At 39.2% G+C, this 121,475-nt stretch overlaps 7 protein-coding genes, 1 long non-coding RNA gene and 5 pseudogenes across 13 annotated transcripts; 5 read left to right on the top strand and 8 right to left on the bottom strand.

Annotated features, from left to right (window-relative positions):
- Positions 1-19,705: 19,705 nt before the first annotated feature.
- LOC139820859 (uncharacterized) lies at positions 19,706-21,702 on the bottom strand. The gene is made up of 4 exons (XM_071791446.1): positions 21,167-21,702; positions 20,805-21,118; positions 20,400-20,606; positions 19,706-20,304 (listed from the first exon to the last, which is right to left on the bottom strand). Exons 1-4 carry the CDS (start codon positions 21,700-21,702, stop codon positions 19,706-19,708), a joined length of 1,656 nt encoding a protein of 551 aa, XP_071647547.1.
- A 333-nt stretch (positions 21,703-22,035) lies between these two features.
- LOC139820858 (uncharacterized) lies at positions 22,036-25,575 on the bottom strand. Its single transcript, XM_071791445.1, has 3 exons — positions 25,108-25,575; positions 23,861-24,506; positions 22,036-23,471 (listed from the first exon to the last, which is right to left on the bottom strand). Exons 1-3 carry the CDS (start codon positions 25,573-25,575, stop codon positions 22,036-22,038), a joined length of 2,550 nt encoding a protein of 849 aa, XP_071647546.1.
- A 4,648-nt stretch (positions 25,576-30,223) lies between these two features.
- Positions 30,224-34,256, bottom strand: LOC139820573 (uncharacterized; annotated as a pseudogene).
- Positions 34,257-40,722: 6,466 nt separating this feature from the next.
- LOC139820397 (uncharacterized) lies at positions 40,723-46,955 on the top strand. 3 transcript variants are annotated; one of them, XM_071790617.1, is made up of 13 exons: positions 40,857-41,280; positions 42,061-42,082; positions 42,162-42,356; positions 42,740-42,998; positions 43,194-43,256; positions 43,322-43,525; positions 43,618-43,933; positions 44,910-45,054; positions 45,147-45,226; positions 45,298-45,636; positions 45,701-45,900; positions 45,981-46,050; positions 46,152-46,955. In XM_071790617.1, the coding sequence occupies exons 3-12, from the start codon at positions 42,292-42,294 to the stop codon at positions 46,032-46,034; spliced, it is 1,725 nt and encodes a 574-aa protein (XP_071646718.1). In that variant the 5' UTR covers positions 40,857-41,280; positions 42,061-42,082; positions 42,162-42,291; the 3' UTR covers positions 46,035-46,050; positions 46,152-46,955. The 3 variants fall into 3 exon arrangements, with proteins under 3 accessions (XP_071646719.1, XP_071646718.1, XP_071646717.1); XM_071790618.1 differs by lacking the exons at positions 42,061-42,082; positions 42,162-42,356 and adding an exon at positions 40,723-40,824 and having other exon boundaries at positions 41,197-41,280; XM_071790616.1 differs by having other exon boundaries at positions 42,061-42,356.
- A 4,298-nt stretch (positions 46,956-51,253) lies between these two features.
- LOC139820411 (uncharacterized) lies at positions 51,254-52,528 on the bottom strand. The gene is made up of 4 exons (XM_071790644.1): positions 52,367-52,528; positions 51,940-52,200; positions 51,330-51,879; positions 51,254-51,258 (listed from the first exon to the last, which is right to left on the bottom strand). The coding sequence occupies exons 1-4, from the start codon at positions 52,526-52,528 to the stop codon at positions 51,254-51,256; spliced, it is 978 nt and encodes a 325-aa protein (XP_071646745.1).
- A 35-nt stretch (positions 52,529-52,563) lies between these two features.
- Positions 52,564-53,765, bottom strand: LOC139820410 (uncharacterized; annotated as a pseudogene).
- Positions 53,766-72,000: 18,235 nt separating this feature from the next.
- LOC139820407 (uncharacterized) lies at positions 72,001-76,529 on the top strand. The gene is made up of 2 exons (XM_071790642.1): positions 72,001-73,663; positions 73,744-76,529. Exons 1-2 carry the CDS (start codon positions 72,001-72,003, stop codon positions 76,527-76,529), a joined length of 4,449 nt encoding a protein of 1,482 aa, XP_071646743.1.
- A 1,557-nt stretch (positions 76,530-78,086) lies between these two features.
- On the top strand, positions 78,087-83,552 carry LOC139820406 (uncharacterized). The gene is made up of 3 exons (XM_071790641.1): positions 78,087-78,942; positions 79,123-79,209; positions 83,493-83,552. The coding sequence occupies exons 1-3, from the start codon at positions 78,295-78,297 to the stop codon at positions 83,550-83,552; spliced, it is 795 nt and encodes a 264-aa protein (XP_071646742.1). The 5' UTR covers positions 78,087-78,294.
- A 1,520-nt stretch (positions 83,553-85,072) lies between these two features.
- Positions 85,073-87,109, top strand: LOC139820405 (uncharacterized; annotated as a pseudogene).
- LOC139821098 (uncharacterized) lies at positions 85,575-85,983 on the bottom strand. The gene is made up of 3 exons (XR_011734183.1): positions 85,908-85,983; positions 85,757-85,838; positions 85,575-85,669 (listed from the first exon to the last, which is right to left on the bottom strand). It is a non-coding gene; the product is annotated as an uncharacterized lncRNA (long non-coding RNA).
- Positions 87,110-89,164: 2,055 nt separating the features above from the next.
- On the bottom strand, positions 89,165-90,961 carry LOC139821199 (uncharacterized; annotated as a pseudogene).
- A 16,683-nt stretch (positions 90,962-107,644) lies between these two features.
- LOC139820329 (uncharacterized) lies at positions 107,645-115,051 on the bottom strand. Of its 4 annotated transcripts, none has more exons than XM_071790496.1 (12): positions 114,759-115,051; positions 112,049-112,243; positions 111,407-111,665; positions 111,148-111,210; positions 110,877-111,080; positions 110,469-110,784; positions 109,346-109,490; positions 109,174-109,253; positions 108,764-109,102; positions 108,500-108,699; positions 108,352-108,421; positions 107,645-108,250 (listed from the first exon to the last, which is right to left on the bottom strand). In XM_071790496.1, the coding sequence occupies exons 2-11, from the start codon at positions 112,111-112,113 to the stop codon at positions 108,368-108,370; spliced, it is 1,725 nt and encodes a 574-aa protein (XP_071646597.1). In that variant the 5' UTR covers positions 112,114-112,243; positions 114,759-115,051; the 3' UTR covers positions 107,645-108,250; positions 108,352-108,367. The 4 variants fall into 4 exon arrangements, with proteins under 4 accessions (XP_071646597.1, XP_071646598.1, XP_071646599.1 ...); XM_071790497.1 differs by having other exon boundaries at positions 108,500-108,669; XM_071790498.1 differs by having other exon boundaries at positions 108,500-108,666.
- Positions 115,052-118,904: 3,853 nt separating this feature from the next.
- The window catches only part of LOC139820404 (uncharacterized), a 3,452-nt pseudogene continuing 881 nt past the window's right edge, over positions 118,905-121,475 (top strand).

Raw genomic sequence — 121,475 nt, 5'->3', positions numbered from 1 at the left:
ACATTACTTGTGACGGGATGTTTAGATTGGTTAACGACAGACGACGCGACGCGTAACGCTCTCAGTGGAAACTCAGCCTTAGGCTGCGTTCCCACTATACGCGTCGCGCGTCGCGTCGTTTGTCGTTAACCAATCTAAACATCCCGTCACAAGTAATGTAATAAAATAGGATGTTTTGATTGGTTAACGACAGACGACGCGACGCCGCGTCATAAGTTAGTCAATTAAAACGTTTCATTTTATGACGTCATTTCCGACGCAAAATCTTGTTGGAAATGACGTCATAAAATAAAACGTTTTGATTGGATAACTCATGACGCGGCGTCGTGACCCGACGCGCAACGCGTATAGTGGAAACATAGCATTAGGGCTTTGACACAATGACAAAAATAAAGAATAAGATAAAGAAATAAGGAATAAAGCCCCTTGCACAATGTCAAGCAACAGGCAATGGGAACAGGGAATAGAAATAAAAAATCATGTATAAATGCAGAATAAACAGTGACACAGGCAATAGATACAGGAGTTTCCGTCACGTTGGAAATTCTGTGCATATTGCCTGTTGCTAACCAATCATAGCATTCGAATTTTTTAGGTTGTAATTAACGATTTTTTGGTTATTTCCTGTTCCTATTGCCTGTTGCCTGGTTTTATGCAAGGGGCTTCAGGGAATGTCGCATCTCACTTTAGTACTACATTAAAGTGAGATGCAACATGCCTTATTCCTTATTCCTTTATCTTATTCCTTATTTTTCTCATTGTGTCTGAGCCCTTAAGCTATAAGCGGAGAGCACACACTTCTGCACAACGCATAATGCTTAAGCATAAGAAAATTGATTGGTTTATTTCCTTATGCACATGTGTATGGACCAATCAATTTTCTTATGCTTACGCATTATGCGTTGTGCAGAAGTGTGTGCTCCCCGCTATATCCACACAAACTTGCATAGGTGCATAACCATATGCATAAAGAAACGGATTGGTCTATTTTCTTATGCACATGCATATGGACCAATCAATTCTCTTATGCTTATGTTTATGCGTTATGCAAGTTCGTCTGGATTGACTTAAAGCGGGGAGCACACACTTCTGCATAACGCATAATACGTAAGCATAAGAAAACTGATTGGTCTATTTCCTTATGCACATGTGCATGGACCAATCAATTTTCTTATGCTTACGCATTATGCGTTATACAGAAGTGTGTGCTCCCTGCTTTACGTTGACAAATTACTCAACCGTTGTGCAACTGTTGTGTTCTCTGAACACACTCGTAGTAAAAGAAATGTTTTGCTGAACGCGAGCGCAGTCACTCGTGGCTCTAGTAAACGGCTATTTCAAATACGTGAAAAAACGGGTAAAAGGTCATTAGAACACATCGGTCACAAGAAAGAGAACGTGCCATATAAATAAGAGATAATATTAAGAGTACTTTTCCAATATGTACGCGGCAAATGTTTTAGCAAGAAATGGTAAGCAGCAAACTTTTTCATATTTGACGTAAACCTAATTGCACCAACTTCACTAATATTTAACCTTAGCTTAACTCGCTATTCGTCTCTTTCTAAAAGGTTAGTTAGAAGGAGAAACACACACACACACAAAGTAATTAAGTTACGATTAAATATTATGTGACTTAGGTGCAATCGGGCCTCATATTATTGCAATAAGTTAAACGCATAAATATACATGTGAGAATAAAAAAGTGAAAAAGTAGAAGATTGAGAGTCTTAATTAACCGTTATTAATAGCTGTATTAATTATAAAGTATTATAGTTAACTGTAAATTATTAATTAAAATTATATAAAAATCTTGATGTAAAGGAATTAAAACTATACAGTTGAATTGTGCAATATGTACGATATTCGTCTATTATAATAGTGTCTAGTCTTACGATTAGTTTATACATTGTTATCAATATATATGTTACACTTATATCAATATCATAGTAGATGTTATTAAATAATTAATTTTACAAGATGTAAGAAGAAAATTAATTAAATGAAAAAATCAGCAACATAAAAGTTAATACATATGTTGAAAATAATGACGGTCAAGTACTTGCAGGTAAATTTCCTTCATATTGATAAATTTCATGCTGCTATTTTATCATATTTTGTTATTTAAATTATTCAATAAATAAAGAAAATGTTAATTAAATAAATGTCGGCATTTTTAACATAAACACATTTTTACTATTTTCCTTATAATTCTACTAGTTTTTAATAAAATGAAAAGTGGAATTATATTTTATTTTTGTATTTTAATATTTTTTATTCATGTCTATTTTTAAGATTCATCATTTATCAATTTCAATATGTATGCACTATTTTAATAATATAATGTTTCTTCTCTTCTAGCACCTCCTTATGGCAAGAGGCAGCGCTGGACAGACGAAGAAACAGAAACAGTTCTGCGAGTATTTGCCATACATATGGAGAACTTAACGCTACCAACTTTTCGAGAAATTCAAGAAGTCATACAGAACTATAGTTGTTTGTCTCACCGGACGTCGCCACAAATAAAAGCATGGGATACATAATAAACAAAAACCCCTAAAAGCTGTACGGCCAACATGTGAGTAATACCATTTTGATAACTAATTAGCAAGTATTTTTAATTGTTAATTTTTTACCTTGTGTTTGTTAATTGAAAATTTACTTGTTTTTAATTGTGACAAATTATTTCAGATATATCTTCATGTAACACCTCTAATAATGATATAATATATAAAATAGAAGAAAATAATAAACGTGTAAAAGTTCCAGTAAATATTTTTAATAAAATACAGAATTATTTTAATTTTTTTTTTTTAAATGTCTTTTATTTTGTTCGTATTTATTTTTAATGCCGATAAAATATTGGTTTTAGGAAAATGTTTAAGATATGACACGTCCAACGATGACATACATGACATGAATACGATACAAAAAATATTAAACAGAAAAAATCTAGTATTTTGCATAGTTTTTATTACAATAAAATTCATATTTTTGTTATGTAAGTTATTGAATAAGTAAAGAAAATGTTAATTAAATAAATGTCGGCATTTTTAACATAAACACATTTTCATTATTTCCCTTATAATTTTACTAGTTTTTAATAAAATGAAAAGTAGCATTATATTTTAATTTTATATTTTAGTATTTTTTTATTTGTTATTTTTAAAATTCATTATTTATCAATTTCAATATGTATGCACTATTTTAATAATATAATGCTTTTTCTCTTCTAGCATCTCCTTGTGGCAAATCCAAGAGGCAGCGCTGGACAGAAAAAGAAACAGAAACAGCTCTACGAGTATTTGCCATACATATGGAGAACTTAACGCTACCAACTTTTCGAGAAATTCAAGAAGTTAGACAGAACTATAGTTGTTTGTCTCACCGGACGTCGCCACAAATAAAAGCATGGATACATAATAAGCAAAAAGCCCTAAAAGCTGTACAGCTAAAATGTGAGTAATACCATTTTGGTAACTAATTAGCAAGTATTTTTAATTGTTATTTACTACTTGGCATTAATATTCATGATAAATATATAATAAATATAATATTCATAAAAATTGTTTAAAGTCTTATCGCGCTGTTAGATCCATAATGATTTTAAATTGATTACTTTTATTTATTTTTGTAGAAAGTTGGCCATGATGAAACTTTTCTATGATATGTTCCAGTAAATGTATCATCTTCAGATATATATTAAAATAGATATTAAGATAAATATTAAGGTAGATATATATTCAGATAGATATTAAGATAGACATTAGGATGGGCATTGAGATAAATATGAAGCTAGATATTAATATACACATTTTTTAAGATAGATATTACAATAGACATTAATGGACAATAACAATAATATAGTGCAAATCTCGATTTTGTGTAATTATAAAGAATACAAAATAAGCCAAATGTTAAAGTCTAACAATAAAAAGTTCTAAATGTCGTGTTGTATCTTAAATCTTGTCTTTGAGCAGGAAAGTTCCGAAATGGTTTATTTCTTGAAATAAGAAAATGACATGTACGCTTTACGCTTTGATTGTATTATCTCAGGTAGTTACAATATGCATTAGGAGATTTGTTTTCTTAAGTAGAATTACACTATAAGACTGAGATTTACTATATATTTATGATTATCGAATATGTGTTATTAAGATGGACATTAAAATAGGCATTAGAATAAACATTAAGACAAATATTAAGAGAGATTACAAATTTCGAGTTGGTTTAATAAAAAAAAATACAAAATAAGTTGAATGTTGCAGTCTAAGAGAAAGTTTTTATTGTCATGGTCTATGTTAAATTTATTTCTAAACGGAAAAGTTCTAAAATATTTTATTTTTTGAAAACAAAAAGGATGTATACTTTATGCTTTACGGTTTAATGGTATTATTTTAGCTGCTTTACATTGTGTATTATAAATAATGTATGAGTTTTTTGTTAAGTAAAATTACACAATACGGCTTGAATTTATGACATATTTATGATTATCGAATGCATATTACAGATTTAAATATATATTAAGCTAAACATTACAATAGACTTAAGATAGATATTAGTTAGAAGTTTTAATAAACATTAAAATGTTAAAATAAACATTAAGCTAGATATTACAATAGATATTAAGATGGGCAATAACAACATAGTGCAAATTTTAATTTTATGCAATAATTAAAAGTACAAAATAAGCCAAATGTTAAAATCTAAGGGAAAGTATACTGTCCACAATATTGATTGTATTATCTTATATATGATTGTGTTATAATATGTATTATGTTACAATATGTATTATGATAATATGTGTCTTGCTAAGTAAAGTTACACAATACAACTTGGATTTATGATTTATTTATTACTATGAAATATGCATTACAGATTTACGTAGATACTAAGAGAGTAATATAAATATAGAAATATAGATATTGATATAAATGCTAAGATAGACATCACGATACATATTAAGATGTATAGTGAGAACAAATTATAAATCACGATTTTGTACATTTAAGAAGAGCACAAATCTCAACGTACACAATTTTAATTGTATTATTATAGGTGATTGCATTATAATATGCATTATGATGATGTTTGTCTTGCTAAGTAAAATACAATACAATTCGGATTTATTATTTATTCATTATTATAAAATATGCATTGCAGATTTACATAGATATAATAATAGAAATAAAAAATAGAAGATAAGTAATAAAAATATAAAGATAGATATTAATAAGATATATATTAAGACAAGAAGTAACAATAAACTATAAATTTCGACTTTGTGCAACTAGAAAGAGTACAAAATAAGAAATAGTTTAAGTTTAAGAAAAAGATCACAATTTCATTTCGTGTTCTATTATAGTATCTGTGTTTTTTAGCAAAAAGTAAAATGTTTTATTTCATGAAAAAATATACCTACGCCTGACATTTTGATTGTCTTGTCTCAGGTAGTTGCGTTACAATTTATGTTGTAATAATATATATAAATAAACTATTTAAATAAAATTACACTACAGGATTTAGATTTATGATTTGTTTATGATTATCGAACTTGATAGAGATTTACTTAGACAAATAATATAAACATTGAGAAATAGGTTAAGACATTATGAAATTAAGGTTAAGATATTAAAATAACAGCACGTAGTCTGATTTACTTAAGGCTCCTGGTCCCTAAGCCGAGAACTCCGCGTTGACGGTGGCGATGTACTGTCGTGGTAGAAATAAGAACTCTCTCCAATGGAGAATAAGCGAGAAATGTTGAGAATTGACACGTTGAGAATTTTTGTGTAGTATTTCCAAATAAAAAGATATTTGCTTAAAATAACACTACAGATCACTTCAGCACACTTCAAAAATACGCCGAATTGAGGTTAAGTCTACCCCTTTCCGTTGACAGTTAATAAACAGCCGTAAAATGAATGTAATACGATGCAGGCTTGTGCGCAGGCACATGACTAGATTTCGTATTACATTCATTTTACGGATGTTTATTAACTGTCAAGGGAAAGGGGTAGACTTAACCTCAACTCGGCGTATTTTTGAAGTGTGCTGAAGTGATCTGTAGTGTTATATTTTAAGCAAATATCTTTTTATTTGGATATACTACGCAAGAATTTTTAACGTTTCTCGGTTCTTTTTCACATTCCAACATCGCCGCGACGAGTACACAGGAGCCTTAATATACTGTATTTTCACGCATTTACATACATATTAAGATAGAAACGTAAAGATATTGAAATGAATATTAGGATAGTCCACAACTTTGATTGTATTATTTCAGATGATTGCGTTATAATCCCTGATAGCACAGTCGCGTCAAATGCCGTCATAATGCCGACAAAATGACGTTTTTTTGACGCGACTGTGCTATCTGGAATATTATGATAATGTATATGTCTTGCTAAATAAAGTTACACAATACAATTCGGATTTGATTTATTTATTATTATAAAATATAAGGATTCACATGTAGATAAAGTCATGTTAAAATTAACTTGAATGATATTTTGTTCCTAACCTATTTTTTCCTCATAATTTTGTCAATGTTAATTTTACTCTTTATCGATTATTTAAGTTAAAGAAAGATATTCGACAAATTTACAATTGTGCTGAATTAATCGCAAATGTTATATTGCATAAAACAATCTTATGTTAAATTCAATCTTGTGTTAAATTTATTTATGTCGCCAAAATGATCATTATATCACTTAATGTCGTCAAACTATACAGTGTCGTAAAAATATCCTTTGTATCATTACGGTGTACTTTGACGACATTCGTCAGTCTACAAACTGTTGCGAAAATATGCCATCTACCATTAAGGTTAATTTGACGACAGTCGTCAAAGTATACAATTGTACGGTTAAAATTTTGACGACGGTCGTCAAAACAGCCAGAAGTCGTCGAAGTAGCCAATGCTTGCGAAAAATCGTCGCCAGAGTATACGAACGACATATATATATATATATATATATATATATATATATATATACTTACTAAAATTAATATAAATATCAAGCGTCAAGCGCCGAAGCGTGACTCACGAACCTGAGAAAGATAGAATTGTATTATCCACCGCGTAGAAACGCGAATCCGAGCGAGATGCGAGGATTGTACAATCTGAAGAAGAGAAAGTGAGAGTCTGATATACCATAGTAACTGTTAGACAAAGAGAGCAGTATCTTTCATTCTTTAGACATGCTAATAACGACTTTAATTGTATTATTGAATTATTTTACCAATGTAAAGTATGTCTGAAGGAACTTAAATAATATTCAACATATATTTGCACATTTTAAAATTAAAATATTAAAGATTTCTTATATCCCTTTATGATAAAAGTCATATTAAGATTTTATAATAAAAGAAGGTATCGCTCTTATTACAAATCGCTATTAGAATAGAGAATAGAAATAGAATTCAGATGAGTCACCTGTATGACTCATTCGAGTGAATCTAGTCCTCGCACAGACCATATATGGACATGTCGAAACAGAGCGCAACGCATGACCATATAAGGTAATGAATTTCAAGACACCACCCTATGACTCATTGCTGACAAGCGAGCCACACCACTAGAAGTAGACTCATATCTGCTAGACAACGCCCTATGACTCATTGTAACGACGTGCGGTCACCTCCCATTACCGTTTCCAAAATTGTATAAAAGCGGAATCTTTCACCCTCTCGATGGAGAGTGTGAAACGAGCCAGGAAAAATCACATATCTTATACTTGTTCCATCCTCCCATATAAGCCACTTGTATCGTAAAAGTTCTACAATAAATATTATACTCTTTTATATCAAAAGAAAGATAAAGATTATTGAATACCTACCTTCGACGAATCTGAGGAGCCATAATCCACATCGTCGACCAACAGCTAATTATCCTGGGGTTTTACCTCCTTAACTGCAAGAAGAAGAACCCATCAACGGAGACGTTCTGCCGGATCAACCCACCTTGCATCACCCAGGACGTCACAACATCAAGTCTACACCCTCGGGAAAATACGAACATCAATACTAATGCGCAAGGAAATAATACGGCACACAATGTACGTAGTGCGAGACGATTTTCTGGTGGACTACGAAGGCATTCTGAGAATCGATTTCCTGAAAAAACATCAAGCCGTGCCCAATCACGCCGAAAATCGATTAAAAATCGGTACCGCGACATTTAAATTACAGCCGTATCGAAAGTTTACCTTACCACCGCGTAGCGAGACAATAATATCCGCGATAACCAACACGAATAAAGTAGATATCGTAAGTGGTGAAGAGGTAATGCCGGGAGTATTTATCGGCAGCTATATGGTAAAACCGATAGATTTTCTCTGTCCAATAAGCATAGTAAACGTTACTGAAAAGCCCGTCGAAATTATCACACCGCATGTAACTCTAGAAGAAGTACCGGTGACTGACACGGCCGACATACTCACGATACAGCCGACAGAAGAGCGCGAATCAATCACCGAACGACGCAAAAAATTGCGCCGTAAATTAAGAATAAGTCATTTAAATAATGAAGAAAGAAAAACGTTAGAACAAATATGCGATGATTATTGCGATGTATTCCATTTGGAAGACGCCAAGCTAACGTGTACCCCGGCGATGAAACAAGATCCCGATGCGAGCAAATAGCGCGCTGGTGAACGTCCGACCTTATCGCCTGCCAGAAAAGCATAAGGAAAAAATAAATCGACAAATTAACAAGATGCTACAGGATGGAATTATCCGCCCTAGTACGAGCCCGTGGAATTTGCCAATATTAGTAGTACCTAAAAAACCTGACGCCTTAGGAAAAATAAAATTTTGAATAGTAATAGATTTCCGCAAGCTTAATTTTCTTACAATTGGAGACTCATTCCCATTGCCGAGTATTGCAGAAATACATGATAAATTAGGAAAGGCAAAATATTTTACAACCTTATACCTCGCATCCGGTTACCATCAGATACCGATCCATGAGAAATATAAAAAGAAAACAGCATTTTTCACACCCAATGGACACTACGAATTTAATCAAATGCCTTTCGGACTAAAGAACGCGCCAAGGACCTTTCAGCGAGCAATAATAGCAGTATTAATGGGTCTAGAAAAATCAAATGTCTCGTTTATCTCGACGATGTCGTAATATACGGAGCAACTTTAGCTGAACATAACAGGCGTCTAATCAAAGTACTACAGCGATTACGAAAATACCGTTTCAAGCTTAAACCAGATAAGTGCGAATTCTTGCGTAAAAAAGTATTATATAATATTAGGTTGGCAACTAAGTTCCCGCCGTTTTTTTAAATTTTAACATTTTGCATGTCATTAAATGTTTTTGGCATAATGTTTTAAATCATTCGAGGTTCAGAAATGTGGAGCATGGGTTCCGCATGCTTTAAGTGACAACAACAAAAATCAACGAGCCGCTGGTTTGCTTGCTCGTCACCGCTCAACTCATGGACACAAGCAACGATTTCTTTACCGAATCGTTACTGGCGACGAAAAATGGTGCCTGTACATTAATATGAAGCAGCGCAAGCAATGGCTTAGCCCCGGTAAATAAGCGACACCGCGCGTGAAACAAGATCTTCATCCGCGTAAAACGATGTTGTGCGTATGGTGGGACTGGGAAGGGATTATCCATTACGAATTGCTTGAACGGAACCAAACGGTCAACGCGGAACTCTATGTTCAACAAATGGAACGACTCAACACGGCTATTCAAGAGAAAAGATCTAATCGGCAGCATGGAGTTCTTCAGCCATGCGTTTGAATGGCTTTCTTGGTCATATTGGCGATATGAGGGCGGGCGTTGTCGTGCAGCAAAAATAAGCAGAGAACATACTAAGCAAGAAAAAATTAAGGCAAAGCGACAGTATAATAAAAAAGCGAAAATAGAAACATTTAAAGCAGGAGACCAAGTATTGTTATATGACGAAACGGTTTGGTCAGGAAGATCAAAGAAGCTAGAATCGCAGTGGATAGGACCGTACCCAGCGTTGGAAAAAATTAACGACGTAAATTACATAATTAAAAAAGGACGAAAAACGTTAAGCGTACACGCGAACAGACTAAAGTAAGTATACCTAAAAATACCCACCGAAAGCAAGCAATAGCATTAGCAAAATAATACCCAAAATCTCAGGTAATACTTACCAAAAAATCATAATCGCCGAATTACGATAACCTCCCTCCAACCGGTGGTGGTGGACACTGTCACACGCAGCGGGAAAACAGGCTCCCACGGGTAAGGGCGGCCTACCTTCTCATAAGGGGGTGGGGGCGAAATAGGCCCCTTAGTCGAACGCACTACATTAGGCGAAACCCGAATAGTAATAACGGTAAATGTTTACAATTAGGGCCCCACCTCCGATGACCTTGACCTTGACATATGTTGTCAAGGTCACCCTCCTGAGTGACCTTCAGAAGGTTTTGTCGGAGGTCGCTTCTTATTAAAAAATTATAAACAAAAAAAGTTTCGAAAATATAGCCGTTATTTTAAGTACTGAGAGGCATAAACGACTAATATTACGTTTTTCTTTAAAGCAGAGAATACTTTATTTCGCGAGAAAGTCGTTGCTTTACCAAAACACAACATTTAAAGTAGTAAATTGTTGATAAATTGAAGTCTTTTTGTTAAAGCAGAGAATACTTACATGGGTTAGATGACGCGCTTTAAACAGTTGAATACTTTTAAAGCGCGTCATCTAACCCATGTGGCATCTCGCATATTAACTTTCCACGCATGAAAAGTTCACGCATACACTTTCCACGCAAACCGAGGTTTACCCACACCCCCCCCCTGCTTTCGGGGGAAGTGCAGTAGCCCCGAAAGCAGGAGGGGGTGTGTGCGTGAACCTCGGTTCGCGTGAAAAGTGTATGCGTGAACTATTTCGGGGCTACCGCACCTCCCCCGAAACCAGGGGGGTGTGCGTGAACCTCGGTTCGCGTGAAAAGTGTATGCGTGAACTATTTCGGGACTACCGCACCTCCCCCGAAAGCAGGGGGGGGTGTGCGTGAACCTCGGTTCGCGTGAAAAGTGTATGCGTGAAATATTTTGGGACTACCGCACCTCCCCCGAAAGCAGGGGGAGGTGTGCGTAAACCTCGGTTCGCGTGAAAAGTGTATGCGTGAACTATTTCGACATATATATTAGTCATTTATGCCTTCCAATACTCAAAATAGCTGCTATATTTTCCAAATTTCTTTGTTTATAACTTTTTAATAAGAAGCGACCCCCGACTAAAACCTTCTGAAGGTCACTCAGGAGGGTGACCTTGACAACATATGTCAAGGTCAAGGTCATCGGAGGTGGGGCCCTAATTGTAAACATTTACCGTAATAGCGCCCGCACGCGCTGCCTCCAACCAGTAACTCCGCCAACAAGCGTCACAAGTTAACGGCGCGAAAAATCTATTACAGCGTAAACAACGCATCACGGAAATAAAAAGTCAAAATAAAACCGTGATGGAGAAACACAGAAACTCTGCGCCACGACCAGGAGCAGACTAAATAAAACTCGCAAGAGAAATTATAAGAGAACGAGCACTGACAGCTATGTCAGCAAAAGTAAAGATAAGTATCAAGAGACACGGTAGTGTCTTGTGCCAAGTATACGCGGAGCGAGACCGACCGTGACTTTTTTACGCGACGCGACGGGTTGCGAGTACACGAGATGTTGAGATCTCGATAGCGAGTGAACGGATCAAGTACTAAGTAGGCTTGATCGATAGCTTAGGGTCAAATTAGGGGGGGAGGTTTCTCTTATAATATTCCGCTACGTGCTTTACGAGCGGAGATATTGCGACGCAAAATCCAAATGTGAAAATTTTTCCTATTACAGGATAACGATGCTCATCCTCTACCAGCACCTCGCAACAGTAGCACCACCCATACCACCGTACGAAGTAACGCAATTTATCAACGAGCCAGGTATCTATTTCGAGAGAATCGGACACCTACAGCAAACGAAAGCAACGTGGAAATTAGCGATAATGGACGTAACCGCATTAAAAATCAGACATCATCAACTTCAAAGATACCTAGGGAATACCGAAGAACTTTGCAGTAATGCCACTGGAGACGTCAAAAATACATGTCAGATTACTCTCCGAACCACTAAGAGAGAAAACGATAGAACAACACGCGCCCTAGAACATCTACAAACCATTTACAAATCACCTGTAATTAAGCGAGGTTTAATCAATGCCATCGGAGAGAGAGATAAAACTTTATTTGGTATTGTTACGCCCGTGCTGGACACTGAGTAGAGAAGTCGCGGAAAGCTGTGAAGCGCGCTCCTTGACAACGGGAGTTTGTTGATGGATTTATTGATTTTCTGTCTGGCGGATTTTTGGAATCCGCACGCGTTCTGTTTTACGAGCTTGGACTAAACGTATTTCTTAAGTTCTTTTGAGTTCTCTTTCATTTCGCGAGTTCTGCGAAATACGTGCGCGAGTGTGGAGTGCGCGATAGTGTTACGGCGGCGAGCTTACTCGACGAGCGTAACATTTTGGGGGCTCGTCCGGGATACGAGGCGACGAACGCAGTATCCCGAACAGGATGACGACCACGCACACCCCGCCGAGGACCCGTTCGCAGGCCGCGGCGTCGGCAACAACGGAGGCGGGCGCGACCCATCCGCAGGATGCGGGGGCGACGGAGGCAGAGGCGGGCGCTTTCGAAGCTGTCTACTTGGAGCTTCAAAAGCTGCGCCAGGAGCGGCGGCTGGAGCAGCAGGAGCAACAGCTTTTCCGCAGCGAGTTGGAGGCTCGCCTGAAGGAACGCGACGCTGCGGTGGCACGTCTTCAGGAGCAACTTGCCGTACATCAGCTAAGTCCCTCCAATAATGTTTCTCGCGGCGAAATTCCGAATGAAGAGACGCGTGAGATAGGTGCGGGTGAGGGCGCGTGTGCGGGGCGCACCGCGTGCGGAAATTCGGTCGAGCCGCTGCGTGTGATGGGCACGGGCGAGGACTCGTGTGCGGGGCGCACCGCGTGTGGAGGTTCGAGTGAGACGTCGCTCGGTTATAAATTAAAGCCCGACACGTTCGACGGGAGTGTTCCTCTGCGCGAATATTTAGCACAGTTCAATTTAATTGCGCAAGCGAATGGCTGGAAGGAATCTTCGAGAACCGTGGCTTTAGCCTCGAGCTTAAGAGGGAAAGCGCGTGCCGTATTGGATGGGGTAACCAAATTCGGGAGCCTTCGCTATTCTGAAGTAGAGGCTAGGTTAGAGTTGCGTTTTGGCGAAGCGCATATGTCTCAAACGTTTTACATCCAGTTCACTAATCGGAGACAAAAACCCGGAGAAGATCTGCCCGTTTTGGGAGCGGATTTAGAACGTTTAGCGCGTTTGGCCTATTCGGAATGCTCGGCCGAGGTGCGGGATAAGATTGCGTGCGCCCAGTTCGTTGCGGCGCTTTCTGACGGTTTCGTAAAACGAACTCTTCAGTTAGAGGGATTAACTTCCTTGAGAGCCGCCACAGAGAGGGCCATGGCAATAAAAGTCATCCAAGCGAATAGTTTTTCGCGGAAATTTGAAAGTAGAGATCTCGGAAAAGGCAGAGCTGGGAACGAAATTAAATCGGCGGGGAATGAGAAAGATGAAAAGAGTTCTGTAAATTTTAAGAAGAATTCGGACGAGATTCGGGCGTGAGGAAAAGGAGTGCTGGCAGTGCGGTGCCAAAGGGCACTTTCGGTCGGAGTGCCCTTCTCTAACTACGGAAGAGAAGGGAAACTCGGAATAGCCGAGCTCAGCGGGGCATGTTCGGCTCAGGGGTGCAAAGGCCCTGCGAAATTAAGTAGGATAAGTAGCGGGTTAAGTGATTTTTGTTTTCGCGGCCGAGTTAATGGCCGGACTTGCGTCTTTAGAATAGATACGGGCTCCGATGTGTCGGTACTTAGGGAAGATTTGTTAGGTTCTTTGAAATCACCCACTCCTGTAGAGAGATATTTCTTGACCTATCCAACGGGAGAAACGGTTCCTGTAAAACATAGAATGGTGGTTGGAATCGAAATAGGGAAATTTTCTTTGGATTTTCCGGTAATCATAGCAGCCATAAAAGACGAGTGTATTCTAGGAGCGGACTTTCTTTCAAAAATAGGGGTAGGAAGCGTTTTCTCTTCGGTTTTTGAGGAAACGGTGTCAGAGAGTCAAGAAAACTTTTTCTGTTCCCGAATTTGTAGTTTTGATAGGGGGATTCCTTTTTTTCTTAAAGAATTCTTTGAGAAAAATTTCGAAACTCTCAACGCTTCTCAAAAGGAGCAGTTTGCTGAATTGGTGATCGAGTTTTAAGATGTCTTTTCGGAAGATGTGGTTGCAGGAAATTGCTCCGTCGTTGAGCATGCTATTAGGGTGAAAAATTCTTCTCCGATTAAACAGGCTCCTAGGCGAATTCCACTGCATATGCGAGAAGAGGTGGAAAAGATTTTAAACGAAATGAAACAACGTGGTGTCATCGAAGAATCTCATAGCGCCTGGGTTTCTCCAGCTGTTTTAGTTAAAAAGAAAGATGGAACGATTAGATTCTGTATCGATTTCAGGAAGCTCAATGCCATTACAGAAAAAGATTCTTATCCTATTCCCAGGATAGATGATCTTTTTGATCGTTTATCCGGAAATTCCTGGTTCACCACCTTAGATTTAAAAAGCGGCTATTGGCAGGTGAAGCTTCGTCCTCAGGATAGGGAGAAAACGACCTTCTCTATAGGAAATGGCTTATGGCAGTTTACTGTAATGCCATTTGGATTATGTAATGCTCCTGCTACTTTTGAGCGATTGATGGAGCAGGTTCTTCGTGAGATATTGAATAAGATCTGTATGGTTTATTTGGATGATGTCATCATCTATAGTAAAACTTTCGAGGGAATGCTGGCAAATTTAAGGGAAGTATTTCTTCGTTTACGGGGTGCAAATTTAAAACTCAATCCAAAAAAATGTACTTTCTTCGGGAGAGAAATGAAATACTTAGGCCATGTCGTTTTAGAAAGAGGAATCTCCACTGATTCGGAGAAAATTAAGACCGTTCAAGAGTGGCCTATTCCTCAAAATAAGAAGCAAGTGCGAAGCTTCTTGGAACTTTGCTCTTATTATAGAAAATTTGTGAAGGGATTTTCTCTTATTGCTAAGCCATTATTTTCTTTAACTGAAAATCTTAGAAAATTTGTGTGGGATGGGCGTTGTCAGGAAGCTTTTGAGAAGCTTAAACAAAACTTAATTTCTCCTCCTATTTTAGCTTTCCCAATAGAAAAAGGGGAATTTATTCTTGATACTGACGCTTCAAATCACGGCTTGGGCGCGGTACTTTCTCAGATTCAGGATGGTAGGGAGAGGGTCTTAGCTTATTATAGTCGGGTTTTGAGCAAGTCTGAAAGGAACTATTGCGTAACTCGTCGGGAGCTGTTAGCTTTGGTGGAGGCTTTGAAGACCTTCCATCACTATTTATATGGACGTGAATTCTCGGTAAGAACGGATCATATTTCGTTACGCTGGTTGATGTCTTTTAAGAATCTAGAAGGGCAGTTAGCACGTTGGATGGAACGCCTACAACAATTTAATTTCGTAGTCAAGCACCGAGCAGGAAAGGTGCACGCAAACGCTGACGCGTTGTCTAGGCGTCCGTGTGCGGAAGGAAACTGCAGATATTGTGATAAAGTGGAGATGGGGGAAGAAAGTATTGTAAGGGGAGATGTTAGAAGAATAATCTTCAAAGAAATTGAATCTGCGGACTGGAAAAGAATGCAATTGGAGGACCCTTCAATTGTAAAAATTTATCGTGGAAAAGAGGAGAATAGGCGACCTTTTCGTCAAGAAATAGCTCAGAGAGATTCGACTGCTAAGGACTATTGGCTCCAATGGGATTCCCTGGTGATTAAAGACGGGATTTTGTGTAGGAAATGGGAGTCTCCAAATTTATGTTCCGTTGTTTTTTAAACTATAGTTCCTCGAGGAATGATTTCGCGAATTTTAGAAGAAGCTCATGATTCTTCCACAGGTGGCCATTTTGGTGTCAATAAGACCTTAGAGAAGATCCGGAAACATTTTTATTGGGTTTTCTGTAAGCAGGATGTCGAACATTGGTGTAGGACTTGTAAAGTTTGCGTTTCAAAGAGAGGGCCATCTGATAAAAGAAAGTCTTCTTTGCAAATTTACAATGTCAGTGCGCCTTTCGAAAGAATTCAAATGGATGTTCTTGGTCCCCTTCCAACTTCTTCTTCGGGAAATAAATATCTGTTGGTGGTTACGGACTGTTTCACGAAATGGGTGGAAGCTTTTCCGCTTGAAAATATTAGGGCTAAAACGATTGCGGAAGTTTTCTTGAGTCAAGTGGTTTCTAGATACGGCATTCCTTCGGAATTACATACTGACCAAGGAAGAAATTTTGAATCTCGATTATTCTTGGAACTAACTCAGTTATTGGGAATTAAAAAAAACAAGAACTACTCCATTTCACCCTCAATCCAATGGTCAGGTGGAACGTCAACATCAGACGTTGTTAAATTATCTGACAAAGTTTGTTGCTGAAAATCAACGAGATTGGGATCGTTGGATTCCATTAGGATTGTTGGCGTATAGGTCTTCTAAACATGAAACTACTGGTTTCACTCCTTCTGAATTGCATTTAGGTCGGGAGTTAAGATTACCCTTGGATCTACTTCGCGGACATCCTCCTGGTTCTGAGACTATTCCTTCGGAAAGAGAATATTTCCGTCACTTGAAAGGAAAAATGGATCTCATTCATAACATTGTATGTCAACGTATGGAAATTAAATCTCAAAAAGCCAAGGCGCTTTATGATCGGAAGGATAGACAATTATGCTATGAGCCTGGGCAAAAAGTCTGGTTATTTAATCCTCGAAGAAAAATAGGAATAACTCCTAAGTTACAAAGTAATTGGGAAGGTCCTTTTGAAGTCGTTAAAAGAATAAATGATGTAGTTTATTGCATTCGTAGGTCTAAACGGCATAAGAACAAAGTCGTTCATTTAGATAGATTAGCTACTTTTTATGAGAGGTAATTCCTTTCGAATCAATTTTCGTCCGGAACGCGGAGCCCGAAAAATTTCAATTCATTTAATTAGTTTTTAGGTTTTTTAAGAAAAAGATATTTTTCTTTTGTTGTTACTTTCAGCTACTTCTCCGGGAAGATGGTGCCGAACAACATCAGGCGAAGATATTAGCTGAAAGAAGACCGCCTTGCCCATGGTTTTGATCGTGGTTTTTCCGTGGCACTTAGGGCAAATGCCAAGGCGGGGACTGGGGAGTCTTGCGAGACGCAGGGTCCACGAAAGCTTCCCCCTCCAGTCCGAAGACTCTCAAGAGGACAGCGCTGGTAGCAGAAGAAAAACCGACGTTGAAAAAGTTCACACGTGGAAAAAAGCGTTTTTGGATTGAGGGAAGAAACGAAGCTCGTTAACTCGCAGCTTAGCTCGAGGTAGAGCAGGAAGCGTTTCAAGTTCCCGGAAATCTAAGAGAAAGAAACTGCTTGCAACTTTCCTCTAGTTGTCGAGACGACAACTTAAGAAGAGGGGGACAATGTTACGCCCGTGCTGGACACTGAGTAGAGAAGTCGCGGAAAGCTGTGAAGCGCGCTCCTTGACAACGGGAGTTTGTTGATGGATTTATTGATTTTCTGTCTGGCGGATTTTTGGAATCCGCACGCGTTCTGTTTTACGAGCTTGGAATAAACGTATTTCTTAAGTTCTTTTGAGTTCTCTTTCATTTCGCGAGTTCTGCGAAATACGTGCGCGAGTGTGGAGTGCGCGATAGTGTTACGGCGGCGAGCTTACTCAACGAGCGTAACAGTATCATGGATGCTGAAGATGCAAAAATAATCAACGAACAAATACAAATACTCAATAATCAGGTACAGCACGCAGCGAAGAACCAGCTGAAGATTATCAACTCCACATTAGGCCACATTGAAAAATTAGAACAAACGCTCAAATAACGAAAATTTACTGGCAAACGTTACAAGGAAACTGCACGACCAATTCATACACCGAGAGGAAATAGATAAACAAATACTATTGATAACCGCTATCCTAGCTGACCTCACGACAGACATAAACGATATTACAGACTATTTAACATATGCAAAAATTAACATTTTACTTACACGCGTACTTCCAATAGAGAACATAATCGTAGAATTAAGGGAAGCAACCTCACACTTAACCAGAGGATTAAACTTCCCATTTAAAATTCAGACAGAAAACTAGAACACTACCAAAAATACGTAGACGTAAGCGCGTACTACGTCAATGCAAACGTGTACTATTCTCGCGTTCCCAATAGTAGCATACCCAATATACGAAATTACACCCGTACCAATACACAACGACCATAATGTATTCACATTACTAGAACCCTCACACACGCTATTAGGAATAAACCGAGAAAATCATAATTATCTAATATTAAAGAAAAGCAATTTAAACAAATGTACGCGAGAAACTACTAAAGTTATATGCGATCAAAATTTCCCTGTGTATTTTATAACTGCGAATGCACCAAGCGAAGTGCAACTTTTTGTAAAAGCGCCTAGATACATAGAAAACCGTAGACAACGTCACATCCTTTCAAATGTAACATTCTGGATAACATTAGCCGAACCTCAAACATAATTATTTTCCACTCCAAAAATATCAGAAATAACAATTTAATGTAATGAACTTCCCGAAAATAAAATTAAACTTGAAAAAAAACAGGAAAAATTACATTGCGCGATTGTAAATTAACTACACCTGATATATTCTTAGAAACAAAAAACCGAATTTATACTAAACATGTACAAATGTATTTACCGGAATTTAATGTAACAAATACCGTAGAGGAAAGTATAACTTTACACAATAAATTAGACTCCGAAAGGAAAATAAAGTTAGAACCAGTAATCAGAGATCCGTCAGAATTAATAAAATTAAGCTTAAGTCTAGATGAAATTAAAAAGGAAGTGGAAACCAACCAAGCGTTTTTGCAAATCAGAATATTATATATCCTGTAGGTTCCGCGACCATAATTGTAACAATAGTTAGCATTATACTTGTAATAATTTACGTGTTCGTGAAATTGCTGATTAATCCCGACGATGGGAGCGGGATGAGAAGGACGCGCGTGGAAGGTGTTAAACTAATTATGCACTTTATTTTGTGTAACTCAGACCACAGTCTGAGCCGTCTTTAATATGTCAAAATTGTTACAGTCTGACCTGAGAGTCGATGAGCGTTGTATAAATGAGAAGTCCTTGTATGATTTTGTAAGCGAGAGACAATTATATAAATTGCAGTCCTCTTCGTGATGATTAGCCCGTGAGCCGGTGAGACACGTGGCGGTCGGCACTCGCGCACGTGTGAGCTTGAGTAGTCGTGTTGAGGCACCAGAGCAAATGAGCGGTCTATTTCACAAGTGATAATACGATCTAAAACAGCGTGGTCACTGCGATGTGCACGATTGACCGAAGTTACGATGCGAAGCGTACCGAGCACACGTTACTCTTCTAGACACCGCGCGGCCATCTGTACAATTGAATTCGATCGCGAGGAAGACGTTGGCGATGAGCGCGCCCGTGCGGGCGCAAGCTGCCGCGGTGATCGAGCGTCGTTACCCGATCGATGCTGCCATCTGATCGGACGGCGCAACGTTAACGGAATCTCGAACATTCCGCCCGCCATCAGCAACCTTGTTGATGATTCCTTACTCTTGATCCTTCATTCGGTTGAGATGGGTAGAATCGCAAGCTTGACACTTGGCCGAGTGAGTGTCGTGGTGGCCGTCTTGAGGGTAACCACCCTGGTGAGTCCATCCTTGCCGGGGTGCAAAGCTGTTACTCTGGCGAGTGGCCATTTGCACGGTGGAGAGCGTTCGTCGGTGAGCAGCACGATGGAGCCCACCTTGATGTTGTTGTTAGGATGATGCCACTTGGAGATCGCCTGCTGGCGTTGCAGATAATGAGCCGACCATTGTGCCCAAAAATGTTGAACACGCTGCTGGATGAGCTGCCATCGAGATAGTCGTGAGGTTGCTAGGTCAATCAGAGATGGCTCGGGTATGGTAGTGAGTGGACCTCCAATGAGGAAATGACCTGGTGTGAGCGCTGAGACGTCTTCCGGGTCGTCACTCAGCGGTTCTGAAGGCCGCGAGTTGAGAGTGGCCTCGATTTGCGTAAGCAACGTCGTGAGTTCTTCTGTCGTGAGTAGAGTCTCCCCGATAGTCCGTCTCAGATGAAACTTGACTGATTTCACCACCGCCTCCCACTTGCCCCCCATGTGCGGAGCGCCTGGTGGGTTGAACTCCCATCTGGTGCAATCTTGTTGTAAAATTTGAGCAATTGTTGATGTTCTTGGGAACTCTGGATGAACATTTTCTTGAGCGCGGCGTCTGCTCCAATGAATGTTGTCCCACAGTCCGAGTACATGGTCTGAGCAATTCCCCTTCTCGCTGAGAATCTTCGGAAGGCTGCGATGAATCCTTCTGATGAGTAGTCACTGACTACTTCGGAGTGAATTGCGGAGGTGGAGAAGCAGACGAACACACAGATCCATCCCTTGTATGTTTCCGCACCTCGTCCTTTCCATGTTTTGATGGTGAGCGGTCCGGCATAGTCAACTCCTGTATGAGTAAACGGACGTGACGGCGTAACTCGAGAGAGAGGTAGTTGGCCCATCAGTTGATGAGCACGGATCCCCCTCTGCCGAGCACACACGACACACCGTAAAATATGAGACTTCACCGGAGCCCGTCCGCCGATGATTCAGTAATTTTGCCTGACATGAGCCAGTGTCAGCTATGTTCCTCCATGCAAGGTACGCAGATGGGCGTGTGCAATGATCAGGGTTGAGAACCGTGAGTGGCGAGGCAAAATCGTCTGATGTTTGTTGTCTTGAGCTAATGCTGATTGGTTGAGGCGGCCGCCAACTCGGATGATCCCTTGAGCGTCTATATACGCAGTCAATCGACTGAATGCGTGAGCAGTTGGTAGTCTCGAGTTGGCCGTGAGCATCTTGATCTCGTGCGTGAAGTATGCCGCTTGAGTAGCCTTAATCCAGAAGAATCTGGCCTCCTCCAAAGCTGAGTGCAAGTCCAGTGGCTTGCGTCGGCGCTTTCCCAGAAGCGATATGAATCTGAAACAAAGAGCTGTTATTTTCAATAACTTGTTGAGAGTTGAGTACCTATATATCAGGTGATACTCCGGTTGAGATGCGGCCGCATGTAGCGCAATGCCAGGACGAGCCTCATGCGAGCTCAACTCGTCCGAAAGCGCGGGTTGAGATGGCCAAGCTTCAGGGGTGAGTATCCACGGTGGTCCCGTCCACCATAATGAGTGACTTTGGAGTTGAGCAGTACTTAATCCTCGTGATGCGCAATCGGCTGGGTTGGACGTACCTGGTACGTATTTCCTATGTGCGTTCGCAGTGAGTTCTTGAATTTGAGAGACTCGATTTCTCACGAAATCCTTCCAGCGCGATGCATGAGATTTGATCCACGTGAGTGTCACAACAGAGTCCGTCCACAAGTGAGTTGCTGTGACGTTCAACTTCAAGGTGGCTTGAACGTATTGCATGAGTCTTGAGAGCAGCAGTGCTGCGGTGAGTTCAAGTCTCGGGATGGTGAGCCGCTTGAGCGGTGCTACCTTTGTTTTGGAGCACACCAATGAAATTGTGGCGCCATTTGAGCCGTGGACGGTGATAAATACGACTGCAGCCATTGCCAGTTGAGAAGCATCAGAAAAGCTGTGAAATTCCACTGTCGATGTACTCCATGTGTTATACCACCGAGGTATTGAGATCTTGCGCAAGCTGGTGAGTTCCTTTCTGATGATGAGCCACCGTGATGAGAGCTGGGATGGCAGTGGTTCATCCCATTAGAGCTTATGAAGCCAAAGCTCCTGCAAGAGCATCTTCGCCTTGATCACGACTGGTGATGCAAAGCCTAGTGGATCGAATATCTAAGCCACTTCAGACAAAACGAGGCGTTTGGTGAGATGATCGGTATGCGACGAGATCCTTGTTGCGAATGCAAATGAATCTTCTTGAGGAAGCTATCGTAATCCGAGTATCTTGGTTGCGCAATCGTCAAATGTAATTTGCGAGCCCTGGTCTTTCTTTGCTTGAACCGCAGTGAGTACGTCTGGATGAGTCGCGTGCCACTTGGCCAATGGAAAACCGCCCGCCATGCACAAGTTTTTCAGCTGCAATGCAATTTTGATTAACTGTTGGACAGTGTCAGCGCCTCCAAAGCTGTCGTCGACGTATCGACCTTGAAGGATGGACGGCACTGCAAGAGGAAAATTATGGCCTTCGTCCTCCACCAGTTGCAGCAGCGTTCGTACTGCCAAGAACGGGGCAGCCTTGGTCCCATACGTGACCGTGGTTAGATAATATGCCACTTCATTGAGCAGTTCGTCGAGCCAGAGAATCCGTTGTAAGTTCCAGTCATCTTCATGCACGTTGATCTGTCTATACATCTTGGTGATGTCCGTGGCAACTAGGTGTCGAAATTGTCGAATCCAGAGCAAGACATTGGTGACGTCTAAATGCAACTTGGCTCCCGTGTGCATGATATCATTAAGTGAGCGGCCAGATGTGGATGCGCTCGAGCCATTGAATACCACACGTAATTTCGTGGTTGCACTGTCTGGTTTGAGCACTCCGTGATGTGGCAAATAATATTGCGTTTGCTGACTGGAAACGGGTGAAGTTTTCTTCATGTGATTGAGATCTCGATATTCTGTCATAAATTGATGATACAGACGTCGATAGTTGTCATCTCGGGAGAGTCTTCTTTGTAAACTTTGCAAACATCGATGCGCAGTGAGATACGAATCGCCAAGAGTATCAGGTGATGATTTTAGTGGAAGTCGAACTGTGTATCGACTTGTTGAATCCCGTGAAACAGTACTTTTGAAATGTTCTTCACATCTTTGCTCGTCAGGAGTAAGATCAAGATTGTTGCTCGCAGGCACTTCTTCCTGTGTCCAAAATCTCGACAGTAACTCGTCGAGAGCATCTTCCCTCTCCTGAATCGATGCATGATGCACTGCAGCAGATGCCGATGATGATGTGTCGACAGGTCCGAGAACGAGCCATCCGAAGATTGAGAGCTGCGCAATTGGCACCAATGTATCTCGTTTGATGATGTTGGGTTTGATGATCTGCCCATATGAGTCAGCTCCAATGATAATATCCACTGGCCGTGGTGTCAGAAAATCTGGATCAGCCAAGGTTAACTTGGTGAGATGCGGCCATTCCTGGGGTGCAGCGTTGAATGATGGCAGGATGTTTGTTAACGTCTGCAGAATGTGAACTTGAATAATGACGTCTGATCTTGAGCGAAGTGAGCGGAGCTTGAAGAATGCAACTCCTCGCGTTTGCGTGGACTTTCCGCCACCAATTCCGGTAATGAGAATGACAGAATGATGACGAGGAATGTTGAGCTGACGAATGAGTAATTCAGAGACGAAGGTAAGTTCTGAACCTGTATCGATGAGAAGCCGTACGTGCTGAGTATTAACCAATGAGCTGATCTGAACCAGGGCCGTAGCGAGTAATGTTGAGTGTGATGAGCGGGCCAAAGATGAGTGAACGACGATTGCACCGTTGTCCTATTGGGATGCTGGGGCTGAGCTGGTGGTTGGCTTCGATGATGAGTCGGTCTGATGTGCCTCATGCAGTATCGTATGATGTCGGTTGGTGCACTTCTTGCACCCCCGTGAGCTCTTGCATGAGCGGACGTTGTGACGGCCGAGGCAGTTAAAACACAGCCTCCGTGAGATGACTAACTTCTGTCGATCGCCCGGTGAGAGTTCCCTGAATTTAGGGCACGTCACCACGAAGTGCGTGCCGTTGCAGCAGTCGCACGGATACACCGTTGAGCGTCTGCGGTAGTAGTGCGTGCCGGTTGAGCTGCCGCATGATGAGCCGTCGAGGAGCGCCGTGCTGTTGAAACAGCCCCTGCCGAGCTTCCAGAGCTGGCCGTGGACTCAATCCTCTCGAGTGCCCGTGCTCGAGAGGTAAGGAATTGCTCGAGCTGGTCGAATCGCGGATACTCGCGTGTGGCGCCTAGGGATGTCTCCCACTGCTCCTTCGTCTGGCGATTCAGCTGCCTGGACAGCTGGTACACCAGGATGCAGTCTCCCAGGTCTTGTGAGACGCCCAAGACTTGCAGGCCCTTGATTCCTTCTTTGAAGGTATTGAGCAGCTTGTCCAGTGCCGCGGCGTTCTTCTGCACCGGTGTTGAGCTGGCAAAGAGCTGGTCCAGATATGATTGGATGAGCAGACGTTTGTTCTCGTAGCGATCGACGAGCATCTCCCAGGATGGTTTGAGCGAGTCGGCGGTGAGAGGCAATCCGGAAATGAGCTGAGCAGGTGGGCCTTCTAGTGACAGTCGCAGATAGTGGAGTTTCTCCATGTCGGTGAGCCGTTGGCTGTCATAAATGACCGCCTTGAAGAGATCACGATACGTAAGCCATGCCTCGTACACGCCCTTGAAGGACGGGATGCTGATGTCCGGCTTTTGAGATTCAGTTACCGCTGCGCCGTCCGATCAGATGGCAGCATCGATCGGGTAACGACGCTCGATCATCGCGGCAGCTTGCGCCCGCACGGGCGCGCTCATCGCCACCGTCTTCCTCGCGATCGAGGCAAGTGTGCATATGGCCGCGCGGTGACTAGACGCATAACGTGTGCTCTATACGTTTCGATTAGTGACTTTGGTTAATCGTGTACATCGCAGTGCCCACGCTGCTTAGACTTCTCTTTTAGATTGTAATATAGACTGCTCATCAACTCTGGTGCCTCACCAAGACGACTCAAGCTCACACGTGCGCGAGTGCCGACCGCCACGTGTCTCACCGGCTCACGGGCGACTCACCACACTAGAAGGGCAATTCATATAATTGTCGCTCGACTTCAACGATTAGATAAAGACGTCTCATTTGTACACCGCTCATCGATTCTCAGGTCAGACTGTAACAATCTCGATACATTAAAGACGGCTCAGACTGTGGTCTGAGTTACACAAAAAATAAAGTGCATATTCAGTTAACACCTTTCCACGCGCGTCCTTCTCATCCCGCTTCCATCGCCGGGATTAACAGCGATTTCGCGAACACCGGCAATCTCTGCTGAGACTGTGAGGGCTGCGCCTCTGCAGGAGCGGTCTTTGGAGCGATCTTCTCCGACAATGCGCCCTTGAGTTTTGCCAGAGCGCGACGAGCCGTCATACATTCTTCCGCCTCCACGGCGAAGGCGTTTTTCGAGAAATACTCGTGAGCGATGAGCGCCGCCGGCCATGAGACCTCGAAATAGGCGTGTTCCTTGAGGAACGCCTTGTGCACTTCCTCTAGCTGGATCGAGATCTGCAGGACCTCATCCACTGACGTGTCATCTGCAGTCGATGGCAACGTCTCGCTGATTTTCCGCACTGTTGCGATGCGGTTCATCTGTGTTTGCACCTTTAATGTGAGTTCCGCAGACAAACGCACCGGTGAGGCCTGGCGATCTGACGTGCGCTTGTCGTCCGGCAGCTCGAGCAATGGCGGGGTCTTGCCGCCCGTTCCGGTTTTGGCGGGATCCGGCATGATGAGACGTCAATGAGCTTCGCCCGATGAGAGACCTGAGAAATGTCGAGACACGTATGAGAAACACTGCAAGAGGCGAGAACGTTCGAGAAACGCGTTAGGACAACACTACGCGAATCGAGAGTCTACAATGTCATGTATTGAGCACGTGAAAATGTCTATTTACACTCGCGGGAGCGCGTGAACATGTTTTCGTAACACTCGCGAGCGCGCGGGAGAATGTCTGTCCTTCACTCGCGAAAGCGCGCGATAATGTCCACGTGGCATGTTGTGAAGAGTGAGTCCCAGTTGCGCACAGAATAAATCGGACACAGCAGGTTGAATGAATCGGACACAGTGTCGATCGGACACAGTAGGAAACGGACACACGGTGGTTGCAATCGGACACAGTGCGGATCGGACACAGTGTCGATCGGACACAGTAGGAAACGGACACAGTGCGGATCGGACACAGTGCGGATCGGACACAGTGTCGATCGGACACAGTAGGAAACGGACACACGGTGGTTGCAATCGGACACAGTGCAGATCGGACACAGTGCGGATCGGACACAGTGTCGATCGGACACAGTGTCGATCAGACACACGGTGGTTGCAATCGGACACAGTGCAGATCGGACACAGTGCGGATCGGACACAGTGTCGATCGGACACAGTAGGAAACGGACACAGTGCGGATCGGACACAGTGCGAATCGGACACAGTGTCGATCGGACACAGTAGGAAACGGACACACGGTGGTTGCAATCGGACACAGTGCAGATCGGACACAGTGTCGATCGGACACACGGTGGTTGCAATCGGACACAGTGCGGATCGGACACAGTAGGAAACGGACACAGTGCGGATCGGACACAGTGCGGATCGGACACAGTGTCGATCGGACACAGTAGGAAACGGACACACGGTGGTTGCAATCGGACACAGTGCAGATCGGACACAAGGCGGATCGGACACAGTGTCGATCGGACACACGGTGGTTGCAATCGGACACAGTGCAGATCGGACACAGTGCGGATCGGACACAGTAGCAATCGGACACAGTGCGGATCGGACACAGTGCGGATCGGACACAGTGCCGATCGGACACAGTGCCGATCGGACACAGTGGCGATAAGAAGTAATCTAATATATGTAAATCCTTTATTCAAGTAATCTATGTAACTCTTTATTCAATTATTCAATTAACTAAATTTTTACAATATGTGTTAAATTTTAGGTAAGTGTATTTATGTCACTTTGATACATTGATAATATAAACTTATTCCGTGACAGTTTTTCTAACCTCAATATAATATATATGTGATCAAATATGTGCGTGTGCGTGTGTGTGCGCGTGTGTGTGTGCGTGTGTGCGTGTGTGTGCGCGTGTGTGCGTGTGTGCGTGTGTGTGCGCGTGTGGGCGTGTGTGTGTGTGTGTGTGTGTGTGTGATTCGATTACAATGACTTTTATATAATTAGGGTAAACGATACAGTAATTGACAGCATAAGGTGATTGACACTGTTATATTTGTACCCATAATAGATGAACTGTTCATCGCGCGATTAATTGTAAGATACTGAAGACGACAGTTCTTTTTGATTACTTTACGTAAGTACTTTATGATTCATTGTGCGAGTAGTTTGTCTTCTACGGTACAAATATGTCATGTAAGTGTCAATCACTGTACCCTTGTCAATTACTGTACCGTTTACCCTACATAATGCCTATCGAATTATTTAAACATAATTGCTGTCACATATAGTACTAGAGTTGTTTAGGTTTATTTACTATATGTTTCAGGTGCCAAGGAAGGACATGTCTTGTGGATCACTCGCAGTTCATAGAAGATTCAGTTTAGTTCAACAAAAGTCGATAAATCCATTTGCAAAATATGAGATTCTTTTAAGCGACGATTTATTTTTACTGTCTTCGCTACTAGAACCTTGTATAATGTTATGGAGTTTCTTCAAATTTATTGCAGCATAATTCCTTTAATGTTCATAAATTCTATAAAAAATTATAAATATTACGCTTATTCAGAATTAAATTACATAAAATAAAGTCCAAATGTTACAATGTGGACTATAATATTAACGGTGAAACCATATTTGCTATTTACATCTTTCTCCTGTCTCTAACATAGATTTAATACTTTCACACGCATAGGTATACGCACGTGCACGCACACACATGTAAACAGCAAAAATGATTTTATCGTTAACATTATGTGTAATATCAATATTATTAATATTTACGTTACGCATATAATATTAATATTATATGCATAATGTTTGCACTTTACTGTGTAATTTAATTCTAAAGCGTAGTTTAGAGCAATTTTATAGAGCGCGTGTGTGTATAAAACTAGATTAATCAATAATCAAACTATTAAATTTTTACACAATACTCGAATTGTATTGTAAGCAGGATTGAAAGTCAAAATACAAGTAATTTATTTACAAAACATAAGTAATTTATTCACAAAACAATTAAAACTATTGCAACTTATATATATTGCACAATAAAATAAACCTTAATTCTATATCCTTTAGAGTACGAGAATGAAACAAAACTTATTTTTTTAAACATAGCTCACATTTGAAAAGCAGTACGTACGCCCGTTCTTTCTTGTTTAAAACAAAACATAAAACAAAATCCTATTATTAATTAACGTAAAATACACTTATAAGAAAAAATTATTTTGGTATGATTGCACTCTACCTTACAACATTGTGAAAAACTAACAATAGTTTCAGATTAGCTTGCATACAGTCTTTTATACGTAGTACATAATGCTTAACACATACATTGTCACGACTTTTTACCCGTTCGGGCGCAAAGCCGGATCAAAAGGGAGTTGCGGGAGAGTAGGATGTTAGGCCCCTCCGACGGATCTCTCGCACGAGCCGAATTTCTGACGCGAACGTGAGTGTTGGGCGCCAGACGCGGTATCCCGCGTCCACTAACGCGAAAATCACAAAATTATCGAGATGTTGACCGTAATGGATCGGCGTGCGAGAAATCGACCAGCTCAGCGTAATACTCAGGGACGAAGGTGATATAGGGCAGCGCGAATTGTGACGGGTGACACAGAAATTACGAACTCACACAATTAATAACAAAAGAGATTAACATTTATTGTAGAGAGAGAATTAGCTCACGAAATTGCTCTACCAAATTAAAGAACAGTTGGTTCATTGCCAATCAAACGAAATAATACAGACGTGATCGGTCGTGAGCGTGAAATACTAATCCGAAAATACTTGTAGACAGAAAGGTAATAATTTTTAATAACAATTCAAAACTTACTCGACTACGAACACTAAAACTTAACTCCATAAAGTCCGAGGGGTCGCGATTGCACAAAATTCTGTCGCCAAGGTAGAGTGTCCCCGAAATACGAGGCGCAATATAATACAACGGCGGGCCAATGATTAAGCCCGAACGCGACAGATAACGCGAAATATTTAGGTTTTCTCGCGACGAGAAAATCATCAACGCGAGAATGATACTGTACTCCGTCTGACGAGTTTTTACGGGACGTACGCCCCACGCAGGAGAGCACGTAATTCAACGCGAGGAAAGAGTGCTTTTCGATGAGAATCGCGCTAAACCAGCGCCGTGCTGTATAACGCAATAACTTCGTGACTGACTTACAAACTAACGCGGGGTAAACTAAATCTAACGCAATAGATAATGAACTTACATACTAACGCAAGGGAAAACTAAATTTACGCAGGGAAAAATATTTCCACGGGGAAAACGCGCACTTGACCGCAAGCGCACGAAATTACTGAAACGGCGTAACGTAGAAGAATCATTCTCGACGAATAAATTACGATCACGAGAGTCGCGCGTGACGCACAGCCGGGTAGCCCGGATTACCGTCGCCGAATACGCGATCGCGACCAGAGATACCGCGAGAATATTCGCGAATTACCGAGTCACGATACCTATCGCGATCTCCAGGATGTTCACGCAACGAGTACCGTTTCTTGGCCACGAGACCATCCCGAAGCCCTTCGCTCTCGTTCTCGATCGCTAACGCAATTACGAGGTCTCTAGTACGCGAATACTCTATACGAGAGCGTGGCCCGGGGGGGCGGTGTCGTGGCTTACATTATCGCAAACTAATGCGAGGCAACCTCACCGGTACGATGCTTCCTCCAGGAGTCTCCTCCGCCGTCGTCAAGGTCGTCGCGAGAGAGAGAACAAGCGCCAGGTGCGCGACAGAGTCGATCAGGACGTGCTCGGAAAAATGCGTGCGTGCGGTCCCAAAGGTGGCTCACCAATCATCGCGGAAGTGCGCTCGATAGCGGCATCGATATAACGCCCCTAGCGGGACGTGCGCGACCCTTCCGCGCGATAAGCGGACCAATGAGCGATGAGCTCGCAGGCTCGCGAGGGAGCCGCTAGCGGGGTTATCGACCGTGGATTCGGCGGGGCGTTTGAACGTGCCCTTCCGCTCGCGGGGTCCTTCCGGATTCCCCGATGCAACAGGCGAGGCGATGACTCCCGCGGTGTCCTCTGGCTTGACTCGGGGGCGGTGGCCATCCACCCCCAGAGTCCGTCTGGCCTGGGAGGACTGCAGGCAGGCCCGGCGCCGGGCCCCTGCGATGCACAGGTTCGCCTGCCGTTGTTGGTGCGCAGCGCACGCGTCTCACGCCGTCCCTCGCTTAAGTAGCGGTCCTCGTAACTAGGGCTCCTTGCCTTCGACATCTCGTTTCGGGTCCTCGTTATTCCGCTTTCCTTTCGGCTCCCGTAATCCCTGCCATCTTCGGTGTGGCGCTGTGGAACTCCAACTCGTCGGGGTGAGGCGCCACGCAATATCGCAATAAGAAAAAAAAGAAAAATTAATCATCTAATCGTAAATTTAATACGCCCCTGGAGATCGAAATCGATTCGTGAGCCGTCCTCGGGCGCGCAATCCGGGCCTTGTGACGGCGGCGGGGCGCTGCCACGCCGCGGCGAAACCGCAACGTCACAACATATAATACCGTTACATTAAAAACGAATCTTTCAAAGTATGGCCGACAAATGTCTCCGATTGAATATTAAAAGTTATAGGCAATCCTAAATGTTCATATATTTAGAATAAGATGTAAATTTGTTTACGACATATACACTTTGTAGACCGTTGAAATTTCTTCTTTGCAAATCGGACATTTTTTAACATTATCATTCTCGCGCATAATATGATTAGCACATTCTTCACAACAACAGATATGACCGCACGGTATGAAAACTTGATTCGCTTCAGCATCAATGCAAGCAGTGCACATACGGTCAGATCTCTTCGTTTCTCGATTTTCTTTGCACGTTTCCAGAGAATGTCTTTCGACTTTGTGATAGGGTACACAGTCGCTTTCTAAGGTACTTTCTTGATCTTCGTACCAATATCCAAAATCATCTTCTGGAATGTTATAAATGCGTTCTGAAAAATTTCGAAACGATGTGTTATACTATATAACAATCAAACTATATTTTTAGTGTTCTTACTGTTTACTAAAATATGTCATATATCTAACTTATACCTTCGTCAAATTCATTATTAGATTGTGATAAATTGGAAATGTTATTTGTATTTTGTGTGTCTTCCGTTGTAATTATCGGATTAGCTGAAGTAAAATTTCTTGTGTTGTTGATTGTGACATCCATATCAGTTGCATTTTCGGAAGTGAATTGTTCGTCTTGTAACTGCTCATTGTCAACAGAATCTTGTCTTTGCACTAATGTAAGTAAATCTCCGGAAATGTTTGCATTTATATTACTGTTAGCAATTCTCAGAGCTACAAAATTGTTTTAAGAGATACGAATTAATAGTAGAGTAATATATAAATATAATACTCGTGATGTAATATTAATTAAAATACATACGTTCCTCCGATGTAGAATTGCAACTTTCTGACAGAAAATCGGTACAAATTTCATAATTATCGTTTTCACTGGTTATAATTTCTGTAATGCAAGAGTCTTGGTTAAAAAATCTAATTGAATTAGATGAAAGAAGTCAATATATAATCATATCGCTTTTAAAAATAAAAAATATATTAAAATCACAAATATCAGATTGTTCATAAAATATTCTAGGTAAGTTTATTGTAAGTTATCGCTTTAATAAATCATATTTCTATTCATAAAAATGTATGTATTTAGTTCGTTAATATTTTATTTATAAAGTTACTAATATTCTACATAATTTTTATAGAAAAGTACATATATTTTAAAAAATATGTAATTTTTTAAGTACGACTAGTACTAACATACATATAATAAAGATAAAAAAAATAGAATACTTTTGCGTCAGTAGAAACGTATACCTCTGATTAATGCGATAGTTTTTTTACAATAAACTTATATTTTATTGAGGATATAAAATGATATTTATTAGTAAAAATATTTGAATGCTTTAACTTCTTTTTGTGTGATTCTATCGAACATCAAAATCAAAAAAATTTATGTTTTATACACGTTTGTAATATATTTCTGAATTTCAAAAAATAATTACCTTCGTCAATCATGTCCAAATTATATAAATAAGTTTCATGAAAGTGACTAAATGATTCTAAAAACTCTAACAGTGGTAATCTGTAAGAAATAAATAATTATTTTTAGATATTAGCATTAACATACAATTAACTGTAGAAACTAATTTTTCATAGATTTAGTTGCAATTTTCTGTAACTGATATATTACCTATTTTCTACAAGATCCTTCTGTTTCTGCAGTATTATATTATTTCTTTCTCTATTAGCTCGAGTTTGAGGTCTACGTGCCTAAAGATTATTTTGTAAGCGACGAAGATCAATTTCTTGATCAATAATTACTTTTTTCAAATTTTCTGTAACATAAAGTAAATAAAGTAGATATATTATTTCTAATTTACTACTATATTATAACATAAAATACTCACCAATAAATATCCATACATTTGGATGTCTACTCCCGAATTTCTTTGAAATCGTGTTATAAAAACTCTCAACAATATTATTTGTACGAACAGGACAGCCATATACAGAGACTTTATTTGCTGCGGGCAACCATGTTTTACGTAAATAAGACATAAATTGTAATATCATAGGGTAGTCACCAGATATGGTATCAGCTATATATTGTAATAGTGTAAAGCTTTGTTCAAATAAACTGGCTGGTATTAATGGTATAGACATAACCATCGTTATTAATCTTCTTGGGGCATTTTTCAAACCAAGTTGCCGCCATTTGCGCAGCACAGCCTTCGAGTTTAAAAAAAGGAGCAAGTTTTAAAAATTTAATAAATAAGAATCCTCACATGAATAAATAATATAACTCAGTAAAAATAATAAATTATTTTAAATTGACTTACTTGGTTGTAATGAAACCAGCATCCTTTCAAATTGGCTTTGGGGAAACATTTATGAAGGACTTTATTTGTTGCGCGTTCATAATCCCCCATTATTTTGACATTATTTTTTACGTCTGGAACAATTTCAATTATTTTCTCCCATATTGCTTGATAAAGAGCAAATGTTCATTTCTCACATAATATAAAGAAAACAGCAATACCCTATTATCAAAAATCATGACAACAAGTTAAAATAAAATCGATGGATCCAGATGTATGTACATAAAATAAAATCGAGCAGTTAGTTTGTGTTCGTTTTTATGTATTTAAATTAGCTGTTTTATTTTATGTACATCTGCCTTTATTCATAAGAAAAATATGTAATAAAAATGTATAACATACTGTATTTTTATAACGTATGTGTACAGTATATAATTGAATCATGTACGGATGGCGGGGGACAACCTGTAAATGATAAATAACTTAAAACTCTATAATAATATAATATAATAAAATTTAAATATGAAAAATAATAAAATTTTTCTTTTATTATATAAGCGATTATCTTAGAAATATTATTAACGAATATAAAAGTATTAATGCATTCAAAAATTAAAAAAAATATTTTTTTTTAAAGAAGCACCTTACCGAAAATGTTCCATCAACAAAAATTTCTGTAGCTGTTTTCAAGGCATTAATAAGTACATCGTTCGAAAATATAGCAGCCATGCTACCATCCTGTGCAACTACACTTCCTTTATAAAACTCTTTAATCCATTCATATTTAATTAAAGCAGCACATAAGGCTTGAAAGGTACATGGTATAGGAGGTCTTTGTTTAGCTCGTTCTCGAGCCATTACACTTTTCATAGAATTAAATGATATATGTGCAGCTACTTCTAGATTTCTAAAATTATTACAAATAAGTGGATTAATAATACCAAATTAAATTTCTAATTAAATTTATAACAGTACAAAACAACATACGTTCGAGAAACGTTATCAAAAATCTCCTTCAGTGGCAGAAGCGATTCTCGTGATAAACGTAACATTTCGTTCTGCAATTTAGACTTTTCCAATTTTTTAGTATCTGGTGGATGTTGATGTAAAGTTTGCACACGTACTTGCCCATCAATTATCTTTGCCATACCACAACATCCTGTTGCACGACGTATTGAACATCTATATCTGTTCTTTATCCGCTTATCAATATTATATGTGTATCCATCATGTATATAAATGAAAGTTCCCTTTTGTTTACCGCTAACGGTCTCCATGTTGTACTGAAATATATTATAGGCACGTTTAGCGGACGAAAAGCAGCTCAGTGAGACCAAAGCAAAGAGCGAACGAAACGTGAGAACGTTGAGCAAAAACGCGGGAATGTAGCTGGCGGAAAGGGCCACTTTCACCAAGCTCCGGTTAATCAAATATCGAATCGTCCTAGTAACTTTGCAGGATGCCAACTGAAGCTGCTGTCGCTTTGACGGTTAAAGGTGGAAGCACATAAAATTGCAGGAGCCATAAGCAAAACGCAGAAGCCATATGCGCATGCGCTATGGTATCTGCCTGTATTCTGCCCATGGCTGTGGCTTCTGAATTTTCAATCTACATAAACTATGCTTATGTATTTTTATGTAGATTGAAAATTCAGAAGCCATGGGCAGTATGCAGACACCATAGCGCATGCGCATATGACTTCTGCATTCGTGTTCATGGCTCCTGCAATTTTATGTGCTTCCACCTTAAGGGCTAATTTCACCAACGTCGGTTAAGCCCGTATAAGATTACGCATTGGAGAATGGAAATTGAGGGAGCGGTCCCATGATGCGGATATCCATAGCGGAACAGAACGCACGGATCTAGCGCGACCAATCACAGACATTCTGCTTTCAGCGAAAAGTCTATGATTGGTGGCGCAGGGTCCGCAAATTCCGTTCCGCTATGGATTTCCGCATCATGGGACCGTTCTCTATGGGAGCGGTCCCATGGTGCGGAGTGTGCGTAATGCGGAATTGGCGGAACGCTCGTGATTGGTTGGACACTCTGTATGTACGCTCATTCCGCAGTTTTTCCGATCCGCAATCCGCAGTGAATACACGGAATTGTAAATAACGCAATGCTATTTGGAGCTAAATAACGCAATGTTATTTAGAGTCGAATGTCAGGTGAAATTGATTCACGAATAGCGTATTCCTTAGCAATAGTTGATCCCACTAATGTTAATAATTTCTCAAATAATTGAGGTGATATTCTGAAATAATCTACATATATATTTCTCTGTGTCGTCAATTGTCATTTCCTTCACAAGATTATCACTCGCTCCCATAATTATGTGTCCCATAATTATGGCATAAACTTTCGTGAGCAGGTAGAGCGGACGAAACTGAGCCGAAAAGTCCTCTACCATTTTGTAATTTTCGCAATAGTTTACGAGATATAAATGTTTAAAAATCGCCGTGTTAGCCCGGCCCTTCGCCAAATACAAGCACGCGGCGAGATACGACCGCCCAGCGTCGGCATCCGAGGAGTTGTTTACTACGCGCGGCAATGCCTACAAATGGCAGTTCTGAGCTGCGATTGTCCCCCTGTTTTTTATCAACAACTCCTCGCGATCTTGGAAACAATGACGCTGGGCGGTCGTATCTCGCCGCGTGCTTGTATTTGGCGAAGGGCCGGGCTAACACGGCGATTTTTAAACATTTATATCTCGTAAACTATTGCGAAAATTACAAAATGGTAGAGGACTTTTCGGCTCAGTTTCGTCCGCTTTACCTGCTCACGAGAGTTTATGCCATAATTATGGGACACCCTGTATATATATATAAGGGAAGGGGGGGTAGCCCCGGCCAGTGGGTAGCCCCGGACATCATTGAAATTCAAGTATACCGCGTATCTATGGCCATTGTTTAAACATTCTGCATATGTCGAGATACGCAGAAGGGCATACTAGAATGTTTAAACAATGGCCGTAGATACGCGGTATACTTGAATTTCAATAATGTCCGGGCTACCCACTGGCCGGGGCTACCCCCTGTTTCCCTATATATATATATATATATATATATATATATATATATTTATATGTATACATACAGGGTGAATCTTAATGGATGCACCAACTTTTTACCATAGGAGATGAGTTACCGACCGCAACTGTAATCAACCGAACGATCCATAGGTGACACCAGCTTGAATCGACCGCTTCGATCGACGAGTCCGAGATGATGTACAGGCAAGTTAAAAACTGTAAATCAAATAACGTATATCGTATGTACATACTTTTCTAATATATCCAACTGTCTTACGCATTTTTCTTTTTACATATAATTTTATTTAATAACACGATTTCTTATTATTCTCCATCTATGCGCAACGTATTTACCGCATGTACTACGTTTACGCGAGCGTTACTTTGGTAGTAACTTACGATAATTCACTCGTTTACGCAGAGTAAATTATCGTAAGTTACTACAAAATTTCCTTTACGCGAAGAAATTATCGAAAGTTACTACAGAAGTAACGCTCGCGTAAACATAGTAATAGAAAGAAATATCTTTTGTATCTGTTTCTACGTTTACGCGAGCGATTACTTCTGTAGTAACTTACGATAATTCACTCGTTTACGCAAAGTAAATTATCATAAGTTACCACAAAATTCTGTTTACGCGTAAGAATTATCGTAAGTTACTACAGAAGTAACGCTCGCGTAAACGTAGTAAGAGTATCTTTTTTATACGATTTTTTTTTTAATATTTATATTTTAATACAGTTTTATTTGGTGGCGATTTCTTTTCACGCTTACGCGGAACATTTTAGCGCGTAAAAAAAGAGTTGGATATAAGCGGAAAAAAAATAAAAATATTCTACCATTTTCTTATACAAAATTGAGCAATTCTACTTTTTTATAAGAAATATTCTACTGTATACTTTATGGATATAAAAGTAATAATGTGAAAAATTAAAAATGATAACAGTGGACTTCCGCACCACCCTTGAGGTACCACCAATAGCGCTTTAGGTTTTTTCGCCTGGACCCTATTGTACCACATTTTTAGACCTTTTTCAGTATAAAGGTTTAAACAGATGTACTAAAGTCATACTGCGTGTAAAAACGCACAGATGAAAAATTATATCAACGTGTGACCGTGCGCAACACATTACCAATTTATCATGTTTTTACCTCAGTATGCGTGCTCGAAATGGTTTCCCTCCAGCCTCTCACAAAATGTAGCATTTTTTAAAATTACACGATGCACCCGGCGCAAGACCCGTGGACTTATTGCACGACAAGCTCGTACAATTAAATCCTTCACATCTTGAGCACTAGCAAGTCGCGTTGTGCAAACTTAATTACTGCACTAGGAGCCGAAAAACAGTAATAATTCCTGTATTTTTGCTCACTCTTAACTTTAATCTTTCTTACATTAACCATTACGCGCTACTAATAGTAAACATTCTTTCAGTAACCAGTACGGATCTCACAGTAACCATTACGATAAAAATCAGTAATGATTCCGGTGCAATAATTAAAAAAAAAGATTTTTTTTATATTTTCAAATAAGTCTTATTTTTTTGAATATTTTTATTGTTTAATTTGTATTCGTGGTTTCGCATGGCCACCGCGTTCACCAGACCTCACACCGCTAGATTTTTTTCTGTGGGGTCATCTTAAGCAGCAAGTTTACGCAACGCGACCTGCTAATGCTCAAGATCTGAGGGATCGAATTGTACGAGCTTGCCGTGCAATAACTCCACAGGTCTTGCGCCGGGTGCGTCGTGCAATTTTGACAAGGGCTACATTTTGTGAGAGGATGGAGGGGAGCACATACTAAAGTAAAAATATGATAAATTGGTGATGTGTTGCGCACGGTCACATGTTGATGTAATTTTTCATCTGCGTGCGCTCTTACGCAATATGACATCAATGTATCTATTTGAACTTTTTACTGAAAAGGTCTAAAGATGTACAATATGGCTCCAGGCGAAGGTCCACTTTAAAAAACCTAACGCGCCATTGGTGGTACCTCAAGGGTGGTGCGAAAGTCCACTGTTATTATTTCTAATTTTTTACATTATTACTTTTATATCCATAAAGTATACAGTAGAATATTTCTTATAAAAAAGTAGAATTGCTCAATTTTGTATAAGAGAATGGTAGAATATTTTTATTTTTTTTCCGCTTATATCCAACTCTTTTTTTACGCGCTAAAATGTTCCGCGTAAGCGTGAAAAGAAATCGCCACCAAATAAAACTGTATTAAAATATAAATATTAAAAAAAAATCGTATAAAAAAGATACTTTTACTACGTTTACGCGAGCGTTACTTCTGTAGTAACTTACGATAATTCTTACGCGTAAACAGAATTTTGTGGTAACTTATGATAATTTACTTTGCGTAAACGAGTGAATTATCGTAAGTTACTACAGAAGTAAAATCGCTCGCGTAAACGTAGAAACAGATACAAAAGATATTTCTTTCTATTACTATGTTTACGCGAGCGTTACTTCTGTAGTAACTTTCGATAATTTCTTCGCGTAAAGGAAATTTTGTAGTAACTTACGATAATTTACTCTGCGTAAACGAGTGAATTATCGTAAGTTACTACCAAAGTAACGCTCGCGTAAACGTAGTACATGCGGTAAATACGTTGCGCATAGATGGAGAATAATAAAAAATCGTGTTATTAAATAAAATTATATGTAAAAAGAAAAATGCGTAAAACAGTTGGATATATTAGAAAAGTATGTACATACGATATACGTTATTTGATTTACAGTTTTTAACTTGCCTGTACATCATCTCGGACTCGTCGATCGAAGCGGTCGATTCAAGCTGGTGTCACCTATGGATCGTTCGGTTGATTACAGTTGCGGTCGGTAACTCATCTCTTATGGTAAAAAGTTGGTGCATCCATTAAGATTCACCCTGTATACATATACATATAATGTAGCACATATAATTGCGATAGGAATAAATGTTGCTTAGTGCCTGGCATTGTAAAAGGGTCTTTAGATTTACGTCTGCTTACGCTAACGACTACGACAGACGTAAATACGTTCGTCTCGTTCTCTGCCATTAGTCAAAGTGAGACGGAATATCAATATCATGATTGGTTACCTACCTACTTCACGCATGCGCAGTTGGTTTTTATCCACGATGACATCAAAAGTGCCGACACAGAGTTGCGCTACTGTATATACTGTGGTAGCGATGTGTGATGCGGGAGCATCCCAGATGCGTACAGTGTAACTCATAGTAGGTAGTATGTATTGGTATATTACTAATACATACTGCCTACTATGAGTGAGAGTTCTGATTGGCTTCTGCTTTTCTGCTTTCTGCTAAGGTGTGAAGCCGGCTTTAGGCTGAATTTCCACCGAGGGCATCACGCGTCGCGTCATAACGCGAGTCACGAGTTTTAAGGTACATACCATTTCATGTGAGTGAGTGATCTCAGATGCGCACAGTGTTGATCGGACACCACCAATCAAATTATATAAATTCATACTAACCCTACCCAACTAAGGAATCTGATTGGTGGTGTCCGATTTATGCTAAGACTCCATAGACGCGGAAACGCCGTGCGGTAGAGTGCATTGACCAATCAGAAGGCTGCCGCAAGTCGCCTGCGGCAAAATCTGCTATTCCTCTATAATATGGCTCCTGCACACAGGACGCGGCAGCGCGGCATTGCGGCAACGCGGCACCGCGGTAACCAATCACCATCTGCCTTTCCGTACTACTTTCAAAAGTAGAACGGAAAGGCAAGACGGTAATTGGTTACCGCGGTGCCGCGTTGCCGGAATGCCGCGCTGCCGCGTTCTGTGTGCAGGAGCCATTATAAGGCTGCTATTCCATGGAGCATATTTCGCGGAAATGGAATCAGCGGATCGCCAATCACAGCATCGTTTCCACAAGATCTTTACAAGGATTCGAGCAGAACAATCTCCTGATTGGCGATCCGCTGATTCCGCTTCCGCGAAATACGCTCCATGGGACCGCACCCTTAGGGTGCATCCCGATGGCAGTCAGAAATTCGGAAAACGGAATCTCGCAAAAGTAAGGAAAAGGGGGTCATCTTGGTCGGTCCGATTTTTCAAGGGCTGGGTTCCTCATGGAATAACTTTTACGGAAAACGGAATGGCATTCTAACCTTAAATTATTTTAAATTAAAGAAATTTCTATATAATTTTAAAGTATAATAAAAAATACGTCGAAGCTTCATTTTTTAATAGCTTGTACTACTACGGAAAGTATATTTTTTCTTCTAAAATAATAAAAATAAATTTTTCCATTTTTCCGTATTCCGAAAATATCAGTTCATGAGGAACTCAGTCACAAAAATTTCGGACTAACGGAAATCCACAATTATTGCATCTCTGACAGTATGTATGTACATTAACTATTTATGTGTTAAAAATTGTGTATTTATATATTATTTTGTAGAGATAGAGATCATGCGATATGTTTTAATTCATGAAATAAACTATTAAAAATAAATTAGCACGAAAACAGTGTATACTTCTTCTCATTAAACATATAAACCAGAAAGATCACCTAACCTTGTAACACGTACGTAAACAAAATGATGATTCTGATCGGTTGACCCCCTCTCTGTTACTTTTCCGAGATTCCGTTTTCCGAATTTCTAACTTCCATCGCACCTTTAGAAATTATTCGCAGCGAAAAATTCGCTGCATGAAAAGGCACCTTTTGCGATTAATGCAGAACGAGCTTTACGGATGTTCTTGTGCGCCAACATGGTCAATGGTAGTCGAGCTGTGCGGGATATATTTTATAGCGTTTTTCTTTGGCAGAACTGGTGCGCACTCAGTGCACATTAAAGCCGTTGTATGTACACAAATCAACGTAATGTGTATGTTTAATATAAACGGGTTAAATCATGAAATCCTCAATATTCTTTATTGCACTATTTGGTAAAATATGTACTGGGTATTTTATCAGTCGAAATATTTGCATTTTACTTTAAATATTAGAGATTAAATCAGTGTACAACGGCCTTAATGTGCACTGAGTGCGCACCATTCTGCCAATGAAAAACGCTATTAATTTGTCTTGCGTAAAAATTATTTTTGTAAGGTTTGCCGTTGCTACAAAAATCGCTTTCGTGCTCACTTCGGCTTTTCTCCCTCCGTTTGTTTCCACCGTTTGGTTGCTTAACGGGTTATTTGCGCGGACCACGTTTTGCTATCCTATCTAGACGTTTTGCTTTTCATTTACTCGTTTTTGTGATTTTTGCTCTGAAAGGGGTATGATATTATATTTGGCCGTATTGTGTTTTGTTAAAGACTAAATGTCATTAAATTTCAAGAAGAAGAAGCCAAGCGTTGATCGTTAATTTAAGGTTATGTACATGCAGAGCTAAGTTTATGGTCAGTATTTAATTAATACATTATGCGTTATCTACAGTGGCATTAACAGTAGTGGATTAAGTTGTAAAACATTGGAGTAAATGGCGTTTTCGGTTAATAGGACGTAAAATAAAATTGTAAGTGAAATGGTTCAATCTTATTTCCTATGGTCTAGTAAACCATTTCGCTTATGGCTTTATTACACACCCTAGTTGCGTGCTGATATTTCACTTACAATATTGAAAATCTATATGTTTACGTCACGAACACTAGATTTTCAGTATTGGCAGTGAATATCGAAATGTAGCCCGTATTAACTGAAAATGCTAACTCCGATGTCTCACAGTTTTTATATCGTGGACTTTTCCAACTTTTTAGAATGATAGATTGATGTAGAATTTACATTTGCCCATAAATTATCTTTGTCACACCAAAAACATCTTGTTACATGATGGCTGGAACATCTACATGTATTTTTAATTCGTTTATCAAATTATATATCTCTGCACAAGATTATTTATAATACGTTATGTTACCTTAAAAATAAACTTATGTCAACAACTAATAAATTCGTAAAGGAAACTTTTTAAAAGAAAGGTTACTTTGTGCATTGATATAAATTTATTTTTATATTAACATATTACGGACATTCTTGTGTAGAGACCTATAATCTACTTTAATGCCATTGTGAAAGACGCATTATAAAAAAGTGTATACAGTGATCTAATGTAGAATCGGCTATGTATTTGGCATTGCGACACTGCATCGCTTGATTATTATCTCTTGATTATTATATTTCAGTACAACATGGAAACAATTGGCGGTAAACAAAAGGGAACTTTTATTTATATACATGATGAATATACATATAATATTGATAAGCGAATAAAGAATACATATAGATGTTCGAGCCGTCGTGTAACAGGATGTTCTGGTGTGGCAAAGATAATCGATGGATAAGTACATGTGCGAACTCTACATAAACATCCACCAGATATTAAAAAGTTGGAAAAATCTAAATTGCAGAACGAAATGTTACGTTTATCACGAGAATCGCTTCTGCCACTGAAGGAGATTTTTGATAACGTTTCTCGAACGTACGTTGTTTTATATTATAAATATAATAAAGGATATATTCTAATTCATACTTTTTTGCGCATAAAAACTATATCATAATCAACAAAAGTAATAATATACATGTAGAAATATATATATTATTTCTCAATATACATATTTTTAAAATATAATTATATTTCTGATATTAAAAAATAAGAAATTTGAAATTAATTTATTATTTTTTATTAATATTAGGCATGTTGATACTTTATAAATGTGAAATAACATATATTTTTATTTTTACGTAAATGTTGCACTTGAACAGAAAAATGCGTTAATGCATTGAATATGTATGAATCGGAAAACATCCACAGTTATTTTAATATTTTTAATTTATTTTATTTAATAATATTAATTGTTTCAGAAATCCAGAAGTAGCTGCACATATATCATATAGTTCTATGAAAAGTATGATGGCTCGAGAACGAATTAAACAAAGACCTCCTATTCCACATACCTTTCAAGCCTTATGTACTGATTTAATTAAATACGAATGGATTAAAGAATTTTATAAAGGAAATGTAGTTGCACAAGATGGTAGCAGAGCTGTTATATTTTCAAGTGATAAACTTCTTGAAATAATTCAGCAAGCTCAAGAAATTTTTGTCGATGGAACTTTTTCGGTAAGTTATTTTAATTAATATAATTTTATAAATAAATCAAAAGGCTCAAAAAATTAATATCCCTCTATGTTCATTATTAAATTTCAATTTGAAAAAATATATTGATACGGACACCTTGTTATGGCTCGGAGCCCCTTTATTTTTTATAATTTTTTCAAACATTTATTATTTCAAATATTTGTAATTTATTGGTAGGTTGTTCCTCGTTATCCACATATAGATCAACTGTATACTATTCACATTCGTTATACAAATAAAGTAAGTTTTTGCAAATAAAAAGTATTTAAACATTAATATATCATATTAAAAGCCATTATTCTTAGGCAGTTGGAACTGTGTTCTGTTTATGTGAAGCACGTATCAGTGCACTATATGAAGCAATATGGTTGAAGATATTACAGCTAGCTCCAGGATTAAAAACTAGTGTCAAATTTATTATGAGCGATTATGAAGCAGCAGCTATGAAAGTTTTGGAAAAACTTTTTCCAAATGCAAATATTCATGGCTGTTGGTTCCATTATAATCAAGTAGGTTCTACTTCTTATTCTTAATTTATAATAATTTTTTGTCTTAATTTATTTATGAAATATGAAAATATAAATTATATTTTATAATTTAGGCTGTATTACGTAAGTGGAATCGCTTAAGTTTAACAAATATTTCAAGTACGCTGTTGTCTATGACAATGACGCTTCCATTATTGCCACAAGAATTCGTGCAGGCATTAAGAATATTGCATAATTATTGTGATGCTACACATTCCAAATATGAGGAATTATTGCACTTTGTAACATATATTGAAAAAACCTGGTTACCTAAAGCCTCAAAAGTTAGTGTATATAACTGTCCCGTAAGAACAAACAATTTAGTAGAAAATTTTCATAGTACGATGAGACGAAAACTGGGTCCTCATCAAAATTTATGGATATTTTTTGGTACAATATTTTAATTCAGAAAATCTTGTACTTTATAATGATATTATACTTTTTCTTATGAGTGTAACAATCAATGAGTAACAATTAAAATTTTTTATGATTTTTCATGTCAGTATACTGTATTGTTTAATCATGTTCAAATTGCTTAATCTAATTCAGCGAATGCTAATCTTGATCAATAAAGATCAAGGATAGCATTCGCCGGATTTTAAAAGTGTACTAAAATATTATAATACGTTATTTTATCCAAATTTATATTTATTTGCAAATGGCATTGACGCAAAATCAGCGTGTCATTCTCGCCACTGACGTCATAATTCAATATGGCTGCAGTAAGGGGCCAGAAGTCTTAAATCTTTTTTTTCATTTCTTTTTCCTTTTATCCCTTTTTATTTAACACCAGAAAATTGTTTTTCTTTTACCATTATCCTTTCAACTGTTTGTCGAAATATTAATGTAAATGAGTAGTATTTGAAAAGTGAAAAAATGGTATACCAAAAATAATTCTACATACATCAACAATTTCCAATTTTTCGATTTTGAGGCCTGACAAAACTCTTTTAACAGCACTTGCGATTCATCAGCAGTACCAAATAAACATTTTATTTTTCCTTATAGCCTTCACATGTAAAATTCTGTAAGGACGTAAAACGTAACAGTAAGGGAATCGACTAATCCCAATTCAGTTTAGGCTTTCTGTAACCTCTCTATTGCCAAATATTGGATTGGGATTAATCAATTTCTTTATTGTTACGTTTTACGTCCTTACGGAATTTTGTGTGTAATGGCCTTCAATGCTTTCTTCAAATTTTGTGAGTCAGGTGGTTGAGAAATGGCAACTTTTCAAAAATACTCATAGTTGACTTGTTACACTCTGTACAACATCTAATTTATTTTTTTATTTTTAAATTAATTTTAATTGAAATTGAAACTGAAATTTTGCTTATATATCATTTATTTTTAACATTAATTTCAGATAAACTGACAAAGTTACTCGTAGATCAAGAAATTAATTTTGAACGTTTACAAAATAATAAAAGTTTAACAATTGCACAACCACGCAAAAATAAAGAACGTGACTTAAAGATTTTTCAAGCACAAACAGATTTAATTACAGGAAGGTAATGTAAAAAATCATTAATCAAATAATAAGATAGTAATATAATATAATTGTAGTAATATAATTAATAATGTTATATCAAAACATTTATAGGTTGCCTCTTGAACAGTTCTTGCTAATATTTACTGGAATACACAACAATTTTTACCTTCAACAGGATATAAACATGCAAGGTTAGTATTAACAATATCTCATGTAACTATCTTTTATTCTTATAAAGTAAGCCTGCTTTATCATGCTGTAGAAAAAGAAAATGTACCAAACGTATTCTTGGAAAATCAAAATGGAGAAAAAGAAAATGTACCAAACGTATTCTTGGAAAATCAAAATGGAGAAAAAGAAAATGTACCAAACATATTTTTGGAAAATGAAAATATAGAGGAAGAAAATGTATTAAATATATCCTTGGAAAATGAAAATAGACAGGAAGAAAATATATCAAACATATCTTTGGAAAATAAAAACGGAGAAAAAGAAAATGTACTAAACATATATTTAGAAAGCAAAAGTCGAAAGAATAATAAAGAAGAGTTATGTTCCGAAACACAATTCTTTTGTCAACCAGAACATATAAACACGAAAGGTTAGTATTAACAATATCTTTTGTCATTTTTATTTGTATAAATTAATCCCTTATCACACTTTAGAGAAAGAAAGTATAATAAATATATCTTTAGAAGACGGGGAAAATTATGAAAGGGAGACACAAGTTAACGTAAATCAAGATCCAATAATTATACGACAACCTCAAGTTGTACTAACGAGACTTAAACGTAAAGAGTATGAAAAGTATACTAACACTGATCGACAGCCATTAGCTTCTATTGAAAATACTATTGCGTCAAAAGTAAATATATATTGAAATATATATACTTATCATAATCTTGCACATTACTTAAGCATTACAAAATTTAAAAAATTTTCTAGATTACGCGAAGATACAGAAGAAAAGTACACAAATATTGTAGCTGTTGCAACTAAATAATGGTATAAATATGTACGTATAATATATATGACGTATTTTTAGTAAACAGTAAGAACACTAAAAATATAGTTTGATTGTTATATAGTATAACACATCGTTTCGAAATTTTTCAGAACGCACTTATAACATTCCAGAAGATGATTTTGGATATTGGTACGAAGATCAAGAAAGTACCTTAGAAAGCGACTGTGTACCCTATCACAAAGTCGAAAGACATTCTCTGGAAACGTGCGAAGAAAATCGAGAAACGAAGAGATCTGACCGTACGTGCACTGCTTGCATTGATGCTGAAGCGAATCAAGTTTTCATACCGTGCGGTCATATCTGTTGTTGTGAAGAATGTGCTAATCATATTATGCGCGAGAATGATAATGTTAAAAAATGTCCGATTTGCAAAGAAGAAATTTTAACGGTCTACAAAGTATATATGTCGTAAACAAATTTACATCTTATTCTAAATATATGAACATTTAGGATTGCCTATAACTTTTAATATTCAATCGGAGACATTTGTCGGCCATACTTTGAAAGATTCGTTTTTAATGTAACGGTATTATATGTATATGTTAAGCATTATGTACTACGTATAAAAGACTGTATGCAAGCTAATCTGAAACTATTGTTAGTTTTTCACAATGTTGTAAGGTAGAGTGCAATCATACCAAAATAATTTTTTCTTATAAGTGTATTTTACGTTAATTAATAATAGGATTTTGTTTTATGTTTTGTTTTAAACAAGAAAGAACGGGCGTACGTACTGCTTTTCAAATGTGAGCTATGTTTAAAAAAATAAGTTTTGTTTCATTCTCGTACTCTAAAGGATATAGAATTAAGGTTTATTTTATTGTGCAATATATATAAGTTGCAATATAGTTTTAATTGTTTTGTGAATAAATTACTTATGTTTTGTAAATAAATTACTTGTATTTTGACTTTCAATCCTGCTTACAATACAATTCGAGTATTGTGTAAAAATTTAATAGTTTGATTATTGATTAATCTAGTTTATACACACACGCGCTCTATAAAATTGCTCTAAACTACGCTTTAGAATTAAATTACACAGTAAAGTGCAAACATTATGCATATAATATTATATTATATGCGTAACGTAAATATTAATAATATTGATATTACACATAATGTTAACGATAAAATCATTTTTGCTGTTTACATGTGTGTGCGTGCACGTGCGTATACCTATGCGTGTGAAAGTATTAAATCTATGTTAGAGACAGGAGAAAGATGTAAATAGCAAATATGGTTTCACCGTTAATATTATAGTCCACATTGTAACATTTGGACTTTATTTTATGTAATTTAATTCTGAATAAGCGTAATATTTATAATTTTTTATAGAATTTATGAACATTAAAGGAATTATGCTGCAATAAATTTGAAGAAACTCCATAACATTATACAAGGTTCTAGTAGCGAAGACAGTAAAAATAAATCGTCGCTTAAAAGAATCTCATATTTTGCAAATGGATTTATCGACTTTTGTTGAACTAAACTGAATCTTCTATGAACTGCGAGTGATCCACAAGACATGTCCTTCCTTGGCACCTGAAACATATAGTAAATAAACCTAAACAACTCTAGTACTATATGTGACAGCAATTATGTTTAAATAATTCGATAGGCATTATGTAGGGTAAACGGTACAGTAATTGACAAGGGTACAGTGATTGACACTTACATGACATATTTGTACCGTAGAAGACAAACTACTCGCACAATGAATCATAAAGTACTTACGTAAAGTAATCAAAAAGAACTGTCGTCTTTAGTATCTTACAATTAATCGCGCGATGAACAGTTCATCTATTATGGGTACAAATATAACAGTGTCAATCACCTTATGCTGTCAATTACTGTATCGTTTACCCTAATTATATAAAAGTCATTGTAATCGAATCACACACACACACACACACACGCGCCCACACGCGCACACACACGCACACACACACACACGCACACACACGCACACACACACGCACACACACACACACACGCACACACACACGCACACGCACACGCACATATTTGATCACATATATATTATATTGAGGTTAGAAAAACTGTCACGGAATAAGTTTATATTATCAATGTATCAAAGTGACATAAATACACTTACCTAAAATTTAACACATATTGTAAAAATTTAGTTAATTGAATAATTGAATAAAGAGTTACATAGATTACTTGAATAAAGGATTTACATATATTAGATTACTTCTTATCGCCACTGTGTCCGATCGGCACTGTGTCCGATCGGCACTGTGTCCGATCCGCACTGTGTCCGATTGCTACTGTGTCCGATCCGCACTGTGTCCGATCTGCACTGTGTCCGATTGCAACCACCGTGTGTCCGATCGACACTGTGTCCGATCCGCCTTGTGTCCGATCTGCACTGTGTCCGATTGCAACCACCGTGTGTCCGTTTCCTACTGTGTCCGATCGACACTGTGTCCGATCCGCACTGTGTCCGATCCGCACTGTGTCCGTTTCCTACTGTGTCCGATCCGCACTGTGTCCGATTGCAACCACCGTGTGTCCGATCGACACTGTGTCCGATCCGCACTGTGTCCGATCTGCACTGTGTCCGATTGCAACCACCGTGTGTCCGATCGACACTGTGTCCGATCGACACTGTGTCCGATCCGCACTGTGTCCGATCTGCACTGTGTCCGATTGCAACCACCGTGTGTCCGTTTCCTACTGTGTCCGATCGACACTGTGTCCGATCCGCACTGTGTCCGATCCGCACTGTGTTCGTTTCCTACTGTGTCCGATCGACACTGTGTCCGATCCGCACTGTGTCCGATCCGCACTGTGTCCGATTGCAACCACCGTGTGTCCGTTTCCTACTGTGTCCGATCGACACTGTGTCCGATTCATTCAACCTGCTGTGTCCGATTTATTCTGTGCGCAACTGGGACGCTCCCCCACGAGTGAGGCTCGTGCGGAGAAACTGGGCTATCTTTCGGAGGAGAAATTAAATTTGAAATTGGTCGTCAAGCTTGGGGAGCTTGGGAGTTTTGGCACTGTGCATGACCTCAGTATCATTATCTTAACAAAACACGTATCCTCCCATTCTGCATATAGGGTAAAATCGCTCTTGTCCACTTGATTCACGAGCTGACTTACGCTCACGTTAATCATGATAACCCAGAAAAAGTACAAGGCAAATGCCTTGTCCTGATCAACAGGACTTTTTTTTAAATGTATTCGGAGGAGAAATGTATTTCGGAGGATAAATGGAGAAATTAAATTTGAATGTACTTCTTTGTATTTAGAAGTAACAGAAATTTCATATAAAGGTCTTTCTCCATAGTGGTCTTTTTATTTATTATTTCTTCTACATCCGCAATCAGCTTTGTGTTGGTCATTTTTGATAAAGTTCTAACGACTGCTTTAATTAAAAAATCAAATTTTCGAAAATCGTTAGAACTTCGTAGAACGTCGTTAGAACTTCGCGTATTTATTCGCGGGGAAGGGAAAGTGGGGTACCGCGTTTTTTGGGTGCCGCGGGGAAAAAGGGTACCGCGTTTTCCGGCGTTGCGGGAGAGGGGGAGAGGGGTACCGCGTTTTCCGGCGTTGCGGGGGAGAGGGAGGGTGGTACCGCGTTTTTCCGGCGCCGCGGGTGAGGGGTCCGCGGGGTGAGGGGACCCGCGTTCGCGTTTTCCGGCGCCGCAGGGCGAGGGGACCCGCGTTCGCGTTTCGCCGCGCCGCGGAGTCCGCGTGCAACGGCCGCGCTGGTCCGCGTGACGTCACACGGCACGCTCCCGCTCGCGTTATCACTCCCTCGTAGATGTTTCCCCCGTCCCCCGGTCGCGCGCGTCTTCTCGTTCGCGCGGTCTTTCTCCCCCGTTCGCGTTCTCGCTTCCGACTCCCGGCCCCCGTTCGCGTTCTCGCTCACGATCGCGTATCTTTTTTTCACCAACAATATTTAATCGTTTAGATCTTTACGATATTTAATTTTTAATATTACATTTAAGTAAACGATAAACGAAGACAGCTTTATGACAGGGAATGGGATAAACGGTAAATGACGAGGGAAAATAATTAAAACTTTTTTAAGCACATTATATGCATTTATTTATCATGTAGCGCATTATACACAATAGTATCTAAAGCGTAGGCTAATAATTTGCAATCAATCGAATTTTCATCATAAACTTCACGCAAGATATTGGGCCGCATCACATTTGTGCGCAATCACGTTGACATGCGACTTGTGACTCATTGGGAGGGTAGATACGGCGCGGAGGCAATGATTGCGAAACCTTTTTATAGCCGAAGCGTCTTTTCGGAGAATTTAGTAGCAATAGAAATGCGAAAACTCGAAGTGAAGTTCGACAAACCAATCTACGTAGGTATGTGCATCTGCGATATATCCAAGACATGTTTGTTCGAATTTCATCACGAGTACATGTTACCGTTGTGTCGCGACAAGTGTAAAGTCACGTACACCGATACTGACAGTTTCATTTATCACATCGAGTGCGACGATGTGTAGATATCATGAAGCGTCACATTCATAGATTTGACACTAGCGATTATGCGATCGATAATACGTACGGTATCCCACTCGCCAATAAAAAAGTTCCGGGCTTAATGAAGGACGAAAACAACGGGGCGATAATGACCGAATTCGTCGGGCTTAGAGCAAAGATGTACGCCTTGCGAGTAGACGGTAAGAAAGATACGAAAAAGGCTAAAGGTGTTAAGAGTAACGTCGTAGCCAGGTCGATAACGTTCGACGATTACACGCGATGTCTGCGCGACGAAATTGAAATGACGCAACAGCAGGCTTGCATAAGATCCAAACAACACGAGGTGTACACCGTGTCCGAAACAAAAATAGCTCTAAGTCCGTACGACGATAAGCGATACATTATACCCGGTTCTACCGAGACGCTGCCATGGGAACTTTATAAAATACCATTGTAAATATTGTAATTATATTTAGATATTTAGGAAAATAAATGACTCATTTGTATGTATAATATGTTTTTTTATGCAACACGTGCATGAAAAGTGGCCCATTACGCACGCTACGCGTGCGTGATAGACCACTTTTCAGGCACTTGCAACATAAAATAGGGTGTGCAAGCCGTGCGTAAAGATGAAAATTCCCGGGTACTTTCATCTTACAGCACTAGTTACACAAATAACTATATATTGTAATAAATTTTTACACAATACATTATTCTTGTGTATCCATGAATTGTGTGAATTATCAAATCCTAACCACTTTACATAAACCTCATCCCCCCTTTTGCGCAAAACTTTTTCAACGAGATATACGTCGGGATTAGCAACGCGATGTAACTCGTATTCGTAGAAGCCGCCGGCGATGGGTTTTCCGCAGGAATCTTCCAACAGATACGTCACAGGATTAGTTTTCTGCACTTTGACGATTCTAAACACCTCCGTGGTCCAATTTGGCGTGTATCCTTTCTCAAAGATTGTCTTGAATTTACTCACGCGTACCGAGTCGCCCACTTTGAATCGCGCGGGAGCAGCGATCTTTACGTGGCTGTATACCGTTTTTAGGAGTTTGTCGGCGATCGCGGGGGTAACATCGATGGGTCGCATGCCGATAGTTCGATGCTTTCGCGCGTTGTAATCCGATACGAGACTTGGCAGCGAGTCGATCCATTTGTAATTTCCATTGCGCGTAAACATTTTCCACATGTCGTTCTTGAGCGTGCCATTGTATCGTTCGACGACCGATGCCTTCATTACGGAATAGGTCGAATAGTGTTTGATATTATGTTTCTTCAAGAGTTTCTGCACGTTGGCGTTGTAAAATTCTTTTCTCTTGTCAGTCTGCAGATTGTTCGGACATCTTCCGCCGTCTCAAATTATTTTTGCAATCGCCGTAGTAACCTCGGGTCCGCTCTTGGCCTTGAGCGGTACGGCCCATGCGTGGTTGCTCAGCACGTCGATAACGGTGAGTATGTAATGGTAACCTCTGTTGAATCGCGTGTATGGACGCATCTCGACCACATCCGCCTGCCACAGGTCATCGTATCCGCGCACTATGACGCGTCTTCGCGAAAAATTTCTTCTCGCAGGAGCGTGTAATTTTTTCACCAGCCGCCGTTTCTCAGCTGATTGCTTCTTACTAGCCATGACGATGGCGCGCAACTGACGCAGAGATCAGATGCGCGTTCTTATCTATTCGCGATGATTCACAATTACATCTTGAATCATCTTTTGAAGTTCGTTTAAGGTAATTTGCACGTTATTCTGGAATGCGGCCATCTTTCTCTCGAATTCATCCTGCCGATCTTTCAAAATTTGCACAGGCTACAGGCGGCGCTATCCGTCGAATCTTGCGCGATTTCGCGTCAAAGTCGGTGGCGACCATGCAAAGAGCGTTATCGCGCACGTAATTTCTGATTAATCCGCTCCATTGATAGTACGGTTCCGCACCGCCTCTTCCGAGCGATATACCAAACTTGTTGATCAGCATTTTGATGTTGATTGAACGGATCGCTGTCGCGCCATTTAATTTATAATAAGTCTAGCCTCGCAAAGTTTCTTGATAATCGACAAGATCTCGTTATCGTAACCGGTGTGACCCGCTAGGCGCGAAGCTTCGAGCAATCGGAGACGATCTACAAGCTCGTTGGGATCGTCCCAATGAACACAGTCGATCTTGTTGTCGTTTAATGTCATGGCACGCGGTATACCTTTTCCAGCTTTTTTACCCGAAATCGACGATGCAATTATATGGTCGATCTTATTGCCGTTTAATGTCATGGCACGCGGTATACCTTTTCCAACTTTTTTACCCGAAATCAACGGTGCGATTATATGTATGTACTTGTATCCCCTGTTGCCCTTTATTTGAAAGTGAGCATCATAATTGCGTTTATGAGCATTCGTCATCAACAGAATACTCTTGTACGCTTGCATATCGTCCTCCGTGTAGATATCGACATCGGGATATTTCTTAAAGATCAACTCGTAAAGACCGCGTGTGCCATTGTATCGTATGCCGTCGATAATTATCTTGTCCGCGTGGTTCACGTCAAAACGTTTATTACCGAGCATCATTCCATCGTTGCTGAAATAAACGCCGTACTTGGTGTCTATACCGCTTTCTTCATCGCCGCTCAGAACTGCCCCGACGTACTTTTGGCTCAATGAACCCAATCTCGCAACGTTTCTTGACCCTCAGGTGTTTGCAACTTCTGTCGAACGGACTTCACGAGTGGGTCATTCGTGGTTTCGAAAACATCTTTGTTTGCGAGTGATTTGAGCATTGCGGGTTGTACGGAAGGTGCAGAGGTTATCAGTAGTTTATTCAATGGATCTTTCGATTGTTTCGCTTTACGCGGTTGTAAAATTTTGGTTATTTTGCTCAAATTAGATGGCACATTTATCGATCGTTTCAACGTAACCGGAGTTGAAACCATTACAGAGTCGTTAAACGAGGCGTTTGGTCGTTGTCGTTTGAGCTTCAGCTCTTCGTCTTCCCACGCCGTTTCATTCTCAATATTTGACACATCAGATTCTTTGCCAACGGTGTTTTCGGCAATCTGCCTTAGAGGCTCGATGATAGGTTTAAAGTGTTTCTCCAACGCGATATCTTCCTCCATTTTACCAGTTTTCAAGGCGTGATACTTTTGGCGAATCAAATTGCTTGTTTTCGCAATTTGATTTGCTATCCTCTCGCGCTCTCTAATTTCGTCGCTGCTGTCCATGTTACGATAATGTTGTTCAATCAACGCGTCGACAACAACTAACCACGTTTTGGTATCGCAAAGTCGTTAAATCCTTTTCTGTATCGACCATTCGAAATCGCGGTGTCCTTGTCTATCACCACGAATCCGTACTTTTGTTGCCAACACGTATGACACAATTTACTGAAATCATCGTAAGACATATCTGTATTTACGTGATCGTTGTATATGTGTTTCAGATTGGTACCATCCTGTTTAAACATAATCAATAAATTCGCGTTGTCGCGTATAAGATGCTTCGGTATCTGCATACGTCTGATAAAGATAGAAAGAGTCAACGTCCGCGTGCCGGCCCATTGCAAAGTATTCTCTTATTGTATCCTGCTGTCGCACGCCACGTCATCAAAGATAAAAATAGAATTCGGGAGCACCTCGCTCGGCGGAATGACGTCACTGTTATTCGAGAACGTAAAGTAGCCAATCTCTTCTATCGGTGTTAATATATTCTCCAAATATCGATATTTCGGTTGTTGCAACAATTTTGAGTACACATACACGTTCTCGAAACGTACGCCGTGGCGGACTTTCCAGGAAGCTTATCAAGACGTTTGTCTTGCCGCAATTCGACGGACCGCAGATGATACCGCGTATAGAAATCGGTAGCATGCCTCCATGTTTGCGTACCTCTTTCGTTAATTGCATCCTATCGTCAAAGTTTGTTACTTTGATCGTCCGCGATTGTCGTACGAACCGCATTTTACCTCCCCTCCACAACGAATAAAAAACAATATCGAGAAAGCTGGCCTATTTATAGAGGCGCGTAGAGCTGAGATGCTCAGTCGTTAAAATGTTTTTGCTCGTGTCGGATAACAGCGATATTTACGATTTAACCGCCGAGCAGTTAAAGTATATACCAAAGGTCATTTTACTACGACAGTTTTATAATCACATAGATTATTTGTGGGATAAGCTTCCCGAACATATCAAGGCAGATTCGGAAGTTCAGCAATATCGGCGTTGTTTAATACATTATAATTTGCCGTGTCAGCAAACGCACATCGACGGTCCGCCGCCGTTGATAAAAAACTACGGCAAATGTCGCCGAAGATAGGTCGAGGTCTGTTGAATTGCGCGATAAACGCGCTTCCGATCGAATTACATATCCCCGGCTATCAATTTTGCGGTCCGGGAACTCGTTTAGAAACACGATTTGCAAGAGGTGATCGAGGTATTAATCCATTGGACGCAGCGTGTCGCGAACACGATATAGCCTACTCGCGTAGCAACGATCTCACAGAACGACACGTGGCAGAAAATATACTCGCCGCGAAAGCGCGAAAACGTGTTACCACGAACGATTCGACTTTCGGAGAGAGAGAGCTGCGGCTACAGCCATCTGGGCGGCCATGAAGGCTAAAACGAAATTCGGTATGGGTTTGAAAACTAAGAAAAAGAAGAAGACCAAGCGAATACTTCCGGTAGCGAAACGCGGCGGTATCCTACTGATCCTGCCGTTATTAGGGGTTCTCGGCTCGTTGATCGGCGGAGCGCGGGAGTCGCAAAGGTCGTGAATAATAACAAAGCCGCGCGACGTCAGATGAAAGAGATGCAACGTCACAATCGCGCCATGGAAGGTCACGGACTTTATCTCGCTTCGTACAAACGCGGACGGGGAGTCTCAAGAAAAAAAAACGTCGAAGAAACGCTAAAAATCCCCAAGGGTGTAACCACCAATGTACAACTGCAACAGTTGGCAAAACGTATGCGCATTCCATATTTTAGAAGTATTTTCATGCGCGACTCGCTACCGATCGGCGGTATACGTCAAAACCAGAGCAATATCGTGAATTTGGATAATACTGAGGGACCGGGTACTCACTGGGTGGCGTACGCGAAGAGGGGAGATCGTGCCATATATTTCGACAGTTTTGGCAATCTTCGACCACCGAGAGAATTGGCGCAGTATCTAAAGAACAATTTAATAGAGTACAATCGCATGCCTTATCAGCGATACGATCAGAGCAATTGCGGACAACTGTGTCTGAGTTTTCTACAGTCGGTTGACAATCAATTTAAAGACCGGCGTTACGCTGTTTAATCTCAGTATTTATTCAAACATGTCACTGACATTTACGCTCACCGGCAAGAGCAGCATCCTCGCGGTAAGCTACTTTCCCGCCGTGGATTTGAGCGATGGCGATTACGAGCTCGGTCTAATAGATTTTGAAACCTATCACACGATACCGAATGTAAATTCGTCGAACAATAAATTCTACTATGACGACGACGACGACAAGGAGATTACCATTCCCGAAGGATCGTACAAACTGCGTGATATAGACATGTATCTGAAACGCGCTCTTTTATGGGACCAATCCAATAATGTGTCGACAAACGAAGATGAACCGCACCCATTGATTATTATTCGTGCTAATAACAATACGATGAAGAGCGAGATCAAGTGCGCTTATCGGATAAATTTTACAAAACCGAACAACATTGGATCGCTGCTGGGATTTTCAGCGAATCGCGTGCTGGAGTCGCGACAATGGCACAAATCGAATGTTCCGCTAAATATCATCAACGTAAACATTATTCGCATAGAGTGTAACGTGACCGCGGGTGCGTACAGCAGCGACAAGTACGTGCACACGATACACGAGTTTTCACCGAGCGTGCCACCAGGATATAAGATATCGGAAACGCCAGCACAGATTATTTACCTTCCGATCATCGTACGGAGCATTTCGGACTTGACGCTTCGCGTCGTGGATCAGGACGGTCGATTGATTGATTTTCGCGGAGAAGAGATCACCGTTAGACTGCATGTACGAAGACGACAGCAATAACGTGAGATGCTCGTACTGAACAAAGCTGAGCAGGTGCAACAGACGAGAAACAAAATTAGAGAGACGATCCGATCGCCAAAGAAAAAACTCACTGCGTCGAACGTTGAATTTTTGAAATTATTGGGTTTTGTCTTACAAAATGGCTAATATCTTAAAGATTGGAGGTGAACCGATCTTTGACGACAGCGTCGTCAAGATTGAAACACACACGTACAGTCCGTACGCCAACACAACGTTTGGACATAACGATGAGATAAGAATACCCATATAACAGCAAGATTTATACACGTTGCCGTGCGAGAGCTTTCTCTACGTTGAAGGAAGATTGACGATAAAGAGAAAAAATGACGAGTCTGTGGCAACGCTTGCGAATAATTGCGTGGCGTTCATGTTTGATAAAATTCGATATGAGCTCAATGGCGTGGAGATTGATCGCAACAGAAACGTTGGTATAACCAGTACCATTAAGAACTATGTATCGTTTACAAATGACAAAGCAAAAATTATGCAAAATGCTGGATGGGACATTTTATCCCCGGAAGGATATTTCAACTTTTGCGTACCGCTCAACACATTGTTGGACTTTTGCGAGGATTACAAACGCGTGGTTGTTACGCTCGTCACGAATTAATTTTGATACGAGCGCGCAGCGATAACAATTGCATTGTAGGAAATCCGGCGACGAAGCCGGAAATTGAATTGTTTAAAATACAGTGGCGAATGCTTCACGTCACATTAAACGAGATCAATAAGCTATCCATGCTACGGGCCTTGGAAAGCGGGCGATATCTTAGTGTTAGTTTCCGTTCGTGGGATCTGCACGAGTACCCCATGTTGCAGAACACGACCAAGCATTAGTGGGCCGTCAAAACGGCGACTCAGCTGGAGAAGCCGCGGTACGTTATCTTTGCGCTGCAGACCGGGCGCAAGAATATCATGTCGCAAGATGTTAGCGTATTCGATGACTGTAACTTGACCAACGTGAAACTTTATCTAAACTCTGAATTTTATCCGTACGATAACATGAATCTGAATTTTGGCAAAAATCGATACGCCGTCCTTTTCGATATGTATGCGCGTTTTCGTAAAGCTTATTACGGATGCGACTACTTGGATACGTTTTGCACCGTGGTTACATTCCTGACAAAAGGACCTTTTGTTGTCATTGATTGCTCGCGACAAAACGAATCTGTCAAGAGCGCCACCGTGGATGTGCGAATAGAATTTGACTGTAAAGAGAATGTACCGGCAAATACTACCGCCTATTGTCTCATCTTGCATAATCGCGTAATCGAATACTGTCCGTTGTCGAACATAGTGCGCAAAATCATGTAAATTGCAATATCAGCAGATATTGCAATATAAGCAGATATTACAATATAAGCAGATATTATAATATAAGACACTGAAGTACTGCGATAAGATACAGATTGCTCCATCGTTTCGTCATGATCGTACCGACGTTTGTCGATCTGCAAGGATTTACCGTCGGGATGAAAATTGTCGTGAAAGAGGTGGCGGTTCTGAGAAACGGAACCGTTTTGGCGCATTACATTTTTACATGTCCCATGCCATGGAATCTCCTCATGAAATCCGACAAGTCATGCGCTTCCTGGTTGATTGCAAATCACCATGGACTACAATGGGAGGATGGAAACATGCCGTACAGCATGGGGAAACATCTAATTACATCGGCCGTACTTGAAGAGGGCAACGAGACATCGACTCTTGTGTACGTCAAGGGATGCCAGAAACGAGAATGGCTGGTGGATCTGCTTGAGAATAAAGCGAGAAAAAATTTAAAAATTGAAACTTTGGATGCAGATTACGAAGATATCAAATCTTTAAATAATCTAGGTGTTACCAATACTGTAAGATACGGAAAACATGTTAAGAATTGCGCATTACAAAATGTATTAAAAATATTAAACTGGTGGTCGCGACACTAGAAAAAATTATAATTTTTTTGAAATAAACTATATATGTATATATAAATGTTTTATTTTTCTTTTCCTACACAGTTTGTAGTATAATATAGATGTTTTAGTTGTTTAAAAGCTGTTCAAAAGCTGTTTTAGCTGTTCAAAAACTGCTTTAAAAATGTTTCAGTTGTTTGATAGCTATTTTTAAAGATGTTTTAGTTTTTAGTTGTTTAAAAGATGTTTTAAAGATGTTTTTTAGTTGTTTTTAAAGACGTTTGATAGCGGTTCAATAGCAATTATACAGATCAAATCATCGAAAGTCAATGGCGCAATGTCGTTTTCAAAAACATACGTGCCTCGCGGTGACTTCATCGCACACGTGCAAAACTGCACATTGTAGATTTTTCGGAAGGCGTAAATGTATGGATGCTGAGATCATGGTGAAATTAGATATGATAAACAAGCGATGTGACAATAGTGAGATGTAGGATGAATTTGATGGTACGCTCAGTAGTCGAGGACTGGAAGTAAGAGTCGGTTGGCGTGTTTGTCTTGTCGAAAAATTTCAAGTGTTGCGACTGTTTGTACTGTCTGCACTGTGTGATTTTAACAGTAGTACCGTGTATTGCGCTTTTTAAGGCATACAACGTTCTGTAAAATGGATTTCGAAGAATTGCAGTTTGAAAGAGAAGAAAGAATGGAAGTTGAACCAAACGTTGAAGAAATGGAAGTGCCTGAAGAAATGGAAGTGAATGACGAGGAAGGAATGGAAATTAATAATGACGCAATATTGTCAGACGATTCGTGTTATAATAGTGAAATGTCTGATGAGGATATTCCGGACGAAATTTTCAGAGTGTTGAATCAAGCAGAAGTAAATGCGTTAAATCCTCTGACAAAGATGTGCTGCACATACTGTTATTTCACTCCAGGACATATGAAGTTTTGTGCGTCATGCATTGTGAGATTACACGGATTGTTCTCGATGTTTTACGTTGTTCGCAGACATGACACATGTCCGTATATCCTCATGGATGGTCTCTTTTGTTCATTTTGTGGAGACCCGTTATATCTTATTTCACCGTGTAATCTGTGTCCTATGTGTGTTTTTGTGTAAATTTTAACTGTGTAAATAGCCTGCAGTATTTTAGTGTATACATATTATTGTGTAAATTAAGAGACTATGGCCTGTATTCTGAAGGTGACTGACTCAAGAGCCAGGGGTTTTTGGTTCAAATCCCGCGGTGGTAAGCGAATTTTTTATGTATATTATAAATTTATTTAAACGCGATCGTGAGCAAGAACGGGGGCCGGAAGTTGGAAGCGAGAACACGAACGGGGGAGAAAGACCTCGCGAACGAGAAGACGCGCGCGACCGGGGGACGGGGGAAACATCTACGAGGGAGAGATAACGCGAGCGGGAGCGTGCCGTGTGACGTGACGCGAACCAGCGCGGCCGTTGCACGCGGACTCCGCGGCGCGGCGAAACGCGAACGCGGGTCCCCTCACCCCGCGGACCCCTCCTCCGCAGCGCCGGAAAAACGCGGTACCATCCTCCTCCTCCCACGCGACGTCGGAAAACGCGGTACCCCCCTCCCCCGCGACGCCCGAAAAACGCGGTTTCCTCCCTCCCTTTCCCCCGCGGCGTTCGAAAACGTGGTACCCCCTCCCCCTATCCCGCGACGCCCAAAAAACGCGGTTCCCCCCTCCTCCTCCCCCGCGGCGCCCGAAAAACGCGGTCCCCTTTTTCCCTCCCCCGCGACGCTCAAAAACGCGGTACCCTTCTCTCCCCGCCACCGCAACGCCCGAAAACGCGGTACCTCCTTCTCGCCCCTCATCCCCCCTCGGAGCTCCCTAGTTAGAATGCCCATAGCTTAACACGTCTCGCTTGTGACGTCAGGGTTCGTAGGACGAGAGTGTGACAGAAAAGTAAAATTCTCCCTGACGTCAACGCTTGACTTAATCACTCTTTGAAGAGTCGCCGAAACTTGCCCATTTGTCTAATTGTGTCGATGTATGTATCCTCTGTTTGTCTCATTTGAATGTTGTTGTGTTTTGCGTTATTCGTTGTTAGCGAGCTCCGTCGAATTTGATAAACGGTAACGCGCGTGCGCGAAAGAATTCAATATCGATCTGTATGGATAGATCCATATGGGAGCTAGATCAGGAAATTGGGGGGGACGCGGACGGTCCGCGCGCTGCCGTTTGGAAGCAAGGAAGGACACTTCCCTTTCGTCTGTTGAAGCGGCTAATCGAGGAATAATATAAAATATAGAGATTGTGAGATTTTGTAAATTTATATAAAGTGTAAAATATTCTGTAAAACTTAATTGTGATTGAGAGAGAGAGAGAGAGAGAGAGAAGACAGCTCCATTAGAGAAGCCTGTATCGTGAGTCAAAATAAATTGTATTTTTTTGCCTCAAGCAGTTATTTTAGAATAGCAGTTTTGCAAATCCATTTATCCTTGGATCCTCCGACAGAACTCTCCTTGTGTTGTCTCATAATAAATTGCTCAAAATCTTAGCCAATTACGGAGGTTTAGGAGAATATGAGTTTTTAAGTTCTCATAAAACTAACTGTCGGCATTATTCATGAAATTAAATATTAAATTCTGTCAAAAGAATAACGCCGGTCTCAATATACATGTTGCCATGCTATCTTTTACAGTGTACAGTGCGCGCGCACTATCTGTCACTTACTACATTTACGCGAGCGTTACTTCTGTAGTAACTTATACGATAATTCCTCCACGTAAACGAGTGAATTATCGTAAGTTGCTACAGAAGTAACGCTCGCGTAAACATAGTAATGATTACGACTGTCGTTACATATCTCCGACCTGTTGATATTTTGCCTCTTGTGACACTTACATTCTAATTTCGTAGCACTTCAATCCTTGCGTGACGCGATCAAAATTCGGAATTAAACGACCGTAGTATTTAACGATGAGAGACCACGGTGTTACGCGCGAACGCGATATGTAATTCTAGGTTATAACTGACTGACAGCGCGCTGTCCGCGCGAATGCACTGAGCGACGAGCGCACACGTACGCGTATATGCTGTTTCTTTTCAGTATAGCAACATTATCATGGAGGGGACCCGGAGAGACGCTCGAGATGTTCTCAAACGCCATCTATCGAGGCAAAAACAACCGTATGGCGACGACGACGACGACGACGTTTTTTAATTGTATAAAAGTGTTAAAATTTCTTCGTGGTTAGGCTTTAAAACATAATGTAACGCACAAAGCAATTTCCAGACTTATTGAAAGGTTTAAAAGAAAATCACGAATGTTTTGCCAATGATTCAGAATCTAGATTTCCTGTCAGTGCACGAACACCGTTGAAAACAGAAACAAAATTAATTTAAAAAATTGTTGAGCCTGGCTATTACATTCATATAGGATTGCAAAATCAATTATTAAAAATTGCTTTTGAATATTTGAAAACCTTACATTTTTTTAAATTATTAATAAACATTGATGGATTATCTCTGTTTAGAGGTTCGCCTGATCAAGTGTATCCTATATTATGCACTGTAGTATCCGTTCCAGAATTGCGTAAACAAGTATTTCCTGCAGGAATTTATTACGGTAAAAAAAAACCTGTAAATTTAGAAGATTATTTAACAGATTTTATAACTGAAATTAATAGTCTCCATGAGAATGGCCTTCATTTTGTGAATCATACTGCACAGTTAGATGGTGTTTATTTTGTTTGCGATGCTCCAGCGAAAAGTTATATTATGGGGACCGTATCACATACAGAAATTTATTCCTGCACTAGGTGTACTGTTCGAGGTGTCACCTCAGACAATCGACGGATTTTCATTAATTTAGTGAGTCCTGCTCGCACTTCTAAAGATTTTCTACAAAAGAGAGACCCGAATTTTCGCCGTCGAGATACTCCTTTTATTAATATCGCGGATTTAGATTTTGTAAAGCATTATATTCTCAATTATTTACACCTGCAATGTCTTGGCATAATGCGTTCAATGATAGTGAATATGTGGTACCAGGGAGCAATTCCTTATAGACTTTCGGCTGCACAAGTTGAATTGGTGTCAAATCTTCTTGTTCAGTTTCAAAGGTATATTCATGTAGAGTTTGCAAGAAAATTTAGAGAACTCTACATTGTTTTACGGTAGAAAGAAACGGAATTTAGATTATTTCTTTTATGTATAGAACCAATTGTTCTCAAGAATGTTTAGAGTAAAGAAAAATATGTTCATTTCTTGGAATTTCATTTTGTAATGAGAATTTTATTAAACGCGAATTTTTGTAAAAAGCAGGAATTTCGTCAATTTGCTAAAAATCTTTTAAAACATTTTGTTCAGTCAACTGTATTATTATACGATCAAAATTTTATTTCTCACAATTTTTATAACAACATTCACATAGTTGACGATGTAGATTATTTTGTCGACAAATTAAATGATTTCTCCTTGGATACGATATCTGCATTTCCTTTTGAAAATTATATGCAAAACATTAAAAGAAAAGTCAGAAGATGCAATAAGCCACTTGAACAAATAGGTCGACGAATTGGAGAAATAATGTTGTTTGAGTCGGATTATTTAAGGAAAAAACGCCAAGATAAACAATTTCCAAGTTTTCTAAATCCCCATAATGAGGGTCCTTTGTTACCAGCTTGTACGCGTCAGTATTGTGGTGTTGCTCTTCCAAAATTCAAAATAATAAACAAAAGCCCTAATAATTGCTATGGTACTGCTGCCGGACCATTATTCAAATTGAGAATATAGCTTTTTGTGAGCGTTTGCAAGTTCCAGTTGTTATCGGTAAAGAATTTATTAATAAATGCGACTTCTACACTATAACTTCTGAGAGTTCCCGCGTAGGTGTATTTAAAGTTAACAAATTATCAAATCTTAAAATGTGGCCATTGTCAGAAATTACGACAAAATACGTACAGTTACCGTACAAAACTGGTTACGTTGTACTGTCAATTGCTTCCTCATAGAGGAAGCTTTGTTTTCGTAAATTCGTATATGAACCTTTGATTGCGTATAAAGTTGGCTCTAATTAACCAAATTTAAAAGAATTATATATAAAATAGGGGTAGAAGAAACCAAAGAGAAAAGATTGTTTTTTGAGTTTTTAATGTCAATATGTTCAGAGTGTTTTAAAACGTCGAAATATTGCATTAAAAAAATGTCGGTATGTGTGTATGTATGGCTGTGCCAAATTTACAGAAATTTCTATAATTCTAGAACTGATCAACCAAATCTTAACGAATTATATATGAAATAGGGGTAGAAAAGACTGAAGAATATAATAAAATTAATAAAAATTGTTAATAATAAAGGGGTTACCGATTTCTGTTAAAAAAAGGTTTACCAAAATTTTTTAATTTTAATTCTATTTCATATATAATTCTTTAAGGCCGGTATTCATAGTCGGGTCGGTGTTAGAATTAATAAAAATTGCTAATAATCAAGGGGTTCTTTTTTAATAAAATTTTGAATTTTTGCAGAAATGTTTGTTTATGCTTTAATTTCCGCAAATTTGGGGCTGTTTTTTTTTTTTTAATCAATAGAGTATCATTCAAGGAAGGTCGGTATTGAATTTGGCGATGATCGGTAAAGGGGTTTTTTGCAAGTAGAAACCTTTGCTCACAAAGTTTCCTCTATGAGGAAGCCAAAACAAATAGAGGAAGCTTTGTGAGCAAAGGTTTCTACTTGCACACTTAAAAACTATGAGGAAGCAATGTGCAGGTTTCTACTTGCACACTTTACTTTTTTACATTGTGATACGCTTTAATTAAGATCTTATATATTCTACTTTAATCTATTTTTTTTCATTTGGTATTGTATTTTATATATGAGTCATCGTTGTATGTGACAATAAGGAACACATTACAGGTACAAATAATTCACTTGTAATCATACAATATAAGTTATATACTTGTTTAATTAGGTCACAAACGTGATTATTTTAAACCTTATTGAGGAAGAGTAAATTCATCAAATTATAAATATATATTAGTTGCTTAATTTTGTTTAATCAACATTTATGGATTTATAATAACAAAATTTTACTCAAAATACAATCAAACAAAGAAAATTAGTTTTAATGAATTTAAAAATTAAGATTAATGTAATTAAAGACTATTAATTCTATATTAAAACTAGAATTCTTAAATTATATTTTAGTTTTTTATTGTATAAAATATAATATTACAGAATACCGATCAGAATGTTGTTTATCCAATAAGTATATGAAATTATAAAATTTTACAAGTGTTCTGTTTCTAATATTTTTGCAGAAATAACGAATTATAAGAAGCGATTCAATTAATTTGGATACAATTATAAAATATCAAACATGAATGATAACATTTTTTGCGAAAAATCAGTATCTTCTGGAAAAATGCATACTGATGATGATGTGGCAAAATAGTCAATTGTCCACTTTGAAACAGACAAAGAAGAAGATGTTGAAAGTTTTAACGATCTTATTCCGTCTTCGTGGATTACGACGACGGGGACATTATGTTGGTATCCTATGACTGAACATCAAGCGACTGTATAGAAATTAGTAAAACAGTGTGCAATGGCTAATTCGGAGTGGAATTGTTTTTCCATCAAGACAATAAAAGAAGACATTGGTAAATTTTACATTAAGATAATTTTTCATGCATAATTTGTTTTTTTTTTCACAGTTTACAATTCTTACTCTTACATTTGGATTTTATGACTTTTGCAAGAAAGTATGATCAGGGAATGAAAATGCTGGTCAAATTTTCCAAAAATCCTAATGCCACGCTATACTCATTGTCAGATATTGAAGAAAAAAAGAAAGAAAAACGATTGAGAAAACCGATTAAGTATTTTGACGATAATTCTGACAATGAAAACAATAACACGAAAGGACGAAATATATCGTTCATACCACCACTACCAAAATTAGCGAATGCGAGCAATTCGGCGCAGGCAAGTGAGCCTGTCAAAGTGAATAAAATGATAAGACCGTCATGTGTAGATAAAGCTTCATCATCTTCAGATAATAATGTAAAAAAGTCAATTTATGTCACACATGAGATAAATGTCTCTCGTGAAAAATCAAAGAACAAGAAGTACATGAAATGTAAAGGAGTAAAACCTCTACAAGAGACATCTTTTTTTATGGAAATGTGCAAGTCTGCAGCAATTACTTCAGACAAAATATTAAGTTCTCAAGAATGTTAAGTGATAAAGGCAACATTATGCTCCACAATTGATCCGAAATGTACTTCTGCCAAAGAAGGGGAAGAATCAGCCACATTAGAATCTCTTGAAGATGCAATTAGCAATCTGAAAGGTATGTTGAAAATATTGTCGTTTATGTATTATAATGAAAAGTTTTACTATTGCATGTTGCTTATCAAATGAGAGATATACATGAAAATAAAAAACTCTTAGGCCGCTATTTATAGTCGGACATTATATTTAAGATCGTCTCAAATTTATTTTAAAATTCATCTTGAGATGTTTTATAACCAATAAAATCACCCGTATAGCATCTGAAGATGAACTTAAGATACTCTTTAATATAAGATCCAATTATAAAAACCTGCCTTTTAATGTTGATTGTAACCAAAGTTGATTATTTTATAATCTTGTTTGTTAATAGACTAGAACTAAGTACAAACTCTTTGGATGATAAAATAAATACACAAAAAATATTCTGATTTAGAGAATATATATTTTTGACATTTTAAAATATGATTAATCTTAAAATCGTTATTAAAATTTTATAATAGAAATAACGTTTAATAAAGATTTTTTGTTTAATCAAAACAATATAAAATAACAAATAAGCAACTTAATCGACAGACTGGCAATATATAACATCTCTTCAATGGTCACATCAAAAATTTTTCAATGGTCACATCGAAGAGATGTTATATATTGCCAGTCTGTCGATTAAGTTGCTTATTTGTTATTCTATACACTGGCGAAGAAAATTCATTATTTTGTTCAAAACAATATAGTTAGAGAAAATAGAATTAAATACCAAGAATATTAACATTCTTTATTATATATGAGACAATGATTGTGTTAATTTGATTATCGTCTTGATTGAAAACTGATTTTCTTTCTGTGTACAAATAATAGAATATTTTTTTATTAAAAGTATTATTCTGTTATTCTTTATTCAATATCATTTGCTTTCCATTAAGGAAGAAAATCTCCGTTCAACATTATATAATCTCATTTTAAAATTAAGTTTATTTTATTATGCCAAGAATAATTATATTTAAAGATGATTTTTGGATAATGTTCTTTTTTTGTGTATGCAAATTAATATTAGTTTTTGATTGTTTTTGATTGTAGCTTTTTATTGTTTATTTAAAAGCAGCAAATGGGTATTATTGAAATATGTCTATATTTTTGTATATATTTAACACATTTTTAAATTATTTATTTTAACACTAATACTATTACTATTTTAAGACATAATTTCTAAGAGCAAGTGTTTGAGTCTTAGAACGTATAAATGGAAAGGGAATTGGGCATCGAACCTGAGGCCTAACATGGTGCGAGAGAGAAACATGATTGTACGAGAGAGAAAGGTAGTGGTGGTACTATCGCCCGCAATGCGCATGTTTGCGTTATATGCGCGTGGTTATCTATTGTTTAGCAAAAAACCAATGGCGACGCAAACATGCACATTGCGGGCAATAGTATCACCATTATCATACCTTCCTTTCTCGCACCAACCACGTCACTTTCTCGCACCATGTTGGATACAGCTCGTTCCATGGGAGATATAGGCAATTTCCCTTATCCAAGTATATATGTTCTAAATTTTGAGTGAAGCTGATTTGGATCGCTCCGGAAGCAATTTTATTAATGTCATAAGCCTCTATTGGCCAATTACAGGGCTTGATAGCCAGGTTAGAACACTCTATTAATCGGTTCCGGAGCAATCCGAACCTGCTTTACTCGAAAGCGCTATAAGACAAAATTATTAATTTAATAAACGATATATAGGCTCTCCAGACTAATCAAAGGAAGTAGATGAGGCAATCGGAGCCTCGCGCGGTAATCAATGCGCAGACAAATTATAATAATAAATGAGTATATTAATCGTACGTTTCGACACCCTATTCGTGTCTTCTTCAGCGTGAATAATTAAGTTACATAAATTCATGACGATACAGATTACATGGATAAACAAAGTATAGCGCAGTCAATAAGCAAAATACCGTGGATTAAAATCGTACGGATGTACCGTCGTCGTAAGCCCAGACAAACCGATATGCATCTGCTCCGCATCCATCGCATCTTAGAAAGCTCGCCAGGTTGGAAGACCGGGGAGGTAGGGAAGATACGAATGCCCTACCTATATCAAACCGAGTCGCAATATGATAAGGACGTTATTTAACCGTGTTAATAGGCGAATAATAAGTTACTTACGGAGCAATTACAGATCAGGATGTCACATTGTAATAACGAGCCTGTCACTCTGAAACGTCGCGAGTGAGTGAGGCATTGGTGGGAAGGTTAACATAATAAAGGCCATATGTATACACCGGAGGTGGGGATAACAATTCACAAACGGCTGTTTTAAATTTTTGCTAATCTCTCGATCACACTCAAATAAGTATCCGGCAGACCTTCCGTGTCCGTCTGCATATTCAAACCATTTGCCTGCCTCTTTATGCATATCATCTCCGAAATCAATCGTTTGTAATAATAGGATTCACTGTCTAATATTTCAACATTGTTCCAATCAAAATTGTGATTTAATTCTAATCGATGCTCCGTTATGACAGACTGATTCGGTGTGTTCCAATTAATATGATTCTGATGCTTCTTAATTCTTGTTTGCATTTGCCTACTCGTTTGGCCCACATATGAAGCATCACAATCATTGCAATTGATTTTATATACTACATTGCATTTTTTGGATCGCGGGAGGCTATCTTTGTGAGGTTTGATGAATGCACGCATCTTGTTTAAGCTGTAATAAGATAGCCTCACTTTCAAATCCCTTGTGATGTTCTTAAATTTTTCTGTTATCGTAGGGATGTAAGGTATGGTGAAAAAAGGAACAACCTCCTCATCATCCTGTCTCACAATCACATTAGAGCCTCTGTTAAACAATAGCTTAAGACGTTCACGTAATATTTTAAAAATAAATCCCAATGGATAGCAATTATTAAGTAAGATTTCAATGACCAGTCTGAAATTTTTTGCGTGCAAGGAAGGATGAGATAATAAAAATGCCCTGTCTATTAAGCTTATGACCGTGCCTCTTTTTTGGCAAACCGGATGCTGCGACATAAAATTTAGGTACCTGCCGGAAAAGGTTGGTTTATGGAACCAATCAAAAGTTAGAAGACACGAATAGGGTGTCGAAACGTACGATTAATATACTCATTTATTATTATAATTTGTCTGCGCATTGATTACCGCGCGAGGCTCCGATTGCCTCATCTACTTCCTTTGATTAGTCTAGAGAGCCTATATATCGTTTAATTTAATTTACGCAGGCTGAAAAATGCGTTGTTCTTTCTTTCAAAGTATTAAATATTATTATGGACCGCAAGCGGTCAAATTTTTCAAGCTCTGGATCAAGTATAATAAGGTCATTATCAAGTGTAATCTTAGAATTGAATTTTTGCGTAAATGCATTGGTTACGACGTTATACCTTCGCACATCTCGAACTGCTGTAAGAACTTGGAGAACTCTTTGTTTAGTCACAGGGCAATGGGTAAATATAAATATTGTAAGCACCGTTTCACCAGACAACTTTTACATATTGAACTTAGTGACTCATATTGTTATGTCAGGTTTGCACACACACAAATTTTTAAAATTTCGAGGTCGTTATATGGAGACATGCCGATGTCCGTTTGCAATTCATTTTTCAATAGACAACGTGGACCTATGCACTCGTTCTTTATTAGTCAACGGGCCAGGATGTATAAGAAGTTTGAGTTGCTTGTCTCGAGATTCAATGACCAGGCTAGAAATATAAATCCGATTAAATATTATTGCAGTCTTCCACCCACACAGCAATACATGAAAGTCTCCTTCGTACCTCCTCACACTCCTCTGGACCATTCCTTGATAGAGGTGGAAGTCAAGCCTGAATCGTTTAATGGAACTCAATCATCGATAAACAAAATTAACGACAAGTGGTTGATTAATTTATCATCCACGGAGATACCTAGAGACATTCAATGTTTAATACAGCTGAGGGATAATTTTAGCCTTCCTGCAGCAAAGTCCTCGAATCTTACGTCGGAATTTATTAAGAGCATCAAAAATAATGTAAAAAAGTTTCCACTTGCAACACAGGCCGCAGTGAGGAATCGAGTGGCACCTATCATCAACAATATTCCGAATTATTCAATCCCTAGAAATAACTTTAATAATAACATCTATAAATTAGTGTCCACAATTAAAAAATTTCTTAACGACAACACCAATTTAATTTTCACAAGGGCTGATAAGGGGACTGTAACAGTTGCGCTCGACAAAGACAAATACATCGTTGCAATTGAAACATTATTAAATGATAAAGACACTTACTTAACCATTAAGACAGACCCCACTAAAATATTTTGTTACCGGAACAAAAAAAGCACAGTAACAACTGTGCCGCAATTAACACGTAGAACTACGTCTATTAGAATAGAACATAACCAACGAAGAGCGAAAACATTTAGCAACCAACGAAGAGGTCGCACTATCCAAAATTCCCAATATTGAAAAATTTTCGAAAAATCGATGAAGTATCAAGAGAACATAACCAAAGATGAGCGAAAACATTTAGCTTACATCGAAATCTTTCAAAAACTATATGTTTGGCGCTCATCAAACTGTAGATAGATGCATGTATCATACTCATTAGTTTAGTTTCGTTCTTACTCGTTGTACATAGTAGTCTTTGCATACCTAGTATTAAGTATTTCGGTGACTCGCGCGAAACGTCGGCGGATCGCGATCGACGCGGAATCGATATTTGCGCGACTCACCAATCGGTGCTGCCCTCGCTCACCCCACGAGGGCACCCGCCTGAAGAACAAGTACTCGCTCGCGACACTGTTCCAGCGCCGCGAGCACTCAGCACTCATCGTTACGACGTCTCGGAGCACAGAGGCTCTCGCTAATATTCGGAGTCGCGAGATCACCAGCCCGCTCCCTGATAGTGCGATCGCCTACTTTCTCGGCCTGCTTGTTTGCTGCCTTTCTCTGCTTCCTCCTGCTTGCTTGCTGCCTGCCTTGACTTGCTTGCTGCCTGCCTTGCATTTGCCTTGCTTGCTGCCCTGCTTGCGCTGCTGCACGAGCCCGATCGTGACCGAGAGACGAAGCATCCAGGAGTCGACGGCACAACGAACGATGAGTCGCATTTGCTTAACTTAATTCGCTTTGGGGAAACTTTACACACACCCCTGGTCCTTCGAGCTTCGCTTTATCGCAAATCCGGGTACGGCTCTACCGCCCCCCGAGCATCTGGTCCTTCGAGCCGGATAGTCATATCTTCGCGATTAGTCTATTGCCGCCGCCCTTTCGCGTGTCCTTTCATTGTTGTAAGTCACCGAATCTTGTGTTCTGTAACGCGTAGTGCAATAGCGCGTGGCCTTGCGGGTCTCGCAGGATCTCCCGTTTCGCAACGCTCGCTTCGCGAAGGGAATACTCGCGTAGCATCGCGCAATCGGCCATTAGCCATCTGTAATTTACGCGCATTCGCTGATTATTTGTTCTCGCATTAACGAGGTGCAACGCTCGGCGTGCTGACAACTCGTGTCTCGCGCGGTATCTCTCGTGCAACGCTCGCTTCGCAACGGGAATACGCGCGCGAACTTCGTCATAGCACGGGCCGCAGCCGTTAGTCGCCTTAAAATCGATTCCGCGCTCGACGCGGTAATTAGTCGCCATATAATTGGCTAGATCGTAACCGAAATATTCGGTCGAATATCCGAGTATTCCGGGCCAGCGATACTTTCGCATCATAGACAGCGGCCGTGGCCTTCGATCACGGGCCGGTCACGTGCGCATTGTTTTTCCGTATAGTTTCGGGCATCGCTCGTGTTTTCGTCGTTGCGAGGTGACGTACAGCCCGACCCAACACTTGTATTATCCCGACATTCGTGATCCGTGCGAGAGTACCATCGCTCGAGAATATTATTGTCGTCGATCGAGAATATTTGCCTTTCGAGTTTCTGCGACGCGTGTCCTGACGTCCGCGAGTCGGATTGCATCATTGTTTATCGCGCTAATCCGACGGCTGGTATTCTCCACGTTCAACTCGAGGAATATTACCGAGAATATTTCCTCGTGATTTTGCGCGAGCATCGAACGGAGCAGTCCGTTATCCCTCACCTTGGCGACCTGACTTTCGTGTTTGTTTTCGCCGGGTTTCGATATTGTTGGTTCGAGTTGCCTTCGCCTCCGATTACCTATTTGCCGTCTTTCCTTTGCTCTTAGCTTCGTCTGTCTGTTGTGGACGACCCCTTTGTTACATTATGTCGAAAAACGCATATGCTCGTCGCGAAGTATGCAATCGGCGTATGCGAGAAATACACGACCTCTCCCTACAAGCCGCGACCGACGCGGCAATCCGAGCGACCTTCCTCGCTCGCTACTCGAGCGTAGCAAAGATCGCGGACGATTTTGAGGCCACCCACCTGAAGGTCATCCAAGAAGCGGCGGATTTCGATGTCGAGGACGAAATCCGAGCCAGTTTCGATAAAATGCATTACGCCGTAAAGAGTCGCTATCATCATGAAACGGGCGCGCCACTCGGAGGCGCGCCGGCACCGCCCTCGTGTCAGGCCTCGGTGGTCAAGTTGCCTAAGATCCCGCTACCGCAGTTTTCCGGCGACCTCACGTTGTGGCCTTCCTTCATCGCGTTGTTCAACGCGTCGATACACAACCAGCAGATTTCCGCGATAGAGAAATACCAGTATCTGCTAGCCTCGCTCAAGGGGGAACCACTCAACGTGGTGAAAAACCTGCCGTTTTCCGAGGAGTACTATCTGATCGCTTACGACTCGCTGGTAGATCGATACCGGAATAAGAGAAAGTTAGCGGACCATCACTTGAATTCGATAATCGAGGCAAAGCCATTGAAGGCGGAGTCGGCCGAGGCTCTTCACCACTTATTAGATACGTTTACCGAGAACACGCGCGCACTCGCATTGATGAAGTTCCCTACCGATTCATGGGACTTTATCCTACTGAAGTTTTTGTTAGACAAGCTTCCTCGTTCCCTTCGGGAAAAATTCGAGTCTGCTCACCGGGCTGAGGAGATACCGCGATATACTCAACTCACGAAATTTCTAGCGGAACATTGTCAGGTTCTCGAGGCCGTCGCGGGCCCGTCCTCCAAAATCAAGTCCACGCCGGTCTCTTCGTTCGTGACTAACACGGCCGATCGCCCCGTTTGTAAAGAGCCTCACTACGTGTCGAAGTGCGCCCAGTTTTTGAAACTCTCGCCGAGAGAGAGGCAGGCTAAGGCCCGCGACTTAAAATTGTGCCTCAATTGCCTGCGCTCAGGGCATGGCATGAAAAATTGTCCTTCCGCATGGACATGTCGGTCCTGCGGAACAAAGCATCATACGCTTCTGCATTACGAGCAGAGCTCCAATACTACTTCTAAGACCGAACCCATTAGCGCGACTCCTGCCGAACCGGACGCCGTACCCGCTCCTCAGTCGGAGGATGCGCCGATTGTAACAATGACTAGCCTAGCCAATAGAATCGTCCTCCTGTCCACCGTACGAGCCGAGGCGATAGACGCGCGTGGCAATGCGTTCCTCGTACGCATATTGTTGGACAGCGCGAGTCAGGCCAATTTCATTACCGAGGGCTGCCTTCGGAAGGGCGGCTTTCGTCGCACCAAACACAGTGCAACCGTGTTGGCGATAAACGAAGCTAGGGCGGCCACGACGAGGGGCCTCACCTCCCTCGTGATCCGCGCGCGCAGTCGCGACGACACTCGGTTCTCGATAGAGGCTACGGTCCTCCCGCGCATAACCTCGCCGCTGCCTAATGACAAGGTGGAGGTCCAATCGTGGAAACACTTGAAGGGATTGCCGCTCGCGGATCCCGAATATTACGTGCCCGGCAGTGTTGACATCCTCTTAGGGGCGGACTCGTTTGTGTCGATACTACGGGATGGCCGTCGTAAGGGGGAAAAGGGAGAACCCGACGCCTTCAATTCAGTCTTCGGATGGGTCCTGACGGGCGCGGTATCCCCGTCCAAGCAACACCCCTGCGGTCATTCGCGACTACGCTCGAGTCGATCGAGACATCAGTGGGTCGCTTTTGGCAATTGGAGGAGGTGCCGGAGGACGCTTCTTGTTCGGACGAGGATCGACGCTGCAAGGAGATCTTCGCCCAGACCACGTATCGTGACCTCTCGGGTCGTTTCGTGGTCTCGTACCCGTTCGTGTCGGATCCTCCTACATTCGTCGGCTCGCGCTCCATAGCGGTTAGTCGTCTCCGCGCACTAGAACGTCGATTTAAATCTGATCCGGAGTTCAGAGTTGGTTACAATAGTTTCATGCAGGACTATCTCGATAGCGGACACATGGAGGTAATTCGCAATCCATTCCCGTCGGATGGCCACATTTATTATTTACCGCACCACGGTGTATATAAACTCGATAGCACTACCATTAAGTTGCGGGTAGTGTTTAACGCGTCTTTGCGCTGCCCGAACGGTCTGTCGATCAACGACACCCTGCTCAGCGGTCCGAAGCTGCAGCAAGACCTGCTCGCCATCCTGCTTAGGTTCCGCGCCGAAGCGATCGCTCTAACCGCGGACGTGAAGCAGATGTTTCGCCAGATTTGGATAAGCCCGGAGCAATGCGACTACCAACGTATCGTCTGGCGCTTCTCGGAGTCGGACCCCATCCTTGACTATCTCCTCAAAACCGTTACGTTCGGCTTTACCGCCTCCCCGTTCTTGGCGATCTATTGTTTGCTCCAGTTAGCTCATCAATACCGCGAGAAATATCCTCTAGCGTTCGCAGCCCTACTCGAGGCGCTGTATGTGGATGACGTCGTGACTAGCGTTCGTACGGTGGAACAGGCTCGGGCACTCCGCGACCAATTGCTATCGCTTCTCCGAAGCGCCGGCTTCGAGTTTAGAAAGTGGTCGAGCAGCCATCCTGCCGCGCTGGAGGGCCTCGACACGCAGTTATGTAGCCAATCAATGTTAGATTTTGAGTCAAGCGAGGATCAATCTCAGAAGATATTGGGCCTTCGGTGGCACTCACAATCTGACAGTTTCGGGTTTCAAGTTAACGCGTTGGATCGTGAGTGCACCAAACGCACTATATTATCGGAAGTAGCGCGCATCTTCGACCCCTTGGGTTTTCTGGCCCCACTCACCTTTACCGCGAAGTGCTTAATTCAGCGTCTGTGGACCCTTAAATTAGATTGGGATGATGAGCCACCGATGGACATTTGTCGCAGTTGGAACCGTTTCCAGACGGAGCTCGGCGTGTTATCCTCCCTTCGCGTTCCTCGCGCGTTTAACTCGTGCCAGGTAGTTCGTTGCGAGCTCCACGGGTTCTGCGATGCCAGCGAGCTGGGGTACGGAGCCGTGATTTATCTGCGAATCGTTACGCGCGACGGCGTCGTGGTCCGCTTACTGTGCGCCAAGTCTAAGGTCGCCCCGCTTCGCCCCCTCACCATTCCCCGTCTGGAGCTCTGCGCGGCTCTGCTCTTGTCCAGATTAATCGCGTACGTCCGGCGCATCCTCCGCGGACACATTGACATTGACGACGAGTATGCTTGGACGGATTCCGAGGTCGCCCGGGCCTGGATCCGCTCAGCACCACAACGGTGGAAGACCTTTGTTAGAAATCGCGTTGCCCTCATTCAGGACAACGTGCCGGTCTCAGCTTGGGGCCACGTCGACACGGAGTCCAATCCGGCGGATCATTGCTCCCGAGGACTTTACCCTCGTGATCTGGTGGCCAGTTCGATGTGGTGGGCGGGCCCTGAGTGGCTTGTTCGCTTCGAACCCCGAGTTGAACCTTCCCACAGTTCGGAAACCCCTCCGACCGAGGAGAAAATCGTATTGCTCGTGGCGCTCGATCCGCCTGACGCGGTACATTCATTGCTAGAAAGATTCTCTTCAATCGAGAAAATTTGTCGAATTATAGCATACATTCTTAGGTTTGTAAATCACTTCCGTGCAAAATCGGCTCTCACGACTTTGGCCATAGATGAGCTCGAACTGCATTCCGCGTTACTAGTAGTTGTAAAGAGTGTACAGGCGGATGCTTTCCGCGATGAGATCGATCGTCTTCAAAGCGGGAGAAGGCTCCCCAAGCCCCTTCTCAAGCTCGCTCCCTTCCTTGATCCTGTGGGTATGCTCAGGATGGGCGGCAGGCTTGCTAAATCCGGATTGACATTCGAGAACAAGCACCCTGCCTTACTGCCCAGTAAACATAGGCTCACGGATCTCGTTATCGAACATGTGCACCGCACGAACCTGCACCCTGGTCGGCGCACGCTGCAATACCTGCTCACGCAACATTATTGGGTCCTTGGGGTGCATCGCGCTATCCAACGCGTACTCTCGAGATGTCATCGATGTTTCCGCGTAAATCCACACCCTTCCCAGCCTCTCATGGCGGATCTACCGGCCGATAGGGTCCGACGGGCCAAGCCATTTTCGATCAGCGGCGTTGACTTCGCGGGACCGTTCAACATAGTTACGCGACGAGCCCGGGGAGTCTCCTCCTTCAAAGTATACGCGTGCCTTTTCGTATGCTTTTCGGTTAAGGCGGTGCACCTGGAAGCCGCCTTCTCGTTGTCCACGGACTCCTTCCTCGCTGCGCTGCGACGCTTTGTGGCCCGACGCGGACGCTGCTCGCTTCTCTATAGCGACTGCGGCACGAATTTTGTAGGGGCCGCGCGGGAGCTAGAAAGCCGCATGAGCCTCGCAGCGGAGCGAGAGAAGATCAAGTGGTCCTTTAATCCTCCCTCAGCGCCCCACTTTGGGGGCCTCTGGGAGGCGGGAGTCGACTTTTAAAACCCACCTACGGCGGACCGTGGGTGATCAAGTCCTCTCAATAGAGGAATTCACGACGGTCCTCGCGCAGGTCGAGGACGTCTTGAATTCCAGACCCCTCTGCCCGATGAGCACCGACCCTGCCGACCTCGAAGTCCTATCACCGGGTCACTTCCTTACGATGGAACCGCTCGTCTCCGTTCCCACTCAAGACGTGACTCCGTTACCGATGAATCGTCTGAGTCGATGGCAACTCGTCCAACGAATACACCAGGACTTCTGGAAGCGCTGGCATCAGGAGTATCTCCATACGCTGCAACAGCGTCCCAAATGGTGGACTTCCGTCAACCCGCTCGGTATCGGTGCGTTGGTCCTCCTCAAGGACGCCAACATGCCTCCTCTGCGTTGGAGGCGAGGACGAGTGGAGGCGCTGCATCCGGGCAGCGACGGCGTCCCGCGTGTCGCCACGGTGCGGGTGGCGGACGGCACGATCACGCGTCCCCTAGTGAAGCTGTGCCCCCTGCCGATGGGCCCTGCTCTACAGGCGACCGACTCAGATCGCTAGTAAAATACAACTCGTTGTATTTTGGTGGGCGGTATGTTTGGCGCTCACCAAACTGTAGATAGATGCATGTATCATACTCATTAGTTTAGTCTCGTTCTTACTCGTTGTACATAGTAGTCTTCGCATACCTAGTATTAAGTATTTCGGTGACTCGCGCGAAACGTCGACGAATCGCGATCGACGCGGAATCGATATTTGCGCGACTCACCAATCGGTGCTGCCTTCGCTCACCCCACGAGGGCACCCGCCTGAAGAACAAGTACTCGCTCGCGACACTGTTCCAGCGCCGCGAGCACTCAGCACTCATCGTTACGACGTCTCGGAGCACAGAGGCTCTCGCTAATATTCGGAGTCGCGAGATCACCAGCCCGCTCCCTGATAGTGCGATCGCCTACTTTCTCGGCCTGCTTGTTTGCTGCCTTTCTCTGCTTCCTCCTGCTTGCTTGCTGCCTGCCTTGACTTGCTTGCTGCCTGCCTTGCATTTGCCTTGCTTGCTGCCCTGCTTGCGCTGCTGCACGAGCCCGATCGTGACCGAGAGACGAAGCATCCAGGAGTCGACGGCACAACGAACGGTGAGTCGCATTTGCTTAACTTAATTCGCTTTGGGGAGACTTTACACACACCCCTGGTCCTTCGAGCTTCGCTTTATCGCAAATCCGGGTACGGGCTGGTGATCTCGCGACTCCGAATATTAGCGAGAGCCTCTGTGCTCCGAGACGTCGTAACGATGAGTGCTGAGTGCTCGCGGCGCTGGAACAGTGTCGCGAGCGAGTACTTGTTACTATATAATAAAGTATATTTTCCTTTAATACTTTTCGAGAACAAACCCATATCTAAAAATTAACCACGAAAACATTTAGCTTACATCGAGAGCTTTCAAAAACTATATAATAAAGTATATTTTTCTTTAATACTTTTCGAGAAAAAGAAAACGTTGCATGAAAACGTTGCAAGAAAACGTTGCAGTCATACCCCCATACCCCCCGAGAAAGACGTAGTTCTACGTCAAAACTCATCTCAAGCTCACGGGAATTACTTACTAGATGGAAGAACTCGAATTATATCACATTGTCAACTTACAAATCTCTTTACTGTAGCGATGGAGTAATACCGAGAGCTTATGGACTTCCTAAAATTCATAAACCTAACTGTCCATTTAGAATTATTATATCCTCTGTTAATAGCCCGTTATATAACCTTGCCATTTTCCTCCACCGTATAATGTTCAAAAGCTTTCCTACAGCTCGCAGCTATGTAAAGAATAGCATGGATTTGGTGAAAGAACTGGCGAACATACATGTCAGTGACGGCTATAAATTGATCTCATTGGACGTCGTCTCCTTATTCACGAACGTACCTGTGGATATGGTACTAGATAGCATATCAGCGAGATGGCATTTCATTGCCAGAAATTGTAAGATCCCCAAATCGGAGTTTCTTATTGCGGTCAGGCTGGTATTAAATTCCACTTTTTTCATGTTTAATGGGAAATTTTATAGACAGACATTCGGCGTGCCCATGGGCTCCCCGCTTTCTCCTATATCGGCTGACATAGTGTTGCAAGATTTGGAAACTATAGCTCTTATCTCTTTAAATTACACCCCACCTTTTTACAAAAGGTATATCGATGACATCACACTTGCGGCACCGTCGACTTTGCTGCAGCATACTTTAGATGTTTTTAACTCCTTCCATCCTAGGCTGAAATTCACCTTAGAAATCGGAGAAGATAACACATTAAATTTCTTGGAGATCACATTGATACTGAATAACCATAAACTAACTTTTGATTGGTTCCATAAACCAACCTTTTCCGGCAGGTACCTAAATTTTATGTCGCAGCATCCGGTTTGCCAAAAAAGAGGCACGGTCATAAGCTTAATAGACAGGGCATTTTTGTTATCTCATCCTTTCTTGCACGCAAAAAATTTCAGACTGGTCATTGAAATCTTACTTAATAATTGCTATCCATTGGGATTTATTTTTAAAATATTACGTGAACGTCTTAAGCTATTGTTTAACAGAGGCTCTAATGTGATTGTGAGACAGGATGATGAGGAGGTTGTTCCTTTTTTCACCATACCTTACATCCCTACGATAACAGAAAAATTTAAGAACATCACAAGGGATTTGAAAGTGAGGCTATTTTATTACAGCTTAAACAAGATGCGTGCATTCATCAAACCTCACAAAAATAGCCTCCCGCGAAAATACGATGCAATCCCCTCCAAAAAATCCCGCCTCCAAAAAATGCAATGTAGTATATAAAATCAATTGCAATGATTGTGATGCTTCATATGTGGGCCAAACGAGTAGGCAAATGCAAACAAGAATTAAGAAGCATCAGAATCATATTAATTGGAACACACCGAATCAGTCTGTCATAACGGAGCATCGATTAGAATTAAATCACAATTTTGATTGGAACAATGTTGAAATATTAGACAGTGAATCCTATTATTACAAACGATTGATTTCGGAGATGATATGCATAAAGAGGCAGGCAAATGGTTTGAATATGCAGACGGACACGGAAGGTCTGCCGGATACTTATTTGAGTGTGATCGAGAGATTAGCAAAAATTTAAAACAGCCGTTTGTGAATTGTTATCCCCACCTCCGGTGTATACATATGGCCTTTATTATGTTAACCTTCCCACCAATGCCTCACTCACTCGCGACGTTTCAGAGTGACAGGCTCGTTATTACAATGTGACATCCTGATCTGTAATTGCTCCGTAAGTAACTTATTATTCGCCTATTAACACGGTTAAATAACGTCCTTATCATATTGCGACTCGGTTTGATATAGGTAGGGCATTCGTATCTTCCCTACCTCCCCGGTCTTCCAACCTGGCGAGCTTTCTAAGATGCGATGGATGCGGAGCAGATGCATATCGGTTTGTCTGGGCTTACGACGACGGTACATCCGTACGATTTTAATCCACGGTATTTTGCTTATTGACTGCGCTATACTTTGTTTATCCATGTAATCTGTATCGTCATGAATTTATGTAACTTAATTATTCACGCTGAAGAAGACACGAATAGGGTGTCGAAACGTACGATTAATATACTCATTTATTATTATAATTTGTCTGCGCATTGATTACCGCACGAGGCTCCGATTGCCTCATCTACTTCCTTTGTATTAATTTAATAATAAAACTTATTATTAAGTAAGCTCCTGGGTAGTCGCTGGAGCTGTCCTTGTTTAATGACGTCAGAAGCGAGAAGCCATTTTCAAATAAAAGGGTACAACTAGAAAATAACACACAGTGATCAATTCAGCACCTTTGTAAAATGTGCCGAATATTTTTCTTTTACTCGAACAGTCAATAAATTTTGCAAAATTAACTTAACATAAAACCTTCCTTCTTAACCTATCTTTTCTCATTATTTTGTCAATGTATATTTTATGATATGTGTTGATTGTTCGAGTAAAATAAAAGTATTCGGCACATTATACAAGTGTGCTGAATTGATTTTAAATGTTATTTTCTGGGTGTACCTTTTTATTTAAAAATGGGGTAAATGTCTAGATTAAGGGCGACCTCACCGATTTCAATGACCTTGATATATGTTGTCAAGGTCACCACCCTCCTGAGTGATTTTTGGAAGGTTTCAGCCGTCGCTCGTTATTCGTTAAAAAGTTATTAACAAAAAAAGTTTGGAAAATATAGCAGTTATTTTGAGTACTAATAGACATAAATAATTAATATTTATATAGAAATAGTATATGTATGAACGAAGGAAAATTATTTAAAGCAATGAATTGTTGATATTGTTGCGCCCGCGCTGAGACACCCGTTGCACGAGCAGAAGTCGAAAATTGTCCCTGACGACCAGCTATTTTGGATTCATCGATTAACCACGATTTGTTGTTTTGTTTGTTTGTTCTGAGACTCCGTCTCCGAGCGGACGTGACAGCTCGTTTCTGTGTTTTAATCCGTTTGCTCTAATAAACGAGTCTTTCCATTTCTTACATTGTGTCGTCTCATTGACCGCGAGTGCCGGTTGCGCGAGTGAGGGAGAGTGCGAGCGGCGAGACACGAACGCGGACTCGGCGAGCGCAACGTCACAGTTTTCGTTGCGTCCCCCCAGCGATTTGCGCGCGCGATTAAATTGAATTGCGAGAAGAATTTTCGCAGCAAAACTGTCCCATCGAATATATCGTCGTTTGGGTATAAGCTCAAGCTTATAGCCCAAATCAGTGCAAGCATCTCTATCCCCTGCGTTTGCAACTCGCGACCCCAAAAGTCTCCGGTAGCTCTTATCCCAGAAGGACTTAGCTGGTTAAGACGCAGGAGCTCCTCTTCCTGCCGTAGCAACGTTGCTGCGAACTCCGCTTCCTTCCGCGCTTGCTCCTCTCGCAGCTGGCGTAACTCCTGTTGAACGGCCTGCAACGTCGTTTCTGCGGGAGACTCTGGGGTGCCTGCCTGAGTCCTTTTTCTCGTCGGCGCCATCGTCATTATCTCGTCCGTCGCTTGTTTAATCTCTTCGCCCGTCCTATCCCGGACGAGCCCCCAAAATGTTGCGCTCGCCGAGTCCGCGTTCGCGTCTCGCCGCTCGCACTCTCCCTCACTCGCGCAACCGGCACTCGCGGTCAATGAGACAACACAATGTAAGAAATGGAAAGACTCGTTTATTAGAGCAAACGGATTAAAACACAGAAACGAGCTGTCACGTCCGCTCGGAGACGGAGGCTCAGAACAAAACAACAAATCGTGGTTAATCGATGAATCCAAAATAGCTGGTCGTCAGGGACGATCTTCGACTTTTGCTCGTGCAACGGGTGTCTCAGCGCGGGCGCAACAATATATTGAAAGGAAAGTTATTTAAAGTAGAGAATAAAGAGTATGTACTTTGTATGTGCTTTCTAAGTTGAAGCGAGGTTTACACTATACAGGATCAAAGAATTCGTGTTTATGTATAAGGTAGTACTCTATTTATGACATTCCAAGTTTTTATTTACATTGGTTGAAAGGTAACTACATGAGTAGGAATATTAACTGTTTAAAGCGCGTCACTAATCTATACGCCGAAGGCGTGTCCTAAAATCAGTGAGGAAGCTCTCCCCCGCCTATTTGTGTACTGTTTATACACATGTGTATAATACATGTGTATACATAATACGATATATTATTTACTATATACACGGATAATACGTATATATAGTACAATATAATACGAAAATACTTCAATTTATCAACAATTTACTGCTTTAAATGTTGTGTTTTGGTAAAGCAGCGACTTTCTCGCGAAATAAAGTATTCTTTACTTAAAAAAAAGACGTAATATTAGTCGTTTATGCCTCTCAATACTAAAAATAACTGCTATATTTTCAAAACTTTTTTTGTTAATAACTTTTTAACGAATAACGAGCGACGGCTAAAATTTTCTGAAGGTCACTTGGGGTCGTGACCTTGACAACATATATCAAGGTCATTGAAATCGGTGAGGTTGTGACCGGAACAACGATTAAGATGATAAAAATTTATGTTATAGCCACTTACTACTTGAACTGAAATTACGGTCGCCACTGTATTTTTAGGCTCAAATACAGAAACCTGGGTCGAATGCGTTGCTCCGTCCTTCCTCTCAACAATATGGCTGCCGTCTTTTACGTCGCGGACGTGTTCAAGGCCGTCGGCCACGCCCTGGTTGAGCGATGCGTAATTCACGGATAATGGAACAGGATTTTCACTGGGGTCACTAATAATGACTCGTTGTTTATTATAAACAAATAACAATTTAATGTTTCAAGGTTTACAGTGTTCTCACGACTCGCGGTCCCGTTCACTCGCGCGTTCACCAGCGTCGAGTTATCTCGAACTTGAGTACCGTCGATGAAGAGCTAATTACGGCTAAACACCGTTTCGCGTACGTTGGTTGTGCTCGTACTTATCGTATACGGCTACGGGATAAGTGCACCGGACACAAATATTAGTGCGCAACTTGTATCGTCCTGACGCTTCGAAAGTTCACGGCGGACTGTCCTGGAGAAACGGGTAGAGTTCCCCCACTTCGATGCTACCACAGGCGTAAAGCCTCTTATTTCGGCGCGAACAGGCTGTTTATCGCGCGCCGACCTCTCTCAGCCAATCGTATTGCTGGTTAACGAGCGACACGATCCCTCTCTTAACGGCGCACCGTTTCCCGCGCGCTGAGCCGTTCTCATTGGCTCAGCTCTCGTTGATCAGAGAAACTGAAACGTGATTGGACGGCGGACAAGGGCTCTCGCTTCGGTCTCTGCGGCAACCAGTGCCAGCCGTCGCAATTTGCATAAAGTGCAAGTTCGCGGCAAGTCACTCGGAACGTTTCCGAGTGACCGAATATGGTCATTGTGACGTTCCCCGATATTGCAGGTAAGTATTTTATTTACTGGAATCAACTCGATTAATTCCCCTTTTCTTTCAGGTACCCGGACTTCGTAGGATCGTCTCGCCCAATCAATGGACTGGTCTGGCTCACCAGTAAGTATAACGTCGGTGAGTATGTAATAACATAAGTGTGCAATAAAATATCGCTAAACAGAATTGTTTTGACAGGGAAATACATAAAATAAATTAATACAATGCAAATCGCGCGCAATCGTATTATCTCGCTGTTTCGAGCTGAGCTCGCTTCTCATTGGTCGATTGATCGCGTCTATTCGAACAAGTAGCGCAAAGCGCTCCCGTTGGCTGAAGGCCTCGTAAAATCATAATACGTTCTGAAAAAGTGTAAAATAATTGTAAATAGCCAGGAATCGCTCCTATTGGCTGTCGCTGTGTCGCGTCTATGCGGAACTAAACGAATTAACTGAAAATAAGATTACTCTTGATAAAATTGACCTGGTCGCTTCCCATTGGTCCTCGTGACTCGACATTCCGTTTTGACTGTCAAAACTATCGATATGAAATAAATGGATATAAAAATACTTGTCTCGGACCCTATTGGCCCTCTCAATCGCAATGCATGCAAAATTCTCTTTCAGCGGCTCATCGCTTGTCGATGATCAATCGCGGATCGATCTCGATGCTTAAAAGCAATATGTAAAGTGTGTACAGTGTAAATGTCATTGTGATGGTTTGTATGTCTGAAAAAGTCGTTATGACTGGGATAAAAATAATTAACGTGACGACTATGTATTCTTTCAACTGCATTGTGCTGATTGGTTACTCTACGGTAGATAATACGGTTCTGCTTTTGCCCCGTGTGAATAGGCTAATAACAGTATGCAGATAATTGATATCGCAAATAGAATAAAAATAAAAGATAGAACTAAGATTCTGAATTTATCCGAATCCATCGCTAGATGCTACTTTTGCTAATGCCGGCCTCTGAATGGCTCTTTTCGTGACTTTAGTAATATCTTTATTTAAATTGTGAATTCTCCTCTCTAGGATCGCTGGGATTGGTGAAAGTGTATTTTGGGTAAATTTAATTTCGTGTATTTGTCAATGTTGTTTAATGTGTCGAAAAACCGTTCGCTTACATGCAATTTCGGTTCTAATATATATATATATATATATATATATATATATATATATATATATATCGCGCTATCGCCTTGAAAATAAAACAAATAAAAGTAAAACAAAATGTCTCTGGTATGCTCAATTGCACTTTGGGTAAATATCTTTGTCTCTCGTGACAAATAAAATAAACATATCAAAAATCTCTTAATAGAGCCTCGCGCTCGCGCGTTTTACAAGAATAAAGACAATATGATTGTTAACAGTATGAAAGGTTATATCGCACGGGCTTACGCCTCCGTGTCTTGGGATTGGTCCTCCACGACCGTCGACTCGACCACCTCCTCCGCTGCTGGGGATTGGCTGGCCACGATGTCTGTCACCTCACCTGGTCCGGCGGGCTGATTTTCACCCTCGGCAAGTATGATAGCCTCGGCTACCCCTTGTGGTATCTGCTGCAATATTTGGCTAATCTCTATACCCTCGAGACTCGCCTGGTCCTCATTGGTCGCTACCGCTGTCGGCGTTGTCGGCTCCGTCATGTCCGCGCCCCGAGCTGTCGTTTGCTTCTCGCCGGTTGGCTGGTAGTCGTCCACGGTACAAGCGGAACTCGACGCTGGAACGGATGATTTAACATCCGGTTCCAAGGTCGCCCTTAATCTAGACATTTACCCATATTTTATACACTTATATTTAATTATAAGCTTTGGTATCGGGTTATGAACAATTGATCAATTCGTGAAGATTTCATCAAGTGGAATTTACAGTTTATTTTTTACAAAAAATTTACAAGCTGTTTTTTTATTTTCAGCTGAAATGTTATTATGTAAATTGATTTTACGCAAGATAGATAGAAATGTGGAAAGCTTCTTGAAAACGAAGACGATGATGAACAAATGTACAAATAAAAATATTTCTACCGCTGCTGTATATGTTTCGGATGAATTTCCTTTAACAAATTTGTCAGATTTAGAAAAAATAGAGTACAAATTAAAGAAAAATAAAACTTTTCAGTAATAATTTCGTCCGCCAGTGAATAAAATCAGCAAATTCAATTTATTTCTCGATTAACTGGCGCAATATATACAAAAATGCACAACGTTTCGGCTCAAGATTCGAGCCCTTTTCAAGTGCGAACTGAAACAGGAACAGCGAGAAAAAAACAAACAATATAAATGAATCGAGATAAATATTAAATTAACGACGTTAAATAGTGAGCAATACCTATATCATCTATTGACTCGTCACATAATTAATACAGATTCCTGAGTTCACGAGCATGTTCCCGCATGGCCATAAAGGTCAGCTGCGGACCAATCTTAATTTGTAGCAACAATGATATGAGGAAAGAAAGCGACGATCAAGAAAAACTTACGAATTCCGTAATAAATTTTCGCGTATGACGGATTCTTCGTTGCGACATGTTACATGTATGCGAGTGCTTGGGAGACTGAGCGGACAAAGAAAGAAACAAGGTGTCCCGAGATATAAATATAAACACTTAAACAGACATGATGCCACTGTCGTATATCGAGTTTAAGTTCTCGGTATCTTTTTTTAAATTAATCGTGTTCTTATATTTTTTTATAAAGAACATTTCAGCGATCTCTCTCATTTTCCAGTGAGGTTCTTTGTATAATATTTTCGGATCTGACCACTTATTATGGTCATTCTGTATCCGGTGTTTACCTACGACAGAGAAATTGCTGTCATGTTTTTTAATATCGCTGAAATGTTCCTTCACTCTTGTTTCAAGATGTCTCTTCGTCTGGCCAATGTAGGACGCGTCGCAATTCTCGCAATCAATTTTGTAAACTACATTAGTTTCCTTGTTGGTCGCTAATCTTTAGCCTTTAAGCGCGGGCATACGGGGTACTCTTGAGAGAGTCCGCTGTGACGTGGTATATAAGATACCGAAAAAACTCAGTGCTGTCATCAGGAGAGGCAAGGACAGATTAGCGACCAACAAGTCTTTTTAACTGGAAAGTTCAACGAGGAACCAAATTGAAATTGGCAAAACGTCGAATAACCAAAATAATGATCGGTAAGATTATATTATTTCACAATTAAATCTTTTTCGCTTCATTACATTGCAGTACCTTATGTCAACCTTAGTTTTTTTTATTCATTCGTAAGTTTATGTGCTCATTTCTTACAGAAGCGGCAGCTATAGAATTTCCAACAGTTAATGAAACCACATTTGGTAGGAAACGGGACCATGGTTGTCTCAGGCCACCTTTCGTATAAAAAAGTAAGTATTATTCAATACATTTTAATGTTATACAAGATTTGTATAGCAAATTTGTCTAAAGCACGCACCTGAATCAAAGATTCATAAGAAGTCATTAGATTATAACATTTATAATACTTATTAATGTTTATAAATATTGAAATCATTTTAACATTGACAGACATAACAGCAAAAAGGAAAAAGCTGCAGATGACATTTCAGAAATATCTGGTAAAGATGAAGACGATCTGCAAACGAAAATATTAGTGCCGATGATGACGGCTCTGCAAACGAAAATATTAGCGACAGAAGTTAAAAAACTCATTTATCTTACTATTGTTGTGTGACGAAAGTCACCGCGCCCTAATTGCGACACCTAGCTGTCAGCGTTACTTCCGGATTTTGCCAAACTCACCTGAGGTGGCATTCCGGGTTTTGCAAGTGGCTTCCAGGGTACTCACCCGGAAGCAAAAGTCTAGACCGAAAAGCGATATCGCGCACGACCGAACGTAATCTACTCTATTATAAACGCCCGCAAGTCAGGGCAGTGAAATAAGAAGACACCTGTATCATTCTAACGATAACTTTATTAAACGTTATTCAACCAAGAATCTGGCAGTGTTTCTCCCTCCTCCCGGCGGATCCTAAAGAACTCCGTGCCGACCCTGCGACCCAAGGTACGGCACAACATTATTTATTATAATATTATGTATATACTGATGTGCAATTTTATTATTTTTATATTATTAAACTTAATACACCATCCCAAGGAGAACAGAAAAATTAAAATGTCTGTTTGACATATTATATGTCGACAAAATTTACGTTACTTATTAGGTGCGCAACTAAGTTCCCGCTGTTTGTCAATAGATGGCTTCAGCAGTAAGTGCTAGTCGATTTAAACATATCCAAAACGTCATGAACCAAGCTTAGACATATGGTAAACAAACCGCGTTGACACGTTAGTGATTTTGTTTTGGCGTCATATACTTTTGATTGTGTGAAAATGTCTGATTTTGTGCCAAATAATCGTCATTTGCGGGAAGTGTTGATTTTCTTATTTCATTCAAAGAAAACGGCGGCTGAAGCGCATCGAGAGCTCCAAAAAGTTTACGGAGATGCTGCTCTAAGTGAAACAACGTGCCGTGATTGGTTCCGTCGCTTCAAAGACGGTGATTTCGCTGTTGACGACCGTCCGCGTGAAGGAAGGCCAAAAACATTCGAAGACGCTGAATTGGAGGCATTGCTCGATGAGGATCCGTGCCAAACGCAAGAACAGCTTGCTTCAGCATTAGGAGTTACCCGCCAAGCCATTTTCAAGCGATTGCATGCGTTGGGAATGATTCAAAAGCAAGGAACTTGGGTTCCTTATGATTTGAAGCCAAGGGACGTTGAGCGTCGTTTTTTCACCTGTGAACAACTGCTCCAGCGGCAAAAAAGGAAGGGTTTTCTTTATCGCATCGTAACGGGTGATGAAAAATGGATTCATTACAGCAACCCAAAGAAAAAAAAGTCATGGGGACTGCCCGGTCATGCTTCTACGTCGTTGGCTCGGCCGAATATCCACGCTGCGAAAGTTATGCTGTGTATTTGGTGGGACCAGGTCAATGTTATTTATTATGAGCTGTTGAAACCGATCGAAACCATCACTGGGGAACGGTATCGACTTCAATTGATGCGACTGAGCCGAGCACTGCGCGCAAAACGGCCACAATACGAGCAGAGGCACGACAAAGTGATTTTACTGCATGACAACGCTCGGCCTCATGTTGCCAACCCGTTAAAACCTACGTGAAAACGCTCAAATGGGAAGTCCTACCCCACCCGCCATATTCCCCAGATATTGCGCCGTCCGATTATTACTTGTTCCGTTCGATGGCACATGGTCTGGCTGATCAGCAGTTCCGCTCATATGAAGACATAAAAAAATGGCTTGATTCGTGGACAGCTTCAAAAGACGAAGACTTTTATCGTAACGGTATTCGAGCTCTGCCAGAAAAATGGGCAAAAGTTGTAGCTAGCGATGAGCAATACTTTGAATGAGTCATTCATAACCATTTTTTCACAATAAAGTTGCATTTTCATAAAAAAAAAACAGCGAGAACTTAGTTGCGCACCTAATATAATAATAATAATAATTTTATTTTAATCCTTGCCTTGCGGCTTAGGATAACTTCCGTCAACCCTTACATAATTTTACAAACGCATAACACATTTTACACATATAACTCTCATTTACATATATATACATTATACATCCTCATATCATCCTAACTAACTTTAAACTAACTCAACATTCTAATCTGACTGTCCTTACATTTCCCTTCCTACTCTTTTCCCTCCATCCCCTCTCTTTTCTCCGCCTCTTTTCTAACCTTTTCTATCCATTTCATTACTTCTAGTCATTTTCCTTTCTCTCCTAAAAATTCTTTTAACTGTATCTCGCTTTTTTTCGTTTCACATTCTCTTAGTACATGTTCTATGTTCTCCTCTTCTTTTTGGCATATTCTGCATTTTTTAGCCTCTTCCTCTCTCCAATGTTTGCTGTCTTTCACCTCACTCCCGCATCTGTACCTGGTTATCAACATTCTATCTTTTTTCTTTTTCTTTCCTAGTAAATACTTTGGTAACTCCTCTATTAAAATCTCTTTATAGTTACTATTGTATCTTGACTCGTTTATCTTTATCTGTCTCTCCTCCTTCTCTTTTTCCTCTAATCTCTTTACGAGACTCTCCGCCGCCTCCCGGTCCCCTGCCTTCATGTCTCTCCTCAGCTGCTTCTTCTCCATTCCTGCTGTCTCGGGGGGGTGTAAGACCCCGGCTTGCGAGTTGATCTACTATTTTCTCGAAAGACCAGAGGAGGTGTGTATCGTCTCCTCAACGCGAATATATCGATAAACGTAAAAAAGCGACACATGCGACTCACCACTCGGTCGGTTGTCGTCTCCTGGAGGGACCTCGTCCGTTCTTGGGGCGCAAGCAGGCACGTGCAGAGGCAGTCAAGCAGAAGCAGTCGAAGTTCGTTCTTCCGGAGGAGCGAGCCCTATAAGGCCTTCCGTAGTTCGAGGGTGTACTAGGCACCTCAAGACTTCGTAGCGAGTGTTCGCGGTGACGACTCGAATCTGAGTGTGTGTTCCCGACGACCGACGTCTCGTATGAGAGTGTGTGTTCACGGCGACGTCTCGTAGGCGAGTGTGTGCTCGCGGTTTTGTAACAACGCCGCGAGCGAGCAGTTTGTTCTTCCTTATTGATGGTGCCCTCGCAGGGCGAACGAGAGCAGCATCGATTGGCGAGTCGCGGAAATATCAATATGCAAGTTAATCGCGATCTGCCGACGTTTCGCGCGAGTTACCGTGAATATCCTAATGCTAAATTCTAACGCTATATACAACAGATGTGGCTAAGCTAACAACTATTAACGACTACTATTTACATTGAGGCGAGCGCCGAACACCTGTCCTCTCTATCAGTTTTCTTTTCTTCTTTTCCCAATTACTTTCTTCTTTCCTTGGTCTGCTCCTCTCTAGATCCTTTATACATGCTTGAACTATTTTCTTCTCTGACTGTCTTGCCTTCTCCTCATACCTTACAGCTTTCCTTATTGCCCTTATTTTTATCTCCTTTATTTTGGCTTTTTCTGATACCATGTAATTCGGCGTTCTTCTATCCAATCCTAAAAAATCCATTTAACATACTTTCTTTTTATTACATCTAATCTGCTTTCGTATAGCCACCCCCATATTTCAGCTCCGTATAATGCCACGCTTTCTACCAGTGCCTCGAACATTTTCATTCTTCTTCTAAAATCTTCTTTAAATATTTTCTCTCCTATGCTCCATGTCTTCTTCATCGCTATTGTAGCCTTCTTCATCCTATCTTTTATATGATTCTCCGCTCCCCCATTTTTCTGTAGTATATGTATATCCCAGATACTTTATTTCTTTAACCTTCTCTATTTTTTCTTCTTCCCACTTCCATTCCCTTTTCTTTCTTTTTTCCCTTGCTTTCTCGAACACCATTACTTTTAATTTCTCCGGACTCAAACTCAAACCTTTCCCTTCCAAATACCTCTTGAACCTCCTCATCATTTCCTTCAATTCCACCTCTCTTGTCGCCATTAACACTACGTCATCTGCGTATAATATTGACCAAAATTTTTCTTTTCTTATCACAAGACCTCCTGCTTGCCGTTTTTCCATTCCTTCCTCTAAATCCATGATGTATAAATTGAATAGATTTGGGCTCCACGGGCATCCTTGTCTTATTGTTAGTCCCTTTTCTGTCCAAAATTCCTCTGTCTTCTTATCTCTTATCTTCACTACATTTTTCGTTTCTTTGTATGTCTCCATTATTCTTCGTCTCAAGTTATCTTCAATTCCTGTCTTCCTCATTATTTTATTCAATTTCCTTTTATCCACTTTATCAAAAGCTGCTTTAAGGTCCACAAAAAATGCAAAAACCTTTCCACCTTTCTTACTCAGCTCCTTATTCGCTACATAATTTACCGTGTATACTGCATCCATCGTTCCTCTGTTCCTTCTAAACCCGAATTGCCCCTCCCTTAGCTTAGACTCCACCTCTTTCTCCAACCTCGCATTTAAGATACTTGCATATATTTTGTATGCCGTATTCATTAAAGTAACTCCTCGGTAATTTCTTGGGTCGTTTCTCTTTCCTCTTTTATGAATTGGACTAATCATACCTTTATTCCAATCTCCTGATATGCCCTCTCCTTTCCAGATTCTGTTGATTAACTTCAGGAATTCTTCACCTACATCCTTCTGCATAAATCTCCACGCCTCGTTCTCAATCCCATCCTCTCCTGTTGCCTTTCCCATCTTCAGTTTTTTTATTACTTCAATCACCTCTTCCCTCGATATTTCTTCAACTCCCTTTGTTACCTCCACTCTCGTGCCATCTTCTTCTCCCTCGTCTTCTATGTCTAGCACCACTCTTTCTTCTGTCCCTCCTAGCATTTCCATGAAGTGGTCTCTTCATGTGTATCGTCCATATGTATCTCCTCGCTTATCCCCTCAGCTTTCTTTTTCCTGTATTTATTTATATAATAAAATATATTTGAGCGACCCAACTGGCCAAAATTTCTTCTTTATAATATCTTACAACGTTTCGGCCAACATCTGGCTCTTTTCAAGTGAGGAATATAACAATAATTATTGTCAGCATTCCACGCATATACATCCTATGTCGCTTAATATAGTTCCCAAAATACATCATGCTTCATAAAGCTGAAAAGGTGATTACAGAGATGTATAAAGACATGAAACATAGCGAAAAGGATGCCAAAAATGACTTACAAGTTTTATGCGTCGACAAAAGCAGAAGTAAAAGATACAATTAGTCAAGAGATAGATGAAACCGAACATCTTGTCAAATGCGTCCGAACGTTACAATAGTCAAAGTCACAATAATAAAACTCAGAAAACACGCCAATAAAGCAAAATAGCGGGTTCTTAAAATAACTAAACAGCGGTTAATAAGCATAGATTAGGCAGCATTAATAACACGATCGTAAACAGCCGGTAAATTTTCGGTGTCTTTTTGAAGATTGACAGTGCGCCTGCACTTCTTAATAAAAAACATCTCCGAAATCTCTCTTTTTTTTTAAATGGCTTTCTTTATATAAAATCCTCGGATTATGCCACGTGAAATCATGTTTATATGTAAGACGATGTTTGGAGACCACAGAGTGATTGTTAACATGTTTCCTAATATCACTTTGATGTTCTTTTAATCTTGTTTCTAGATGCCTTTTAGTTTTCCTAATATAGCAAGAATTGCAGTTAGCACAATCAATCTTATACACAAGTTCAGTCTGTCTGAGATACGGTAGTCTATCCTTGCCTTTCCTAATTGGATTAGATTGCATTATTACGCGGGGGTATTTATCGAAGGATCAATGCACTTCTAGTGTCAACACATGTTGCAGAATACATATCATTTATATTCTTAGCCAGGTAATCTGTATATGTGTCTGTACACTTTAAAATAATCTTTAATATGATCTTAATGATTTATCCACAGAATGCAGTACATAATGTATTATCTGTATTGCGGTATTTAAATAATGTATGTGTCATGTCTGTTACCAGCGTATTCTCACAAATATCTAAATTGGTAAGTAAAATTTGATTAAATTAAGCTTCTAGTCATAGTTTTGTAACACATATATTATACATAATATTGCTTTCCAATTACCACATGTTAAAATATGTATTTTACTTTGATTTGTATATATTATCTATAGTAATATAACATAAAAGCCAGTCTACAAATATTCCTTCAGGATAAAGGACTAGTTTTTTAAAACCTCCATAGGCTACACGAATATATGTTGATATTCCCATAACATTCCACAAATATTAAATGCTATTCTGCAAATGTTTTTTCAGGATAAAGGACTGGTTTTTTAAAACTTTCAAACGCTACATGGATGTATGTTGATGCTCCCATAACGTTCCACAGGATTCTAATAGAGGATACGTGGTCATGAATTGTCGTGTAAAAAATTCTCGTGCATTCTATATATATACAGCAAATAATCTTGAGATTAAAAACACAACATCTTACACTGTAAGTGCATCTCTTTTATGACTGATGCATAACCTTCTATTAATAAGACGTATTTGGATGCAGCAAATAACACATATTCAAAATACTAATGTATGTAATTATTAATTAATGGAATTTAAAAGGTCAAAAGTTCGTAAGCAGATAGGAATTATATATTATTAGACTCTTTAAATAAATTATTTGTGCCATGCAGGTAACACAGTATTCAGGATTTTGAGTATTAATGCTAAAATACTATTTTCTAGTACATACATTGATTGAAGAGCAATATAAGCATTTAATCAATCTATCATGCATGTTGACAATACAGAATCATCGTTTCTTCAATAAACACATTAATTTTACTAATGGGTGTTGATGATACTATTCCATAAAGTTCAACATTATTGTCTCCACTATTAAAATCATATATGACAATGATGTATGACAATATCATCGTCGCTCTATTAAAAATTTCCGTGTTTATTCAAGAAGCAATAATTCTGTACTGTCAATGTGTATAATAAAAGATTGATTAAATGTTTATGTTGCTATTAAGTTCATATATGTGTCAGAAAATAGTATTTTAATACATATAAATATTATATACTGCATTACATGCGTCACAAATATTTTACTTAAAAAGCTTAATAATATACAATTCCTATCTGCAATACCATATTTACGAATGCATTTATATGTATAATAAAGCAAACTATAGAATTTTTGGCCCTTTAAATTCACACTTTATATGTAATTAGATACATCACAATTTAAGTAAGTGTTATTTAGTGCATCTAAATTTATTAATATAACATTATGCATCGGTGCTTTCAGAGAGATGTGATTAGAACACTGATTTTTAATTTCAAGATTATTTGCTATTTACTGGATTTTAATAAGATATTGTACAATTCTAACGCAATGCTTTGAATTAAGATTGTTAAATATCTATTTTATACTTGAAGAAGCTGAAAACATATCCTATGCGTCCGTAGTAATTTGTAGGGTAAGCTATCAAATGTTTTTAGGTATCAAAAGAAAATTCACTTACAATGTACGAGAGTCTGTTAGGGGGGAGTTTATGATTATATCCTTTACTAGAATCCTGTGGAACGTTATATATAGAAGTATCAACATTCATGTATCATACATCCTTGTAGCCTTTGGATGTTTTGGGAAAGCAATCCTTTATCTTGAAAGAAGTTTGTAGAATGGCATTTATGTTTGATCGTAAGATAGTATATATATACGAGTCGAAGTAAAATGTATGTTTTAACATGTCGCTATCGGAAAGCAATATTATATATAATATATATATTACAACTATAACTATAAGCCTAATTTTACCAAATTTTACTTACCAATTTATGTATTTGTGAGAATATGCTCATAACATGCACGACACATACATTATTTAAATACCACGATATAGATAAATATATTACGCTGCATTCTGTGGATAATTCGTTAAAGATTATTAATAAAGTATACACAGTTATTACCTGCCTAAAAATATAAATGTTTTATACATTCTGCAAACATGTGTAAAAACGAGAAGCACATTGATCTTTCCATGATGAACACAGCAACTAAGTTAATCACAGCCCAGCAAACGCAAAAGGATTAAAAAATATTGAAATTTTTTAATACTTTTGAATCCCTTTTTTGGCGGAATTAGATGAAATTAGATGGGATTCGAAATGAGATGGTCCAATCCCATGGAATCCAAAAAAGAAAAATTTCAATTCCATCCAATCCTATGGAATCCGTAAAGGTTATGGAATTGCATGGCATTAGATGGTTTAGAAAACGTCTCGCGCCTCCGTTGGGCGACCAAGCGCCGTTGTTCGTCGGTGAGCTTTTGTGTATGCCTAAGGGCATTACACGCAGTACTGCCGACGGGCAATTAGCCCGAAAATGAGATTTGTAAGATCTGTCAGGCACCGTAGGGGGTCCCTTTACATAGCGGTCGAGACGAAACTTTGAACTCGAGAAGATGCCTCGGCGATGCGATGCCTAGCGGCGTCGACGCGAACTGCCGGTAATGCAGATACCGCGCGGGCGTTGTACTATTGGTGGCGCGTACCGCCACAGAGTTTAACACGGAAACTTTTCAATCCCTATCCTGGCATTCAATGGTATTCATTTTATTGTCAGAATAGACGGAATTCAATGGAATTCAATACGGAAATTTTTAATTCCTAGTTTGGCATTCAATGGTATTCATTTCGTTAATGGAATCAATGGTATTCAATGGAATTCATTACGAAACTTTCCAATCCCTAACCTGTCATTCAGTGGTATTCATTTCGTTAACGGAATCAATGGTATTTAATGGAATTCGTCACGAAACTTTCCAATCCCTAACCTGGCATTCAGTGGTATAATATTTTTGTGTTGGAATTGGATGGGATTCAAAAAAGACAAATTCTTTCCAAAATAAGGAATTCCATAATATTGAAACTATTTCAATCCCTTTTTTGGACAGAATGGAATTCGGAAAGTCCTTAATTGAATTCCTGGCAATCCCGTTTTAATTCTTTTCAATCTTTTTTCGTTTGCTGGGAGTAGATAATTCCATAACATTTCACAAGATTCTGAAAACGGAGACAATAATAATCAACTCTTGCTTAACGGAATCTCATGGTTTGTAAATAAATTTTTTCTTCGATATCTGAGGATATTCCAGGCCTATGTAATTACTATAGATGCACAGAATATCTCATCCCCAGCTCCTACAAAGTTGAAGGAAATTGATACTTAATAATCTAAATTAAAAACATTAGAAATTAGAATTTCGTACACAAGTAATTTTAGTACAAATGTTGTCAACAATAATATGTACCATTACCAGCTGTTAAACATACTACAATAAAGGTTAGCAAACAGAAAATAATGTTCACATTTGAAATTGGAGTCCACACTGTAAATGCATGCCTTTACAGTATGCCTGTTCATTGCGTAGATACAGAGATACGTCATTTCTGACAGTAAAATAATTTTCTGTTGCGCCACTGAAAGAAAAGGGAGCTAAATCTCTATTAAATAATTGCTAAAACATTGCTGTAAATCAATAAACTGCAATCTCAGATTATTAATAAGTAACACTAGTGTATCTTATTATGTATGAAGAAGAATTAACTTTAAATTATTAAGATAAACAACTTATCTTTTATTTGACAAAAGTATACTCATTTAACGCCACTTTGACTAAAAGAGAAAAATATTTCAACATTTTATATACTGTTCGAGACTGTAAAAGCAATAATAAAGCACTCTAATGAGAGGACGGCTTGAGGTTAGGAAATATGTCAATCGACTTCATACTTGAAGTACGTACACGATATTACAGTATAATACGTATCTTTATATAGATTTGTAGCTCTGACTACCGCTTAATGTGCTATCCGTAAATAATTTATCTCAACATCTCGAGTACTCGCAACTCGTAAAGAGTCACGGTCGGTCTCGCTCCGCGCATACTCTTGATATAAATACATAATACGATGACAGATTTTTTAACCTTGCGTAATGCTATAGTTTTTTAGTTTATTATTGTTTTAACAATCTCGAACATATACATAAACTTTCGTATTTTATTTCCAAACGTGACCGTGTCCGATCGATACCGTGTCCAATCGGCACCGTGTCCGAACGGCACCGTGTCCGATCGACACCGTGTCCGATCGGCACCGTGTGCAATCGCCACTATGTGCAATCGGCACCGTGTGCAAACGCCACCGTGTACAATCGACACCGTGTGCAATCGACACCGTGTGCAATCGACACCGTGTGCAATCGGCACCGTGTGCAATCGCCACCGTGTGCAATCGACACCGTGTGCAAACGCCACCGTGTGCAATCGGCACCGTGTGCAAACGCCACCGTGTGCAAGCGACACAGTGTGCAATCGGCACCGTGTGCAATCGACACCGTGTGCAATCGGCACCGTGTGCAATCGGGACCGTGTGCAATCAGCACCGTGTGCAATCGACACCGTGTCCGAATGCAATTAAATGTGTCCGATAGTAACCGTGTCCGATCGACACCGTGTCCGAATGCAACTAAATGTGTCCGATAGTAACCGTGTCCGATCGACACCGTGTCCGAATGCAATTAAATGTGTCCGATAGTAACTGTGTCCGATCGGCACTGTGTCCGAACGGCACCGTGTCCGTACGGCACCGTGTCCGATCGACACCGTGTCTTAATGCAACTAAATGTGTCCGATAGTAACTGTGTCCGATCGGGATTGTGTCCGATCGGCACCGTGTCCGAACGGCACCGTGTCCGATCGACACCGTGTCCGATAGTAACTGTGTCCAATCGGCACCGTGTCCGATCGGGAATGTGTCCGATCGGGAAATATTATCGTGTCCGATTTGTAATGTGCGCAATCGGGACTCACTCGTGGCCAATAGCCTGGCCAGGATTATGCCTAACCTGGGAGGGGCGAGTGGTCGCGCTCGCCGATTATACGCCGCGACCGTGCAGGCAGTGACGTTATACGGCGCTCCAGTTTGGGCGTCGGTAGCGGAGAGGTCACGACTGATCCAGGCGAAGCTACGCCGGATCCAGCGTGTTGTAGCCCTCCGAGTGTCGAGGTCATACTGCACGGTCTCGCATCCGGCGGCTACGGCCCTGGCAGGACTCCCCCCATTGGTGCTTGCAGCCAGAGTTGGGCAAATATGTAATCCAATTAACAATTACAAATTACAATTACAACGTAATTCTTAATGCAATTAATAATTAAATTTTATAATCGTTAATTGTTGCAAACAATTAAATGAAATAATTGTAAAAAGTAATTGTATACAAATTACAATTACGTAATTATTAAATGTAATTGTAATTGTAATTAGGAGATGAGTAATTAAGATTACGCGTCGGCGCGTCGTCTAAAGGTACATATGATTAATACCTTGTATTGTCTGTCCCTATGTCAAGGACATAGACAGTGATTGAGCTCTAACTTTACTGTCATGGAAATTTAATATTTATTGAGGTATAGGAAAATTATTTTGTTGTTTGATTATTTTTGAGAATCACAAAGCTAAATTAATATTTTAGCAATCAACATATTATAACTTCTTATTTCTAAATTTTAAGAGAGTTTTATTATATTTTAATAATTAAAAACTAAGTGTTTTATTAATAAAGAACCTCTTACATTTTGTATTATTATATTTTAAATAACATCTTTCTTGTTTATAAAATAATATACAATGTATTTCTTTCTTTGTATAGTCTATCGAATTTTTCGAAAATTACATATCGACTAACATAAGAATATCAAATGCTTTAGAGACTAAGAATACGCCATACGTTATCACCCGTTTTTATCCTACAGTTAACTGATTAAGAATAATAAATTTTTTAGCACTCAAAAATATAAAAATTTTAAATAAAATTTTTTTGGAAACAAAAAAGAAATAACAAATAATCAATGTAGATATAGAATATTGTATGCATATAAAAAAATTTATTATCATGTTCAATTTGTTTATTCAAACATATATTTATCAGTTTATTCAAGTTATAACATATTTTTATTAGATTGATATCTTATATTGAAAGTAGAAACCAACTTAACCAACGAAACAAAATCGCTTAATGCTTGGTAATTTCAAAAGAAACAAGACTATAAATAAGTTGTAAGTAAAATAAACCCTCAAAATTGTAAAAAAAAATGTTAGATAGATCTCTATATTTTTTTAACATATAATACAAAACAATGCGCTTGATATATTTAGATGTTATTGTTGCTTTCTTTTCTCATCATAAGTCAAGTTAGCTTTTAGAAGGACAAGTTTCTCGAACATCTGATCCGAAAGACGGTTTGCTTTGGGGCGATTTGTAATTGTTGCGTATGAAAAAAGCCTTTCTACTGAGGCGGAAGAAGGTAATGGAGTATTATATTTTAGAAATATTTTCTTTATTTCTGGATACCTTTCTAATAACTTCAAATCTGTGCTTTCCTCGACAAAAAAATGCGAAATTAAAAATTCAGCTTTTGATCTTGGTTCATTACATTGACTATCACTTTCAAAATTAGAATCAAAATTTAAAAAATCGTCCTGTTTAGATTTATTAGAAGTATTATTACTAGTATTTTCGTCTGGAATAATTTTCCTAGATATAATAATTTTAAATAAATTTTTAAGTTTTGAATGATATGTAGATTCAATACAAGAAAACCATTTGTTTTTAAAACAAGGATAAGATAAAGATGCTATGGCGGCATTTTCTGCTTGAGGAGTTGAAAGATTGAAAAAATCCTCAAAACGTCTTTCCACGCTTGCAAGATAGACTTCAGCGAGAGGTGTACAGTATACAAAAGTCTTTTTTGTTAACTTTTGCAGCTTTCTACGTACAACTAATAAAGTGGGTAGCAGAATGCCATAGTATGTATCATTTTCCCCTTGGAGAATATCTAGCGCTTCGGCTATTGGTTTAGTACACGATAAATATTCTTCGATGTAATCAAATTCGTGATCTTGAATGGGATTTTTGAGATTTAATTCTTTGTGAAGAGTGGCATTTTTTTCTTTGATATTCAATATTTTCTTTAAAGCATCATATAAGCTGTTCCATCTAGTTTCTCCTGGCCTACTAAGAGCATATCCTAGTATATTTTGTATTATTTCAGCCAGTTTTGGACGATTACCGGATTTCCATAACATATTGCACTTCTTCAAAACTTGCTGATGGATAATTGAAAGTTGTGTGTTCTGTTCTTTTAATATTTTGTTGGCATCAACAGTTGCACACAAGCTCAGAGTATGTGAGGAACATCTTAAGTGCGAAGGTAGAATTATTTTATAAGAATTTGGCACAATATGTTCTTCATCGCTGTCAGTATTAATTAATGGAGAATCTTGAGCTATTATCTCACAATCTGAACTGTCAGTGTCACTATTGTTTAAGCTATCTTCTTCACTAATACATTTACTGTGCACGCCAAATCTTTTAAAAACTTTTACGAAGTTACTTCCGTTGTATGTGATAGTCGCAACAATTTTAAAAGAATTTAATTCATACTCTGAATGTATTTCCTGGAGTAATTCAGTTATCTTATCATAACTATGCGTTCCTTTAAATCTTTGGCATGCCAATGCCTTCGATACTCTTTTTAAATTGATAGGATCAATCCAATGGGCTGTTAAACCCAAAAAACTCCGCTTGCGTCCCGACCAGATATCTACAGCTGTACAAACATATTTAATATTTTTCAATTCTTGTTTATTATTGATGATTGTTCTTCGTAATAATTTGCTATCTGGCGCCCAAGTGTTCGTCGATTTATTATTTTTAAACCCAAATTTGCAATGTTTAAATTTACAAATATTTTTCTAAAGTACAGATTTTCTACAACTCTGAAAGATATCATAGAATGTACAAAATATTTGATCATATCATTATCGAAATTATCTTGAGAATATGAGCGTGTTGTTGATTTACGAGATGATTGTCCAGCTATCGTTGAAGATATTTTTTTACGTTTTATATGTGCACGATATTCTTCATATACATCATTTCCATGTTTCCTTTTTAAATGGGTAACAAAATTCGATGTACAGTTTTTGTATCCTTTAACTTCAACGTAATTTGGTAAACATCTTTTGCACACTCCAACTATTTTTGTGTCTGTTGACTTGCTGGAGACTTGTTCAAAATAATTGCATCGAATATAGACATTTTCGAATCAGCCACATTGTTTGAGTAATTAATTTGGGAAGAATTTGACGATGAAGTGCCGGTTAAATTAATATCTCCTGACATTGAAGATTCTTCACACTCAATACCTTCCATTTTAATAATAATTATTTGTCGAGTGATGCACCCAAAGACGATTCGCAATACGGTACTGTAGCCTTTAAGACAAAGTTACCATTGCCGAGAACTGGTTTATCCGTAATGACACATTACAGTAACACCTTTTAAATCTAAATTCCTGGAAAAATCACGACTAATAAAATGTTTCGTACAGCTGCATTTTAAATCTATGATTTATGCCCGGTTTCTTCACTGTTGGATAACTTTATCCTTAGGTTAAATTCACTCTTCATCTCTTTCTAAGAGTTAAGTTAGAAAGAGATGAAGAGTGAGTTTATCCTAAGAATAAAGTTATCCGACGGTAAAGAAACCGGGCATTAGATACTTGATAAAAACCCAAACTAAGGGTCAAAACGTCGTTATACCGACATGTATAATTGAGCATTACAATAAATTGTCAGCTCGTTCGAAATTAATTGCCTTTCTGTTAATTTAGTGGTGAGGAAAATACTTACTTGTTAATTATTTATCACCATAGGAATTACAATTATATCAAAAAGATTTGTTTCAACAAATCTGAGATACACTACGACAATAGAAAAATAAATAATCAAGAGATTGTCCGTCTTTTGTAAACGCAAAGAGCGAACTGATCGTGAGCTAAATGTGATAGAAAGGTGACAAGAAAGAGCAAAACAACAACATATTTCCGCGCGGCGCAAGTAATGTCGACGCTTTCGTAGCAGGCGACTATCATAACAATAATAAAAGGAAGGTAACGAAAGATACCAAATATACAATAATGTAGCTATACGCACATATTAAAATTAAGATTTAAGTGTTTTCGTATATATTTTGTTTAAATTTTGTTCCGCATACTAAAATGTAATCATGATTACTTCTAATTGTAATTGCCATGTAATTACAATTATAAGTAATTACGAGAACATTACAATTACAATGTAATTACAGTGAAATTATAATTATGAGTAATTACAATTACAAGTAATTACAATTACAGTGTAATTATAATTACATTGTAACTACATTATTTTAATTAAATTAATAATCAAATACATTAAAATCGATTAACGCCCAACTCTGCTTGCAGCCCGGCAATATGCCGAGGTACACAGACGTGTAAGATCGCTGCAAGCGGGGAGAGCTGGTATTAACCTGCCCAGAGCGCGTGTAGCAATTAGGCTCCAGGAGAAGATGGCCTTAGTGGAGAGGTGGAAGAACTACCTCGAAGACCCCACCCTCTTCGGGAGAAGGACCATCGATGCCATCCGGCCCTGCTTGGCGGACTGGCTAAGCAGTCGGCGATACGGGCTGTCGTATCATTCTGTACAGGTGCTCACCGGACATGGATGCTTCGGCGGGTACCTGTGCAGAATAGGGAAGGAAGCCACCACGGCTTGCCATCACTGCGACGGGGAAGAGGACACGGCGCAGCACACGCTGGAGAGTTGTCCAGCGTGGAGTGTGCAGCGCCGTGTCCTGGTTGACGCTATAGGGCAGGATCTCTCTCTTCCGGCGGTTGTGGCGGCAATCGTCGGGGGGGAAGAGAAATGGACGGCATTCCTGGCCTTTTGTGGCCAGGTAATGCCCTCCAAAGAGGAGGCAGAGAGGATTCGACGGGGGGAGGCGGCACCGCCTTAGCCTCCCCATCGAATAACTCCTCCTCAACCCGATATCTTCGGCGGGCCGGAGGGAAATGGTAGAGGGCTCGTCCCGTGCCCTACCTTTCTTCCGCCGACCACCGTTGCCATCGACGGTGGCCAGTACCGCATGAATTGCGATAAGAGAGGTGCTGCACCTCCAGGCCCCGCGCCCGACGGATGAGGGGGTTTGGAGGATGGGGGTTCGATGTACCGGCTGGTGAACAGACACCGAACCAAACTCCCAACAACATCAGTAGGAGTGGCGGTGTGGGTGGTGCCTGCGCCCGCCACTATTAGATCAAAGGCTCTTCAAGCCACCGAGCCGTAGGCTCAGAGGTGTAGTCCTATTGGGCCTGGCGTCGGGGGTGCTCCGGAAGTAGTAATAACAAGTTCCCGGTTACCCCCAATAGGCGCAGAAACAGGCACTCATGGGGTTTTAGTGGGTAGGTTGCGTTCGCCACCTAGGTGACGGACGTGGTATCCCACATTCCCCTTGCTCCTCTCACCAGGAGGGCAGGGGGAGTCTTCCCCTCTTCGGAGGGGTTACTGGTTGAAAGCCACAGGGGCACTCCCCGAAGGGGTCCAGGACTGGTTGCCCGGAAAAACCGGGTGCTCCCCGATCGGACTTCAGACTGGTAGCTCCTGTGACGATTCTAGTAATAGAAGATTTCCCCATGTAAAAAAAAAGGTCTTGGTATTATTGGTGGATCCTGTTCAGTCTCGTTTTCCGAAGATGGTTTGCCACATTCGATTGTTAGAGTAAAAGAACTGATCGAGGTAATGCTCGACTACACAAACATTCACATGACTTCTCTGACGACGTCAATGGAAAGTTCAGGATGCCATCCGACGTATTCTCAACCTTAGACAATTTCCCAATTACCAGGTTGTTGTCTCGTTGGAGCGGAGCCTTGGCTTGGTGTGACTTGACTTTGGTTTATAGAGTCCTTTTGAATACTTGGTCTTGGAAGTCGCTGTTATCGTGTTACGAGTTGTACTAAACATTACAATTACGTAAGCTTCGACGAGGAATTTTTAGGTCAGTTACATAGTATTTCCCGACAATTTTATCGTTCTTATCCTCTAATTCAACGGTAATTGGCCCAATTATCCGTTTCACGATTGCCGGACCTAAATATCGGTGGGCTAACTTGGCAGAGTATCTTTCGACTTTATTATTTAATTTTTTATTCGGATAATAAACTGTAGTGTTGTGCCTGTGCCTTATTTGGAGGGCCGGCACTGGGTTCTTCTGATGATCCGCCGAACAGAAGAATAAAGGACACTTTCGGGAATGTATTCACAGTCACGTTTAATAAACGGATGGGTATCTTTATTCACTTATTATTGATTCACAATTACTTAGTCACTACCTTAACTTGTGATTAGCGTGACGATTGACTCGCGGTACGCGCTCGGTATCAGATTGCTCGCTGCTCGTTGGAAGGGCGGGCGTTTTATCGCGCTCGGAATTGCTGACTTAGGTCAGAGGTCTAGCGAGCTAGTGATGTCCGGAATGCCCATATATGGTCATTACCGAAACTCGTGCTGGCCTTCGCGTCAGCGGTCCTCGTCGAGGGTCAGGTTTCTTGCAGGAGGCAACTCGGAGTTGCCAAGTGCGATAACTTATCTCTAATGCGTTGTGCGCTCACAACATCCCTTCCCCCGCGGAAAAAGAAAAACCGATGTATACGAAGTTTTTCGTTATCTATTTATTTGTGTTTTTTTTTTCTTGAGAGGTTACAATTAATCTAATTTTCTTATGTGTTAATATGTATTCTGCGGTTTCCCCTTTTAAATTCTTAATGATTCCTTTTTTTCTTTATTACGTAATGTTCGAGATTCCGTTAACGTTGCGCCGTCCGATCAGATGGCAGCATCGATCGGGTAACGACGCTCGATCACCGCGGCAGCTTGCGCCCGCACGGGCGCGCTAATCGCCAACGTCTTCCTCGCGATCGAACTCAATTGTACAGATGGCCGCGCAGTGTCTAGAAGAGTAACGTGTGATCGGTACGCTTCGCATCGTAACTTCGGTTAATCGTGCACATCGCAGTGACCACGCTGTTTTAGATCGTATTACCAGTTGTGAAATAGACCGCTCATTTGCTCTGGTGCCTCAACACGACTACTCAAACTCACACGTGCGCGAGTGCCGACCGCCACGTGTCTCACCGGCTCACGGGCTAATCATCACGAAGAGGACTGCAATTTATATAATTGTCTCTCGCTTACAAAATCACACAAGGACTTCTCATTTATACAACGCTCATCGATTCTCAGGTCAGACTGTAACAATTTTGACATATTAAAGACGGCTCAGACTGTCGTCTGAGTTACACAAAATAAAGTGCATAATTAGTTTAACACCTTCCACGCGCGTCCTTCTCATCCCCCTCCCATCGTTGGGATTAATCAGCAATTTCACGAACATTTGGTCCTTCGAGCCGGATGCGTGGAAATTAAAGTGTAACTCATACACAGATCATGTGGACAGGGCATGCCTTTCACAACGGGAGCGTCCCAGTTGCGCACAGAATAAATCGGACACAGCAGGTTGAATGAATCGGACACAGTGTCGATCGGACACAGTAGGAAACGGACACACGGTGGTTGCAATCGGACACAGTGCGGATCGGACACAGTGTCGATCGGACACAGTAGGAAACGAACACAGTGCGGATCGGACACAGTGCGGATCGGACACAGTGTCGATCGGACACAGTAGGAAACGGACACACGGTGGTTGCAATCGGACACAGTGCAGATCGGACACAGTGCGGATCGGACACAGTGTCGATCGGACACAGTGTCGATCGGACACACGGTGGTTGCAATCGGACACAGTGCAGATCGGACACAGTGCGGATCGGACACAGTGTCGATCGGACACAGTAGGAAACGGACACAGTGCGGATCGGACACAGTGCGAATCGGACACAGTGTCGATCGGACACAGTAGGAAACGGACACACGGTGGTTGCAATCGGACACAGTGCAGATCGGACACAGTGCGGATCGGACACAGTGTCGATCGGACACACGGTGGTTGCAATCGGACACAGTGCGGATCGGACACAGTAGGAAACGGACACAGTGCGGATCGGACACAGTGCGGATCGGACACAGTGTCGATCGGACACAGTAGGAAACGGACACACGGTGGTTGCAATCGGACACAGTGCAGATCGGACACAAGGCGGATCGGACACAGTGTCGATCGGACACACGGTGGTTGCAATCGGACACAGTGCAGATCGGACACAGTGCGGATCGGTACACAGTGCGGATCGGACACAGTGCCGATCGGACACAGTGCCGATCGGACACAGTGCGATCGGACACAGTGGCGATAAGAAGTAATCTAATATATGTAAATCCTTTATTCAAGTAATCTATGTAACTCTTTATTCAATTATTCAATTAACTAAATTTTTACAATATGTGTTAAATTTTAGGTAAGTGTATTTATGTCACTTTGATACATTGATAATATAAACTTATTCCGTGACAGTTTTTCTAACCTCAATATAATATATATGTGATCAAATATGTGCGTGTGCGTGTGTGTGCGCGTGTGTGTGTGTGTGTGTGTGTGTGTGTGCGCGTGTGTGCGTGTGTGCGTGTGTGTGCGCGTGTGGGCGTGTGTGTGTGTGTGTGTGTGTGTGTGATTCGATTACAATGACTTTTATATAATTAGGGTTAACGATACAGTAATTGACAGCATAAGGTGATTGACACTGTTATATTTGTACCCATAATAGATGAACTGTTCATCGCGCGATTAATTGTAAGATACTGAAGACGACAGTTCTTTTTGATTACTTTACGTAAGTACTTTATGATTCATTGTGCGAGTAGTTTGTCTTCTACGGTACAAATATGTCATGTAAGTGTCAATCACTGTACCCTTGTCAATTACTGTACCGTTTACCCTACATAATGCCTATCGAATTATTTAAACATAATTGCTGTCACATATAGTACTAGAGTTGTTTAGGTTTATTTACTATATGTTTCAGGTGCCAAGGAAGGACATGTCTTGTGGATCACTCGCAGTTCATAGAAGATTCAGTTTAGTTCAACAAAAGTCGATAAATCCATTTGCAAAATATGAGATTCTTTTAAGCGACGATTTATTTTTACTGTCTTCGCTACTAGAACCTTGTATAATGTTATGGAGTTTCTTCAAATTTATTGCAGCATAATTCCTTTAATGTTCATAAATTCTATAAAAAATTATAAATATTACGCTTATTCAGAATTAAATTACATAAAATAAAGTCCAAATGTTACAATGTGGACTATAATATTAACGGTGAAACCATATTTGCTATTTACATCTTTCTCCTGTCTCTAACATAGATTTAATACTTTCACACGCATAGGTATACGCACGTGCACGCACACACATGTAAACAGCAAAAATGATTTTATCGTTAACATTATGTGTAATATCAATATTATTAATATTTACGTTACGCATATAATATTAATATTATATGCATAATGTTTGCACTTTACTGTGTAATTTAATTCTAAAGCGTAGTTTAGAGCAATTTTATAGAGCGCGTGTGTGTATAAAACTAGATTAATCAATAATCAAACTATTAAATTTTTACACAATACTCGAATTGTATTGTAAGCAGGATTGAAAGTCAAAATACAAGTAATTTATTTACAAAACATAAGTAATTTATTCACAAAACAATTAAACTATATTGCAACTTATATATATTGCACAATAAAATAACCTTAATTCTATATCCTTTAGAGTACGAGAATGAAACAAAACTTATTTTTTTAAACATAGCTCACATTTGAAAAGCAGTACGTACGCCCGTTCTTTCTTGTTTAAAACAAAACATAAAACAAAATCCTATTATTAATTAACGTAAAATACACTTATAAGAAAAAATTATTTTGGTATGATTGCACTCTACCTTACAACATTGTGAAAAACTAACAATAGTTTCAGATTAGCTTGCATACAGTCTTTTATACGTAGTACATAATGCTTAACATATACATATAATACCGTTACATTAAAAACGAATCTTTCAAAGTATGGCCGACAAATGTCTCCGATTGAATATTAAAAGTTATAGGCAATCCTAAATGTTCATATATTTAGAATAAGATGTAAATTTGTTTACGACATATACACTTTGTAGACCGTTGAAATTTCTTCTTTGCAAATCGGACATTTTTTAACATTATCATTCTCGCGCATAATATGATTAGCACATTCTTCACAACAACAGATATGACCGCACGGTATGAAAACTTGATTCGCTTCAGCATCAATGCAAGCAGTGCACGTACGGTCAGATCTCTTCGTTTCTCGATTTTCTTCGCACGTTTCCAGAGAATGTCTTTCGACTTTGTGATAGGGTACACAGTCGCTTTCTAAGGTACTTTCTTGATCTTCGTACCAATATCCAAAATCATCTTCTGGAATGTTATAAGTGCGTTCTGAAAAATTTCGAAACGATGTGTTATACTATATAACAATCAAACTATATTTTTAGTGTTCTTACTGTTTACTAAAAATACGTCATATATATTATACGTACATATTTATACCATTATTTAGTTGCAACAGCTACAATATTTGTGTACTTTTCTTCTGTATCTTCGCGTAATCTAGAAAATTTTTTAAATTTTGTAATGCTTAAGTAATGTGCAAGATTATGATAAGTATATATTTCAATATATATTTACTTTTGACGCAATAGTATTTTCAATAGAAGCTAATGGCTGTCGATCAGTGTTAGTATACTTTTCATACTCTTTACGTTTAAGTCTCGTTAGTACAACTTGAGGTTGTCGTATAATTATTGGATCTTGATTTACGTTAACTTGTGTCTCCCTTTCATAATTTTCCCCGTCTTCTAAAGATATATTTATTATACTTTCTTTCTCTAAAGTGTGATAAGGGATTAATTTATACAAATAAAAATGACAAAAGATATTGTTAATACTAACCTTTCGTGTTTATATGTTCTGGTTGACAAAAGAATTGTGTTTCGGAACATAACTCTTCTTTATTATTCTTTCGACTTTTGCTTTCTAAATATATGTTTAGTACATTTTCTTTTTCTCCGTTTTTATTTTCCAAAGATATGTTTGATATATTTTCTTCCTGTCTATTTTCATTTTCCAAGGATATATTTAATACATTTTCTTCCTCTATATTTTCATTTTCCAAAAATATGTTTGGTACATTTTCTTTTTCTCCATTTTGATTTTCCAAGAATACGTTTGGTACATTTTCTTTTTCTCCATTTTGATTTTCCAAGAATACGTTTGGTACATTTTCTTTTTCTACAGCATGATAAAGCAGGCTTACTTTATAAGAATAAAAGATAGTTACATGAGATATTGTTAATACTAACCTTGCATGTTTATATCCTGTTGAAGGTAAAAATTGTTGTGTATTCCAGTAAATATTAGCAAGAACTGTTCAAGAGGCAACCTATAAATGTTTTGATATAACATTATTAATTATATTACTACAATTATATTATATTACTATCTTATTATTTGATTAATGATTTTTTACATTACCTTCCTGTAATTAAATCTGTTTGTGCTTGAAAAATCTTTAAGTCACGCTCTTTATTTTTGCGTGGTTGTGCAATTGTTAAACTTTTATTATTTTGTAAACGTTCAAAATTAATTTCTTGATCTACGAGTAACTTTGTCAGTTTATCTGAAATTAATGTTAAAAATAAATGATATATAAGCAAAATTTCAGTTTCAATTTCAATTAAAATTAATTTAAAAATAAAATAAAATAAATTAGATGTTGTACAGAGTGTAACAAGTCAACTATGAGTATTTTTGAAAAGTTGCCATTTCTCAACCACCTGACTCACAAAATTTGAAGAAAGCATTGAAGGCCATTACACACAAAATTCCGTAAGGACGTAAAACGTAACAATAAAGAAATTGATTAATCCCAATCCAATATTTGGCAATAGAGAGGTTACAGAAAGCCTAAACTGAATTGGGATTAGTCGATTCCCTTACTGTTACGTTTTACGTCCTTACAGAATTTTACATGTGAAGGCTATAAGGAAAAATAAAATGTTTATTTGGTACTGCTGATGAATCGCAAGTGCTGTTAAAAGAGTTTTGTCAGGCCTCAAAATCGAAAAATTGGAAATTGTTGATGTATGTAAAATTATTTTTGGTATACCATTTTTTCACTTTTCAAATACTACTCATTTACATTAATATTTCGACAAACAGTTGAAAAGGATAATGGTAAAAGAAAAACAATTTTCTGGTGTTAAATAAAAAGGGATAAAAGGAAAAAGAAATGAAAAAAAGATTTAAGACTTCTGGCCCCTTACTGCAGCCATATTGAATTATGACGTCAGTGGCGAGAATGACACGCTGATTTTGCGTCAATGCCATTTGCAAATAAATATAAATTTGGATAAAATAACGTATTATAATATTTTAGTACACTTTTAAAATCCGGCGAATGCTATCCTTGATCTTTATTGATCAAGATTAGCATTCGCTGAATTAGATTAAGCAATTTGAACATGATTAAACAATACAGTATACTGACATGAAAAATCATAAAAAATTTTAATTGTTACTCATTGATTGTTACACTCATAAGAAAAAGTATAATATCATTATAAAGTACAAGATTTTCTGAATTAAAATATTGTACCAAAAAATATCCATAAATTTTGATGAGGACCCAGTTTTCGTCTCATCGTACTATGAAAATTTTCTACTAAATTGTTTGTTCTTACGGGACAATTATATACACTAACTTTTGAGGCTTTAGGTAACCAGGTTTTTTCAATATATGTTACAAAGTGCAATAATTCCTCATATTTGGAATGTGTAGCATCACAATAATTATGCAATATTCTTAATGCCTGCACGAATTCTTGTGGCAATAATGGAAGCGTCATTGTCATAGACAACAGCGTACTTGAAATATTTGTTAAACCTAAGCGATTCCACTTACGTAATACAGCCTAAATTATAAAATATAATTTATATTTTCATATTTCATAAATAAATTAAGACAAAAAATTATTATAAATTAAGAATAAGAAGTAGAACCTACTTGATTATAATGGAACCAACAGCCATGAATATTTGCATTTGGAAAAAGTTTTTCCAAAACTTTCATAGCTGCTGCTTCATAATCGCTCATAATAAATTTGACACTAGTTTTTAATCCTGGAGCTAGCTGTAATATCTTCAACCATATTGCTTCATATAGTGCACTGATACGTGCTTCACATAAACAGAACACAGTTCCAACTGCCTAAGAATAATGGCTTTTAATATGATATATTAATGTTTAAATACTTTTTATTTGCAAAAAAACTTACTTTATTTGTATAACGAATGTGAATAGTATACAGTTGATCTATATGTGGATAACGAGGAACAACCTACCAATAAATTACAAATATTTGAAATAATAAATGTTTGAAAAAATTATAAAAAAATAAAGGGGCTCCGAGCCATAACAAGGTGTCCGTATCAATATATTTTTTCAAATTGAAATTTAATAATGAACATAGAGGGATATTAATTTTTTGAGCCTTTTGATTTATTTATAAAATTATATTAATTAAAATAACTTACCGAAAAAGTTCCATCGACAAAAATTTCTTGAGCTTGCTGAATTATTTCAAGAAGTTTATCACTTGAAAATATAACAGCTCTGCTACCATCTTGTGCAACTACATTTCCTTTATAAAATTCTTTAATCCATTCGTATTTAATTAAATCAGTACATAAGGCTTGAAAGGTATGTGGAATAGGAGGTCTTTGTTTAATTCGTTCTCGAGCCATCATACTTTTCATAGAACTATATGATATATGTGCAGCTACTTCTGGATTTCTGAAACAATTAATATTATTAAATAAAATAAATTAAAAATATTAAAATAACTGTGGATGTTTTCCGATTCATACATATTCAATGCATTAACGCATTTTTCTGTTCAAGTGCAACATTTACGTAAAAATAAAAATATATGTTATTTCACATTTATAAAGTATCAACATGCCTAATATTAATAAAAAATAATAAATTAATTTCAAATTTCTTATTTTTTAATATCAGAAATATAATTATATTTTAAAAATATGTATATTGAGAAATAATATATATATTTCTACATGTATATTATTACTTTTGTTGATTATGATATAGTTTTTATGCGCAAAAAAGTATGAATTAGAATATATCCTTTATTATATTTATAATATAAAACAACGTACGTTCGAGAAACGTTATCAAAAATCTCCTTCAGTGGCAGAAGCGATTCTCGTGATAAACGTAACATTTCGTTCTGCAATTTAGATTTTTCCAACTTTTTAATATCTGGTGGATGTTTATGTAGAGTTCGCACATGTACTTGTCCATCGATTATCTTTGCCACACCAGAACATCCTGTTACACGACGGCTCGAACATCTATATGTATTCTTTATTCGCTTATCAATATTATATGTATATTCATCATGCCCGGGAAAAAATATTCATATCTGACAGTATATATTTATATATGAACATGTAAAACTTATATATGTTCATATATGTTCATATATAAATAAGATATGAACAGATATAAGTTTTACATGCCCATATATAAAGCATATATAATCATATATGGTTATCTATTGCCATATATGATCAGATCGTATATTATACATGACACAAGATCTGATCATATAAGTTCATATATGATCAGACATATTATTATGTGTAGCAGATATGACACTATACATAATCGTATCTGGCCTTACATGATCGTATATAAAGAATGTTTGGCCATGTATTATCAGATATAATTATATATGGTCATACATAACTATATCGGCACTGTACATGATCATATATGACAATAAGACGCGATGTATATATGACCAGACTGGGATATAATGATATAAAATGTCCGGGAAAAATATTCATATCTGACAGTATATGAACATATATAAATGAGATATGAACAGATATAAGTTTTACATGCCCATGTATAGAGCATATATAATCATATATGGTGATCAGAATCATATATGGCGATAGATAACCATATATGATTATATATGCTCTATACATGGGCATGTAAAACTTATATCTGTTCATATCTCATTTATATATGTTCATATACTGTCAGATATGAATATTTTTCCCGGACATTTTATATTATCCCGGGAAAAAATATTCATATCTGACAGTATATGAACATATATAAATGAGATATAAACAGATATAAGTTTTACATGCCTATATATAGAGCGTTTATATATATATATATATATATATATATATATATATATGTGTTTTAAGTCCGACAAAGCCCATATTGGCACGCAGTTTAAAAAACTGAAAAATATATTTAATAATAATTGATATTGTGAAATATTATTAAGCACCCAGATCCACTTCGACCAAAAACGGCATCTCATTGCTTGTGTTATTTTAAATTTTTCTTTTTTTCTAATTTTGCATAAGACACTTAATCTTTTTAATTGACATTAATTTTTATCAAATATTTTTATAAACAATGAAATTTTACCTTCGTGAAAAAAACTGTTATATATTATATATTATAGTTCTTATAAATAAATATATTAATCGTATTATTTTGCAAACATAATATCTTATAATTTAAACTGAAAATCATATATAATCATATATGAACTTATATAGTCATATAAGATTATATATGATCAGATCAGATATTGCATCTCAAAGTATCCGATAGATGGCATTCGATGGGATCTGTTTCTCGTATTTAAAATTTGACCAACAGTGTTATAAGAATGGTATAAAAAGACACGACACTGTCTCGCGCTATGAAGCGGCACAATTTTTGTATCGCAGTTGTATCATGGAGTCCACTTTTATAATAAAGTGGCATACTTAAAAAATAACTTTTGAAAATATATAACAATGTTCTGAAACATACTTAAATATATATGTCCAGATTGAACTGTGTCAGTTCGTATCTGATCATACCTGATCATATCTGATCAGATATTAACATATACAATAATACCAGATCATATATCCTCAGATCTGGCCAATTTCCATATCTGACCATATATGGCCAATCATATATGATTATATATGATCATATATGAATATTTTTTCCCGGGTGTATATAAATAAAAGTTCCCTTTTGTTTACCGCCAATTGTTTCCATGTTGTACTGAAATATAATAATCAAGAGATAATAATCAAGCGATGCAGTGTCGCAATGCCAAATACATAGCCGATTCTACATTAGATCACTGTATACACTTTTTTATAATGCGTCTTTCACAATGGCATTAAAGTAGATTATAGGTCTCTACACAAGAATGTCCGTAATATGTTAATATAAAAATAAATTTATATCAATGCACAAAGTAACCTTTCTTTTAAAAAGTTTCCTTTACGAATTTTATACGACATAAGTTTATTTTTAAGGTAACATAACGTATTATAAATAATCTTGTGCAGAGATATATAATTTGATAAACGAATTAAAAATACATGTAGATGTTCCAGCCATCATGTAACAAGATGTTTTTGGTGTGACAAAGATAATTTATGGGCAAATGTAAATTCTACATCAATCTATCATTCTAAAAAGTTGGAAAAGTCCACGATATAAAAACTGTGAGACATCGGAGTTAGCATTTTCAGTTAATACGGGCTACATTTCGATATTCACTGCCAATACTGAAAATCTAGTGTTCGTGACGTAAACATATAGATTTTCAATATTGTAAGTGAATATCAGCACGCAACTAGGGTGTGTAATAAAGCCATAAGCGAAATGGTTTACTAGACCATAGGAAATAAGATTGAACCATTTCACTTACAATTTTATTTTACGTCCTATTAACCGAAAACGCCATTTACTCCAATGTTTTACAACTTAATCCACTACTGTTAATGCCACTGTAGATAACGCATAATGTATTAATTAAATACTGACCATAAACTTAGCTCTGCATGTACATAACCTTAAATTAACGATCAACGCTTGGCTTCTTCTTCTTGAAATTTAATGACATTTAGTCTTTAACAAAACACAATACGGCCAAATATAATATCATACCCCTTTCAGAGCAGAAATCACAAAAACGAGTAAATGAAAAGCAAAACGTCTAGGTAGGATAGCAAAACGTGGTCCGCGCGAATAACCCGTTAAGCAACCAAACGGTGGAAACAAACGGAGGGAGAAAAGCCGAAGTGAGCACGAAAGCGATTTTTGTAGCAACGGCAAACCTTACAAAAATAATTTTTACGCAAGACAAATTAATAGCGTTTTTCATTGGCAGAATGGTGCGCACTCAGTGCACATTAAGGCCGTTGTACACTGATTTAATCTCTAATATTTAAAGTAAAATGCAAATATTTCGACTGATAAAATACCCAGTACATATTTTACCAAATAGTGCAATAAAGAATATGAGGATTTCATGATTTAACCCGTTTATATTAAACATACACATTACGTTGATTTGTGTACATACAACGGCTTTAATGTGCACTGAGTGCGCACCAGTTCTGCCAAAGAAAAACGCTATAAAATATATCCCGCACAGCTCGACTACCATTGACCATGTTGGCGCACAAGAAACATCCGTAAAGCTCGTTCTGCATTAATCGCAAAAGGTGCCTTTTCATGCAGCGAATTTTTCGCTGCGAATAATTTCTAAAGGTGCGATGGAAGTTAGAAATTCGGAAAACGGAATCTCGGAAAAGTAACAGAGAGGGGGTCAACCGATCAGAATCATCATTTTGTTTACGTACGTGTTACAAGGTTAGGTGATCTTTCTGGTTTATATGTTTAATGAGAAGAAGTATACACTGTTTTCGTGCTAATTTATTTTTAATAGTTTATTTCATGAATTAAAACATATCGCATGATCTCTATCTCTACAAAATAATATATAAATACACAATTTTTAACACATAAATAGTTAATGTACATACATACTGTCAGAGATGCAATAATTGTGGATTTCCGTTAGTCCGAAATTTTTGTGACTGAGTTCCTCATGAACTGATATTTTCGGAATACGGAAAAATGGAAAAATTTATTTTTATTATTTTAGAAGAAAAAATATACTTTCCGTAGTAGTACAAGCTATTAAAAAATGAAGCTTCGACGTATTTTTTATTATACTTTAAAATTATATAGAAATTTCTTTAATTTAAAAATAATTTAAGGTTAGAATGCCATTCCGTTTTCCGTAAAAGTTATTCCATGAGGAACCCAGCCCTTGAAAAATCGGACCGACCAAGATGACCCCCTTTTCCTTACTTTTGCGAGATTCCGTTTTCCGAATTTCTGACTGCCATCGGGATGCACCCTAAGGGTGCGGTCCCATGGAGCGTATTTCGCGGAAGCGGAATCAGCGGATCGCCAATCAGGAGATTGTTCTGCTCGAATCCTTGTAAAGATCTTGTGGAAACGATGCTGTGATTGGCGATCCGCTGATTCCATTTCCGCGAAATATGCTCCATGGAATAGCAGCCTTATAATGGCTCCTGCACACAGAACGCGGCAGCGCGGCATTCCGGCAACGCGGCACCGCGGTAACCAATTACCGTCTTGCCTTTCCGTTCTACTTTTGAAAGTAGTACGGAAAGGCAGATGGTGATTGGTTACCGCGGTGCCGCGTTGCCGCAATGCCGCGCTGCCGCGTCCTGTGTGCAGGAGCCATATTATAGAGGAATAGCAGATTTTGCCGCAGGCGACTTGCGGCAGCCTTCTGATTGGTCAATGCACTCTACCGCACGGCGTTTCCGCGTCTATGGAGTCTTAGCATAAATCGGACACCACCAATCAGATTCCTTAGTTGGGTAGGGTTAGTATGAATTTATATAATTTGATTGGTGGTGTCCGATCAACACTGTGCGCATCTGAGATCACTCACTCACATGAAATGGTATGTACCTTAAAACTCGTGACTCGCGTTATGACGCGACGCGTGATGCCCTCGGTGGAAATTCAGCCTAAAGCCGGCTTCACACCTTAGCAGAAAGCAGAAAAGCAGAAGCCAATCAGAACTCTCACTCATAGTAGGCAGTATGTATTAGTAATATACCAATACATACTACCTACTATGAGTTACACTGTACGCATCTGGGATGCTCCCGCATCACACATCGCTACCACAGTATATACAGTAGCGCAACTCTGTGTCGGCACTTTTGATGTCATCGTGGATAAAAACCAACTGCGCATGCGTGAAGTAGGTAGGTAACCAATCATGATATTGATATTCCGTCTCACTTTGACTAATGGCAGAGAACGAGACGAACGTATTTACGTCTGTCGTAGTCGTTAGCGTAAGCAGACGTAAATCTAAAGACCCTTTTACAATGCCAGGCACTAAGCAACATTTATTCCTATCGCAATTATATGTGCTACATTATATGTATATGTATATGTATACATATAAATATATATATATATATATATATATATATATATATATAGGGAAACAGGGGGTAGCCCCGGCCAGTGGGTAGCCCCGGACATTATTGAAATTCAAGTATACCGCGTATCTATGGCCATTGTTTAAACATTCTAATATGCCCTTCTGCGTATCTCGACATATGCAGAATGTTTAAACAAGGGCCATAGATACGCGGTATACTTGAATTTCAATGATGTCCGGGGCTACCCACTGGCCGGGGCTACCCCCCCTTCCCTTATATATATATACAGGGTGTCCCATAATTATGGCATAAACTCTCGTGAGCAGGTAAAGCGGACGAAACTGAGCCGAAAAGTCCTCTACCATTTTGTAATTTTCGCAATAGTTTACGAGATATAAATGTTTAAAAATCGCCGTGTTAGCCCGGCCCTTCGCCAAATACAAGCACGCGGCGAGATACGACCGCCCAGCGTCATTGTTTCCAAGATCGCGAGGAGTTGTTGATAAAAAACAGGGGGACAATCGCAGCTCAGAACTGCCATTTGTAGGCATTGCCGCGCGTAGTAAACAACTCCTCGGATGCCGACGCTGGGCGGTCGTATCTCGCCGCGTGCTTGTATTTGGCGAAGGGCCGGGCTAACACGGCGATTTTTAAACATTTATATCTCGTAAACTATTGCGAAAATTACAAAATGGTAGAGGACTTTTCGGCTCAGTTTCGTCCGCTCTACCTGCTCACGAAAGTTTATGCCATAATTATGGGACACATAATTATGGGAGCGAGTGATAATCTTGTGAAGGAAATGACAATTGACGACACAGAGAAATATATATGTAGATTATTTCAGAATATCACCTCAATTATTTGAGAAATTATTAACATTAGTGGGATCAACTATTGCTAAGGAATACGCTATTCGTGAATCAATTTCACCTGACATTCGACTCTAAATAACATTGCGTTATTTAGCTCCAAATAGCATTGCGTTATTTACAATTCCGTGTATTCACTGCGGATTGCGGATCGGAAAAACTGCGGAATGAGCGTACATACAGAGTGTCCAACCAATCACGAGCGTTCCGCCAATTCTGCATTACGCACACTCCGCACCATGGGACCGCTCCCATAGAGAACGGTCCCATGATGCGGAAATCCATAGCGGAACGGAATTTGCGGACCCTGCGCCACCAATCATAGACTTTTCGCTGAAAGCAGAATGTCTGTGATTGGTCGCGCTAGATCCGTGCGTTCTGTTCCGCTATGGATATCCGCATCATGGGACCGCTCCCTCAATTTCCATTCTCCAATGCGTAATCTTATACGGGCTTAACCGACGTTGGTGAAATTAGCCCTTAAGGTGGAAGCACATAAAATTGCAGGAGCCATGAACACGAATGCAGAAGTCATATGCGCATGCGCTATGGTGTCTGCATACTGCCCATGGCTTCTGAATTTTCAATCTACATAAAAATACATAAGCATAGTTTATGTAGATTGAAAATTCAGAAGCCACAGCCATGGGCAGAATACAGGCAGATACCATAGCGCATGCGCATATGGCTTCTGCGTTTTGCTTATGGCTCCTGCAATTTTATGTGCTTCCACCTTTAACCGTCAAAGCGACAGCAGCTTCAGTTGGCATCCTGCAAAGTTACTAGGACGATTCGATATTTGATTAACCGGAGCTTGGTGAAAGTGGCCCTCTCCGCCAGCTACATTCCCGCGTTTTTGCTCAACGTTCTCACGTTTCGTTCGCTCTTTGCTTTGGTCTCACTGAGCTGCTTTTCGTCCGCTAAACGTGCCTATAATATATTTCAGTACAACATGGAGACCGTTAGCGGTAAACAAAAGGGAACTTTCATTTATATACATGATGGATACACATATAATATTGATAAGCGGATAAAGAACAGATATAGATGTTCAATACGTCGTGCAACAGGATGTTGTGGTATGGCAAAGATAATTGATGGGCAAGTACGTGTGCAAACTTTACATCAACATCCACCAGATACTAAAAAATTGGAAAAGTCTAAATTGCAGAACGAAATGTTACGTTTATCACGAGAATCGCTTCTGCCACTGAAGGAGATTTTTGATAACGTTTCTCGAACGTATGTTGTTTTGTACTGTTATAAATTTAATTACAAATTTAATTTGGTATTATTAATCCACTTATTTGTAATAATTTTAGAAATCTAGAAGTAGCTGCACATATATCATTTAATTCTATGAAAAGTGTAATGGCTCGAGAACGAGCTAAACAAAGACCTCCTATACCATGTACCTTTCAAGCCTTATGTGCTGCTTTAATTAAATATGAATGGATTAAAGAGTTTTATAAAGGAAGTGTAGTTGCACAGGATGGTAGCATGGCTGCTATATTTTCGAACGATGTACTTATTAATGCCTTGAAAACAGCTACAGAAATTTTTGTTGATGGAACATTTTCGGTAAGGTGCTTCTTTAAAAAAAAATATTTTTTTTAATTTTTGAATGCATTAATACTTTTATATTCGTTAATAATATTTCTAAGATAATCGCTTATATAATAAAAGAAAAATTTTATTATTTTTCATATTTAAATTTTATTATATTATATTATTATAGAGTTTTAAGTTATTTATCATTTACAGGTTGTCCCCCGCCATCCGTACATGATTCAATTATATACTGTACACATACGTTATAAAAATACAGTATGTTATACATTTTTATTACATATTTTTCTTATGAATAAAGGCAGATGTACATAAAATAAAACAGCTAATTTAAATACATAAAAACGAACACAAACTAACTGCTCGATTTTATTTTATGTACATACATCTGGATCCATCGATTTTATTTTAACTTGTTGTCATGATTTTTGATAATAGGGTATTGCTGTTTTCTTTATATTATGTGAGAAATGAACATTTGCTCTTTATCAAGCAATATGGGAGAAAATAATTGAAATTGTTCCAGACGTAAAAAATAATGTCAAATTTATAATGGGGGATTATGAACGCGCAACAAATAAAGTCCTTCATAAATGTTTCCCCAAAGCCAGTTTGAAAGGATGCTGGTTTCATTACAACCAAGTAAGTCAATTTAAAATAATTTATTATTTTTACTGAGTTATATTATTTATTCATGTGAGGATTCTTATTTATTAAATTTTTAAAACTTGCTCCTTTTTTTAAACTCGAAGGCTGTGCTGCGCAAATGGCGGCAACTTGGTTTGAAAAATGCCCCAAGAAGATTAATAACGATGGTTATGTCTATACCATTAATACCAGCCAGTTTATTTGAACAAAGCTTTACACTATTACAATATATAGCTGATACCATATCTGGTGACTACCCTATGATATTACAATTTATGTCTTATTTACGTAAAACATGGTTGCCCGCAGCAAATAAAGTCTCTGTATATGGCTGTCCTGTTCGTACAAATAATATTGTTGAGAGTTTTTATAACACGATTTCAAAGAAATTCGGGAGTAGACATCCAAATGTATGGATATTTATTGGTGAGTATTTTATGTTATAATATAGTAGTAAATTAGAAATAATATATCTACTTTATTTACTTTATGTTACAGAAAATTTGAAAAAAGTAATTATTGATCAAGAAATTGATCTTCGTCGCTTACAAAATAATCTTAGGCACGTAGACCTCAAACTCGAGCTAATAGAGAAAGAAATAATATAATACTGCAGAAACAGAAGGATCTTGTAGAAAATAGGTAATATATCAGTTACAGAAAATTGCAACTAAATCTATGAAAAATTAGTTTCTACAGTTAATTGTATGTTAATGCTAATATCTAAAAATAATTATTATTTCTTACAGATTACCACTGTTAGAGTTTTTAGAATCATTTAGTCACTTTCATGAAACTTATTTATATAATTTGGACATGATTGACGAAGGTAATTATTTTTTGAAATTCAGAAATATATTACAAACGTGTATAAAACATAAATTTTTTTGATTTTGATGTTCGATAGAATCACACAAAAAGAAGTTAAAGCATTCAAATATTTTTACTAATAAATATCATTTTATATCCTCAATAAAATATAAGTTTATTGTAAAAAAACTATCGCATTAATCAGAGGTATACGTTTCTACTGACGCAAAAGTATTCTATTTTTTTTATCTTTATTATATGTATGTAGTACTAGTCGTACTTAAAAATTACATATTTTTTAAAATATATGTACTTTTTATAAAAATTATGTAGAATATTAGTAACTTTATAAATAAAAT

The sequence above is a fragment of the Temnothorax longispinosus genome, chromosome 10 (genome assembly GCF_030848805.1).
Source record: "Temnothorax longispinosus isolate EJ_2023e chromosome 10, Tlon_JGU_v1, whole genome shotgun sequence".
Taxonomy (NCBI): Eukaryota; Metazoa; Arthropoda; class Insecta; order Hymenoptera; family Formicidae; genus Temnothorax; species Temnothorax longispinosus.
This window is presented reverse-complemented; position numbering and strand designations above follow the sequence as displayed.

What these genes read in the sequence shown, in the direction of transcription:
- LOC139820411 (XM_071790644.1), bottom strand. Translation starts at nt 52,528, where the DNA reads ATGCTGATCAACAAGTTTGGTATATCGCTCGGAAGAGGCGGTGCGGAA. An exon ending in TTCGACGGATAGCGCCGCCT is followed by an intron (nt 52,201 to 52,366) that starts GTAGCCTGTGCA and finishes TCTCTGCGTCAG; the next exon opens with TTGCGCGCCATCGTCATGGC. An exon ending in AGGCCAAGAGCGGACCCGAG is followed by an intron (nt 51,880 to 51,939) that starts GTTACTACGGCG and finishes AACAATCTGCAG; the next exon opens with ACTGACAAGAGAAAAGAATT.
- LOC139820858 (XM_071791445.1), bottom strand. Translation starts at nt 25,575, where the DNA reads ATGCCGGATCCCGCCAAAACCGGAACGGGCGGCAAGACCCCGCCATTG. An exon ending in AGTCTCAGCAGAGATTGCCG is followed by an intron (nt 24,507 to 25,107) that starts GTGTTCGCGAAA and finishes GAATCTCAAAAG; the next exon opens with CCGGACATCAGCATCCCGTC. An exon ending in TACCGCAGACGCTCAACGGT is followed by an intron (nt 23,472 to 23,860) that starts GTATCCGTGCGA and finishes TCATCGATACAG; the next exon opens with GTTCAGAACTTACCTTCGTC.
- LOC139820397 (XM_071790617.1), top strand. Translation starts at nt 42,292, where the DNA reads ATGTTACGTTTATCACGAGAATCGCTTCTGCCACTGAAGGAGATTTTT. An exon ending in TTTGATAACGTTTCTCGAAC is followed by an intron (nt 42,357 to 42,739) that starts GTACGTTGTTTT and finishes TAATTGTTTCAG; the next exon opens with AAATCCAGAAGTAGCTGCAC. An exon ending in TTGTCGATGGAACTTTTTCG is followed by an intron (nt 42,999 to 43,193) that starts GTAAGTTATTTT and finishes ATTTATTGGTAG; the next exon opens with GTTGTTCCTCGTTATCCACA.
- LOC139820859 (XM_071791446.1), bottom strand. Translation starts at nt 21,702, where the DNA reads ATGGCTGCAGTCGTATTTATCACCGTCCACGGCTCAAATGGCGCCACA. An exon ending in CATTGCACACGCCCATCTGC is followed by an intron (nt 20,607 to 20,804) that starts GTACCTTGCATG and finishes TTACTCATACAG; the next exon opens with GAGTTGACTATGCCGGACCG. An exon ending in TCAGACCATGTACTCGGACT is followed by an intron (nt 20,305 to 20,399) that starts GTGGGACAACAT and finishes TTTTACAACAAG; the next exon opens with ATTGCACCAGATGGGAGTTC.
- LOC139820406 (XM_071790641.1), top strand. Translation starts at nt 78,295, where the DNA reads ATGTTCAAAAGCTTTCCTACAGCTCGCAGCTATGTAAAGAATAGCATG. An exon ending in TTTGCCAAAAAAGAGGCACG is followed by an intron (nt 78,943 to 79,122) that starts GTCATAAGCTTA and finishes ATTGTGAGACAG; the next exon opens with GATGATGAGGAGGTTGTTCC. An exon ending in ACATCACAAGGGATTTGAAA is followed by an intron (nt 79,210 to 83,492) that starts GTGAGGCTATTT and finishes CTTTTCTTTCAG; the next exon opens with GTACCCGGACTTCGTAGGAT.
- LOC139820407 (XM_071790642.1), top strand. Translation starts at nt 72,001, where the DNA reads ATGTCGAAAAACGCATATGCTCGTCGCGAAGTATGCAATCGGCGTATG. An exon ending in GATACTACGGGATGGCCGTC is followed by an intron (nt 73,664 to 73,743) that starts GTAAGGGGGAAA and finishes TCCCCGTCCAAG; the next exon opens with CAACACCCCTGCGGTCATTC.
- LOC139820329 (XM_071790496.1), bottom strand. Translation starts at nt 112,113, where the DNA reads ATGTTACGTTTATCACGAGAATCGCTTCTGCCACTGAAGGAGATTTTT. An exon ending in TTTGATAACGTTTCTCGAAC is followed by an intron (nt 111,666 to 112,048) that starts GTACGTTGTTTT and finishes TAATTGTTTCAG; the next exon opens with AAATCCAGAAGTAGCTGCAC. An exon ending in GTTGGTTCCATTATAATCAA is followed by an intron (nt 110,785 to 110,876) that starts GTAGGTTCTACT and finishes TTTATAATTTAG; the next exon opens with GCTGTATTACGTAAGTGGAA.